The following is a 144,179-nucleotide window of genomic DNA, read 5'->3' as shown; positions in this document are numbered from 1 at the left end:
TGAACGTCCCCAAACTAATAAATTATGCTCTTTAAAGATACTGTTGAGAGAATTAAAAGACAAGTAATAGGCTTAGAGGAAACAGTTACAAATTGCATATCTGATTAAGGACTTGTATCTAGGATATTTTTTAAAAATTCTCAAAACTGAATAATGAGAAAACAACAATGCTTTTTTAAAATATCCTCATCTGAGGACATTTTTTCATTGCTTTTAGAGAGAGAGAGGAAGAGAGAGAAACAGCAATGAGAGAGAGAGAAGTATTGACTGATTGCTTTCCCATATGCACCCAGATTGGGGATTGAACCGACAATCCAGGTATGTGCCCTGACCAGTAATTGAATCCATGACCTTCAGTTATGGGATGACACTCTGGGCCACACTGGCCACGGCCAAGAGCCCCTTCCTTTTTTTAAATGGGCAAAACCTTTGAATAGAAATTTCACCAAAAATATATAAGCAGCAAATAAACACATGAGAAGATACTTAACATCAATATGCACTGGATACATACAAGTTAAATCCACAAGGAGAAACCACTATACATTCACTAGAAAGACTGCAAGTAAAAACAATAAAATCTGACTACAGCAAGTGTTCACAAAGATGTGGAGGTACTGAAACTTTCATTCATTCGTGGTAGGGATGCAAAATATTACAGCCATTTGAAACTGTGTTTAGTTATTTCTTATACAGATAACAGACACTTACCATACAACCCAACAATCACATTCTTAAATATTTACGCAAGTGAAATAAAATTTATGTTCACACAAAAGTATTCACATGTTCACAGCAACCCAAATGCCCCACAACTGTGTAACTGTGTTGTGGATAAACAAACTGTGATACATCTATATAATGGAATACTCTTTAATAACAAGGACTAAAGTACTGATGTGCACACAACATGGATGAATCTCAAGTACATTAAGGTAAGGAAAAGTAGCTAGACCCAAAGGTTCTCTTATTCCATTTACATGACACTCTTGAAAAGGCAAAATTATAGAGACAGAAAATAGACCAGTAATTGCCAGGGAATGAATATGGGGAACAAATTTTCAGCAAAGGGACCGCATAGGAGTTGTTTTTTTTTTAATGATAAAACAATTCTATATCTTATTGTTGCAATGGCTATATAACTGTATTTGGTAAATTTTGTAGAACTATACACTAAAAAGTTTATTTTACTATTCATAAATTATTCCTCATTAAAAATGAAGAAAATGTACCATTCCATTTTTTTAAAGTAAGATTATGTTAATAATTAAATATAGCCTTGAAAGTGCACACTGTCTCTTTCACCTTCCTCGGGGATAACAGCACAACTGGGTACTAGCAAGCATGGGCATTGTACCAGATGCAGAATCGTTGTTACAGTAGTAATAATATTCTTCCCTGCCTTCCTCTTCTATGTGAACCTCTGTTCTAGATTAAATCGGGAGATGCGAAGTGATTATTGGCTTTCACCCATCCAAGCTAGGGCAGGAAGTAAGAACCAGGCTGTGCATAGTCCACCGGGCAGTGGAGGCAACCCAGAAAGCAGGGGTGAGCCCTGATGTGAAGCTGGGCCAAGACCACAGCCATCAACATCTTAAAATTTGGAAAGCAGTAGTCAGGGGCCCCACTGAGGCAGAGGCCACTGGTGAGGTGGGTTTTAATGACACATGTCCCCTCTAAAGCTATTTCAGTGCTAAGAAATAAGGAAGTGATGAAAAGTACTAATATTACTAATCTCAAATATTTATTGAGCATTTATATGCCTGTGATATTCATGTAAGATTTAATTTATTCCTCACAGATGTGAGTGCAGTCTACTTCTCAGTAACAAGGAAAACAAGCCATAGAGAAGTTGAATATGTGCCCTCAAATCACACAGTTAGTATCGGATGGGGGCAGTATTCGAGGCAGTGTTCTGAATCCAGTTTTCTTAACCAAAGGAGGAAAAATAGGAAAGGTTTGTCTTTTTGTTTTTAAATTTTTCTGAAGTGTTTTGGAGGTGCCTGAAAGCCAGGGCAGCCAACTCTAATGGCTCCCAACCCTTATTATTAATGTTATATGGGTATATATGTATAGTTTAATTTAAAATAACTCCCTTGCTCTCCTCCTCTTTGTCAGTGTTCATCTCCCGACCATGCTCCAGCCAAATGGTGTACCAGGCTGTGTTGCTAACACTTGCATCACAACTTAAAATCTCACTACCCTTCTATTTATCAGGCAACAATGTTACCAAAAATAAGCGCACTCATAACTAAAGAGGTGGAAGCAAGAAGAGGCGGGGGAAGAGTCTGTCAGTGTATTTGGAAATGTGCGATAAAGACGGGTGTCATGGTTTTAACTTTCTGAAGTCACACCATTGGGACCTTCGGGCCATCGTGCAGAAGGCTGCGGCACTGGACTGAGGGTAAGTGCAAGGTTTCAGTTCTGCATCACCAACATGTGGCGCTTTGCAGCACCGGTTGTGACAGAGGGAGAGAGGTGAGGATCACAATGTGGTAATGCACTTGCTGAAAGGAAGCTGCAGGCACCCTTCCAGAGCCTGAGGCACACTCAACTCAAAGCCCCCAAAAGGCTCCTTTTTCACGCTGCGTTTCCGATCCCAAGGATGACACTGAGTGCCACTCCCCCACCCCAACGAGGACTTCCCAGAGGGCTGGCAGCGTTAGCATAGATGGCCACTGCTGATGTGCTTCCCCACATATCCTGAAGGTACAAGTGGCAAAGGGTCAAGCAGTGTTTTAGAAAACTGCCCTCATCCTCCAAGTTCGCAAAAGAGCATGAGCACCGATGAACTGATGACTAACAAGAAGAGGCCACACAGGGCGTGCACGCAGGCAGTTCCCTCAAGATGCAGAACAGTGAGGCCTGCTGTGTGGCACTGCTTCTTCCAGGTACAGCTTCAATGATTTTATCTCAGCTTGGAACACAAAGTGTGTTCTGATACTAATACTGATAAAAGCATAAAGGCTGGCGCCATCTGCCATGGCAACTATCAAGATGGCAGATGCTTTTCATCAGCTTTATCTGAACTTTGCATTAATGGGAATTCAGAGACTGTGGGTACATTTTCAAACAAACAAACAAAAAAAGGACATTAAAATGATAGCATGCCTCTGAATAGAAACAATTCATCAAATAGCAACCTATTCTCACCGCCTTTATCTCTCTTGTAAGGAAAATAAGGGGGAAGAATCTTGCCCTGCTTTGCGTGGTTGCTGGTGTTTATTTTGTGGTTTTCCTGCGTGTGTGCCGCTCCAATTGTCTGTGGCTTTCCCCACACTGCTCCCAGTGGCTCTGACCCTGGGGGATTAGCTATGGCGGGGGGCGGGGGGGGTGTCACCTCCAAGCATCCTGCTGTTGCCGTGGCAAATGAGATTTAGACATGCAGTCTCTGAGGTCAGGGCAAGCAACAAAACAGTGTGTGAGTGTTCAGAGCATACCACAGGTAAAAAGAGAGGCATTTTTCAAATTTAAAATAAAAGAAGTGTGAGAGAGAGAGAGAGAGAGAAAGAGAGAGAGAGAGATGGTGTTCTAATAGGACTGCCTCAAACTGATATATAATACATTTTTTTTTAGTTTTAGAGTCTATACCAGGTATGCCTGTCTCTTCCTCATTCATTAGCCACAGAATAGGACAATTCACTCTATTTCAAAAAGTTGCTGTTTACATTCAGCCCATGAGCTTAGTTACATTGGCCAGGAAAGCATATAGGATGTATAAATACATGAGGGTAATAGGCTGTGTCCACGATTCTGTTCTGATTCTCTAGTTTATTATATTATTTTCCCATAGGATGTTTTCCCTCCTTTTGGGTTGTTAGTTAAGTATATATTTTATCTATCTTTAAATGTATTTATTTTAAAAAGTTTACTCAGGCCTGTAAGATATTAAATTTAAAATATATAAGTATGTTTCTTATTTCTATGTCCTCGTTGGCAGCCGTCCGTCTCGAGAGACAATGGTGTAGCTTCTTAAGAGTCTATCTGCACCGCCGAGAATGGCTGTGCAGTCTGACTCGGGAGTGACACGGTATCTGTCTCCTCCCGTGTTGAATCGACATCTTGCGATGACGCTGGAGTGTCCTCTCCAGTGAAGCTGAAGCTACAGAGCCTGGGCAGGGTGATATGGAGGGTCTGCTGTTGCCCATGCAGCAGACCCCCCCTCTCTTCGCAGCTGAAGGGTCCAAGGGAAAGACGGCGTCAATACAGCTTGGTTTCAGGTGTGCCGCAGGAGTTGCCGGTGTTGACTACAACGTCAGACCGCCTTAGGGACTCTGGCTCCGGATTTTCTGTCGGGGTTTACTCCCTTAGCCTTTCCCCTGAAGAGGTATGCCGCAAGGCAGCGGAGGTTTTTTGGAGTCAGAGTTTTCCTTCTCTGATGTGCCCTGACTGGAAGATCGAACCAGCGACACTTAGCTCGCAGGCCGACGCTCAATCCACTGAGCCAAACCAGCCAGATTTCTATGTCCTATATATACATAAATACATACATATACATTAAACATAGAAATATGAGAGAGCCCCCCAAAACCAGAATTACATTCTGGGAGGTAAGCCCCTTGTAGTACAGGCTTCCTCCATTAGGAGGGTGTTCTAGGAACCCATCTGCATCAGTGTATCAGTTGGCATTCATGTGAGAGGCTGTGTTTGGCTTCAGTGACTCTTTCTGAAGACTCTTTCAACACATTTGCCTATTTCATTATGTGCAATTTACGAGCACACCTGCACACACCAATCTGAGTGTTAAGCAATTTTTCACCCGAATGTCAAGACCCCAGTACCCCACCCTCCCCATTGACCTGATCTCACCTGAAGCAACTTTTTTTGTATCCCTGGATGAAAAAAGTCCTCAAACTAAAATGTTTGGCTGATGTGGAAGAGTGAGACAAAAGACAGCAGAAGCACTAAAGGAATCAAAATCTACAAGGTCAAAAACTGTTTTGAGCAGTAGAAAAAATGTCTCAATAGGTATATTACATCAAATGGAGAGTACTTTCAAGGTGACTGAAGTTTAAACATATAAGAATAAATACACAATTTTTACAAATAAATCCATATTTTGGGTCCCCATTCATATACAAAGCAGAGAAATATACATGTATATAAATAAATAAATAGACAAACTTGACCATTTATGTATATATACATATCTTTATGTAAAACTTAGTAATAACATAAATAGTAAGCAGCTTGTAAATTAGAAAAGAAATTAACACACAATAGAGTTATACAAATATTTAAAGTCAAAGGATTTATACCTGCATAAGTGACTACCAGAAATTGGAGAAAGCCTTTTGTAAAGAGTATTTTTCACTCTGAAAAGAAAAAAGAGGAAAATCAAAACCTGAAATGATGACTAGAAAAAAACTGAAAGTGTACAACTGGGAACGGCCTACAAGCTCTTTTGAGAAACTTGAGCAGGACCACTGACCTCCATCTGGCCCAGGGGCTCAGGAAGATATTGCAGAGAGCAAGACAAGCCTGCCCCACTGGGTGGAGTAATCCAACTTCAGCTATTCATACAAAGAGAACTCTGTGAGGACCCTCATCTTCCTCATCATGACCAGGTTGATGGCAGAGGGGAGGTTTTTTACAACATGGTCACAAGAATATTTTTCCCCTGTAATTTCTCCATACAAAGATTCACTCTCAGATATGTTTCCAATTTTTTTGTTTGTAAATGGAGAGGGAGAGGGGGAGAGGGGGGGAGGTAGAGAAAGAGAGGAAGGAAGGAAGGAAGGAAGGAAGGAAGGAAGGAAGGAAGGAAGGAAGGAAGGAAGGAAGGGAGGGAGGGAGGGAGGGAGAAAGGGAGGGAGAAAGGGAGGGAGAAAGGGAGGAGAGAGGAAAGGAGGGGGGGAAGAAAGGAAGGAGGGAAGGAAGCAGACTGTACAAGAATATAATTGCTTGTTGACGTGCTTTGCTCTGAATCCCACAGATCACTTGAGGGTAAAAGTTTATGCTCCATGAAGACACAAGGAGGAGTTTTGCTTTAATTTTCAGTCTACATAGTTGTCTACTCTTCAGATACAAAAGAGAAAGAGGGCTGTATTTTAAGAAACACAATTTCACTTTAAACATCTTCACATGTTCACCATCATCTCATTTAATCATTTATAACTTCCCTTAGGGTGAAAAGTTACCCTCAGCTCTTAATGTGAGACACTTTTTTGAAGCAAAAAAAGGCCAAACTCCACATTATTCATAAGGAAAAACAAGTTTTAATGGATCTTTATATTATAATAAATGAATAAATAACTACTTAGTCTTAACAACCCAATTAAGTACTAAATTAACAAGTTTATATTTATAAAAGGGACAAAGAAAGGTAAACACATATAAAAGGAAATGCTGTTACACACTGAGAGCAAATCTATAGCAGGAGAACGTAATACAAATCTTATCAGAATAAGATGACTAAGAAAAGGCAGGCTGAAACAATGGAGCAATAAAAAGCACAGTGATAAGAAAGTGTCTTGGACTTCTGATCAAGATGGAGGCATAGGTAAACACATCTCACCTCCTTGCACAACTACGTAGACTACAAAAAAATTTCAGGCAGAATGGACAGAAAATTGAGCTGTGTGGAAGTCTAACAACCAAGGATTTAAAGAAGACACTTTCATCCAGATTGGTAGGAGGGGCGGAGATGCAGAGACACATGGAAAGACACAGAGATAGGAATGGGTGGCCCTACACCCTTATGTGGTAGATAAAAATCAGGAGTGATACCTCAGGAGTGAGGGATCCCATCCCCAGACCAGACCACCCAGCCAAGGATTCCAGCACCAGGAAGATAAGTTCCCATAACTTCTGGCTGTAAAAAATAGTGGGAGTTGAGGCAGCAGAAGAAACTGTGAGATTCTCAAGAGACTCCTCTTAAAGAGCCCACAACAGACTTAGAACTCACACAAATCCACTCACTCTGGGATTCAGCACCAGGGCAACAGCTGGTAGGGCACCAGTGGCATAGGGGGAGAAAATGAAGTGACTGGCAATAGGGTGAGTTCCAGGAGACAGTTTCCTCCTGGGGAAAACTCCAGAGGCTAGGTAGTGGCATTGTCCCCTCTCCAACCCCTCCCTGACACAGTCACAGAGTGGTGACATGGGTTTCCATGCCCTAGCGATTACCTAAGACTCCTCCCCATAAAACTTACAGGTGTGCTTTTCTACAATAGGCCACAGTATCAAGACAGGAAGTCAAAGCAGTTCTACCTAATGCACAGAAACAAACACAGGGCGGTTTCCAAAATGAGGAGACAAAGAAATATGGCTCAAATAAAAAATTAAAAAAAGAACAAAACTCCAGAAAAAGAACTAAACAAAATGGAGATAAACAACCTATCAGATACAGAGCTTAACACACTGGTTATTAAGATGCACAAGGAACTCGCTGGGTACTTTAACAGCACAAAAAAGACCCAGGCAGAAATGAAGGTAAAATTAAGTGAAATAAAGAAAAATCTATAAGGAGCCAACAGTGGAGGGGAAGAAAGTGAGAATCTAATCAACAATTTGGAACACAAGAAAGGAAAAAGCATTCAATCAGAATAGCAGGGAGAGAAAAATTTAATAAGTGAGGATAAGCTTAGGAACCTCTGGGACAACTTTAAACACACCAACAACCAAATCATAGAGTTGTCAGAAGGAGAACAGGAAAAGCAAGAAATTGAAAACTTACTTGAAAAAATAATGAAAGAAAACTTCTCTAACTTGGTGAAGAAAATAGACCTACAAGTCCAGGAAGTACAGAGAGTCCCAAACAAGATAGACCCAAAGAGGACCACACCAAGACACATCATAATTAAAATGTCAGAGGTTAAAGATAAAGAGAAAATCTTAATAGCATCAAGATAAAAGCATATAGTTACCTATAAAGGAGTTCCCATAAGACTGTCAGTTTATTTCTCAAAAGAAACTTTGCAGGCAAGAAGGGGCTGGCAAGAAGTGTTTAAAGTGATGAAAAGCAAGGACCTACAACCAAGATTACTCTATCCAGCAAAGCTATCATTTAGAATGGAAGGGCAGATAAAGTGCTTCCCACACAAGGTAAAACTAAAGGAGTTCAACATCACCAAGCTATTATTATGTGAAATGTTAAAAAGAATTATATAAGAAAAAGAAGATCAAAACTATGAATACTAATTTACAACTATCAATAATTGAATCCAAATAACAAAGTAAGCAAACAAGCAGAAGAGGAACAGAACCATGGATATGGAGATCATCTGGAGGGTTATCAGTTGAGAGGGGGAAGGGAGAGAATGGGGGGAAAGGTGCGGGGATTAAGAAGCACGAATCCACAGGTACAAAATAGGAAGGGGGATGTCAAGAACAGTATAGGTAATCAAGTAGCCACAGAAGTTATATGCATGACCCATGGACAGGAGCGAAAGGTGGGCAGGGTGATTGTTGGAGGGAATAGGGGTGCCAGGTGGAGGCGGGCAAAGGGAGAAAAATTAGGGCAACTGTAATAGCATAATCAATAAAATATATTAAAAATAAATAATAAATAAGTCCTTATCTTTTAAAAAAAAGCGTCTTAAGCAATAGAGAGCATGTGGAGAACAGGGTTCAAATGTTAGCTTTGACACTAGCTCTGTATTCTTATATGTGTGACTTATTTTCTCTGATCTTTGAGACCTTTCTTAAAATCAGGATTGAATTTTAGTTTTCCTTGGGCTATTTAAATGAAATATGAAAAATTAATGTATACTCCAATGTAGAATGGCTACCTTTTCATTTTATCCAGTAAGGACAATAAAAGACAGACACTATTTATAGCTGACATTTTGTAAAAGATAGGACATTTTAAACTCTTAAATGAGAAGACATAATATCAAATAAAGAACAGCCTTTTAATTGGAAGAAACTTAGTTTTAGGGAAACCTCATTACATTATCCTAATTTCTTCATTGCACCATAAACCAGTGAAAACTTTGTCTCAGGCTGGTCCCCATTCACATACAGGCATTTGAGAGTCACTGGAAGCAAGGTTCCCTTCTGGTGCTAACATCTGTGATTCTAAATCTTGATGTCCTTTCTAAAATCATACCTCCAAGTGAAAAACCATCCAACTCAATCCCTAATGCTTTGCTGATGAACAGTGTTATCTGTAATACTACCTCAAAAGGCAGCCTTGAGAGCAAAAGAAATAAAAAGAACTTCTTCATTTATACAATAACCATATCTCTGAAAAGTCCCATATAAACTCATTTTTGTATACCAATCATAATTTAAAGGTACCACAGAAATTTTTAATTCAAATCAATCTCATAGGAACCTTTTCTTAAAAAAGGAAGAATTATATTTACAAACCAAGTAATAACCTATTAACTTGTCTTTTGTGTAAATCTGCATTTTTGCATATTGAGATAATACTTAAGCAAGGTTCAAATGTATCGTTAAGGATAATCTGATAAAGGCCAGCACAGTACTATTAATTTCTTTACCCTGGAGGTCTAATTACATTTCCCATGAACAAATATCTCTACTATAAACTTCCTCAAAATAATAATATGAGTGTCTCAAAGTATTTGAAAAAGCACAGGACTTCTCATTGAGTATGTATTTTTTTAAATCAGGTGCTTTATGTGTATCATCTCAATCCTCAAAATACTCCTATGAAAGAGATTCTGTTATTATCTCCATTTTACAGATGATGGGGTTGAGGCACAGAAAGGGTAAACAATTACCTTAAGTTTAGGCATCTAGGAAGTGCCGGAGCTAGAACCAGAGAGTCTGACTCCAGAGGGATGCTCTCATCCATTCTGCTTTGCAGCTGGAAGGATGGCTGCGTATGGATCGGTGGTGAAATTTTTCCCTGGAAATGATTTCCTGATGTTTCCATCACTATTAACTACCAGCCTTCAAGGAGCAGGGAAGATGGAAATGGAATCACATTCACCTGCCATCTTCTCAAATGCCAGTGCATAAAAATCTCCTAAGGTGCTTGCAAAAAATGCAAATATTCAGGCCACATCAACAGAATCTGGATGAATGTAAATGGCATGTGGTAATTCCATGAAGTAGTAAAGGCTCCTGTTTGATTCTTAGGTCTCCCTTTTCCTCTGTGGAATAAATGGCATTCTAGAACGGTAGAGGCTTCTTTAGCTGAGCCCATTCATTGAACCGATTTTGTCATTTTATTTTTCAAACAAATTTCATTTTTATTGATGATGCTATTACAGATATCTCCCTTTTTCCCCCCTTGGCTCCCCTCCACCCAGCCCCTGCTCCATCCCACCAGCATATTGCTGTCTGTGTCCATGAGCTCTGCATAAATGGTAACCCCCTGGTTTACTTCAATGTAGGTGTTCTTTTGACCTCACATAGAGACAGCTTGAATTAGATGATGTCTAAGTTTCCTTCTAGCTCCAGCTCTTTGAATTTATCCTTATAAGTAATGTCTCGCCCTGATAGTCTCTGTAATTATCATAATAGTGGGGTTTGCCTATATACTATAAATAGAATGCTCTGTGCACAGTGACAAAGTATAAGAAGATATAACTAGCTCTCAGCTCTTACATTCATTCATTCATCATATGCTGTAAGTATTGCTCAAGCAGTATGTGTCAGTCAGTGAACTAAGTGCGGGGGATTTAATGATGAATGAAATGGATGTCATTCTTGCCCATGTGGACCTGACAACCTAAAGGGAAAGACCTGTATTAAAGAGTTTTAGACATCTGATAAGGGTTATAAAGAGGAAATAAAAGTTACAAAGGAGCACATATTAGGGAGGGAGGTCTGCATCAGTCAGATTAAGTTAGGATATGCCATAGCAACAAAGTACCAAAACTCAACACAACAAAGATTTCTTCCCCTTATGCGTTCCATACTCAACATAGGGCTCTGCACTCCACATGGGTATAAAGACACTTGGGCTAAAGGAGATTCTACCATCCGGGATGTTACTTATCACCCAGAGGAGAAGAGAGAGGGAGAATCAGACATGAGCTTTCACTGCCCATAAAATTACCATGTGCCTTTTCTGCTCTCCTTCATTGGCCAGAAAAATGTCAAATGACTGTAACTTAAGAGGGCTAGAAAACATAGGGGAGCAACGGGAATGTTTGGTAAGCATTATTGTGAGTCTCTGAGCAATAATCACAGGAGTCAGAGAGGTTTCCCCTGAGTAAGGAATGTTAAACTAAGACTTCAAGGTCATGTAAAGGGGATGTTGGCAGCTGTGGGAGAGGGGGTTAGAGAAGATGCTCCGAGCAAAGGGAAACATACATGTGAGGGCCCAGAGGCAAGAGAAGGCATGGTGAGTTTGAAGAATTGAAAGCCTGTAGCATGGCTAGATGGTAGAGATTAAAGCAAAGACTCAACAGGGTGTATAATATATTGCTCTGTCCTCAAGGAATCAGAGAGTCACTTGAAGAGTTTTTAATTTGAATTTCACCTGTTTTTAATAATAATTTTAGATAATCAAGTCATGAATTTCATTTTCTGGTGACCTTTTAGTTAAAATAACTATAAATGGTGTATATTTTAAAAAGCAGTTTAGAAGATGTTCCTGGCAGTAAAATATGTCTCCTTACTCATAATTTCCTAATGGGATCAACCAAGTGACAATCTGTTAATTATCAAATACTAATGCCTGTAACCATGGTTCTTCCATCTTGACTACCCACTACAACCCCCTGTGAAGCCTTTAAAAATCCCTTAAGGCAGAACTTCTGGAGTGAAACCCAGGCATCAATAGTTTTAAAACTCCCCAGGTGATTCCAAGGTGCAGCCCAGGTTGTCAACAATCACTTGATGAACTTTTAGGATCCATGTTTCTCAGTGGGACAGTGAAGTGTGGGAACACATGTGGGAGTAACCTGGGGACTTGGTGGAACTACCCTTCACCCAGATTCTGTTAAGTCTCTTCTCTTTTTAGGAGGAAGAACCCACTGGAAATAAGCAAACAGACTTCTGTGATGATGGGAATTATCCTATAGCCTGCATTGCCCAATATGCTCACTACCATCCACCTGTGACAACTGAGCCCTAATTTGTGACTGATGTGACTCAGGAATTAGATTTTTTAATTTCATTTTGATTAACAAGTTAAAATGGAAATAAACAAATGTGTGTAGCAGCTAGCATATTGTATAGCTCAGATCTAGACCCTTAACCTAAAATAGTTGTCTTAACTATAGCTCACAAATACCACGCATGCATGTGTCTATGGATTAAGAATATTACATATAGAATCAATAATTTTTCTATAAAAAAATTTCATCTTCAATTAATTTGTGTGAGTAGATATTTTGGATGGTTTGTTCTGTTAAACTTGCTTCCTAATATAAACCAGCAATTACTTCCCGCTTGACAATCACATGACATTGAGTTATTTAAAAGTTTTGAGGTCATCTAGTCTAGGACTGTGAACCCAAATATCTAAGGGAGCATAGCAGGCAAAATAAAGAAGTGAAGCATGTCATTTTGAAGCACATTAAGAAAATTAAGAAATAGCGTTCCTTTCCACAAAGAAACACACTCTGTGCCATTTTTCTTGAAACATAGGCCTCTCTGACTGTCCTGGTCTCACTCCCTCTTCTTACCTAATATTTCCTCATGTAGCCTTAGCCTCACATATCCAGAACACAAAAGATGAGGAAATTTTGATGAAGGTCAGAGAGTTAAGAGTGGTTGGTATTTGACTGAGGTCAGGAACATAGTAACAGGATCAAACATTAAGACCACAAGTTCAGCAAATCTAAGAGCCTTGGAAAAACTACGTAATTACATCATATTCCAGTTGCCTTCTCTACCAAATGTAGAACTATTTGTCTCTTTGCCATATTCACCTGAGGTCAGAGAACTAGCCAGTACTAGATCTAAAGCTAGAACTCAAGTAACATTGCAAGTTTTCTTTGCATTAAGCTCTCACTCAAGTTTCTTTCAATCAGCTAATAAAATCAGATCTGTGGACATGCTTGCAAACTGTAATTTTCTACACTAATATGTATTGTTGTTGTTATTGCTTATCTAAAACACTACAAACGAAGCCACAGAGCATTCTTAAGTAAAATAATAAATAATTTCAAACTATTTATAGTTATAACTTGAATGTTCCAAACTCTGCTATCTTATACCTATTATATAAGTTTCTTGTATCAGTTAGGAATTATTTTTATCCACTAATAACAGAAACTGTCTGTAACAGTGGCTCCAATAAGAGGGGGAAAATGATTATTTGTTCATAAATATGAAATCCAGGATTGGTTTGGAGGCTAATAACATACTGTTAGTCCAGTCAGCAACCGTATAATCCCCAAAAGCAAAACTAAACTTTCCATCTTAGGAGAAAGAAACTGTTTGGAATTTTTAGACAGTAAGTTTTTTAATTTCTAAGAAGTCATAAGATCCTATCTCTGGCTGGCATGCCGTTATGGGAACATCAGCTTTCTGGACATTCTCCAAAATGATGCCTAAGAGTAACAGAGAAAGATTATACCAAGTCCCATAAACAACATAGCCATGATCCAACAATCTAACATCATTGAATATAAAATTTTTATACTATTTCTAGTTGCCCGATCCTAGGTTTCTGGAAGTAGAAATGCAGGCTCTGGGCATGTATTGGCAAAATACCCTTCACAAAGGCTGGAACCATTTCCATCACCACTAGTAGGGGAGGAGAGCTTTTCTCACCACTGAATCATCAGAGCTGAGAACATTTTAGTTTTTTCCTCCAAAGATAAGGAATGAGGAAAAAGAAGGAATATATAAATGGCACTGAGATGCTGTTTTAGTTATCACCCTTTGAATCATGATTGCACAGCTATGAAATGCAGCACAACAAATGTGATCACATTGTACTAAAGGTTGCTGGAGGAACAGCTCCATGGGGGAGGCCATAAAAGCAGCCCCATACAATGGCCATCTTCAATGAGACGAGAAAATCATTGAAATAAAGAAGGTTCATCAAAGGACAACTAGAATGGTATATAAGGGGTCTAAAGTATGGGTGTTCTTAAAAATCCAGCCTTAGCTCATTTTGATACTCTTACTTTTTCTCAGCAAACACACACACACACAATTTTTTAAGAATCATTGGGGAAAAAATTTGTTTCTATCCAGATATTTCTAGAAGTTTCAAAATTGTTTTAAAAAATCAACAATGTGCTAACCAACTTATATTACAAATCATTAGAATTTATCTGATTTCTGAGATCAAAGTAATAGATTAGCTGACTATAGTTAATAAAACTGTCCCAAATTCCTAGTTGCTTTGGAACTTTTGGAATAAATACACACATCTAAAATGAGCATCACTGTTTGCACCATGGAGTCATGGTTTTTAAACAAATATTAACATTTTACCACTACTATATGAATATATTCAAGAGAAGCATAAGATTGATAAAATAGTTTGTGATTGGGTGAAGTTACTGAAGCAAGATTTGGGGTAGAAATTGAACTTTAGTAATTTAAAGAAATGGAGAATTGAGATTTGGAAAATACTTGGAAGATGTTTGAAATATAAATTTGAGATGACAGAGGAGGAGGAGAAAGAGATAAATATGTGTGGAGGAAAACCAAATCTAACAGAGGTAGGTAAGGGGCCAAGAAGGCGAAGAAATGGCATAGGATCACTTCAAACAGGAAAATCTAGTTCAAGTTGCTAGAGGCCTTCAAGCAACAGAGGAAGATGTATTTGATTAGAGCCATGAAGAGGATTAAGTCACTGTCTTCTGTGATCCCAGTGCCAGGTAGAAATGATAAATTATTTTGGCAGCCATGTGCATGATAATTTTGAATGGACAGAGACAGTGTGTTGGAGTCAAGAAGGAAGAATGTTCTGGTAATCCAAAAAGTAAATCAGAAACTGGGTGTAGCAGAGATATAGGGAAGAACTCAAGTGCTCATGGTGCATGAGAAAGAGGCACAGGAAATAAATAATCACAGCAGCTCACAGAACAGGCCCAGTGGGGGCAGTGTTTGTTTCTGGCGATGGCACCTACATGGCAGTGGCCTTCTTTGAGCATGGCTACTGCTTCTTTTGCACCCAGAAAACTTTAGCCATTGACCTCCTATCTCCCCTAATGAGTTCATTAGGGCTCTCTCATATGTGGATGTCTCTAAACACTTCTTGAGCCTAATTATATCTTCAGCAAGCATGATTTCTTAGTGTAAGCAGTTGCCTTTTCCAGATGACTATTTGTGACCAAGGACAGATAGGTGCCGAAGACCGCCCTGAAGTTGGGGGCTTAATGGGTCATTGGATAATAAAGACGGTGCAGGAAGGAAAAACAGTGGGGGAAATTCCAGCAGTGGAAGGAGAGGAAATGGGATTGTGGCTGCACTGCCACAGAATGCAGGTCAACAATTACTGCGTCGGAGTGGAGGGGGTTGGAGGAGAGTCTCCATTTAGAATGCAGCCAGAGCAGTCCGACAAGACGGATCGCATTAATATGAAAAGAATATTATTGAAATCAAGAAGGTACAACAGAGGGCAACCAGAATGATACAAGGATTCAAAGGCCTTAATTATTTACAAAGGTTGGAAACATAGTTGCTCTACTTTCCTTTGTAAAAGAAGGAAAATGTAAAGGGAATTTACTAAGAAAGTCCGCAATTCTAAGGTAGCAGAATAGAGGGAGATTTGCAAGGACTAAATGCCAAAGAGAAAGAACAAAGAAGGGGCAAATACTTAACCCCAGAAAGAACATGGTATTAAGTAAGTTTTAGTGGGATTTCTTTACAAAGACGGGTAAATTTATAGTGAAGCTACTATGCAGGTTCAGATTGCTAATATATGTGTACTGTACATATGCATATGTGTATTTATACAAATACTATATATTTTAAGGAGATAAGCATTACAAAGGAACATAATTATGGGGTGGCACAATTGCAGATTCAACTAGACTTACAGAGATTTCCTGTTCTAAAATTTCCTGTGTTCCATAGCCCTTCCATGTAATTTTCAATGTTTTGAGTGCCCATTGGCAATAGAGACTAAACACTAAAACAATCTAGAATGATATTCCAGTGAAACTTACAGGAAAGTAAATTCGATCTTGAGCTGTCAAAACACCACTTAAAATACAGCATACTGACAATCAGTCAAACTAAGGAAACTCTGAAGAATGCTTTCTGAGGAAGAAGCCAAAGAAGTATTGAAAACCCATTTTACCTTGGCTACCAGGTACCAAATCCACATCAAATTCACAATGGACTTTGATATTTTCAGTCTGTTTTGACTTAATTGTTACATAAACAACAAAACATATTAATTTCTCTGGTAACTCTGCAATCTATTTTGCAACATGAAATAAAACAGAAATAGAAAGCCCAGTCCCTGCATCCAAAAAGGTAATATTAAGCTGTTCTTGCTCATGGCTGCATCCCCAAGAATGAGCCCTGTGCTTAGCCCTTAAAAGGTGTTCAATAAATCAGAAATAATAAGTGAACAATATCAGCTATTATTTATGGAGAATCTACTAAGGGCTAGGCATTTGGGATACATTCTTGCATTTACTCTTCATGAAGATCTTGTGGTGTAGGTAGTTTGATTCTCATATAATGGAGGCACAGAGAGGGTAAGTACATTATCTAAGGACACACAGCCTGTAAGTTGCAAAGACAGGACGAATGCCCAGATCTATGTTTTCCTCTAAGCCATGATGCATCCTATAACCTAGTTGCAAAGACAAGATAAATGCAAATGAGACAATAGTAAGTGATGCAAAACACAAAATACGTAAAAGGTAGGGCACATGGTTCGATTGCACATGTTAGAGAGATTCAGAGAAAATGAAGCCTGGAGTGGACAGGAACTTCTTAGAAATGGGACCAGAAAACAGGCCTTGAACAACCAAAGGACCAGAGAAAAAGGTCACTCAAAATCAGCTGGGTGGTTAGCTAGTGGAAAAGGTTAATGGTTGCCAAACCTAGCTATGAAAGTCTAAATTAGGGTTGAAAAGAGCTACTGGTACAAGAGATTGTATATTTCCCGCATGAAAATCCCTATGTGATAGGAAGGGGGAAAATGTTTAAAACTGCCAACCCTGGCTTCCTTGACTTCTGTAGAAAAAGTGGGTATAACTCACAATAAAGAGAGGGTGAAGTTTCACATATACTACATTCCACTTCTGCCTAAGATTTCAGCTGCCTCACATTAAAGGAGAGGTAATTTCAAAATATAAAGGAGTGCTTTGTGCTGCTAAAAGCTATGCTATTCAAGAAAAGAGCCACTGACCTTTTTGAAATGTGGCTGAACCAAAATGAGATGCACTATAAGTGTAAAATACACAACAGTTTGAAGAATTAATGAAAAAAAGAACATAAAATATTCCATTATTTTTATATTGGTTACAAAGTGATAATATTTTGGATGTATTGGGTTAGCTACAATATAGCATCATTAATTTTCATTGTTTCTTTTTACTTTTTAATGTGGCTGCTAGAAAATTTTAAATTACATATGTGGCTCACTGTATATTTCTTTTGGTCATGTGCATAATAGTTTGCTAAAGACGTCATAAAGTATGATGGACTGGGTGGCTTAAACAGCAGAAATTTACATTCTCACAATTCTGGAGACTAGAAGTTCAAGATCAGGGTGTTGGCAGGGTCGGTTTCTTCTGAGGCCTCTCCCCCTGACAGGCAGACGGCTGTCTTTTCCTTGTGTCTTCACATGGTCTTTTCCTCTATGCACGTCTGTGTACTAACCTTCTCTTTGGATAAGGGTACCACAGATGACCTCGTTTTACATTAATTACTTCTTAAAGACCCTCTCTCCAAATACAGTCATATTCTGAGATACTGGAGATTAGGAACTTCAACATAGAAATTTTGGGGAAACATCATTCAGCCCAATAACAGGTCAACACCATGCTGTATGAAGGAAGGCTGGAGAAGATGTTCTTTCACTGAGCATGATACTTCCTGAAGTGTTTTTAAGGTATTGGATGTGAATCTGAAGCAAGAGTCAAGAGGGAGCAGAAGTCCTTGCTAGGCTATACAATATGCGAAGAGCAAAGCAGAGAGAGAGGAGAAAAGATGGGCTGCCAAGGACGAATGAGTGCAGGACACAGAAAAGGTCAGTAATGTCGTCAGAGAGCAGAGATTTTTAAAAGTTACCTCTGTAAAACTGGTGTAGCAAGAATTCTCAGGGAATTTTAAGAACAGGAAAGTCATCTAATACTTAATTAAATTTGTCTGCCTTGCTGGGGCTGCTACAAGGAAGTTTTTGTTTTGTTTTGTTTTTTTGTTTTTTGATGAGCAAAACTGCGACAGCACTATCATAGTGAAACAACTACTTTGTGTAAGTAACTACTTGAAAAACCAAAGCAAAAGGGACAGCATGCAACAGAGTTAAAAGTCCAACCCACAAAAGGCGAGATGTGAAAGAAATCAGGAGCCCGCTTCAGTAAAAGGAATTAGAGCAGTTGGTGACTAGGAGAATGGTGTATCCGCTGAGACCCTTCATAGACGTTGGCCTGAAGCTTGAAAGGGGAATGAGTTCATGGTCCACCTTGTTATGAAATGAGGGCCTGAACCATCTTATTAAACTATCAAGTGGAGTGTAATGCCCCAGAGCTGGAGTATTTGGGATGCCCTGATCTCGAGATTTTGAGTCTTACCTGAGTAAAATTTCCATAGGTTTGTACCTGGTTTTCTGTATTATCTCATTGATTTACATCATTTCATTTGATTTCCAAAACACACATTGAAGCAGACAACTACCCTGCACCCTTTACCATTCCCATTTTATCAATGAGAAGACTGAGGCTCAGGGGATTTGCATGATTTTGGAACTAAAACACTAGACATGTTCAGTACTATTTCAGACCACCCGCAGCCCTCTCCCTTCCTCACCCCAAACAACAACACACACACATACCATTTTACATGTATGAACTGGACTCCCAATACTCTGTTTTATGTTACAGTCTCTCACCACTCATTGTTTCCCCTGATAAACTACTGTATTATCCAATTCGACACACTTCTGGGGGAGTAACAGAATGCATGCCAGGAAATTATCCAGGAAATTCATGTCAAATTGAAAAATATGTTTTAAAAATACCAGCTACATATGACTTACAGGTATTTTAGCAGAGCGATGGCCTGAATTGGGTGAACTCTCTCAGTACCTCAGACCTGTTATCTTTTTTATGATGATTTTTGCCCAGGGCAAAGATTTGAAGAGAGAAGATTGATTGGTTTAAAGTGTGTCAAGAAGAAGAGAGCATGTCTTAAATTTTTCTTCCTCTATCAGCATGAAAATGAAAACATATGAAATGGGGAAAGGCGCCTTTCATTCAATGACAGATAAAAAAAAAAATTTAATAGATATAGCTCTTGGTTTTTATTTGATATACGCCACTTTCTTCCCAATGTGAATTATACATAAATCCCCTCTCTGATCCAAGAGATGCTGCTGCAAATTGTATGTGGAGCTGATGTAGGAAACAAACGTCTTTAGGTCCTTTTATGGGCGGTTGTTTCATTTTTGTGGTTTTTACTTGTTTGTTTAATTGGTAACTTACACATGGTCACAAGGGTAGTGCACTATTTTCAAAGTAATCATCACAAAAAGCCACACAAAGTATCTATACACATCTTTTTTCATCAGCTAGCCAGCTAAATATTTAGTGATTTGGTTGAAGGGCCAAGTTCTAGAAAAATTCTAGGATAAGAGTCACATGTTTCATTCTAGATTGAAGGTGATTTCCACAGGTGTCGGGAAGAAAAATACAGGACACTTCTGAAGATTCCCAAGTCACCTCACTCTAATCCTTGCTACTCAGAGTTGATGCACAGACCAGCAGCATCAGCACCACACAGGAGCTTGTAAGGAACACAGGTTCTCGAGTCCCACGTTGGACCTACTGACCCTGAGTTGGCACTTTAAAATATCCCCAGTGATCCCTACACACTCGGATATTTGAGAAGCACTACTCTAGATAACTTTCTGTTGCAGCACTTATCCTGTGAGGGCAGAGTTTTAAGCCTCAGCACCCCAGTAACTTCTGGGGGCTGAAAACTATAGACTCCTCAGTAAGAACTTTAGAACCCAGATAGCAAACATCTGTGACGCACCACACGAAGCTGAGTGGTATCAAGGCTGTTTGAAATGGAACATGTACAGTATTCCCTCACTTATCGTGGGTATTACCTTCTGGACACACCGCCCCCCTCCCACGGTAGGTGAAATCCGTGAAGTAGGAGCCTTACATTTATTTTAGTATTTATATATATTTAAGGCTTTATAAACCCTTCCCATGCACTTATAAACCGTTTCCAGCACTTATTAACCTTTCCCACTCTCTTATTAACCTTTTCCACACTTTTATAAACACTACTTATGTTCTTAAACATATTCTACTCTCTTAAACCTACCTAACTTTAACATACGTATGCAGTACTGCCAAACCCCGCGCTATAGTGAAAAATCCGCGATAAATAATTAAATATAATATTTTTAAAAATCCTTCAATACAATGAGGCCGCAATAAGTGAACCGTGATATAGAGCGGGACTACTGTATTCCTATTGCAAGTGATGGTTGAAATTCCATAGCAGGCTCCCAACCTGTTCTCCAGGGACAGTCCCCACATAACCAGATTGCTTGCATTGTGATTCAAAGCTGGAGAATAACTTTGAGTGGCCATTCTTGTTTCAGTGTGGGGATGGGTGAGAAGGGGTGTGGGGTATCCAAAGAGGGACAGGAGTGAGATGGGGAGCAGAAGGGGAATGACATGGAGCCTAACCCTTTAGAAAGAGGAGACAGGAACAAAGCAAGAGGGGTTAAGGGTGCTTTTCTGAGGCTAACTGAGTCACAGGGTGTGGGACCATCACACAGGACTGCCATCCCCCCATGCCTAGATGATATCATATCTGAAAAATAACCAGCCTAGAGAGGCGCCAGCCCACCCTGCAAAACCCTGCTGTTTCCTGCCAGCTTTTAGGGCAGAAGGACTTGCCCTCAGGCCATGTGTCTCATCAACATTTACAAGTGGCAACCTTGGGAGGAAAAGAGCCAAATGTCCTGTATATTTAAAAAGACAATAACTAAAGGTCTTTAACCTGTTAACAATGTGCTGACAAATCCTGAGTGTGCCGTTATTGGAAGAAACGATGCTGGGACCAAAAAAACTGAGACTGCAGATTGATTGATTTTTTTAATTTAATATTTGTTCATGGGAAAACTGGCTTCTTTTATTGTGGTGGCACCTGCTAGTGCCATTATAGTTACAAGGCCTGTTGGAGAAGCTTTATGGTGAAGGGTTATTTCTATTATAAATACTGGTTGGGGTGGGTGGTTAATATCCCAACAGTTATCCTATTATATTGGGCTCAATCAAATCTGGCCCATATTGTTAAATCACACACATCATCCTTGCATACACACACACACACACAAATGAATGTTATGCTAAAGGCAACATCATTAAGTTGTAGAGGAAATATTATCCAGTTCAATCCTTACATTAATCACTAAATTCAGATCGACAGTATGTTGCTTAAAGAAGTGGCTTAAAGCTCAGTTATAAAAGCTGAATTGTTGAAACTATATTACAAAAATATATATACATTTGATTGTTAAAACTATCTCAAACAAGACACTCACCACATAGATTTCCATTTATAGACAATAAGAGAATATACAGTTCACTGTTCTATCAGTCAAGAAAAAATTTTCAAGCACTATCTGCCAGACTCTCTCTTGGCAAAAAGGATCAAAACAGACAAAATTCCACAACTTTATGGAATGTACGTGCTGTTTGGGGAAACAGAGAGAGATTCAGAGGATAGAGACCATAGGTCTTGTTCACAGACATGACATGAGATATAAAAAACAGGAATTAAAAAATATACCAAAAGGTTTTGTGCAAGCACCTGGAAATATAAATTATAATCAACTCATACGAAGGATGCTGTGGAAGGAGCAGGTTTCAGTGAGAAAGCTCAGATCTGACTCTTGGATTTAAACTTAAGATGACTATTATGCACTCATGGAGTGTCAAGGAGGTTACTAAATATATGAGTCCAGAAGTTCAAAGAAGAAATCTGGACTGAAGATAAAATTTTAGAATCATTGACCTATCAGTCAGGATTCAGGGCAGGACAGAAAAACCACTGAAGGCATTTGAGGCAGAAACTTATAGACTTGTTGGAAGAGCAGAAAGAACAAAATTCAGGGACCACCTCTTTTTTTTGAATTCTGACGTCCTTCATCATAGCTGTGATCTAGGTGTCGAGAAGCTGCTGCCATTACCACCATTCCATGCCTGATGCCCATGAAACTGGGAAATCAAAGGTGGAGCCCAGCTTCTGAAAACACCCATGTAAGTCAGATGGAGCCACCAGAAGAAAAGTGGCTTCAGTGTCCTTATTGTCTTCTACTTACATGAGTACCTAAACTGCATTCATAATCTAACTTACAAGAGTTTAGGAAATACAGTTTTTATCTTTCAAATACCTGAAATACAGAGGAGAACATAAAGAGAGTCATATGGATTCTAAGATAGATAATATCTAGCATAAACAGCATTTTTAACTTAATCTTTATTGTATTTTTTCATCACCATTTAGTCCCCTTACAAATCCCCCCCCCCAGCAATCACTACATTATTGTCCATGTCCATGAGTTTTTTGTTTTTGTTTTGTTTTGTTTTTTGCTCAATCTCTCCACCCTTAGCTGTCATCCTGCTCTCCATCTTTGAGTCTCTCCCCATTTCCCTTATTAGTTCAGTTTGTTCATTAAATTCCACATATGAGTAAAATCATATGGTATTTGTCTTTCTCTGACTGGCTTATTTAACTCAGCATAATGTTCTCCAGGTCCAGCCATGCTGTCACAAAAGGTAAAATTTTCTTCATTTTTGTAGCCGAGTAGTAGTGTATTGTGTAAATGTCCCATAGTTGGTTTATGAGGTCTGTCCAGAAGGTATCCAGCCATGTAATATGAAAAAAGACATTTATTGAAGAAGATACAAGAAGCATTGTACATAGGACAATAACACCTTCAAAGCAGTCACCTTGGGACCTCATACAGTTCTCCTAGTTGCTGTCAGCTGCCCTGTTGTATTTTCCTGAATCTCTCTGACAGTCTGAAATCTCTTCCCTTTCGAAGGTGATTTTAGTTTGGGGAAAAGGTGGAAGTTGCAGGGCACCAAATCTGGGCTGTTAGCAGGGCTGAGTCACCTGGGTGATTTGATGTTTTGCCAAAAACCTCTGCATAAGACATCATGCATGAGTGGGTGTGTTGACATGATGAAGCTGCCAATGACCAGCTGCCCATAGCTGTGGCCTTCTGAATCATCCCAATAATCTCCTTGGAGGAGTATTCAAGTTTAACACAAAATGTGATAAAGATTTATTGCTCTACTCGCTCAGTCATTTTGAATGCAACAGCCACAAAGTACACATGCTCACTCAGCAGTGTCTACTGCCCCACTGACTAACTAGTACAGTAAAGTTGTCATTGTTCATGCATGTGCATTCCAGTCCACTCTCCTTGGCTGCCAGGTTACATCGATGTCGCTCAAACCATTCTCATTATATTAACAACAGCTAGACTTTTTCCAGACAGACCTCATCATATCCACTCAAAAACAGCATTTAAAACCATCAGATTGGGATGATCACCAAGGAAATAAACAGAGAGGAGAACCAAACACTGAGCTGTGGATCACCCCAGCTTTGAGAGATTGGGGAGGTGATAGGAAGCTGAGAAATGGCCTATGCGGTAAGTGGAACACAAGTACATTGTCCTGGAAGCCAAATGAAAGAATTGCTGCTTTAAGGAGAAAAAAGTAATGATCAACTTGCTATCCTCAGATGCTATACAGCTTAAATTTTTTTAATGAAAGTAATATATAATTATTGTAAAAAAGATACAAAGAATAAATGCCACTTGAAATTCTACTCTAGGTAGAGACAATCACAACTACTCACCAAATGAACCTAAGTATATATAATATTTCTGTGCTTGCTTTTATCTATCTACATATAATTATATATAAACCAATTATACTACTTATGTTATTTTATAATCTGTTTTGATTAGTCGATAATATAACCAGGCCATGTTTCTATGGTCAATAGATATATACTTGCATCAACATTTATTCAAAAATGCATTACATAAACACACATACCATAATTTATATAACAATTCCCCTATAGATGGACAAGTAGGTTGTTTGAATATTTCAATATTATATGCAATATTGCAATAAGAATCCTTGGTAATATGATATAAAATTCTTGACTTCTAAAGCTTCTTTTTATCAAATCATTTACCAAATGATCACAGATTTGCAAAGCTTCAAAAAAAAAAATAATTTGGAGTTAATTTATGTTATTATAAAACCTAGCTCCAGATCTTGGTATCTTGAAGTTGAATATAATAAAATGTTTTCTTGTATAGTTTGTGTCAATTCATATTAGTCTAAAATTTGGTGACTATGCCAGCGCAGATACCCTTTTGAACTTATTATGCTATTCTCAACCTACAGTACTATATTTTTAGAATGTTTAGAAAATCATTTTACCATAACTTTTCTTAACACTATAATTTGATAGTTAAATCAATTATCAATGCTCTGTAGGTACAGCATTTAAATATTTAACATAGAGTGTAATTCTTGCTGCTTGATTTTTGATGTCCACCAACTCAAAGTTGAGTTCGGCTGGAAGCAAGAGAAAGGTGAAAACTCATAGTGTGGTTGATTTAATTATTTCGACAGGCAACTCCAACAGCTCATAGAAATCCATGCACTGTGTTTAGAATCATACAACAAATTATTTCAATAACAAAGAATTTATTAAGATGGGGTGACTTCCTCCCTCTCCCTCTCCATGGGCAATAAAGCTACATGGTGTAGATAAACATAAGTATGAGTGTGTGCCACTACAGATAGATACTCACAGAGTCTCTGGATGATATGCACTGTATACAAGAGTGTAAGGTGTTATTGCTATGTCAAATAGAATCCTAAAACTGTGAAGCAAATTATATCATAGGAACACTATGGCACCAAACATAAACAAATAAGGTTTAAATCATTCATTTCTGTTTCCAAGAATATTAAATCTAAGTCTTAAAGGCTTCTTATTTCCTTTCCCTTTTTGTAGGCTGTCCTTTCTTGTCTACATTCCTTGATATATATTGGCCTCTTCAAACATTCTACAGTCATAAAAATCTCAGGGAAACATTTCAGCACTTGACAGACCATTCTGAACTTGGCTGGCTCTGGAAGCCATGGGGTGCCATCTGTTTACTATGACTCCTTGGGCACCACAGGGCTCTTTTCCACTACAGGAATGATATGAAGGCCTCTGCAGCAAAAGTGGCCACTCTTGGACCTCTCCAGACAGCCAATACTCACAACTTTTCAGGAATAACAATGGGGTTCTGTCAGCTGTTACTTACTGGGGAAAGAGAGGAGGATCAAATAAGAAGGCAGAAACAGTTGCCCCCCACCCCTCAGGATACAGACTCTGATACAGAGATTTTCTTGCAGGAGGATTACGGGGTTTGTTTTGGGGATCGACATCTGTAGGGTGTGAAGGAAGCAGAATTGAGAGGAGGGAGAAGTCAGACTTTGATGCAGTGAGAGCCAAGGCTTCGGTCTATCCCACAAGGAGTTCTGGGGCTAGGGTAGCTCCCCAGAGTCACCCCTAATGGGACCTGGCCATTGTACCCTTGTGTAAACCAGTCATTAACTGTAGGCTGTCCCTGGGGAGGGGGGTAACCTGAAGCAAGGGAGCCCTGTTTGCTGAATTCCTGAATGAGGTGTTGGCTGTGAGTTAACACAGCCATGTCCCCAACCGCAAGGGAAGGAGAGCCTGTGTCCCAAGGGGAAATCCACAGTGCACACAGGCACCCACTGTACTCTCCCACTCTCAGATATTTCCTGATGTCTTTTAAGTCAACTCTGCATGGGAAGTTCCAACCTGAATAACTGAGCACCATCTTAAGACACAGAGAAGGAAGAGAAAAGCAGGTATTGTAGAGGAAGCACCAAGGTTCAGGGACCCTCAAATGAAGAGCCTCAGCAACCAGGGCACAGGTAATATAAATACTGCTGCAGAAGGGCCCTGGTCGGGTGGCTCAATTGGTTGGAATGTTATCCCATATACCAAAAGGGTTGCAGGTTTGATCCTTGGTCAGGGTGCAAATAGGAGGCAATCAATCAATGTTTCTCTCTCCTCTCCTCTCCTCTCCTCTCCTCTCCTCTCCTCTCCTCTCCTCTCCTCTCCTCTCCTCTCCGTCTTCCTCTCTCTTCCTCTCTTTAAGAATATCTTCAGGTGAAGGTCAAAAACAAAAACAAAAACAAAACTACTGCAGTAGGTTTTCAAAGCCACACCAAGGCAAGGAGCACCATAGAGATAAGGGGGCCCTAAATACGCAGAAGGCTTCTTGGAGGCATGAAATAGGAACCTCTGGCAGGATATCACAAGCATCATCTATACCTGGCATTTCCTTAAATTTCCATATTTGTGTCCTGTCCATATGCCAAAGCCCACCCCTGACATCCCCGGGGTCCCCATGTATGTCAGCAGCTTCCTTCATCTCTCTAGCACCTTTTATGCATCTCTCTTATTTAGCCCCTGGAATGTGGGGCAGAACCTGGGAGTTGATACCCCAGGACTGACTCTCAAACAATGAGGGATGGAAGTTGGAAGATAAAATCCCCAGCCACCTTGCCTCTTGGTGACAGAGTTTTGAAGTACGTCCTGCACAGAGGTTCCCCAGTTATCTGCAATGGCAACCCGCTTGCTAACACAGCAATAACTGTCTTTCCTTTCTTCCCCAATTCCCCCACTCCCTCTCTGGTTCCTGGAATCACAACCCAATATAAGTCCTGTGCCCTAATCTTTGTTTCCGCATCCACTTTAAGGGAAACCCAACCTAAGAGGATAAAGATTATCTTCATTATCATTCATCCTCATCATTATGATGAAGTCTGTAAAAGTAGGATGTTAATACATCTTTACTGGGGAAAAGCTATCATTTTGTGGGAAAGGATGGATGGATGGATGGATAGACAGAGATCCAATGTCTTTATGACTATTCTTGCCCATGTACAAAAGCCTGCAAAATTTCTCTTTAGAAAATATTCTAGCTGTATAACATTGTTTACGTGGGCTGCCTGCCATGCATTCCCCTTCCTTCTGTTTATAACGTTTTTGATGTCTTTTGAAAAAGCACCCCTGCACAGACTCAATCCCTGTAGGCTCACAAGAGCAGACCTGCATGAACCGCAGCTTTCCAGTTCCCCAGAAGCAGAGGCTCTGTAACATCTTTCCCCTGTTTAAGCCCTACTACGCCCCTACCCATGGCTTCCTGTTGCCCTTAAAGTAAAGCTCGAACTATTTGCCTGATTGCTATAGACTAAATGTTTGTGCCTCCCCTCAAATTCATTAGGTTGGAAGCTAATTCCCAATGGGATGATGTCAGGAGGCGGGGCCTTTGGGAGATAATTAAATCATGAGCATGGAACCATCATGAATGGGATCAGTGCCTTATGAAAGCGAACCCAGAGAGCTCCCTCACCCCTTCTGCCGTGTGGGACACAGCAAGAGGACAGCTGTCTATGAACCAGAAAGCAGGTCTAAGCAGACATCCGATCAGCCAGCACCTTGCTCTTGGACTTCTAGTCTCTAGAACTATAAGAAATAAATTCCTGTTGTTTCTAAGTGACCTAGGCTGGGGCACTTTCTCACAGCAGCCGGAATGGACTAAGACAGTGATCTAACAGTTTCCTGGTGACGTGGACCTCTTTGATCTCACCTCAGACCCCAGCTCTGTCTTCTGCGACCTGCCAAGCTCATCCCTGCCTTAGGCGATGCGGAAGTACTTTACTGAAAAATTCCTTTCCCAAATCTTTGTTTACCTTCTGGCTTCTTCTTGTCATTCAGTTCTCAGATCTTATGTCACCTCTTCAGAGATGGGTTCCCTGACAACCCAATCTAAGGTAGTTAGCCCCTCAGTCACTATCACATACCTGTCTTATTTTTATCAGAGCCCATGACAATATAATATCATTATGTTTATTGATTTACTCATTAGTAAATAATGCCTGTACAAAAACATAAGCTCCATGACAGCATGGTGTCATTCCTGTTCACTTTATGATCCTCAACACCTAGCATAGTACCAAGAACATAGTAGGTATTCAATAAAATTACTTAAAATAATTAATGAATAAAAAAATACTTTCTGCTTATATAGCAAAACATAAGCTTTGAGGAAAAAAGAATATGAAACATCTACTCCAAAAATGTATTTATCATTATTTTAAAACATCCCCAAATTTAAAGGAAAAAGGATTAAATAAACATGGGACATAACAATCATTAACATGGCTACAGGCTATCAGGTTTCAATTGTCATTCCAAATTGACTAGAGATGTAAGATCTAAGGGTCCCTTCAATTTCAAACTTCCTTAATACTATGGATTTCATTATCCTAGGCTGAGTTATTTGTTGCTTCACAGTGTTAAAATAATAACGGGTTAGTTAATAAAAATAATATAATGACAACAGTTGCAAGAAGTTGATGTTGCTATTTCTTTTGATTTACAGAGGTCTTCTAGATGGGGGATTGAAAGGCAGCTGATTTCTGCGTCAGGCAAAGAAGTCCATCATAGTTATGGAGACTTCAAGTCAAATCAGCAAAATGTGCTATCCAGGTTATCCCATGAAATATGTTTTGCTAGATACTACCAGGCAAGGAGGAGGGAGACAAACAAGTGCTAGCAAGGATGGGGGACTGTGTAGTTTCTGCAGGACAAAAGGAACAAAGCCTGAAAGATTCAGCCCTTCAGAGTGACAACTTTGAGATCCTGCAGAGATTTGTTTGACAGGAAAGAGGAGGGCACACCCCCACCTCTACAGGATCAGCTCCTTGATTATAAACACTCAATCACTTCCTGGTTGAAAATGCAATTCCCCCACCCCTTGCCTATATGTTTCTGATGCCCACTTTATTAATTCCTATTAGGAAATGCTATTTAATTCCATCTACAGCCTGGTGACCTTTGTGTGGCTTCCCCACTTAGGACATTTACAAGTAAATCACCAAGAAGTATGTACACATACACTTATAAAATATACATGTGCTTGTAAATGAAAATGCACCAAACTGCAAAAAGAAAAAAATGCTACATGCTTTGCAAAACCCAGGCATATGTGCATAAGAGGTGGGAGGCAGGTGTTTGGGAAATCTTCACACCATCCCAATATTTTTCTAATTGTTTCCATTCCAACGCAAGGAAGAATTTGGAAAACATGAGCCACTGTGGTGTGCTCTGAGCAGTGACAAGTAGTTGGCAACATGGTGGGTGGGATTCCCCCCTCCTTTTTTTGCCTCTAACAAAGAAATAGGGTGAGTTTATTAAAGCATAAATGCCATTTTCATCCTGCACTGTTAACTGCGTGGCTGGGATCCCCGAGGTACAGAGGCAGTCAAAGCAAACAGCTGTGCCACCTACTTGCAACAGTTGTACGCCCACCACTCAGCACCAAGGGGAGGAGCAGGTCAAAGAGAGCCATAAAGAGGATGGGGAACCTTGCTTAGCTCACTTCCCCACAGCCCGAGGGAAAATCCAGCCCTTCTGAGGGTAGGTATTGTGTGTGTAGCTCAGAGCGCGGAATATTCTCTTGCAACTTGTCTCCTATAAACCACCTACTGCATTTTTATATTCTACAGTCACACAGACCAAAACAGTGTTTAGCAAATTAACAGAATGCTAAATAAAAGGCATAGCAACCAACCTAGCAGGCAGCTTGTCAATGGTCCTGAGTGGGGGGTGGCGGTAACTGCTGTTTTGGTGGCAAACGGTTGCTTCAGCATCCAAGTCTCTTTGTGGGGCTTGGGAAAGAGGAGACGCTCTGGCCAAGCTGTTATTAGGTTATCTTTGTGGAGCCTAAGGGTTGCCCCATGCCTGCTTGCATCAACAGAGAACACAGTGGGAGGGCTCATGCAGAAGGAAACTGAGTGCTGCTTTGCAGACATCCAGGGGCAAAGAGCTCTCTTTGCTGTAACCCAGCTGCCTGGTCGTCCTGCAAGACACAGACTGTGGAGAGAACACTGTCCTCTGGCAATCTTTCCTCTCAACCTCTTCTCTGCTTAAGAGAAGCCTGTAGGAGGAGGCCTGGTAAGTGAAAAGTGTGAGTAGAAAACCCTAGAATATGCCTTTCATCTGAAACGAGACTGCTGTCCACCCCACTCCTGGAAAGGGCCACAAGTGCACAAGAATTCAGACAGACATGCTCATCCCTTGTGACTAACTCTTTGTCTTGTAAGACACACTGCAGCCCAGGGGCAGATGGAGACAATATTAAGTGGCCCTAACTGGAAATTGAACCTACAACCTGGGCCTCAGTGGCAATGTGCCCCAATCAGCTAAGATGAGCCTTATCTAAGACATCCTTAATTTCCATTCACCCTACCGCTGGATATAACTGACTCTCTTCTGAGCCAGCATTCAATCGCCGTGGAAACCTTGTTCCATCAATTGCCCCCTCTACAGCTTTGACATCTAAATATGATAGTGATTCTCAACTTTTAGAAATTCCCTTCCTTTATTCAACATCATTAATTGAAGGCCTTCTCTGTACCAGGCACTGTTCCAGAGATATGTCAGTGGATGTATATGGGATCTATCAGTGGAGTAAAAATGATAAAGGATCCTGCTTTGGAAGAGATTATATTCTAGGAAGAGAACACAGACAATAAACAATAAATGTAATACATTAATGACAAATGTGATAGAAAAAAAAGAAAGCATCAAACAGAATAAGAAGGAAGCCAGAATGAAGAGGTTGAAGGGCAAGTAGCAATTTTCAAAGGTCAATTGGGATTGTATTCATTGAGAAAACATTTGAGTCAAGCTTGAAGGAGACGAGTAAGATAGAAGATGTTTCCAGGGAGAGGAAACAGCCAGGCTAAGATAAGAACATGCCTGGCATGTCAGCAAGAGAGGCAGTGTGACTAAAGGGGAGGGGCCAAGGGGACAGTCACAGGAGTTCAGGCCAATGGGGAAGCAGAGCACAGCAGACCTCATAGACTCTTCTGAGGACTTTGGCTTTGATGCTGAGAGAAGTGGGGAGCTCTGGTAGATTTCCAAGAGAAGGGATGTGATCTGACTTGTGTATTAACGGGATCTTTATGGTTGCTATGAGCAGAGTGGCAAACCCATAATCCCCTTGGTTATTGATAGCTATCCCTTTGCAGAAAATCTTCTTGAAGTTGTCTCCACTCATTATTTCAATTTTCTCACCTTCCATTCATTCCTCATTCTGCCTTCCATGCCCACCAATATTGACAACGATCCTTCAGTGGAGAAATCCACAGACATTTTTGTCTTTACTTTTCCTACAATTTTGTTAACTGTTGATCTCTCTTCATGAAATGCCCTCCTACCTTGATTTTTTGACACCATTTTTAATTTTTTTCCTTTAATTGCCTTCTTGGGTCTTTGTTCTCAACCTAGCTCTCAGATTGGTGCTGCTCATATTTCTATAGTATGTCCTCTTCTCATTTGATACTTTTTTCTTGGGCATTCCTTTTTCACCCACAATTTACATTTTCATCTTTATGTTAATAACTGCAAAGTTGTTTCCTTCTCCAGTCTTGCTGCTGACCTCCAGAGCCATATAAACAACTGCCTGATGGACATCTCTACTTGGCAGTGAAGACCTCAGAATTTTTATATAGGAGAAGCTTAGATACAGTGCTTAACTGGGAAAGGTCAGGCTGGTATGGTCTTTGCATAGCACACTATTTTGACTACAAATGTATAGTAACTAGGGTAGCCAACTAGAAGGCTAGTTGAAATTATGAAAAGGCTTGTTATACCATTACAGACATTTGGGTACCCCAAATACATCTGAAAATAAGTACCAACATATCTGAACCCCTTAGCCCATATCCCTTAGCTCAGAAAATGGTATTTTTACCTACCAAAACCCCAACCGGGCATCTTCTTTAGTTACTGAGTATCTCCTCACCCACAGTTTTATCTACTGGGTATAAATTATACAATTAGCCTCAATCTTCCATCTTGGGGTCCTATCCTTAGACTCTAGCATTCAGTCTCAAAGGGCATGGCCCTATGTACTACGTTCTCAGTAACTAGCTAGAGTCCTGCTCCAAATCATAAAATTATCCTGAACCACCATGATTCTGCATGTATGATCTTTTTCAAAAGTCTTTATTGCATTTTTTTCCATTGCCATTTAGTCCTTATAAATCCCCTTGCCCCTAATAAACACCACACTGTTGTCCACGTCCATATGATCTTAAGCATCATAACAATCCAGAAAATTCTGCTGCTGTGTCCTGCCCATTAGATCAGATCTTCTTGGATACTGATTCCAGTCTAGAACAAGCCTAATTATCTGGACACTGTCAAATGGGCTGTTGAATCCAAGAACCAGCTCTGTAGATATGTAAGTTCCAAGCTGCTGCTTCTTTCATACTGGTTTCCACTGACATCTTAGCATGTTCTTCAGCCAAGCCAGCTTACCAGATTTAGGACAACTTGTGCTCATTAGGGTAGGATAGGCTATCTGTAGCAAAATTATCTGTAGTGAACTTTAAAACAAGAAAGGTTTAATTCTTGCTCATGTCTGATTCTGAAATGAGTCAAGTAATTATCCCGCACAGCGCTCTTTCAGGTGGCAAATCAAGAACCCAAGCTGCTTCTCCTTTGCAATTCCAGCATCTCAAACGTGCAAAGCAGGAAAGGTGAGAGCATGAGGATGGGCCTTTACTCAACTGCCTCAGACCAGAAGTGACACACTTTCATTAACGTTCTTTTGGTAAGAATTCTCCATATGATCTCACCTATGGATGCAGGGGCTTGGCAATATAGGAGACATGAGTATTTGATGAACACTAATTCATATTATTTCATAATTATTTCAGGAAGCTAAATATTACCTTTAGAATCTGAAAAAAACTAAGAAAAACCTTAGATCTAAGAGTCATACACATCTGCATATAATAAGAATAGCTGGGCTAGTCAACAGCAGGCCGAGCTGAGGGAACCTCGAGGTGGGACTCATGTTTGGCAATTACTTAGAATGCTGACCCACATAGAGAGAGTCAGCCTCAGTAGATGTTCACTGATAATGAAACGGTGGCTTGTTTATATTTAGGGTGAGACTGAGTAATTGATGGCTGTCTGACAAACTGGCAGAAACCATACAGACATTCTGAAAAGTTCATTAAAAATCACACACTTAAATACACCAAGATTACTTGTGACTCTCTTCCCGCCTGCATGTAATTAAATAAAGCTTTATCTAACCATTTTACTTGTATGCATTAGGGACTCCGACCAGGGCTCTCTTCCTCTCAAGACTTTAATATGCCCTTATCTGTCTGTACTAATTGAGTTTTCTCATACTGCCACATGGGCAGTCAGATCTGATATGCCTATGGGATGGTGCTAGAGTTCCTAAAGATCTCTGTATGACCTCAGACATTTGGGGCCTCAGACTAATAATTAAAAGTTGAAAAACCTCATGCTTTCATACTAAGGGATATTATCCATTTACAAAGAGAAAAAAAAACCCTCAAATGCCCATGAGGGCCATAATCTCATGAGTGAGTGGAACAGCGAAGGTGGAAAGCAAACACATCATTGAGATCTACCTGATTGAAGTCAAGAGAAATGGTTCTCAAATGTAGATATCCATCAGCATCACCTGGAGGGCTTGTTAAAACACAGACTGCTGGTCCCACCCCAAGAGTTTCTAACTAGTTCCCTGATGCTGCAGAACCAGGGATCACACTTTGAGAACCACCAGTCAAGAGGAAGGTAGGCTCATTGCATTGCTAGCTCTTCTTTTTCAAAAGGATCCAGAAATCTTGATTCATCTGTGGAACATCCCAATCTTGAAAATACAAAATTATTGTTAAGATACTCTGTTAGCCATGGTCTTTGGGTTAGATTTTGTCATTAATCTATGAGTTCATAGCTCTTCCATAAGCCTTTGATCAAGGGGAGACACACAAACACAAACACACACCTCCATCCCTTTATATGGGAAGACAGCACCTTCAGTGTCAGAGCCCAGCTTTTGGAGGACACACCAGCCAAATAGATGAGTGAAGCAGCTCTGTTGATAAATGAACAAAGATATTAAAGTCCCCTCATATTCCCTTCCTATCCATCAGGTAGTCCTACCTTGTCCCCAGTGACCCTAAAAGCTACGTTTGCTTAGAAGTACATTACAACTCTTACATTACCTTTGACATTCCCAAAATAAGGCTCAAAATCTTTTAAAATATTGTCAAGAAACACACACTTGAAAGACATAGATCTTCTTTGTATTAATTTTTAAAAATGAGAACACTTCTACCTGAAATATCTTATAATCATGTTTTCAAAAGCACTCAGTTCTGTATAATTTCACAAACATTACTGGGCACTCCTGTCATGCTAGGTGCTATGTCAGGTATTGGTGATGCAGAAACACCCACCCCTGACAGCTCTGACCCATTCTGGGTATGTGGCATCTAGACTTATAAAAGCAAGAGGGAAAGGAACAGAGAAGAGATGTGCAGGTAGACATAACTACAGCCTCATCTGTTTTATATACTTTGGAGTCCCATTAAAGAATGTATTTGAAAATATTTCCTCTGCATTAAAAAAATATATCATTAATTTAGACAATGATTATGCAAATCAAATACTCTCAGTTCCTTATCTTTGATGGATTCAAACTTTCTGGGCCATTTAGGCTCCTTCAATATGACAGATTTTGAAGGGCAAATCATGGAAAATAATTGTTTCTAGTATGGAAAAATCCCTGGTGATAAATCTGACTATTCAGAACAGACTATGTTAAAATGATAGAATTATTTTTATTTCCTTTGGAAGACAACAGAAAATTATGGTAGGTTTCTAGTGTGATGTCATCATGCTATGTTAGAGATATGCTTGTTCTAGGCAAAAGTTCAAGTAGGTAGTGCTTCCTTCAGGTATGGTTCAGGATTACAGAAGCACATGATTCCTATCTCGTAGATTACATTCTTGTGCCTAATTTAGGGGGGAAATTTTGCCATGATAAATATCCAGGGACATATTGTGACAAAATGTGTTAAGATTTTTAACAAGTGAAAATGCTGTCTTGTCTTTTAAAAAGGGCACTTGATCAACTCAATCTGAATCCAAGTCCTAAATTACATTGCTCTTTTTTTCATCAATTAAAATTATGTAATTTCTGTAGAAAACTGCCTTTTATCTATCCTTTTCTCTGCATAGACACAACACAGACAGAACCAAAGGACAAAGATTGTGGAGTTTACATGCACAACAAGATATTCTTAGTGCCTCTGTCTTGACATTTCTCCACCCTCGCTGTAAGCCGAGAAATCTGCTGAAATCATGAAGGCACCAAGAGTGAGGTCTCTGAAGCCCAGATAAGTAAATGTGTGGAAGGAAGGGCGAGAGAAATGCAGCAGAGAATGGATGCACCTGGCCATGGGGACCAGCTGCTTTGTGGAGATGGAGCTGTCACCCTCTGTAGCCTCCTACTCGGGCTCGGGGCACAGCCCACCCCATCAGCCCATATATGTTGGGAATTGTGCCCCTAAATGAAAGAAGAACCAAAAGAATGGAAAAGGGCTGCCCTGGCAATGCCAAGAAAGAGGAAGTCCCGGGTTTTGGAAGAGATGCTACATGTGCCACTGAACTGCTCTGATTGTGTCCAACTTGTAGCAGAAAGAAAAAGCTTCTATTGTTAGCAAGGCTGTCTGGGGAGAAAACACATAACTTGTAATGAGTCTGTAACCTATTTAAAGTAACTGAAGGTTGACTCCATATGTGAGAGTGAGCCTTTGTGTCGTTACTTTCCCAATCAGTGCCTTGCTGCCTGGCACAGGCACCACCTAAGGCCGATTTGGTTCCTCTCCTCTGCCTTTCTGATTGATGCAGTGCTCACAATGCCTCCTAGAATTTGCTTCCCCACGATGATGGGAAGGGAAGACAATTGGCACACTTCCAATTGACTTCTCACTTCAACTCTGAACCTCTTCTGTTTGGTGAGTCAGCTCACCTTCCCCGCCACTCGCTGGTTAAACATCCACGTTCTTAGCTGCAGGAAAACACACTCAGAGAGACAAGATACCAATGTACATTTTGAGCCAAGAACTTAAGCAAATACTAAGAAAAAAGTATGTCAATGTGGAAATTCCAAAATATCAAAATATAAAAGGCACACAAACCTCTGTGCCTCAGCAACTCCATATCTAAGATGTCTCTGTAACATATTGTAGCATTTTTGCAAAATCAAAATTAGAAACAACCAAAATGTCCATCACTAGGGGACTCTTCAGACAAACTCTGCGGCAGCCACACAGTGGAAAACTGTCCAGACATTGCAAAGCCCAGGGCAGCTCTCTGTGAGATAATTTGGAATGATCTCCAGGGCACATGAGAAGATGAGAAAAGCAAGAAGAGAAACAGTATGCAAACAATAATAATAATAATAATTTGAAAATAAAAGATGTATTCTACACAAGTATTTGCAGAGAACAACTCAGTAAGATGCAAAAAAAGGAAAATTCTTCTTTGGGAAATGACATTGAGGGACTGAGATAAAACACAAAGAGACTTCTGTTTTACCTTCTTAATTATTTGAATTTCTGAATCATGTGTCAATAAAATAAATTAATTTTCAATTAAGTAGTATGTAAGGCCTGAGCTGGCCATCAGGGAGCAGCATCAAAACTAAGGCTTCTCACTGTGGTGGAGCCACAGTTTGACTGACTTCTCTGTGAGTCTAAGTCCCTGCATTACACTCTGCAGCGTTTCTGATAAAATCTTTCAAGTAATCATAACAAGTGAATCCTGAAGAGGGGGTATCCTAAACTCCAGGAAATGCTGACATGCTAAGAATACAAAACGAAGCTCTCTGTCTGAGTTCCCTAAAAAATGCAGCCTGAGTTGGAGTGTTGATGCTTTCTTTGGGAGGTACATCCCCAGATGGGAAGAGTGAGGACTAGGGAAGGAAGTGAGGCAGGGAAAGGCGGAAGCAATCCCAGATGAGACATTACTGTGTGGACCACAGATCCAAGACAAGCAGTGAAAAAGTCACTGCTGGCTGCCCAGCAGGTGAAGGACATATTCAGACAGGGTACGCAGAGAAGCCATGCTCAGTAAGCCCAGCAGAGGGAGGAAAGAAAGGGAATTTATCTGTTTATCTCCTTCCTGTCTCCATCTCCACTGTTCAAAGTTTGCTCCGCAGGGAGTTAACTCCCCTGCCTTTGCGGGTTAAGTTTTCTGGCTGCTTCAGCAAATGCTCAGGAAGCCAGTTCTAGTATAGCGTTTTCTTGGAGCCAGGAAGTGGGGGGAGTGAAAGAGACTGGGCCAGCAACCTTGGCCTCAGGTATCAGGACCACAAGGCCCCACAGGCGGTCTGGTGACTATGGTAGCACCTAAGGCAGAGCAAGAGAGCTGGGGTCCAGCAAGCAAGTGAGGCCAAAGAATCTGATGAGACATGTTTGTTACAAGGAATTTTGCCTAAGGGGGGAAACTGACATTGCCCCCCAATATGAGAGTACCAAGTGCTTTTAAATAGATATACTTTGGTCTTAGTCCGTTTGGGCTGCTATAACAAAATATCACAGACTAGGTAGCTAATAAGCAGCAGAAATTTATTACGGTTCTGGAGGCCGGAGGTCTGATATCATGGTGCCAGCATGGTTGACTGGGGGCCCTCTTCCTGGTTGCAGACTTCTGATTGTGTGCTCACGTGGAGGAAGGAGGTAGAGTTCTCAGGAGCCTCTTTTGTAAGGGCACTAATTCTATTCATGAGAGTTCCACACTCACAACTTAAGCACCCCCCAAAGGCTCCACCCACTACAACCACCATCTTTGGGGGCTAGGATTTCACTGTGTGAGTCTTGGCCGGGCAGGGCATGGAGGGTAGAATACAGACATTCAGACCATAGCATTCTATCAGTTAGTTTCCACTGCCTAACAAACAAATCACTCTGAAATGTTGGGGCTTAAAACAAGAACCATTTTATCATTGCTTATAATTCTGAGAGTTGACTGGGGGCTCGATGGGCTGGGATGGCCTCACGGCCATGTGTGGGGGTAGGACAGGCTTTCAGTTGGTGCTGTCAACTGAGGTGTCTCTCATCCTCCATTAGGCTACCCCTCGCTCCTTCACTGGGTAGCAGTTACAAAGTTTCCAGAGGCAGAAAGTAAGAGCAAAAGCCCCAATATTCAAGTATTCTTCAAGCCTAGCCTTATATCACATTTGTTAACATCCTACTGGTGAAAACAAGCCAAGACCAGTTTCAAGAGAAGCTAAAACAAAATAACCCTCCTGAAAGAAGTGGGGAAGTTACACTGCAAAAGGATGAGTGCGTACAGAGACGGGAGGCATCTAGTTCCCCTCTGCAATCAACCACGATCTGCCAAGTACTCTGACAACTAGGGGAGTTCTCCTCGCCATTCCCTTTTCTAAACAGGGGTGGAAAAAAAAAAAAAAAAAAAACAGTGTTCTGATCTTCTTTAGCACTGGAAGATCAATGTTCTATAAAGCCAAACTGACTATGTTGGATGCTTTCAGAGCGAGGCAGGAGTCCTAGAGTAGCAGGCAGCTCTCACCCTTCTGCAGAAGACCTTGATAATTCACAATTCAGTCATTCAACCAGATGTTCAGAATGCATGACCTCACGTTGACCTCCTTAGCCATAAAGAGTTTTTACAGAATGATTATTTACATCAGTATTATTACTTATGCTCATTCTTAATGGACTAACTAACCTTCTGGCAATTTGCACAGGATTTTATGAGAAATCTATTGTAGTTAGCCTAAAACAACTAAAGTACCATTGCTACTGTGAGCACTGATTCTCTCCTCTCTGTTGAGAGAAAATGAGAGTCTTTTTGTTAATAGTCAGACAAATACCTTAAGGTTTACCATCACCTTGAGAAGACTTGGTAAGGTTATACTCTAAAAAGTCTTTCCTTCTAGGCACTAACTTCTCTTCAATCCAAGTACACTGCTCCCAAGTGCTCAAGCCACAGCATCAGGTTTTGAGCAGTCAGGTATCCTTTCACTGAATCACTAACGATACTGTCTTGTTCTCAACCACCTTATTCCTCTTAACTTTAAAACCCTGAGCCATTTGTGAGACTATTATTTTCAACAATTACTTATCATTGATTACTATAACTAAAATGATACAAAATTAAGAAAACTATTTAAAGACCACTCCTAGGCATAATTAATTATCTAACTAATCACTAATAAGTGGTGGTCTCCAATTTTGAGATATCTTCTAGGGTAGTTTTCATGAAGAATGGCACTTAGATGGTCTGCATTACATTCACCATGATGCAGTAGGGGTGGAGAGGAGAGGGAGCTAAATACAGATTACCAGGCCCTTGATCCAATTAATCTGATTCAGAAGATGTGAGGTGAGGATAGGACACGCAGTTTTAGCAACTTTATCAAGGTGATTGTAATGCACATTAACATTTGAAAAACACTGCCTGGGGTTTGTCAATGGCTCTAGTGAATGTCAAGATTTTAGGAAAGGTTTACATGAAAAGTCTTCCACAGAGACTTTGTTTTCTTTTGCAAGATAACTTTCTAATTGACTGAGAAGGAGTTATCTAGTTATTGGAGGAAGGAGCCTGTATATATTTCCCAGTCTTTTTTTTTTTTTTTTTTTATCTTTTAATCTAAGTAGGAAGAAGAGCAGAGAGGAAAGAAGAGAAAGGGGACAAAAAAATACCATACTGTTCTAAGGGGCTACTAATGTGTTTGAAACGTTCTTTGTTCCAACTTGTACCTTGGTTTATGTCTTCATAGTTCTTATCTAATAAAAATTGGCTACATCTTTCTGGACCTTGTTTTTGATCATCTACTTGATCTTTGCTCAGTGAGTCTTTGAATAACTACATGTCGTTTCCTTTTATATATATGGTCACAAACAGAATCAGAGGCTGTCCAATCCAATTGTGTGTCATCATTATCTGGGACCAAACACTTTCCTGAAGCTCAAGAATGTATATATTTACAAACTTCCCAAGTGACTAAAAAACATAATCAAATTTGGTAATATACTTAAACTTAATCATATCCCAAATGTTAAATATTATATATGATGAGTTCATAACAAAGTGATTTATAGTGATTTCTCCAATAAGATATTTTAGCTCTTATAGTCACTTCAGAATCCAGACACAGGAAGTTATACAGAACAAAAGGTATATAACCCAAGATTTTCAAATGAATTTGTTAGACATTCTTCACAAGTTAAATCCAGATTTCATCAGGAATAACAAATAGAAGAAACACATTATTTTCTAGAACTCCATCCTTAATAATAACATTATATTCCACCTTCTCAGGGTATCAGATATGTTCATGGATTTTTGAATTAAAGCACCTGGATTCAAATCCCTGACACACTTTTTTTTTTTTTTTAATTAAGTTGGGAAAGTATTTCAAACTCTGTCAGCCCATTTATTTATCTGTAAAATAAAGTTTTTAATATTAGAATCTGTTAGGTATCCTTTGGTTGCCTGGTATAGAAAAACTAATTCAACTTAAATGATGAAATAGAGTTATTGGCTAAAAAATCTAAAATTAAGTAGGCTTTAATTTAGGCTTATCTTACTTGCTGCTTAGTGAAATCAAAACAGTTCTGATTTCTTTCTTTCTTTACCTTCTTTGATGCTACTTTTACCCAAAGTAGACTCCCCTCAATAGCATGCATGATTCCACATTCATATTTAACAAAAAGAAAATGTCTCTCCAGGCATTTCTACAGAAGACTCAGGATGACACCCCCCCCACCCCCCGCAAAAAAATTCTTCTGTGATCTAATTGGTCCAGACTAGGTCACATGATCATCCCTGAACTAATCATTGTAGCCAAATGAATAGGATTTGCTAATTGGCTTGACTCTACCAGGCCTCATCCTGGACATGAAGGTAGGATCTGTTTCCCCCAAAGCACAGGGGATATCCATAGGGAGAAAATAAAAACCTGGGTACTGTTATCAACAGGAACGGAGAGAGAATCTGAGTGGCCCCAAACAAAAAATACTCACTACCCTTCTACATATGGATTTGTGAAGATTACATAAAGCAATCCATATAAAACATTAGTGGCTGGCCCATGGTAAACAATTAAAGTTTACTGTGATTATTACTATTATTATTACTACTGTCAGCATCAATTAATGGGCCCAATGCTTGGCAATGTTATTAAGTCCTGAATATTACCCAGAGACCATGGGCATCTGCTTCTCATTTGTGGAAATGAAGGGAGGGATGTCATGCTTAAATCTCACTGAAGCATACTTTTCTTAACCACATGTGGTTAAAAGTAATTGTTCAGCATGACAAGGTATGAAAGTTCTGGGAAAAATCTACTGCTTGTCCTTGCTCATAAAGCTACATTTCACCACCAGAAAGGATACCTTTATACCACCACTAGACATACCACTATAGAATCAGCCTCATCTGTCAAGATTATATTCTGTAACTAGCATGAAAATAGGACCTGCACAATACAGACCCATGCTGACTTACTTCCTGTTCTTGTATGTGAAAAACCAATCCAATTTAATGAGAATTTTAACCTATGAAATGCACTGCCTTTGTTATCCATCCTTTTCACTGTATTTTTACACTGTAGTGAAGAGGATGGAGATGGGAGTTGGTGAAGTGAGGAGAATGAAGAGGAAATGTGGACAAGTTGTAACCATTTATGCCCAAATATTTAGTTTAGGCAGACTGGCCCATTTAAACCAAAACAAATCTAAAACTAAACTGAATTAGAAAAAAGCAAGGATTCCCACCAGATTGCTCAGGGTTTCTCTACATGTAATCTCTGCTCCAGCTAGTTTGGAGTTTTTTTTTTTTTTTTTTTTTTTTAGAAGAGCATAGAAGAGTCATATAACTGGACAACAAAGCATGAGTTATGCTCTTTTGCAACTCAGTTGATAATAAGTAGGGCTCTAGCCTACATACTCCACTGGTCATTTACTTAAGTAGAAAAAAAAAAAAAAGAGTGTTTAAAAGGAAAAAAACTCATGCCTATTGCTGTCATCACCAAGGGTTTACTGTGTGGTTTCCAAAAAAAGAAATATCCCTTCATCTCTTTGTGCCTTTGTCCTGTCATCCTGTCAGCCGAGAAATGGACATTCTCACACAAGAAATTACTTCCAAACAGAACATTCTAAACCCCTACTTCTCAATTGGGTGTGCAATAGTAAAACCCAGGGGGACTTTTAAAATGTAGATTCTGCTACCCCACCTCAGAACTACTAAATCAAAATTTCTAAGGGAAAAACACCAATATATATTTTTAAAATATTTTTACCTCTAAGGGCATTTCTGATAAACATTTCCCCAGTTTATACATAAATTTATATATAAATAACTACAAATGTAATGTAAAGAGTCCAAGTATTATAAAACATACATTCTATAACAGGAAACTACTACACATTTCTTATCTAACTCCCATTAAAAATAAGCTTGTCTGCTTTTAAATTATTTTACTTTACTGCATCCCTAAAATGGCTAATAACAAATTGATACCATAAATAGAAAGTTCTAGAATTAATTCTATGTAAAAAGATAGAAGCAATCACAGGAAGGGTGTACCTTATTTACATGTTGCCTAAGGTTCCATACTTGTCACAGAGGTGATACCATTTTACAAATGGAGACAAAGAAAACAGTAAGTAGGTTATGTTTATTCTTATTTGACTAAATAAAATTAATAGGAGCAGGTTTTAAAAAAATTGTAGTTTTTTCATTAGAAAAAGAAAGCTTCAAAGACCAAAGATAAAAAAAGAAAAAGTAGGCCCATTTATTCAGACGTCATAATTTAACTCAGTGAAGTGCGCTAATTCCATTTTATAAAAGCTTCAAATGGATTACAATGAAGGGAAATCAGAAAAGGAGGTGGCCTTTGTTATCATTAATTAATTAACAATATGCTATACTCTAGAGAGAAGAAGGCGTAAATGAGTAAATGATTACTTCTTGAGTCAATGTATTGGTGACTGGTTACATGATATTCTTTCGGTCTGGTCCACATTATCCACCCCAGTTTTTGCAAGCAAATTAGAAACAGATAAGCCATAAAAAGCAAATGACTCCAGGGTAATATATTTTGATGTGTGCTCTTACAATGAAAACCTGGGCCATTTTTGCAAAAGATGTTCTTTATATGTGAGACCCCACTAAGCTTCTCAAGTTCCAATCAGAAGGAAAGTTCTAGAGAAGAATGGAGAAAACATTACTGTCACTCACTTTAGTTAGAGAAAAGCAGCAAAGGTGAATTCAACATATTGCAAACATTTATCACCACACACTCATGTAACTATTCAGTCTTCTTCTTGGTTGACTAATCACTGTGTTTTATCATTCAGCTCATGACTATATTCACCCAGTGGGAACGAAACAAAGATAGAGGAGCAAGCACATGTAAAAAAGACAACTGAGGAATAGTATAGAAAAATGTGATAATCCTGGAACAAAGAAGAGAAGGCTATTTGAGAAATCTAATGACAACACTAGGTCAGCATTTTTCTAGATGTGTTCTCTGCAATACTTGTAGCAAGAGAGGCTCATAGCCTTGTGGAAGGCCATGGCCAAGTGAGTTTGAGAACACTGTAGGCCAGATCTCCCCCACCTCCCATGCAGAGTCACAGTATACATTAGCATAAAAAGACTCTGGGGAGCCCTCCGAAGACTGACATGCTTGGTTTAATCCAAGCTATTTCCAAGTTTATTCAATGGCAGAGGTCTTCTTTGGATCTCCTGGCACTTTTAAATAGTTTGTATAACTAGTGTTTTATAGACCACATAGAAACTGCTGAAGCCACCAATACAGTGGTTGAAGGTTGCCCAGGAAGAGAATAATGCCTCAGAGTTTAGCTGAGACTCGAGATTCTCATTGCTTTTCATTTTTGTGGCAGACAACCAATGAACGGAACACATAAAGAAGAAAGGGGGCAATGCCCTGTTCTCAAAAGTCCACTCATAAGATGAGGAAGTCCTAGAAAATTCAAGAATTCTCAATCTGAATTCAAGTAAAAGAAGACCGAGATGATAAAGATACATCACTCCCTAACTACTGTAAAAGACGAAATATATTTAGACTATGTTTCACCATCACAATAGTGGAAGAAAAAAATAAAAGAAGGCATATATACCAGAAAGGCTAGCATTTGTGATGCACCAGGTTTGGGTGGTTCATTCTACATAGATAATCTCATTTTTTCCATAACAATTCTAGTAAGTAAACATTATTCAGACATAGGGAGCAGCTTCAGAGAGAGTTAAGTAAACTCCCACTACTTTTTGAAGTATTTTGAAAAGATGAAAAATATGAATCAGGATAAATGGTGTGAAAGCCAGAAAATAAATAAATAAAAGGAAGCAAATGCCCTAACTTTGCATGAGGGAGAATCAGAGATTCATCATCCACTCAGGGAAGAAACAAGGGTAGGATTATAAATAAGGCATCCTGACGGTCCACTTCAGTGAGGGCTGTTACAATGCACTAATATGGCATCACTCAGCCTAAATAACCCACATAAGGAAGTTAATCCCCAGTGCCTTCTTACAGTATCATCAAATTTTCTGTTTTACAAGTGAGTCAAAGCAAAAGTTAAGTGAAGGTTCAGGACCTCCCTGAACTCACAACAAATCAAGAACAAACCCAGGATTCAATGACTGGTAGTAACTGGGCAGGAACTGGAGGAATCCAGGGCTAGATGGTGAATCTAGGAGACTTGAGGAGTGAAGAACATACTCGTGACTAACAGAATAAGGTAACTGAAGGGAAAAGTAATAAAGGAAAAGATGGCACAAAAGAGCAAGATGAGATTTTTCCATAGTCAATCCAGCTTGATGTGCAATGTCCAACAACAGCATTAATGAATGGACCCCAGTTCTCTATTTATTCATGAGGGAAATGTTTTATGCTGTCTATCTTACTCACATACTGATAGATTTTATCATTTCAGGATGTTATAGTTTCAACTATTTTTGCAAATTTAAAACTATTGTGGTTACATGTGAGAAAAAATCTTGCTCAAATAGGTTTAAACAAAAATAAAATAAAATTTTCAAGTATATGTTGTTGATTACGCTGTTAGTTGTCCCAGTTGCCCCCCTTTTGCCCCCTTCCATCCAGTACCCCCTTCTCTCTAGCAATCCCCCCCTTAGTTCATGCCCATGGCTCATGTGTGTAAGTTCTTTGGCTTCTCCATTTCCTATACTATTCTTAACATACCCCATCTATTTTGTTCCTACCAATTAAGCTTCTTAATCCTTTTTCCCCTTTCTCCCCCCAACCCTTCCCTTTGCAGCTGATAACCCTCCAAATGATCTCCGTACCTATGATTCTGTTCCTGTTCTGGTTGTTAGCTTAGTGTTCAAAAAATATGTATGCAATCTGACCTTTCCCAGCCTCCTTTGCAGTTAGTTTAGAGCCATATGACTAGTTCTTGCCAATGGACTTTGAATGGAAGTGACAAGCTTCCAGGCAAAAATCATTAAAAGCCACTGTGTCTCATCCATTTTCCTTCTTTCCCTTTGGCATTTTGTGGATGTTGGCATTGTAGAGCCTCGAGATGGAATCCCTAGATCACTGCATGGAAGAGAGCCACCCAGTAAAGATGCTCAAGCCACATGGATCTTTGCCTGGGTGAGAAAGCTCTGTTGTGGTAACTTGAGATCTAGGGTTAAAATAAGATCACCATACAGGATCTGCTTTATGTTTCTAGACTCTTGTCATATATGTAGTAAACTTCATAAATTTCATAAACTTCACCTAAGCAGCTCTGCTCTGCTCTATGTGTCTTTCTCTTTAGCCCAGGGAGGGAAAAATCCAGTTCAGGTACTGCACTGATGGGACAGGCACATGAGAGCAAATGAAAATGTACAAGACCTTCTTGGATCCAGGCTCAGAACTGATACACAGTCATTTATGCCTTTATGCATTAGCCAAAGCAAAGTGACATGGCCAAGCCAAAAGTCAGAGGGACTGGGAAATGCACCCTACCAATGCCAAATCCATGGAAATTGTATGACTCTAGGGAAGGTAAAGGTTTGAGACCAATAACTCATCTACCCCTTATGTACCTTACATTACGGGAACTCATGAAACTCATATATGGGGAATGTCAAAGTTCTCCGGGACTATGAAGTCAAAGATAACTATCCCCAACCTCCCGAACTTTCCTCCGTTGGGAAGTTCAAAGGCCACAAGTATCTCTCTCAACCTCTTCTGCCTTCTCTGCCCACCAATACACTTGCTCCATGTTGTTAGAAGTCCCTCACAGACCAGGCGTCTGTGCTTATTTACCCTGTTGACAAGCAAGGAGATGTAAATAGGCCATAAGGAAAGCTGCTTTTTCATTTGCACTACTTCATTCGTTTTGTATTTGCAAGATATATAGCCCAGGAAAGCTATAAATAAGAGGCTCGAAACAGCTTGAGGGGCTGGTGATGGAATCACAAATCACCACAGTTACATCTTCATCTGTATCCTGATGTAGAACCTTTATAATTGCCAAAATATATTTATCTCCGCTCAGGCTACACAATTTGTATATCAGAAGCTAAAACTAAGTGACCTCAACTTCCCTAAGATTTCTACGAAGTATCCTATCCATCAGCTCCAATCTAGTTGGAGTGGGTGCTACTATTTCTTTTCCTGCCAGAAGCGAAGTTGGCCAGGCTATTGTCTCTGTTTATGTGTGTTTCCATGTGTCCTTTGCTGCTTTCAGTGTTATATAAGACTCCTAAGTGAGGCAGCGAGCAATATGAGGTAGTGAGGCTGACCAGTCTACTGCATAGTTGCTCTAAGCCAGGCACTGTGCTAAGTATGTTACCTACCCCTTCTCATTCCATCTCATTTATCCTTATCAGCTGCTGTTATTATCCCATTTTCAGATCAGAAAGCGAAGGCTTGAGAGATAGTGAGAGACTTGAGGTCACACAACTAGTAAGTATTGATGGGGTCGGAGGTAAGGACGGGCTCAAGGATTTGACCAACGCAATCTGACTCCCACCTCAAGACTGGAATCACTCCATTTCCTTAACACTCTTTAAAGAAATGGACTGACCGGGCCCCTGGGTGGCTAAGAGAAAGGGCAAAAGAGAAAAAGCAAACATCAACAACAACATAAAGTACCAAAAAAATAATGAAACAGAAAAATTACTGAATTTAGAATCAGGGAAATCAGTGTTTTAGCTCTTGCTCTCCTGTTTAATTATTTGAAAGACAAGGCACAGATTCTCTGCATCCCAATGTCTTGCACAAAAAGCTTGCAAACAGAGCAATGGAATGTTGAGTGAGACTTTTTATGTTGCTCAGAACTGATGACAGGCCATGAAGTAGAGGACAAAAATGGGTCAAGAACCCCCATTCCAAAGACAGCCATAAATGCTTGGGGCCAGATATCCACTCCAGAGATTACTAAGAGGCAATCAAATTGGTTTTTCTGCCTCCAGCTATCACCTGTAAAATGCTGTCAAAAAGTCCCACCTAATAGCCTCAGCATTTATTATTCTTCCAGGTTTCTACAAAAACAACTTGCAACTCTGTGCCTGTGAGCTTTGTGCTTCCATAGGAGCATGAAGTAGTCTGGAAATAGAGAGTATTGTTATTTCTTCCAGAGGCAGCCCTCAGACAAGGATGGGAAGGAGCTGATAGGAAAGGAAGCCAGTTTCCTTGCCTTGAGGAAACATTTCCGTGAATCTTCTCCTGCTTTTCCGCCTTTCAGAAATGTCACCATATATACTGGGAAAACTCCTCACATTGGTCATAATAGCATTGGCTAAGCTATTGTAACAAGGAACCCTAATTCTCAGTCACAATACAACAGAGGTCATGTCATCTGCACAAAGATCAATGTGGTTGGGATTCAACCTTGAAGCTCTACAATTTCAACACACAACTTCCACCGATACTGCCAAAGTGGAAGAGAGACATGTGTAAGACACACAGGCTTTTAACTTTATTTGCCTGGAAGCTTACCACTTCATGCAAAGCCCATGGCCCAGAATTAGTCACATGGTTCCAACCTGTCACACCCTGGTTCCTCCTGTAAGCCCAGCTCAGAGCACCTCCCCCATGAAGATTTGCCTGACTCCTGCTGTTCCCTTCCAAGGAGAACAAATAGCTTTGTTCGCCTTTATATCACCCATAGAACTTGGATACACATCTCTAACTAATGCTTCTTAGATTGCCTTGTAATTTTGCTTTCCCAAAATTATTTTGTGAGTCCCATAAAGGCAAAACAAACATGCTTGTTTATTTTTCTAGCCCCCATCACAGAGCTAGGGAAGTCACAGGGTTTAATAAATGTTCAGTAAATGAATGAATGAATGAATGAATGGGTGAGTAAAGTATGGCTTCAAAAATAGCTATGGCCCTATGAGTTACCTGCTGTGTCTAATCACAAGGGCATGCAATCATCATTTCCATGAAGCCATCCTTGACTCTTCTGACATGGAAATGGCTCCTTGACTGCATCTTTCCTCCAGGAATGGCAAGGAACCAAAGTCAGGGAAATGGCAGATAACAGTAAAACCCAGGATCAGGAGCCTTGTATTAGGACTCAGATGCCAAGCACAGGTCAGGAATAAAAACTGGACCTCCAGGCATTAACATTCTCTCCAGGATGGCTGTGCTACACCCTGCTCCAGCCCCCACTAAACATGCACAGCCCAGCTCAAAGCCCACAGGGAAGCTGACATTTCCAACACCACAGTCCAAAGCATCACAAGAGATGAACTGAGCCAAGCTGATCCCCAACTGGCAAGAATGAGTGAAGAAGCTAGGTATTTCTCAGCTGAGGGCCTCTGAGAAAAGAGAAAATTTAAGCTTCCTAAAATTCATCACTCTTGTCATATGCTGTGACTTTTCCATTCATACCAGCAATTGTGGGAATTTCAGCTGCTGAATATAACATTGAGAAATTAACTAAGACTTTATAAATAAGTCCTGACTCAGAGCAGGGCCCTTATTAATGTTTTTCAAGCCTTGTGGGAACAAGCTTAGGTCCTCACTGTGGGACAGTCCTTACCAAAAAGAAAGTCCTCACTGCCCTTGATAACTGCCATCCTTGCCACCTCTCTGATATCAGACCTGATACTCTATGGTACTCTCAGCTTGTGCCAAAAGTCAGAACAGATTGTGCCGACACAAGAATTGAGAGAAGGACACAGGGGCTGGGAATGTAAGAAGCAGGATAGAATATTGCAGCAGGTGGCCAAAGCAGGACCACCCTAGGGTAAGTTGAGCCCCTGGTTATATGACAATAAGACACCCAGAATTAGTGTGTCAGCACCATTCTAGCAATTGGGCCTCACCTGATCCTGCAAAGACATACTGTACTCTCCAGTGTGAGCCATCATCTTGTCTGGCTGTCCTCCTGGAACTGAACTGCTGGACAATCCCTTAGGCACAAGTCCTAGAGCTCTTCAAGGCATCTGGTCAACTCCCCCCCCCCATCCCCATGGGGGTTAGAAGGTCAGAGAGAGCCCTGGGAAACACATTCTTCCCTGGACCTAGAGGATTCAGCCCAGGTGACATTGCCCTCAGGTTTGGATACATAATTTGCAGGGCCCAGGGGAAAATGAAAATGTGGAACACCTTGTTTAAAAATGACTTATAATTTCAAGGCAATAATGGCAGAGTATAAAGGGCAAGGGCCTCTCTGAGCATGAGGTGCTATGTGACTGTACAGGTTGCAGCCCTGACTGCTGGCCTGGGCCAGTCCCAAGCATTAAAAGGAGACTTAGAAAAGTTTGAGGAAGGCGATCCAATATGCAGGTTTCCCTATAAAATGGGAGACTGGGGTAGAGGTCAGACTTGCCACAATTTCAAAGACAAAGGGCAAAATCCAAAGTGATTTAGAAATTTATCCCCAAATCCCCAAATATCAGGGAACTCATGACTGAAAATAGCTAAGTAATTAGGAAGCACTTACCCATGGAGTATTATACAGTCACCAGAAATGATGTTTACAAGGAAGTTCTCATAATACAGGGCAAAATTACTGCACTATAATGTCAAGTGAATGAAATATAATCACAATTATGTGAATATGTATGTATAGAAAAAACTAGTTTTAAACAGAGTATAATTTCAACAGTGGGTAAGCGAGGTGGGAATATTAAGGTGACATTTGTTATCTTCCTTATATTTTTTTAGGGCTCAAATTTTCTCCAGTGAACAAGTATGAATTTTACAAGGAAAACAAAATTTCAAATATATTAGTGAAATATATCTATAAATTATAGCTATGTATGATACATCAAGACTTCTCAATTTTGATGAGTTCTAGAAAACCTTTATTATAAAGCTTTATAAGAAGTGAACTCTATGCTATTCAGTGTTTTTTAATTCCTACATCATAGGAAATGTACAATATTACCCTATCCCATCTGCCCCTTGACAGGGGTTATGTCACTGCTCTAGATCTTATTGAGAGTAACTGAGCACCTAGAAGACAAAGCAAAAAACAAAAGATTACATACTCCAAGAGAGACTGAAGTAACTTACTGTTTCTCTATTTCTGACCTTTATTTCCTCATGATCTACGTCACTCCATTACTACAAAATTATTAGATAAGAGTATGTCTTAGTCATTTTGGACTGCTAGAACAAAAGTATCATAGGCTGGGCAGCTTAAACCACAAACATTTATTTCTTGCATTTCTGGAGGCTGGGAGTCCAAGATCAAGACTCTGGCAGACACAGGCTTCCTGGCTTGCAGACAGCGGCCTTCCCATTGTGTCCTGACATGGCAGAGGTGGGGAATGACCTGGGAAGAGGGAGAGAGCAAGATCTCTCTGCCTTTTCTGTTAAAGGCACTAATCCCTACCTGAGGGCTTCACCTTAACAACCTAATCACCTCCCAAAGACCTCATCTACAAATTCCATCAAATTGGGGTGGAGGGGGAGGCATGGATAGGGTTTCAGTATATGAATTGGGTGGGGTGGGAAGTACAAACATTCAGTCCACAAGCAGAGATGAAAGGGAAGTTGACTTTGCCAGTTAAAGCCTACTCATTCTCTGTTAGTATAAAGCAGCCTCTTTCAGATTCAGTATAAACTCAAATTTTCTGATGTCTTTTACTCACAAAAGCTCAATCGAGAGAAATCAGAAACATGAAGGATTTCTTGAAAGATAAGCAGAATATTGATTCCTCAAGGTACTACAAACTTGACCTTTGGAGTAAGTAGAAGATGAGGATTAAGCAGGAGACATTGTTTTGCCATGGTACCAAGTCTTTTTGCGGACCTCTGCTTTGGCTTTACCCCATTAGCCTATATAGAGATGTTTGGCTTACGTAGACAGTGAGAACTAGGTATCAATTAGAAAAACCTCTAGATACATTTCTCTCAACTGTTCATTAGAAATGACCTGTTTGGTTTTATAGATACTTTGACCATGGAATTGATCACACTTTGTTCTCTTTGCTTTGGCTTGTAGGAAGCACAGAGCTAAATTTATAGTTAATTTATAATAAATACATAATTGATAATGTGCATTTTGTTCACCAACCCTACATTTAGTTCAACAGACTTTTCTTTTCCTTATTTTTCCTTAGTCTCAGTTTTATCACTCCTTACTTTTTATCTTATTATACTCTGTAAGCCACCTCAAAATTATTTTTGAAGGCCTCCTTGAATATCTAGCATCCTCATAATTATAAGAGCTGTACATATCTCATAGGGCCCTCTTATAAATACCTCTACTGAAGACCTTTTTAAAAACATGAATATCTCTCCCAATGGACTGCACTTTGTAAGAGCATAAACCATGTCTTACTATTTGGCACTTGGCGTATAATAGACAGTTAAAACACGTTTGCTTGAGTGAATAAGTGCAAAGATAGGAGAATTCTTTGACAATGACTGAAAATGTGCAAAAGTGACATACAATGTGGTACTCATCGTACATGACAGTTTGCTTTAAAATATTGTGATAATGTTATCATAAGATAGCTCTATTAAAAAAAAAACAGGATGAAATTTTAACATTAGATTTTACTGTGCTATCCACAGTCTCGTTCTGCAAAATGAATGTCTGGCTGAAAACATGTCTGATGCTCTTTATTCATTTGAATGCAAACATGTTGCTCTATGATGCAGGTCTTATTGAATAAGATCTGTCAACTTGAAGGTTTTTTTCTTCAAGTCATAAAGTCTTCAAGCAAAAATGCTTTTGAGTTTCAATGAACACAAAGCCAGTGATCTTTTTCTATGGGGAAACTAGCACAGTCTGGAAGTGTGCATATACTCAGAGGCCCCTGAGTGCCTGAAAAGCCATCACCTCTGTCAGTCCTAAACCCAAGGCTTCTGAGCTCTGTGGGTTGTGTAAAGGTTTCTATAGAGTCTTAATCACCCTGATAACAACAATGGCTGATATCTGAATAGTACTTTCAAAACCCTTCACCAGGTACCCGCTGCCTAAACATTTACTGTGTGTTGAGCACTAGGGTAGGGACTTTACATATATCGAGCAGGAAAGCACTGATGTTAACAATCACCCCTTCTAGCTGCAAAGGACAGACTCCCAAGATTATCTCATGATGGGTGGGGATGCAAATGAGGAAGCTGGCAGAGAACTGAATCACTCTGTGGAAGAAAAGAGACAGAAAGATGCAAAAATAAGTTGAAAGGGGAGCTCAAACACCAGAGAGGACAAGAGAGACTTCAGAAAGGAGGGTCTGAAGTAAGAAGAGAGAAGGGAGCCCAAGGAAAAATTAACAACTACTGTGGAGAAATAGCAGAAATGTTCGCATGTGACAGGAGTTTTGTGATGTAGTGTGCAATGTAATCCTTCCAGGAAATCTAACAGTAAAATTGTGTAAGGAGTTTCAATACAAAAGCATCAGTGAGGCATGTGAGAAGTTTGAATACAAAAACATGCCCGGGTTACATATATTATCTCTTTAATTTCTCTCTTTATGAGATTTATTAGTTTATACCAGGTGTCAGCAAACTACAACCCATCGGCCAAATCTGGCCAGTCTGGTTTTGCAAATAAAATTTTATCAGAGCATAGACACACCCATTCATCCTAAGTATTTATCATAGTTCCTTTCACACTACAATAGCAGAGGTGAGTAGCTGAGACAGAGTTGAGGCTGTATGGCTGGCAAAGCTTATAATATTTACTTTAATAGTCCTTTATAGAAAATTTGCCAATGCCAGTTCTCAATTCCTAAATAAGAAATAGAGAACGATCAGCAAAAGAAAAATATTTTATGAGTCAGGTTAATGATGTTGGGGAAATTTAGTCTGCAAACCTGAGTTAAAGAAATATTCACTATTTCCTTGGTGCCCCTGTAAAATGGGATTAGTCATACATGCTTCACAGAATTATAATGAGGCTCCAATGTGGAAATCACTTATTTAAACATGCTTTTATTCATAAATATTAGAGAAATGTCAAGTATTGCTAAAAATGGCTCACAAGTGGCTCACAATTTGTAAATAATAAACACTACAGAAGCCTCGGCTATTGGTGGTGTGTATCACTAACCACAACATCATTGGACACAAAGAGACTGAACAAAACACCCCAAAAAAGTTCTTGAAAAGACACTTGCTCTTTCTACTAGAACAATCAGTATATCACTTTTTTCTTAAAAGTTTCTATCAAAAATTTAGTTTGAATTTTCCTCTCTGAGCACTTTCCATTTCCATGAAACCCATCAACTATAAAGTTCATTCATACACAAGAATTTCACCAAGCTCTGAAAAAAACAGGAGGAGTCAACACAATAACTGTAAAGAAAGGCTTATGCAAAAGCAATGAAAATGAAGCCATTACATGACTTAACTATGAGAAGACTTTCAGTGAAGAAAAAGAGTGTTCATAAAGTCCTTTTAAAAAAAAAAACTTTCAAAGCTTAAATTTTGGGTGTGAGAGACAAAGAATACACCAACAGCATTGGAAGGCAAATTCATAAATCCTTTCAGGAAAACTAGAATATATCTCAGCATAACCTCCATCCATCATGACATGAGGCTCAGATGCTCAGTTCATTCTTTCAGTTCCTTGAAGACTAACCATCTTTAATTCCATCACGAAATACAATTTAGTTGCATAACAAAGTCTTTAATATGCCCATATCAAATAAGATAGATCAGGTGAACAAGTGGCTGAGCAATTGATCCACCTTTCTCTAAATGACATTCAAGTGCTTATTTATTAAAGTTTTAGGATGGCTAGAATAGATAATTATACACTTTCCTCATGGCCTTCTATCTTTCCTGCTGCCCATTTGTTCCTGAAAGACACAACCATTTCTTTCTTGATTTGTCATTAATGAAATCCATTTCGGTACATTTCTTCCAAGTAGATGTTAAAATGTTATGCATTGCACTATTTTGGTTGAAAGTGGACAATTTTCATCTCACATCAGAGATAGACTTCAATTTGCTAGCCATCTAGAATTCATCACTGCAATTACAATTGCCCTGTTTTGTTTACTGGGCTTGGAATAAAGAATAAATATAATATTATGGACTTGTCCTAAACCACTTTAGTAAGTTTGCTTTTAAATGGTATTCAGAGTATCCAGCATACCTTTAACCTAGGCATTAAAGATAAAAATGTACAATGAATTTACAATGAATCTATATGTGTAGTTATAAATGTTGGTTCATAATCTTTTAATTTCATAAATATCATTTCTCAGGTCATTCTTTTAAATGAAGGAGGAGAGGGAAAACTCATAAAAAACTAAAAATCATCTTTTAGTGCAGTGAATAGTGGTTCCCAAACATGACTACCCATCTAAGAACTATTAAAAATTCAGATTCTTAAGTCCACTTGAATCAACGAAATCAAAATCTGTGAGGGGTTAGATTCCAGCCATTTAATTTTTAACAAAGTGCCCAGCCCACTCTTTAACATCCAGTTCAACAGGAAAATGCTTTCAGGAGCAACTTGTTGAAACAATACCACCTGTCATGTTCTCATTACAATGGACTAACATTGTGCTGTTCAAAAAAACATTAATGGTTCACGGAAAAGAAAAAGGTAAGAAATTAAGTTAAAAATTAATATGTGAGCCCTGAGCAGGTAGTTCAATTGATTAGAGTGCCTTTCCAATAGGCCAAGGTTGCAAGTTTGATCCCGTCAGGGCACATAAAAGAATCAATCAGTGAATGCGTAAATAAGTGGAACAACAAATTGATCTTTCTCTCTCTCTACCCTGCTCCCCAACCCCTGTCTTTTTCTCTCTCTCAGTCCCCTTCCTCTCTATCTCTACAAATCAATTAAAATAAAAACAAATTCATTCATTCATTCATTCATTCATTAATACATAGGGCTCTATGGATGAAAACATAATTACATTAAAGTAAATATATAATTACATATAAAATCGTAGTAAAATGACAGTTCATACTTTTGCATAGGATGACTTATTTTGTAAAGATGTCAGTTCTCCCCAAAAGCAATTTCAATTATTATTCTAAAATTTATATAAAAAGTGCTCAGGAATAGCTAAATCAACTTTGTAATTAAAGAGAAAACATGAGGATGAGGCTGACCCTACTAAATATTAAGACCTGTAATAAAAATACAGTACTTAAAAGTAATATGGTACCTGTATAAGACAAATAGGTCTATGAGAGAGAATAGAAAGTTCAAATACAGACCCATATATAAATGGAAGTGTTTTTACAACCCAAATCCATGGGGAAAAGATAGTCTATATATTATTTAGAGATAGTCTATATATTATTTAAAGTTAGGAAACTGATTTACTAACAGCAGAAAAATAAAACTGGATCTCTACTTAACGTCACATGTAAGGTAGACATCAGGTAGATAGAAGCCCTCGATGTGAAAGGTAGAAGTAGTAGATTTAAAAATCTCAAAGGACATCTTTAGAATATAATGTTGAGGAAGGGCTTCTTACAGAAAACTTCAAACTCACAAACTATCAGGCCAAAATTAATTAATTTAATTCTGACAAAATTAAGGATATCAGTTTAAGGAAGGAAATCATGGACAAAGGTGATAGATGCATGACAATTCGGAAGAATATAGTTGCCATGTCTAAAACTGTTAAGGAACTAGTATGTAGAATGTTATTTTAAAAAAGAAAAAGAAAAGGCAGAGGAGGAGGAGGAAGAGAACAAAAGAAAAAGCTCTTACACACCAACAAGAAAATTTCACCAACCCCAACAGAAAAAAATGAGCAAAGGGTTTGAAGAGGCAATTATTAGAAAAGAAAACAGAGTTGGGTAAACACATAAAATGAGCTCAAACTAATAATTAAAGAAAAAGGCAAATTATAACTACAAGATGTCAATTTACACCATCTAATTGGTAAAAATTAGATACCAGGACAAATGTTGGCAATGTGTGGCTACAAAAATTCTCATGTAGAAGTCATACAGAATGCGCAGACAGGTTGGAGAGCCATATCTCTGTGTACTCAAGTGAAGTTTAGTCATACCCTTTGAACCAGCTTTTTACCTCCTGAAAATGTTCCATAAAATTCTCACACAAGTCAATAAGGGTATAGTAGTCTGCCCTTACCTGTGTTTTTACTTCTGAAGTTCCAGCTACTTGTGTTCAACCTCAGCCCAAACATGTTAAATAGAAAATTCCAGAAATAAAGAAGTCATAAGATTTAAATTGTGGGCCATTCTGAGTACCAGGATGAAATCTCGCCCTGCCCCCGTCCATCATGCCCAGGACATGACTCATTCCTTTGTCCATCCACACTGTATATGCTACCCACCCATTAGTCATCTAGTAGCTGTCTCAGTTTATTTGGTCAGTTATCAGAAAGAGAGACCACATTCACCTAACTTTTATTACAGTATATTGTTATGATTTTCTATTTTATTATGTTATTGTCATTAATCTCTTCCTGTGCCTAATTTATAAATTTAACATTATGAAAGGCATATATGTATAAGAAAAAACAGTACACATAGAGTTCGGTGCTATTCACTGTTTCAGGCAGCCACTAGAGGTCTTGGAACATATCCTCTTTGGATAGGGGTAGCTACTGTATATACATGAAAATATTCATGACAGCACTGCTTGCAGTGGCAGGAAATTGGAAGCCATCCTGTGTCCAACACTAGGAGATGCATAAGTTCAATGTGGAATATTATGCAACTGTTAGAATCAATAGGCAGATATATACAAAGCCATGTGGAAAGATTAAAAATATTTAATGTAAAAAAAAAATGAAATCTATAACACAATACTATTCATGTAAATAAAAAATCCATATTCAAAAACAGCAACATATTTTATAAGCATATACAAATAAAAGGGTGTACACTAATCATTTAAAAATGGTTGACTGTGGGTGGGTAAGGAAAATGAGAGGGGGGATAAGAGTAAAAAGGAAGGGAGGGAGGGAGGGAGAGAAGAAAAGTCAGGAGAGGGGAGGGGAAAATAATGAAGGAAAAAAAGATAAGGACCTTGCTCTCCACCAATAACAATAGTATGCCAAGAGATGAGAAACGTGATTAAGTGAATTCTCTGAATCTGAAGGCCAAAGAAGGGGGATGGGGAAATCAATAACTTAAGCATTTATCTCTTTTCATATCAATTGCTGTTCAGTCTAAGCAGTTATAATAAAGGCAAATAAATGTTAGTTCTCAGCAAGTCCACATGGGGTGTAAGACCACTCAGGACTGCAAATCCTTTCAACCTTGACCAGTAAATTCGCTATCAAGACCCAGGTAGTTGTCTCAAAATCCTTGCCCAGGGCCTTAGAGCTGGGTCCCTGTCTTTCATCCCTGTTTGTCAGTGAATAAATATATACATTATTCTTGTTCTTTTAATACTGTAACCTCTTCAGAGCAGTTAAAAATTATGTTAAAAACTCATTAACTTTGACGAGATATTGATGATGCCAGCGGTTAATTACAAGCCAGCTGGTGTTATGGCAAGAATTAAAAAGTTAGACATTGGAAGTTTGTTAACACACACACACACACACACACACACACACACACACACACCCCCCACAGCATTCATATAGAGGGTTGTTGGGGGACTGTTCAAATAGTGTTACTTGCTGATGACCTTACAACAACAACAGACCGATTTGCAGCCCTTTACTCCATTACAAAATCTTCTAGATTCTCCCTGATGGAAAAAATAAAAAGCAAGGACAATAAATTCCCATGCTTCATGGTGTTAATTGATTGCAAGCTGGGGTCAGAAAGACATTTCTCCCCAAGGAGTACTCCTGCACAATTCAGAGGCACCATGGGGGTTCTAACATGCCTACAAAGCATTAAGCAGTGGTCACTGTCAAGTACCCAGGAGCAAAATTTAGTATGCTTTCAGTCTGGGCTCACAAGGGAAACACCAGAGTAGTCAGGGGTCCCCATCTCCTACAGAAAGAGGATTTTTAATATTCTTATCACCCAGTGAGGTATTTCCTTCTATAGCCAAAAAGGGTATATTTTTTTAGAGAGAAAATAGATGGTAAGATACAGCCATATTTTTTTAAAGAACAAAAATAAACGGAAAGAAGAGGTTTATCTTTTTGAAATTATTTTCAACATATAAATTTAAGAAGTACAAGTGAACAATATAAAACAAGGATTCAGGATGCTGATTTGGGGTTTCATCAGACATAACCTAAGCAAGGAAGCAGCCTGGCTTGCTCACCTGACACAAGTGAATTACAGAAACTATATAAGCCTCAGTATCTCACCTGTAACATGGGCATCCTAGGTGGACCTGCCCCATCAGCTTTGTATCAATCAGTAAATAAGATGATGCATATAGAATACTTTGTACCATCCGGAGAGTTACCATCCAGAGATTGTACCATCCGCAGAGCGTAGGAAACACATTGCAAATTTTCAAAACTATTTCCCAGGCAGGCAGTAAAGCACAGAATCTGACACCAAGCTGTCGGGCTTCCCCTCCAAGGATCTGACAGTTATTTCCAATGACACCGAGCAAGTTAGGAGGTCTCTTCCAGCTTCAGTCTCCTCATCAATCAACTCAATAATAATAATACCCACCTCCAGACGATGTATTAGGATTAAATGAAGTAATCTCTGTAAAGCATTAGGATGGCACACAGTTATCATGTTATCTACTACTTACTGCTAGTATCATCACTGTTCCATTACTAGTAGTGCTCTTGTATAGGGGTTTACAATGAGCCTCCCCCAAGATGTGCCTCAGTGGTATGCAGATTATTTTGAGCTAAAGGCAACCAAAACCCTACAGGTTCAAGAGAAACTTCTGCCCCAACCTTTAACCATCAAGAAAAATTCACATTAGCGGTCTGGCCCATGATAACCACTGTCATCAGAAGTGGCCTTTTACCTACCTGTACTGCAGGACAAACTACTAATTACTGAGCATGTGCTTTTCCTGCAATTACCTTCTGAAGCCCCAACCCACCTTACATCGTCTCCAGTTCAGATGTCATTCATCCCTTTTTCCCGTTCTGTCTGTGAACCCCTCATGTCTGTGTGGTCTCTGACTCTCTCATGTATGTGGGGTTCCCACACATATGTATGTAATTAAGTTTGGTCATTTTCTCTTGCTAATTTGTCTATTGGATTGCTAGACTAGCCAAAAGAACATCGAGGGTGGAGTAAAGTCTCTTCCTCCCTCATAGTTACTGTATGAACAAACCCTTTACCGACACTAACACACACAGCAGAAGTCAAAACACTTTGTGGAGCTCTGTAACACACGAAGTAAAGTGTGTGCAACTGAAAAGATATAAAGTCATTTTTTCCAAAGTCCTAAGAGTGGCCTGAGCAGAAAGTGAATGGTTATTTCTAGTGCTATGAGTTCCTTACTCCTTTGTTTAGACTGTTTAAGCAGTGACATCTGCAGCCCTCTCCCTCCCAAGCTTTACCTAGTGGGGGTGTGGGGCAGCCTTTGAGCTGTGAGTGTCTTTCCCACTAATTATAACTGTTCCCCCACCCGCCCCCATTATTTGTGGCTTGCACTTCCCCTGGCCAGAGCAAGCACAGTGTGCAGCTCTCTAGCTGAGCACCTAATGGTGAATTCAGCCATTATCATTTCTCACCCATCAGTGAATAATCATTATTGTTTACTCACTTCTCTTTTTATGAGGAGCACAGTTACAAAGATGGTTTTCTTTCCTTGTTTCCCATGTGGCTCTTTATTTTATGGACCTGCTTCAACTAAGTATAGCTTTATTCTGTTTCAGAACACTACTCATCATTTACTGACATTCGACTTCTTTTTTAAAAAAGAAGGTTTTTTTTTTCTGCCAATCAGAATGTTCAGCCCAAGCCTTACTGATCTTGACCTCCCTCGTTTCTGGGAAAACAAACCTTCCAAACTCATCTCGGAACATTTGCTTTTATTCTGCACCTATCCCATATGGCTTCTCTCTCCTAATGGTATTTCATTTTGAGAAACTGAGGGGAGGCGGGTTTGTGTGGGAAATGCCATGAAAAATTAAGCTTAGGATATTTTAAAGGCTAATGTGTTCAGAACAATGTGGCAAATATTTGACCAAAAAAATCCTTCTCCTTCCTAAGGAATCATAGAAATTATTTTATCTTAATCCCCCACTGATGACTCTCATAAACCCCAAATAATTAAATAATTTGAACCACAAACAGTCTGTATCTAAACTCAGAAATAAAAACCACCAACTATAGTTGGTTGAGATACCATCCTAAATGCTTCCCAATTTTACTCTCACAGCTGATTTTCTGATTTTCTTTTTTTATTGTGAGTATGTATTACATTTATAATCAGGAAAGAACACTTTTTAACAAGGTTTTATTGGTAAAGTTGCAAAAAGTAGACAGATGATATCAACCAAACCAATGTTTTTCTCTTCTCTCCTTTTCTAGAGGCATTGGGGAGCAATTACTAATAGCAGCCATGCCTGGCTGTGTCATGAGCAGGACTTCCAAAGGCTCACCATATAATCTTTCTGCCAAACATTCGATATTACATTTTTAGCTTACTGTTTGGGGTCTCATGTTTCGCAATCCAACTCTTGAGTCACTGTATGCAAGTACGCACACTTTGTTCCAGACTATCTGTCAGAAGAACACTTTTTCTAAATGAAGAAAAGTGTTTCTGGTGAATGCCAAGACTTATGAGGAATCATAGTGCAGAATTGCTATGTCTGTTCCTGATGGTTAATTGCTTTAAAGACAAAACTCAAGGGCAAGTGTGTCACTAAGAAAACCAATTGTAGGGCACACACCACTTGTACCTTTTGAATGATCACGAACTGCATTTTGCCAACTTTTGATCAAGGTGACAAATCTAGGCTCAGAAAAGAAATTTAGAGATGTGTCAGCCCCATCAATAAACTCTAAGGAAAAGTAATTCATTTTTAATGGAAATTCTGTTTACAAAATAGACTAGGTATATAACCAAACTCTAAGAGGAGATAACTCACCCTGGCAAATAGTCTGCATACCTAATAGAGTAAAATAAAAGTGAAGCAGAACACATTGTACTTAGGAAAATGAAGTGCATGCAACATTTTATATTTATTACAACAGTGATTTTACATCATATAGAAGCTTTCATGTTCAGCCTTGATTTAGATTCAAGAAGTAGGGAGAAAAAAAGGTTTGGAAAGATGAAAAAGGGATATAGCCATTATTAAGTAAAATGTGATCCTTATTTTTCAAAAATCCTTAGACCAATACAGTTCTTTCCAGTGCCTAGAATTTATTGGGTCTTTGTCAATTTCTATCTTCTGCTGGTCTAGCTACTCTCATCTCTTAATAAATGTGACATCATTCCCATTACAGCTATTATTAAGACATTTTCTAAGTTCTTTCATTTCTATTATTTAATTTGCTTTTCACTATAACCCTATAGACAAGTAGGGTAGTTAGCATTATTCCCAACTGGCGAATGAGAAAGCTGAGGCACCCAGTGGCTCTGCTGTCTGCTGAAAAAGACTGAAGTAATGCAGCCAGCAACTCTGAGTGCTCACTGTGCCCATTGCCCTGGAGGAGGAACAGGTGAATGACATCACCATTCGACTAAATGAACTCATGCTCCCTCTAAGTACATTCAATTTTCACCACAAACTCAGAAACAAAGGGAATAAACAGAGTCCTTAAAAAGTACAAAAAGAAAAGTTGCAGCCTTATTAATTTACTATAACATAAGACTGGAGTAACAAAGAAGGCGCACACAGAATAACCAGCAGATATAGTTGAGAACACCATGGATATTTAAAAATATTCCAAAGATTTAAACAACAGCAGATCATACAAAAGTAAAAAACAAAAAAATGTTGAGGTAGGAGTCTAGGGAAGTAAGATATAGAAATATAAATACACTGTGCTTATATAAACATAACACACAGATAGTGTATTCCCACTAGGGCTGGTTATTCCCCAGCTAGTAGCTCCTAGCATATAATGTCAATAATTTTTGATAAAAGATTAAATTCATGAAGGTCCTTCCCTCAATGAGTCTAGGACTAGCAGAGAAATAAACATGAAAGTAAGTAATTGTTACAAACAGTAGTATTTGATAATAATAGCTAAGAATTGTTTAGCACTTTAGGCCTAGTAATTCATTAAGTCTTCAGAATGAACCAGTGACTTAGGGCCTGTTAACAGCCTCAATCTACAGTTAAGTAAACTGAGGCACAGAGTCACAATGATGGTGAGGCACAAAATTGTAATGAGAATCCAACACTGGTAACAACTGGTACCACTTAATATAACAACATTCTGAGTTGTAGAGGGAGGAGACTATGTTAAAGTCACCTCCACTGGGGTATAATGCAAAAACAGCCACAATTATCCATGGATTTTTCCAATGACTTTGCATTTCCTCCAAGCAAAAGGTAGAATCTGTCCTCCCTCCCCCCAGCCCCCCCATGAGTCTGAGCTGGCCTTGTGACTTACTTTGGTCAATAGAATGGGGCAGGGGTGTCAGATGTTTCACTTCCAAGCCAATGACTCAAGAGGCCTTGCTTCTGTTTATTTTCTTGGGACCCTGAGAGTGCCATTCAAACAAGCCTGAGATATCTTGCTGGATCATCATCCCATGAAACACAAATGAGAGAGCTGGTAAATCCCAGATGAAGCCTCAGACATATCAAAGTCACCCAAGATCAGCGAAGCCTGCTAGGTGACCTGCCTGTTGATAGCAGATGCATGAAGAAGTATAGCTGCAACTTGAACTACCCAGATGAACCCAGCCTAAACTGTCAACCCACAGAATCAGGGACTAAATATATAAACAGTTATTGTTTTAAGCCACTAAGCTTCTTTTTTATTTATGCTACTACAGTTGTCCCAAATTTTCCCCTTTCTCCCCCTTCACCAAGACTGCCCCCTCTCGCTCATTGTCCCTGTCCATGGGTGATGCATATATGGTCTTTGACTAATCCCTTCACTTTCTTTCAACCAGTCCCCACCTTCCCACCCCCATTACAGCTGTCAGTCTGTTCCACAAAAATACTAAGTGATACACCCACCATATCAAAATCTGCTGAAAAATTTTTAACTCAAACAAATAATCTGAAAGAAAGAACATAGTTTAGAATTTCCAAAATAAAAATATATTTGGAAGATCAATATGGAAAACTATTAGGATCTTATAACAGGACAATCTCAAATGTATGATCAAAATAAATTCAGACAAGGACCTTCATAGTACCAGTTTAGTTATGTGGCAGCCTGCCTCTAAAATGGTCCTTTATAATCCTAACTTCCATTTAGAGTGTCCAACAAAGCTGTAATCAGCTGGATCTGTTACCTCATATGAAGGCTCAGCTAGGAAAGAATCAGCGTCCAACTCACCTATGACTGTTGGCAGCATCCAATTCTCAGGGGCTGTTGCACTGAGGTCCTTAGTTTCTTGCTGGCTGTTGGCCAGAGGCCACCCTCGGGTCTTTACATTGGACCCGCCATAAAGCAGCTCAGGACAGGGTAGTTTGCTTCTTCAGAGCAAGCACCTGGAAAGAATCAGAGATGGAGAGTGCAAGCAAGAAGGAAAATCACAGTCTCTTAGAACCTAAGCTTGACATTGAGATTTCATCACATTTGCTGTACTCTATTCATCAGATGCAAGTCTCCAGGTCAAGCCCAGGCATAGGAAGAAGGAATTACACAAGGGCATGAATACCAGGATTGGGGGATCATTTGGAACCATTTTTGAAGCAGAACTACATTAATGATCACACAATTAAATTCTAGGAGATTGTGAAGATGCAAGGTTTGTAAACGGGGACTTACTCATCAAATCTCAAAATGCTAGACTTCAAAACCCAACTCTTAAAACTCAGAGAAAGTGATTTTTAAATATAAATTATGCAGTGATGTTGTCCCAAAAGAATAACAAAGGGGGAAATTATGAATAAGTTTTAAAAGATTTGGGAAAATTCTCAGATGCTGGTTCTATACAAAATATTACAAGGGTATAGGAAATGCATGCAGTCAACCTGTAATGTTTTTGGTTACATCAAGAAAGACAACCTTAGCTCCCTATAAAACATCCCTCAGAGGCAGGCAAGATGGACCATTGGCTTAATCCGTTGTGGCATTTCTTATATACTTATGCATAACACCATGTGGGAATGAAATAAAAATTTAAACAAGATACTAGAGTTCAACCAACTAGGAGGATGCAGCTTCTGAAAAATGGAGTCATGACTTTCCTGCATGGTCGCTAAGACACCTGATGTAGCAGTGCCCTTTTATAGTAGTTCCATCCACAGCATAGATTCAGAAAACATGTCTCAGTTCCTCACAGAATTAAGGAGAAGAAAAGAGGGTTTTGTAGAGTATTAGTGTTTGAGAGAAGGGGGAATATCTGACTGCCTGTGACAGGGCTCTCTCTTATACCTACATTATGTTCAAGTGTTTAAAACAGTGAAGTCATCTATTTTGCCCTCAGGCATGTCTAAGTAAATATTTTAGGCGTATTCTTGGGGTTTTGGGGGTGTTTGTTTCCCTCAGTTTTTAAAGAGAAGAATAAGGATGGGTGTGCTGAAGGCTTATGCTTTACAATACACATAGTAGGGCAAATAAACATTCACTGCTAATGCAGTAGCACTTAATTAGAAGGTAAACATCCCTCAGTGAAAAGAATGAATTTTGAAGTTTCCACATAAGCAGAGTCATACATTTTGACATTGTAAGAGCAGTAGCTTCTGTCAATCAACCTGAATTCTCTTTAAGCCTTAAACATATAAGTCACATTGAGAGGGTTATGCATTTCACAAGTGGATTTATATATAAATACTTTTTCTGGCTCCAGTTCAACACAACAAAAGAAGTCAAACATTAGTCTGTATTTGTATTTCTTTGCTGAAGTGTTTTGACATAAACTGCACACAATCCTAGCTGAAAAGCAGCAGGCAGTTTGGAACTAACTGCTCCTCACACTTGCATTCTTTGTGATACATTTTTTTTTTTTTACTTGGAAAATTAGAAAGCTTATGAGTGAAAAGTTTGCTCAAACTTAAGAGAAACCATTTGAAAAGCAGCATAGCATTTTTGAAAACTTCGAGCTTCAAATATAATTTATGATACTTTCTATATCTCAAAATGCCTGCAACTATCAAATTCCAACTGCACAATTTATAATTAGCATTCATACCTTTTGAAGACAGCAAGTAGTGCATATATATCTAGAAGTCACTCAGACCTCCTTTTTTATAAAAAGCCAATTTAGTTCTTCTAAAGACATTCTTAGTTAAAACCACTAAATATCCAAATTACATTGCAAAAAACTGTTGGAGAGACTTATATTTTTAGAAATATACATCATACTCATATACATCTGCATGGAGCTAGAAAAAAATCTTTAGAGGTTACCTGTATTGTCAGTTATTGACACAATAATGCTGAATAACAAACCAACCTAAAAACTCAGGAACTTGACACAGTATTCGTCTACTTTCTCACACTCATCAGAGCAGGTTGGCTGCTACATGGCTGAGCTAGGTTGGAGTATAGGCTCTGGGCTGCTCTTTCTCTTATGCTCCTTGGATTGGCAGTTGCCAGGGACATGTGGTCAGCTCCTCACTTCTCATCCTGAAGCAGCAATTGCTAATGAGATATGCTGTTCTTCCCGAGGATCACCAAAGCACAAAAAGGCAAGCCCAATCACACAAGCACATACAAAGCCTCTGCTTATAACATGTGTACTAACATCCCTTTGGCTAAAACAACTTACATGATCAAGTGAAAAGTCCAGGGGTAGAGAATTATACTTTGTCATAATGAGGTCATGGCAATAAATCAATCTTCTGTACTACTGTTATTTGGTGTTGTTGACAACCTTAAATAGTCAATGGAAGAGTTTAGCTTTCTTCCATATTGAGCATAATATTATTGTTGTATTAAAAAATTAAGAATCCAGAAGGCATATTGTTTTCAAAAAATTGTTGTATTTCATTGGAAATGTGCATACAAAGAGCAATTCTATGGTTTAAAAATGCCCATGGTCATGAGTTTTATATAAAATATGAATACATGAATATATAATTCATGTATAAAGATATAGATTAAGTTTAGAAATACATTTATGTTTAGACATATAACTCTTTTACTATTTGCTTTCTTTTCTAAGTAGTTTAGTAGTAAGTGAACAGGGCTGTAGCCCACAGTTTATTATTTTTTAAGATTTCATTTATTTATTTTTTAGAGACAGGGAAAGGAAGGGAGAAAGAGAGAGAGAGAAACATCAATCAGCTGCCTCTCTCACACCCCCAATTGAGGACCTGGTCCTGCAACCCAGGCATGTGCTCTGTCCAGAAATCGAACTAGTGACCTTATAGTTTGCAGGCTTGCTCTCAATCCACTGAGCCATGCCAGCCAGGGCCCCACACCTTATTAAGTTCTTGGAAGTAGCATATTATTCCAAAGAAGATAGGTTTTAAGCAAAACAAGATGAAAATAAGCTAAAATACATGCTAAAATTCAAATCGCATTTTGCCTGGCTTTTGTACACAGGAACGAAGAAAGACAGAAAAAAGAGAGGGAGGTTGGCAGCTTTCGGAACTGACCTGGTTGTGCATAGCATACATGCCTGGCTAGGAGAGACAGCACTGGCAGGTGCGAGGAGGTGGACTGGGGATGGGATAGGCCAGATCAGACCCCCACCTTCCCTCTTTCAATAGTACATATTCGTGTTCCATTCCAGGAATAGTGTGCTTCTATAGGTTCCTGGTCCCACCTTACCTGCTGGCCCCAAAGCTCGCAGAGTAGTGGAGAATTGCATGTCCTTCTCTAACTCAAGCTCTTTCAACATTCTAACTCGAGCTTTAACCTCTGGTTGGGCATCAGTGACCCCCCAAGCTGCCCACCGTACAGACCGGCCCCCTGTGGCAGCCTTTCTTTTCCCCTCTTTGCCACAGGGCACTATGCACAGTTTCTCCAGCAAGCACATTAGACAAGCTGGTGTTGGAGGGGTGTTGCCATACTCACGCAGCAGTGCACGGGCATCTAACATCTGTGTGTGCCTCCCCTCCCCACATAGCAGTCAATGGCCAACTTGGGATTTTCACTATGGATGCCCCTTTTCCAAGGCCCATTTTTTTTGGTCTCCTGGCTGGCATGCCAATTTTGATTTACAAACTGGCCTTCATACGTGAAGGGCAAGGAGAAACCAAAGGAAGAGGCAGATCACTCAAGGTGAGTACATGGCAGGTTTAACAAGCAAGGGAACTTACATACGAGGCTCATCTTGAGCGGCCACAAGAGGAGAGGATCTCTACACCTGCCACCAGAGTCTTAAAAGTTTATAGAGAGGCCTTAACTGTGTTCGGTCACGTATACTGTCCGGATGGTCTCGACTGCATCTTACTCTCTCAAGGTGCATCCTTGGAAATGGCTCCCACTGTGGGAACGTGGGAGGAATATATATTACAAGGATGAGGGAGGGGATGAGGAGTCTCAGAGTGCCTGGGGACAGCTCAAGGGTCAATCAGCAGTCACATTCTCTCAATGACCTCCTCCATCATTGCCAAAAATAAATAAATGATAAACTTGGCATTTTAGTCCCCCTGAGACAGAGCAGCAACTGTAACATTTTTTTTTTTTTTTTTTTGTCAATTAAAGTCTTTTTATGGCCTTTTTAGTCAAAATGGCCTAATACCTGTATACTCTTGCTCCAGAATCCTGGATTGGCTTAACTCCAGTGGCCTAATTAGCTTGAAAGTCTCTTAGTCCAGAAGGTACTAGCTTCTAATGCAAATAGATGTTTAAGATTGACACAGCAACCTTGCTTTCTCTGGAACAAGTTATTAAACATGTCTGTCTGTCACAGTATCTGTTCTTGGATGGAGAAATAAGAGTGGTAGCAAAAACACCCACTTTTGATTATTCTGTATAAACCCTCTCACAGTTGGTTGTTAGTGCAATCACCTGTTTCTTCAGCAGGAGTTTAGAATAGGGGTTTTGTCTCTTATAGACTATATCTACTTAGGAGTAGAAAATGATAATTTTATCTGTGTACATTTTTCCTGCTTGTCCATAATTTGACTGCAAGTTCCTCCAGGTTAAAACTTGTTCTCTTTGCATCCTTGCAAACAACTTCCACTGTGCCTTGTATTTAGGAAGTATTTGGTGAATCTACCCAAATAAATTGAACCATTAGATTCTGCCTTTTATAAATCCATTGGCTTAAAGGAGTATTTACTAGTCTCTCGGGAAGATAATGATTGTTCTTGACAGCAGTAGGTAAATTATGAAAAATGAGGAAAATCACCAGAGTGAAAGACCAAACCATGAGTCAAATATATTTGGGCTCCAACCAAGATGGCCAGGAGAAGCTGTATTGGCTTCAGTGGAAACCAGTGGAACTGGCCTTTATCACCTGTCTTGAAAGAGAATCTTCATTTCCACAGACATGTTTTGGCTGGAACATTAAGAGAGTGAGTGCCCGGGTAATACACTGGACTCGACAAAACTATGTTGGTTGCAAATAATTTAATCCATGTAGTAAAAGAGAAATTATGAAAGCTAGATATTTAAAGGGTAGCATAGAAGCTTTCTAGAATACAAACCTGTAGGTTTATGTATAAATTTGTTTAACTTGTTTTAAGTTTTGACATGTTCAAATGTACAAGTAGCTCCCACTCTGTCATCTAAAACCTATTAAGGTTTTAGTTTTCTCTTCAGAAAATAGCTTAATAAAATTTTTAGAGAAACTGAGACTATGATGAGATTTTTTATGCAGCAATCACCCACTTAAACATTATTCCTGGCATTCTTTCAGAAGTTCAAAAATAATCATCACAGAACAAACTCACATGGTTAAAGGTTCATATCATCATATACCAATTTTGTTAAAATACACACAGGTAAGCACTAAAAAATCATATAACAAAGATTATTATTCCTTTTCTTAACAAATGATTGCAACTTAATATATGTTAAGTCCTTCCTCTCAATATAAATTCCTCAACTATCAAGCAGTTGGCCACCACTTTCCATAGAAAATCATCCAATTAATACATTTTTCTTTGCCAGTACCCATTTACTGATTAAATAAGAATTTACCCTTGACCAAATGATTGCCTCTCCAATTTCCTGGAATTCTGGGCAAAGGAATGAATTTTTAAGACTTCTTATTATGGAAAATTTTAGCCATACACAAAAGTAGACAAAAATTATTAGTGTAAGATAAGGAGTCTCTGATAAGAAGACTCCCATTGATTTCAAAGTCTTACCTGATAGAACAGCAAGTCAATTCTTAACCCAACATCCCATTTCCTTTTGTCCCCAACCCTGTTCTTTATTAGGATCCCAAGGGTTAGAGGAACAAATGATGCGTTGCCTCCTCCCCAACTCCAATCTGGAATATTTCTTTCTGAACCATTCCTCACCCAACCTCTACACTCAAGTAAATCTTCCTTAATCCCACAAGTAACTTTAGAAATAAAAAAGCAGCTCATTTTATTCATTTATTCATGCACTAGCCAAGAACTGCAACAAGTAGTGGGGATTCTATGCAGAAGCTGGATATGATTTCCACCCTACATAGAGTTCAAGATCTAATGAGGGAGAACAAAAGATAGATAATTATTAATATAATGAGGTGTGATGAGAGCTATAATGAGGACATATATCTCACTCTTCGAGTGAAGAGAAGGAGTCTACCCAGACAGGTAGAGAGGTTGGGTGGTCAGGGAGAATTGTTTGGAAAAAGTGCTATCTAAGCAAAGATCTAAAGGATGATTAGAAATTAACCAGACAAAAATATAAAGGGAAAATATTGAAGGCAGAGAGAATAGTATATACAAAGGCCCAGATGCATGAGAGAGCACGGGACATTTGAAGAAATCAAAGTTTAATATGGGGAAGGAGTTTTGGAGAGAGAATAAAGGAATAAATGAGGCTGGGAAGATACTCAGGGGATAGTTTCTGTAGCATTTTGTATTTCAAGTGAAGGGAGTTTGGATTTTATGTTGAGGACAATAGGAACCACTGGTGAATAATAAACAGGACAATAACATAACCAGATTTGATTTTAGAGTGATCACTCGTTCCACATGTGAAGAACAGACTGAATAGGAAAGTGAGAGGAGATGAGAGAGGAACAGGGGGGACTCATGAGAGCCTCCAGCAGTAATACAGGTGAGATGTGATGGTGGCTTTCTCCGGGGTGGAGGGAGTGGAGATGAAGAGACGTGGAAGGATTCAAGGGATACTGTGGAAGGAGAGGACAACAAGATTTATTGAATAGTTAGTTTAGTTCTGGGAGGAGGAAGTGTCATAAATCATTATGATGCTCAGGTTCAACTTAGCCAAGAGGGTAGATGGTTGATGCCATTTGCCAAGATAAAGTGTCCATGTTGGGTCTAGTGTCCTAGAAGATGTCAGTAGCTATACTGAGCCTTTAATAAATATGACTAGACTGGATAAATGCAGGTCACAGGGATCATCATGGAAGTTTGATAATTGGTGGTCATCTGCCCTATTATTTTAATGTGTCCCCTATTCAGACATTTGCCCCTTCTCAATAGGCCACCAACCTAGTGAAGGAGAAGGGATCTGGGTTAGGAATCAGAAGACTTGGGTTCTAGTCCCAGCTTTGCCACCCAGAGGCTATGTGGCCCTGAGGAAATCCCTTTCAGTCTCTGAGTTTCACTGTCTGCAGAATAACAAGATTAAAATTATCCCCACATTTCTTTTCAGTCCCAGTTATGGTTCCAGTTAATTTATTCCCTGCATGTTAAAATTTACTCTTTAAAAATAAACTATTAGTAAGACACTAAACAAAAAATGTCAGAGACAGTGAAACTCCCTTTTTCCCTCTTCTCATATCAGAGATACTTTAAAAAATATTTTTGATAGTAAAAAAGTATCCTAGGTTATTATCAAGCTTTTGTTTTGATTACTCTGCCAGATGCCTAGATCTTTGTTATTTAGTTTTCCCTGCTGCCTAGCACAACTACCCATAACATATTACCCAAATATTTTACAAACAAGAAAACATCAATAAGCCACTGACTTTGAAGTTATCTTTCCATCCATTTTCAAGCATTATTTTGAGAAAGGGAAAGGCAGTTCCTAACTTGTTTCATTATTCCTTCTTCAAGAATTAGATTCCAGGTCTCATTTCTTGATAGTAGTTTTTTTTTTTTTTTTTGTTTTTTTTTTGTCATTGTGAGTGCCTTGCAGAAAATATATTTGAAATAGCTTTGGAAACTGTTTCTTTCCACTGTTATATGGCCAGCACTAGCAATCCACATCAACATGTAATGAAATAAAAGCAACTTTGCTCTGATGCCCCATTTAAATACCAGGCCTACATATCTGATGACTTCTAGAATATTTCCATTGCCTTGTCTCACTGCCACCTCCACACAGTGGTATAATGCCTGGCACATGGTAGTAACACGAGCTGCCATTATTGAGTCCCTAGTTATATCAAGCACTGTACTATGAGCTTACCATACATATATCAGTTAATTTTTACACCAGTCCTGTGAGGCTGGCTTTATTATTATCCCCATTGCATAGATGAGAAATTTAAAACTCAGAGAGTAACTTGCCCAAAGTCCCTTCACAGGTAAAAAGTGGCGGAGCCTGGGGCTCAAACCCAAGCCATACAATGTTGGAGTCAGTGCTTTAAACTGGTCTGCATGTCTTCCACATAAGCACTCAACAAGTATTATAGTTGAAAGGGTGAGGAGATGCATGGATGATGTCATCATTTCTTCCCAAGTCAGCATGTCCCAACTTGTAGTTCTATGACAATATAATGCTTAAAACTACTTCCTGCCCTATATCCCCATGACAGACCTTATTTGCCAGGCCATATTCTAGGAGCAGTAAGGTTTCTGCTCTCCAGAGAGTATAGTCTAGAGGAGCAGGTGGATATAATGCATAAATCAACAAAAGATTTGCAGATTGTGGGAAGCATCTGGAATGAATAAAACAGGACAAGGGGACAGAAAGTGACTGGGGAAAGCTATTTTCATTTGTCTTATTCATATTCTTTCTTCTCACTATTCCCACTGCCAGATCCCAATAGAAGTTCAGATTTTAAAATCTATAGCTATCATTATAGCCTCATAACTGATCTCTCTTCTTCCACATTCTTTTTTCCTCAGTTTTTCATGATGACCTCCTCAGAATAATAGTCCTAAAATGTCACTTTATCATCTTGCAATTTGCTGTATGTTGGGCTGAAATACTTCATTTTATACCCAAGTCCTCCTCCCTCATGTGGTCTCGTCTTACCCATCTGAAAACATCTTTCTGCCTTCATTCACAAGTGGATTTGAGCATCTACTGTGTGTGAACCATGAAACACTCCCCAACGCAAGCCATCTGGTTCTTTTTGCCAAGTGTCTTAGGTCCCCTACATAATCTGTGCTTATTCCCACCTGCCTTTTACCAGGACAACCTTTCCTTCTCTACCTATTGAACTTTCCTTGTCATTTGGAGGCCACCTCAAGTTCCAGTTTTGCAACTAAGTTTTCTCTACTTATGTCATTCAACACTATCTTTTTTAAAAAACCACATTGGTTTTCGTAGCTTTCTATTCCTTAGCCTTCAATTCCAGCACACTGTTTTGCAATGCCCCCTCATCATTATGTGAATGTGTGCATTGTACATGCTTATGTGTGACTGAAGGCTACACATTTGTTCAGGACAGCAACCAGGACTTATATTCCTCTCTTACTCCCTAGTCTCAATGATCACAATAGCAACAAAAATGTATTTAGAACTTACCGCACATAAAGTACTGTGCTAAGTGTTTTACACATTTTATTACTCCTTCCCACAGCTTTGTGAGGAGGTCACCCTTATTAGCAGATTAGGAAACTAAGGTTTGTAGAAGTGAAAGGACTTGCATGAGTCAAATTTTAGCAAGTGGAAAACTGGAATTTAAACCTAGAGGATATAATTTTAAAGTCTGCAGCTTAACCTCTTAACACCTTTGCTGCCTAAACACAACCCTCCATATTTGTTTTATAATTCCTCTTCCTGGCTACTTCCAAAAATGACTCAAGACTCATGACAGGAAAAGAAACGGTGCTGGGGGTGGTGTGGTGGGGAAGAGAGACAATGCCAACTCCTATTCAGGATTCTGTCTTCTGGGAGTGGTTGCTATGAGAATTCAATGGGGAGAAGCCAGGGCCACAACATCTGACCAGGAAGCAAACCTTCCACTGAGGAAAATACCTTACGCTCAAACTCAATGCACATGACTGATGTGAGAGTGGCTTCAAAGTGCAGATGACAAATATGTCAAAAAACTCAAAGAATCATACTAACATCATCAGGGGATTATAATGAACTTACTCAGATGTGTCCTTGTAGGTCAGTGGATTTCTGGTAATCCTTACTCCAAAGGAACTAGGAATAAAGAAAAGAAATGTAACTGATGTTTATTGAGGACAAAAAGCAAGTCATTCAACAGTTTAGACATTTTTTTAATATCTTTTCCTTTCCTTAACCCTTTTTATTTTTAAAATAATTATTTTATAATGTTTTGGACCAGGTCCCCATTCCCTGAGAGTTTCCCTTTAAAACACATGAACCTCAGTGCTTATTAGTCATTGTCATTGGTTTTCCTCTTGCCGAGTTCTTGGGATCCAACTCCAGCCTCCTTCATATTGCTCTCTCCTTTTTATAAAGTTTAGATGGACACTGTGGGAGAAGGCCACCTTTACTAGAGCTGGGGGTTTTCATGCTGGTCTGGGGTGAGACTGATGGACAAAAGTGCACCTGTGACTTCCCCATGGGCCTTGAAGTTCCAGTGGGTGACTGCTTGACTGCTAGACCTTCTGTGTGTGTCTCAGTCTGTTCAGGATGCTACAACAAAATACTACAGACTAGGTTGCTTATAAATAAACATTTATTTTTAATAGTTCTGAATGCTAGGAGTCTGAGATCAGGATGCCAGCCAGCAGGGCTGGATGAGGGCCCTATTTCTGGTTTCAGACTTCTTCTGTCCTCACATGATGGAAGAGAAGAGAGACATTTCTGGAGCCTCTCTTATAAGGGCACTAATCCTAATCATGAGAGCTCCACCCTGATGACCTAATCACCTCTCAGAGGCCCACTTCCAAACACCATCACCTTGGGGATTAGGGTTTCACCTTGTGAAATTTGGAGCGACACATTCTGACCATGGCAGTGGGAGATGGGAGTTTTCAGGGGACTATAAAGGGAGAAGAAAAGGTATTTCCTTGACTTGATCATACTTTTAAAAATTTGGACAAAAAGAAGAAAAATCATGCTGTAAGTGAGGAGGATATGATAGGTAATAATAATAATAAGCTTCAAAGGTGTCTTTAAAAAAGAGACAGTGTGTTTAGGAGTTTATGTCTAGAAATTCCAGATAATAAATAAAGGAGGTGATACAGAAGCATCTGCAACAAAAGCTACTATCTCTTGGTTTTTAATTGTCAATACCAGCTATATTAAACTAAGCAAAATATTTGTAAAGTCTGTTAGTTCTTTAAAAGCACCATACAATAGGAGTGTGAAATACAAACAAAAAACTAAAAATAATATACCAGAAAGAGAATAATGAACACACCAAAAATTTAAATGAATATCAGGTTTAGTGCAAATCTCTCAGTAACAGAGGCAAAAAGAGAATTTTAATCAGTTTTAAAATTCTGGATTTCATGACATTATTTGCCATAGGAAAATATTATTTATGCTTTGTTTTTCATGAAAATGCCTTACTTTCCTTGTGTTTCCTCAACCATATGCACAATACAAACACTTTTAGAGACTTTAGAGGCTTTCCCCCTTACTTCTTAATATGCAAACTCAATATCATCCCAGGTATATTGCCCAGTATCCAGTATTCTACTGAGTTTAACATGTTGAGACTTTCTGATTTTGATTAAAATATACACCTGAGAAATTCATGACTATACTATGTTTCCTTCAAGTCATTCCTAAATGCCTTCCAAAGCCATTATCAACATGCATAAAATTATTTAATTAAGTCCTGAGGAGATGAGGTCGGCTGGGTGTAATCTGATAGCCTTGAAGAATAGGGTTCAAGACAGCATGTTGCCTGGAAGCCACATACTCACACAGGCCCTGAATCCTAAGTGACACCCATTTAGCAATCTGAGAATCAGCACCTTCAAGTACATGCCCTTCAACAGCATGCCTTAAGAGGGGGCAAAACCAGTGCTTTGTCTCTTTCTTTCACGCACTAGCAAGCTTCCATGAATGACATCTTTTTGGTCTTTCCTTAGCTGCTTTTAACAGGTTTAAAACCCTGAGGCTGCCGATAGGTGATTATAGAAACATATTTTTCTTCAAGATATACATTTTCTCAAGTCTAAGTAAATAGCATATATTTAGTTTGTAGTCAGCTTTTATCAGGAGTCCTCCTGCATAAAAACAGTCTTGACTTTGTTGCATTCACTCAAAGTCCTTTTTAAAGAAGGAAAAAAGAATGTATGTTAAAGGTACAGTAAGCTTTAGTGTTTTACGTCAATTGTCCTCTCTCAAGAAACCCATTTGAAATGTTTTAACCCCTCCCCTAAAGTTGTATAAAGGAACAAAGTGGATATTATTCTTTAAATCTAAGTTTAAACGGGTTAATGAGTGGAGCCAATTGAAGTAAATCATAATTGCTAAACAGGATTAAGTTTACAACAGCCTTGTGAAAGTCTGAGAAAAAGTACAACAAAAACAGACCTGGACAGTGGCAATGCATTTGTATGGAGCTGCTGCCCCAAGACTCCTTTCCCTAAAATGCCAGTATTATTCATCAATGTGCTTAGAACAGTAACCTTTGTGGTCCCTCGTTCTCCCTGGATCCGTGTTATTTATGTTCCACACTCTATTACATAAGTGGCAAACACTTTCAGACCGTGAGACTCACATGCCACCGATGGTGATGTACAGTCAGGTTGTATTTCTTTCTCCTGCATTAGGACATAAGGGCGATCCACCCGGTCATGCTCACTGGTACATGCTTGGTACCACACAATTTATCTTCAGACTAATGAATTTCATACGGGTGACAAAAAGTTGTGGGCTTGGGCTTGCTCCTCAATTCAATTCGCTAAATAATTTCTTAACATTTCCAGGCATAGTCTAGAGCTTCTAATTGTAAAAAATAAAAATAAAAAAATAAAAAATGAAGGTAGGTCCATTCACACTTAGACATCAGACCTGTGGTAAGAAAAGACCAAGCCCTGATAAGATCCAAGTAAGATCAATAAGCAGTGAACAGAAACTCAGAAACTGCTGACAGCTGCCTGTTCAATGTTGTAAGCTCTCCATCCCTAACTATGGACTTGCATTTACTTTGGGGTTTTAATAAAGCCCTGAGTTACAGGAAGCACTTTGGGTCAGTATTTCTCAACAGGCCTTGGTCAGAACAGTATTCTTGACAGATGCTCAGGAAAAGGGGGTTCTGTGATCTCATAGATTGGGGAAATGTGGGTGGTGTGAGTTTTTATGTAAACTGAAACTTCTTTTGGTGCCTAAACAACTTGCTAAATTTTTTTTGTCTGAAGCGTGAGTGCTCTGTTACATTCCACCTTCATGCACAGACTAAAAGGTTTCCAAAGTGTGTGCTGTTGATCTGTCACAGGTAATTGTCACAGATGCTTAATTTTGCCCAGCACTGAGCCTCGCTACAGTCTTTGCTTGACTACTATTAAGGCAGCCAAAGTGAACTGTTTAATACTCACCCTCTATAGAATCCAGTTCCAGGCTCTCCACAGCAATTACCCAAACTTAATTAATTACACCAAGCCTTGTAAATCTGATTTCCCCTCTATAGTCAGGGAACAACCTCAGAACATACCATTCCATGTGATCAAGCTGCCTCACTGCCATAGACCCTCAGCTCTCTGAATTCAGAAAGCTGCAAGCACACCCGTCTCCACTATCCATGGGATTCAGTAAGGACCCAGCATAATAAAAGCTTACCTCCAAAACGCTAAGTTTTGCCAGAACATATGGGATTATAAAAGCAAATGTGTATTCTGCATACTATTATGTCATATTATCGGGCACATTTTTTAAAAACGCAACACCCACAGGTCTGAACAACTTCCGTTTTATGCAAATTTTGCAAGTACTAAGACTCGCTTCCTTGTCACCTTTTTGTTGTATCAGCACAGTGCCCCAGGGAGGAATTCTGTCTCACCCTGCCTTGCCATTATTAGTGTCTACCTTTGCGGATAACGACCTCTCTCCTCTTGCTAAAGGACTTCTGGCTCTGCACAAGGGTTCTCTGTTCACATGCTTCTTTTGTGACCGGCACAGCGGAGCTTCCATGAGTGCAATGATACAACTCAATCCTCCTTGGGAATTCAATATACTATGCCACTGATGCCCAACCCCGCATGCTTTTTATAATCATAGCCATCATCTTTTTATTATGTCTTGGACTTGAGGAGGCCTGAAAGCAGATGTAACTCATGATGACCTGACTTCAATGGGAAAATGAACCAGGTGGCTAATTGTCTCTAAAACAAATACACTGATAATTAGCAGGAGAGCACAATGCAACAGAAGCCTAACCACCAACCTTTATTTAAGTTAAGCAAATGGGTGAGCAAATGAGGCAGCTGCACCGCACTTTGACAAGTTAATAAGGGAGCCATACTTCATCTCATCAGCCACACTAGCCAAAGCATGCCCTCAGGACTTGGTGTCAATGATGCTAAAACTGTGAACTTGGGAAATTGTCCATACTCACAGTGGAAATCCCTTGTCTGAGTACCTCACAGAGCCAGGGTTTAAGGTGTTAGATTTTTCTCACCTATGGAATGCTGGGGTCCAAGAGCAGACAGTAGAAAGATGATGAGATCTCACCCGGAACGCACTGGAAGTGCTAATAATTGTGGCTAAGTGTGCTAATTTAGTGACAACATCATCACAAGTTTCATTTTTCTAGGGTTTAGATTACTCAGCTTGAATTGGCTAATGTCTAGATAGGGGTTCAGCAAACTTTTTTCTGTAAAGGGCCAAATAGTAAACATTATAGGCTTTACGAGCCTTATGGTCTCTGTTGAAATTAGTTAGCTCTGCTGTTTTAGGACTAAAGCAGCCATAGACAGGGTGCAAATAAACGAGGCTAGCTCTATTCTAATAAAACTTTATTGACAGACACTGAAATTAAATTTCATATGATTCAAGAAATATTATTCTTTTGATTTTTTTTCAAGCATTTACAAATATACAAATATAGGCTGGCTTTTGGATATAACTTGCTTACACCTGGACCTAGATTCATTAGTTGAGCTGGAGTTGAGATTTTAGAGATAACACATGGTTATTCTCTGGTCTCCTGCATATCTATTTCTTAGCTATACTGGGAATCAATGTATGAGGGAGCTAGAATTGAGGCCATGGGAAAAGGGACCTTCAAATCACTTGACTCAATAATTACATACTGATCATCTGCAGTACAAGTTATTGGTCCTAAGGGACACAGACTCTGTAGGAGGTTATAATTCAGAGTTCCAGTTGGAAATAGATCAGCCTCAGGGCTCAGGCAAAGAAATACTTCCCTGAATGACTTGTCAATATGTATTAAAATGCATGGATTCTTTAGCCCAAATATCATTTCTGGGAATTTATCCTAAAGAACTCATTAAAATTGCATGCCAGTATTGAAGAATAACATGAAGGATGCTTAATGCAGTATTGTTTATAAGAGCAAAAGAATTAGAAGCAACCTCAATGTCAAACAATAAGAACTTAGTTAAACAATTCATTGTAATATTCTATAAAATGGGTTATTATGTATCCGTTAAAAGTATAATGCATAAAACTATGTATTGTCATGGGAGAATGCTCATCTTGAGGGAGGGGGCAAGCATGTAACAAAACAATAAAGACAAAATAGTCTAATTTTTGTTTTTAGAATTGCAGAAAATATCCAGAACCATATAAGCCAAAATGTGGTGTTACTATTCATCTCTGGAGGGTGGGTTTATGACAGGTTCTTAATTTTTCTTCCTCCGTATTTTATTTTCTGATTATCTTTAATTCCTTCATTCATTCAATATATATTTATTAAGCACTTACTGTGTTCTAGGCCCTGGTTTTCTACAGGAAAAATGTTATATTTTACAATTAAAAAAACCTAAAGATTGAAAAGATGAAAGAGTCCTCAAAAGTTAGTGTAAGGATGCTTACAAGTAGTTGAGGTGAGCCACATGGGAGCCTACATCATAGAAGAGACACTGGAAAGGATGAGGAGCAGGGAGAGTGAGGCAGAGGCAGCTAGCGACTGGGTCTTAGAGATAGCAATACTGCATGTAACTCTGTTAATTGTTCTACCATTTTTTAAACCCAACCCTTGAAATCATCTTCAAGGGGCCAATGGATGAGATTCTAAGATACGGCAAAGATCTAACCAAATAACACAGACCTATAATGCCTCCTCTTCTGAGACAAGAAGGAAGGAAGGAAATAAAGGAAGGAAGGAAGGAAGGAAAGAAGGAAGGAAAGAAGGAAAGAAGCAAGGAAGGAGGGAGAAAAAGAAGGACAGAAGGTTTAGAGAATCAACTTATTCAATCCGGAATCTTTCTGAAAAAAAAAAAAAAGAGGAATTGACAGAGTATCTTCATCATAGGAGAGTCTAGACTGCACTGGATTATTTGGATGAATTTTGACATCTTTTGTCAAGCAGAGTGTATTTTAAAGCACATAAGCAATGGTGTTGACAGAGAAGTACAAAAGCAAACACTTCTATGTTTTCCTACAGACCTTTTTGATTTGTTGGTCTGTACTGAGGTATGTAATCTTTTCAGGTGCTAAACCTAAATATTTATTCTTCTGACATTCAAGTACATCAGTCATTTTTTTTAAACTGCATTTGAGATTACACCTGCTGTGTGGTTTTTAAAAAATTACTGAGATAAGAAGTACTTACAGGGTTATTTGAAGATATGAACATACAATCCTAAAGCCACTGTTTATCACATATTTATTTCAGCTATGAGATTTTTATTATGAAAACTCGGGTATAATAACAATTGAATTTGAATACCAAATGCATTGCTTTTTGGTGAGTTCTTGTGTGAACTCAAGTTGGCCAAAGCTTCAGCTACACTGAGGCCTTATTAAAAGCATTTTTACAAGACATAACAATGGTCTTTCTATGGAGAAGAACAAGAGGTCTGCGGGAATGAGGGAAGGAGAACTGATACTGTACCTCCCCCTTTGTCTTCTTCACTCCTCCCCTCTCCCTGCACACATACAGAGTGTCTATTTCATTCCCTGTGCATCTCTTTCTTCTCATTGACATTGAATAATTCTTTTCCAGTCTCCTAAAATGATAGTTCTGGTGTGAGGCTGGCTGATGACCCCACATACAATCAAAACCATGCTGGCCAGATACGTGTAACTGCTTCTCAGCCACTGCTGATCCATCTATCACGTTCTGTACATTGGAACTCAGGAAGCTTTCAGTGAGCAGAGGAAGTCTACCAAGCATGTATATGAGTGCACACCACACACAGAAAAACACACTCATTTGCTCTGTATGGAGATTGTGTGTGTGTGTGTTTAGAGCATATGCTAATGTTTTTCAATAGCAGTTTTACCTACACTTATACAATAGCTTGTTTTTTTAACAGAAATATTTTAATAAGAATTCTACAGCACAAAAAGTTTAAATTGAAAGAGGTAAGAGAAATGTGAGGGAATCTACAAAACCATAAATTATTTATTTTAATTTCAAAATAAGTTATCCCTTCCTGCCCAAAGGAAAAAATGGAGATCGTTGCTTTTGTCACTGCCCTTTTTAAAAAGACCGTTGTCTGCACAAACATTTGCATCAACTGTTTTGCTTTGACATACCACCAAAGGAGCAAAAGACAGGAACAAAAGAGAAACCTAGAAATAGTTGCTTTAGTCTTTAATATAACACTTAATTTTCCCATTAATTCAAGAAAACTCTCCAGAGGCTGCTTATGAGCTTGCATTGGTATTTTTATTTTTTATCTATAATAATAGTGGTTTTTATCAGTACTTCTTTTCCAGAGAACTCTAAGAAGTTTATGCAAATCATCTTTTCATCCTCACACCATCTTTGAGGCATCGCCAAAGGGTAGATCATTTTATCCCAATTGAAAGGATAAAAAAGAATTGGTACAGATGTCAGCACTGGGGGATAACTGGCTGTGGATTTGATTTGAGGTTTTACTCCTGCCTTCCTCCAACCAACTGTCTCTCCAGCCATTGTCACTCTGGCAAACAGAGTGATTTAAAAATAATAAGTTAGGTTATGTCATTCCCCCGCGTGCACTGTGGCTGCGACACCTTGCCTAATCTGTCTGTCTCTGGAACATTATTTCATGCCTCCTTTGCTGTGCTCCCCTGTAACTGGCTGCCTAGGATTGGGTACCTCAGAATCATCTCCAGAAACAAGAATTCATGTGAGAACTATTTATTAGCAAGTGTTCCGGGAAAAACCAGTAGGAGAGTGAGGAAGTGACACTGGGAAGAGAAGAAAGAGCAAACAGAAGTGAGACATCAAGCAAAGCCTCTATGAGGACAGCTCTAGCTCAGTTCTGCGGGGGGGGGGGGGGGGGGGGGGTCTGGTGAGGTGATCCCATCGGGGCAAAAGGAGCTGGGAAATCATACCCCTACACCCATCCATGAGTGGTAGGGCTGCCATGAGGGATGTACATTGCTAGAACTCCCAACTCCTGGGAGTTGGGGGCAGAGTGAACTCTGGCAGCCTGAAGGCAGCCCTCCCACAGAGATGCAGGTGCTGCTACTAGGAGGGAAAGCACAGCACAGCTGGGTGATTCTCAATGGATGCAGGTGGGGTAGTGGCAGTGCCTACTCCAATGGGCTTCTGTTTCTAAAACACTCTATGCGGGCTTCTTTAGGCCTCACCAAGGGCTGCTATACTCAGAACCTCCCCCCCACCCTTTTGCTTGGGTAACTTCTTTTCCTTAAGGTAATCTCTGCTTCACTTTTGCCTGCTCCTCTCTCCTGTAAATGAAGGTGAAGGAGACTCTGTTGAAACAAAACTCTCCAACACCCTGCTACGTTCCTGTACCACTTACCACAGTCCCTCATGGTTTGCTGACTTCTTATTGGCCACCCAGTCAAATGTAAGCTCTGTGATAACAAGAATTCTGTCTTGCTCTCCAGTGTATCCTCAGCCCTCAGCCCAGCTTCTCATACCCAGGAGGTACTCACTCATCCAGTATTTCTTAAAGTGAATAATGGAATCATATTTTCCCCTTTCATGCAGTAATTTAAAGCATTCTACCATGGGTAGGAGTTCACTTTAAGATACCTAAAACTAACTTAGAAGAATAGAAAATATTCCTATGATATTAAAAGCCTAGACTCCACAGTTATGTAGTAATAAACAAAACTAAAAATAATTCAAGTAGAATCAAAACAAAAAAGTTAATATGAGAGTTTCTCTCTCTACATTGAGTGGAAAAATCAACAAATGGTCGAAATGAGAAAATTGAAAAAGGATGGGGATGGGAGGCAATGCTTCTATTTTAACAAACTCGATTGTTTCTAAATAGGGTATGGGAACTTATTTCACACATAATGTTTATTTTTATATTACCCCCCCCCAAAATGAGGTGTTTACCATGTGAGCTGAACATACTCAAGTTATTTGTGGTACATGGACACACATATGGCCCCAATTCTTTCCCTCCTGCATCCAATGGGAGTTTGTATCTCCTCCTATCAAGAGGCAATGATCAATTTCCCCTGCTCTTGAATTTGGACTTGCTTTCACCAACAGAGTGAGATCAAAGAGAATATGTTCCAGTTCAGACCCTAGGCCTCAAGAGACCTTCCATGCTTCCACCACACCCTGCCACTGCCACATGAGACAAACCCAGACTGGCCTGCTAGAGGGAAAGAGACCACACAGAGCCAAGCTGATGCATCTCAGCCATGACCATCCTAGACGAGCCAGCCGCAGCCAACCCTCCAGCTGGCCACAGGGACATGAGTGAGCCCAAATCAGTGGATCCACCCAACAGATATATTGACTTGTTAGAATAATACATGGTTGTTATTTTTAGTAACTAAGTTTTGAGGGGAGGTTGTTACACTGTAACAGCTAACAGAAACATTTCCCCAATCATTATGCTAGAAAACCAGTTGAACCTGATTCTCACAACTTTGGGAGATCTCAGATCCCTGTTTTAATATTATTGCTGTTGTGGTGGTTTCCAAGTCAGTTTAGGGGAAAATAAAAGCCATCTCAGAATTATTTAGTGTAAGTGATTAACATAAAAAACAGCCTCAAAAGGTAAGCTCTGTCCGAGCTTCTTCAAACCTCCAATAGTCCACTGAAGTTTAAAAAGTAAGAATTTGCTTGGGCAAAAAGACAAACAACATGCCAAAATAAAATAAGGAATTCTGTCTAGCCCCACTCCCTATTTATCAATCAACCACATTCACTAAGACTTACGTACTTTCTTCTTATTTTATAATTAGCTATGATTTAATAGTAAGAATAGGATTAAATGAATTACTGCTCACTTCATTTTTGTTTTAAGTTACAGATGTATGTGGGATCTTGTTCTTGCTGTTGCTTTTAGCAGATCATCTGCCGTTTCATTGTCCTGTGCAAAGATAAAAATCTAGGCACCTGCCCAACCAAGAGAGAAAAAGAGAAATAGGAATAAGGAGGGGGACCGAGGGAAGCTTTGTTCAATTTAACTGCTCACTGGCCTATATGAAAAAGAATGACGAATAAACAACCTACAACAAATTGAGGTATATACAGAGGTGTAGACCTTTATAGTGTATTTCAGTTGCCACAGTTACCATTTTGCAAAACGAAGAGACGGAATTAGCAAATGAAATTTTGGCTGCATTTCTCGTGGGGTCCAATACACTTTTTTTTTTTTACTATTGATAGCCTTTCCCTCTACATTTTGGTATGATAGTTTCAGTTCTAATTGTGCATTGTTTGGGGAATGGCTCATTTTCTAACGTATTTTTACTATGTCAGAAACTGAGATTTAAAAACATCATCCTCTCTTTCTGTTTATCTTTGTCTTCTCTTTCCAGACATACATGCCTGTGCACGCATTGCTTATTGATTTATAACTGAATAAAGGATAGTTTCACTGCTACAGAAGAAGTTTTGGAAATTCAGCGTTTACCACCTTATGATATATATGATCTATCATTTTACTCACCAAATTTTGCAGCTGTGGCCCTGTGACTTGATAATATACCCTATCAAGCTTAATTTATCCAATGTAAACCCTTTAAGAATCCTTTATCTACATGGACAAAATGAATAGCACATACTCAAACAACTCTTTTTCTTTGCTCTCCATAGTAGACAGTTTTTTTTTGCAGGAATTCTTAGAACCCATTTCCCCTCTCTCCCTTACTAACTTCACTCTGAATTTTTGAGCTATCTGGTTTGGATGGCATTGACCCCACTCCCAGTTCCATCCAGTCATGTATTTGCTTAAGCTAATCAGTATATCCTAGGTACTGTGTATTTTCTTAGGCTTGTCAATGTATCATGTTCACCTAGCCATAGAATTGTTCAGGAATGGGAGTATGACCCAGGCGGGCCAATCAGGGATGAGAACATGACCTAAGCAGAGCAATGAAAGATGGAACATGAGCCAATCACAGCCAGGGAGACTCCATTCCAGGATTTATTTGCCCTTTTGTGACATGCTGAGAGCCCACTTTATACCCTAAGAGGAGTGTACCTTAGGATGGAAACAACCTTGAAGAAGATGTACTAAGAAATGAAGAGAGAAGGGGAAAAAACAAAAACTGGATCACAGACACATCATTTGAGCCCAGAGTAATTCTGAGTTAGGATTTTCACAAGTGGTCTAATCAAAAATTAGAATTTGAAACAGAAGTGTCTGCAGATAAAATGGCAAACCTTGAAAATGAGTGAATTTCCCATGAAGAGTATCTGAGCAGGGTGAGGACAGCAGAGAAGAAATTCAAGCATCAGTGGAATAGTTCTGAGTAGTGGATCAAAGTACACAAGGTCCACATCAATACTAAACCCAAGCCCATCTAACCCAGATGAATCATCAGGTCACAGACAAGACAAGCCTAGAGGATAAACTCAAGTTAAACTCTCAGGTACCCTTGAAATAGAGATGCATTGAATGATTACCCCAGATTCCCTCTGTTTCACTAGAGGAGTCTTAGTCTGCAGGAGCCAACCAGAAAAATAGAATTCACTCTAGACATCAAACTGAGACACCGAACAGGGACAGGATGGCAACCCAGAGATTAGCAGCAGCAAGAAGCTGGAGACTCTCCGGGGTGGAGGTTCATAGGGAGGAGGTAGTTTTACCAGAGCGTAGGGCAAGAAGAGAGGCCAGAACTCCAGAGGGTCCAGCCACTGCTAGTGATGCTGCATGCATCAGACTAAGAGGAGGGGAAATTTCCAGTGTCTCTCTCCTCCCACGCTCTACTCTCTTGTGAGGACCACACCCCCCAGTACCCACACAGTCAAAGTCCCCTGATCAGGGAGCCCAGGAAACAAAGTCTGCAATCATCAGCTCCTCTGTGATATCGAGAAGAGCAGGAGAAGGCCGAGGGATAAATCTGAGCCAAGACCAGCACAGAATCTAATCCACATTGGGCGATGATCTCCCGCCAATGAAAGCCTCAGTCAGCACATTCTGATAGGAGATCAATCATAGAATGATGTTTGTCTCCATTCACAGTCATATGGAAGCCAGCATAGAAAATTGTTTGTAAAATTCCAAAGATATTTGTGAAACTTAATGTTATTAAATCATCAGTTCCTGCTGATGATTTATAATAGAAATATTCCATACTCCTGATCCCCCTGCTCAGATCCACCTTCTTTCACAGCTTTCCCTGTCTCATTAAGCAGCAACCCCATCCCACCAGCTGCAGAGAACAAAAACCTTGACGTCTCTCTCTCTCACCCCAGGTCATATCTGTCAGCAAAGCCTAACAGCTCTACCTTTACAATATATCCCGACGTTGATGATTCCTCCGTGTGTGGTGCTGCCATTCTGATCCCAGCCACCATCCCCTCTGCTTGCATCACTGCAATTGTCTCATGACATCCCCTGCCTCTGCTCTTGTCCCCCACCCACCCACCGCTGTCTCCACCACAGAGCAGCAGGGCCATTCTTTTCTAACTTGTGTGTTGCTGTCACACCTCTGATCACACCTCCATGGCTCCCATCTCCCCCTCTATGTTATAAGTCCAAGGAGATCTTTCGAGAACAAGACCACTTCAAGTCCAACAAATTCATCTTGCAGAATTACCCCAAACTCATTAAATCCATGAAATTAGGCTACAGTTTTGTGAGGTTTCTTTTTTGGTTTTTTTTGTTAACAATGTCTCTAACCACTTGTACCTGTCATGGCCTATATCACTATTCCACACTCAACGCACTTTTCCTGACACAAAGTAAATATTTGTTGCAAGGTGCAAATGTTGAATGGATGGAGAGACGAATGTATCACAGAATATGAGATTAATATAAAATTGACTAAGTGGTTTGAGCTGAACAACAGAACACAAGTTCTTTGGGTCAGATTATTTAAATAGGATTTTAAAGCAATTCATCCAAACTGTGATCTAAGCTATTTATAAAATAAACTATGTTATATGATAAAGTTTTGCAAATCTCCAAGTATATGAGCTTGGATAAAAATGACTGGAGAGGATGTAAATAAACCTACACAACATAGACCTTTCCAAACAAAAAGTTTGCAAACTTCTGTCTAGAGACCAAGTCTACAACTTAACCAAGCTACCCTGAGCATAGCTGGCCACTGAATGTACCTGCCAGCCAATCTTCTTGTGAATGAGTAAACCGAGGCCCAGATACTTTATTCAATCAATTTGTTTGTTTGTTTATTTATTTATTTATTTTTAGAGAGAGGAGAAAGGAGAAAGAGAGGGAGAGAAACATCACTGTGTGGTTGTCTCTCACTCGCACTCCCAACTGGGGACCTGATGTGCAACCTAGTCACTTGCGACACTTGGTTCGCAGGCCAATGTGCAATTATTCAATCAATTTATTTAAGAAATAATTATTGCTAATTTGCTATAGGTCAGGCAACGGATAGGGATCATAGGATCCTGGGAGAGACCAAATTTGAACAAATAACTCTAAGTGATACCCATACTAGAAGTGCATAGACAGAGGGTGCTATGGGGATGTAACAAAGGGAACAAACAAATCTAAGAGTTTAAGTTGGGACTTAAAGAAGAAATACAGCAAGCTAGTTCCCAAACTTCAGCACATCTCACAATCATCTGGAGGGTTTGTTAAACTATATGTAGATCCCTGGGCTCAGCCCCGGTGTTTCTGCTTCTTAGATCTGGGCTGGGGCCAGAGAATTTGCATCTCTAACAAGTTCCCAGGTTGATGCTGATGCTTCAGTTCCAGGGCCACACTCTAAAAACTGATGAGCTATGTCAAGAGGGGGGCCGGGGTTAGGCACGTGGACAGTATGTGAGAAGCCCTCTGTATGAAAAAGCATAGAACTTAAATAATGCTTTGTATCATTCAGGGTCCCAACAAAAGCAGTGTTACACTTAAACAGGGTAATTTAGGAGAAGTGACTTAATGGAGTGACCACTAATAAAAGTTAGACACGGTTAAGGGAAGTGAACCGGGGAGAGGACAGTATATGCATAGAAATACAGCATCACAGAATAGAAGGGGACCTTGTGATACTTCTGAAGCATGGTAATTTTCAAACGGCTGGAGCCAGGGTTCAGCCACCAACACTGTGACCTTCAGTAGATCCCCGCGTTTTCTGTTAATCCTCTATGGGAGAGGCAGAGTGAGCCATATTTCTCTGCATATACAAGACAATTAAGTGTCATATTTAATAGCACTGCATCAATATAAAGAATAGAGAAGTAACAGAAAAACTATTTTGGTTAGCAAATATTTGGACTTAGTCTTACATAAAATCTAAAACAAATTTTAAGTTTAGTTTTTCCCCTTTTACAACGTTTATATGTGTGGAATAGTTCTTTCCTTTTGAAAAAAAAAATATTTCTCCTGCATGTCATCTGGGGTGGCACTGATTCCTTAGAGTGAAAGAACTCTGAGCTTATCCACCTTCCACCTCAGCTGCTGGCCTACCTGTGGCTGCCAGACCCTACGCAAGATCTAAACAGGTCACGCCCCACACTGCAGGTAAGGAACGTAACAAGGTACAACCTTTTGGGAGAGAAACAGTAAAATGTGTACCTAGAGCCACACAGTGGTGTGCTGGCTCACAGGAACCAATTGTTAAATTTTCAAGAATTCTTTTAAGGTAGATGTTAAATCACTGGTAGCTTAAAATCAGTCGGGAGTATTTACACCACAGATATTGGCAAATGCTTCAAACCAGGGCTCTTCCTCCCCCGCAAGCCAGTTGTTAAAACACTTAACAGCACTGCTTGAAGATGCCCAAACTCTCAAACCCAACTCTAACAGATTCAGAGAGGCACACCAATATTTACATATAAGAAAGACCTCTGTAGAAAAGAAATTTTAAAATAACCTAAATATCAAAGAGGAAGCAGCAAATTAAACAAAATGCTATGCAGCCACTACTTAATGGCATGCAAAATTATTCAGTATATACTAAGGAAAAGTCAGAATATACTATTCCATATACAGTGTAAGAGAAATTCTGTGGGAAAATAGGTGTATATAAATTATTTCATTATTTATTTTTCATGTTTTATTGACTTGTAATTAACATACAACATTTAATGGATTTAAGTTGTGCAACAAAATGATTTGATATATGGATATATTATAAAATTATTACCAAAATAAGTTTAGTTTACATCTATCACTTGTGCAGAGAGTTAAAAAAACAAAACAAAAAACCCTGAATGGTGTCAATGATGTCTTTCAATGGTGGAATAAACGGTGACTTTTATTTTTTTCTTTATATTGTGTATTTTCTAAATATTCTATGATGAACATGTACTGCATTTGTACTCATGCAAAGAAAAAAGTTATCAAGAAAAAATAAGTAATATCAGAAGAACTTGAAAATATAGGCTTAAGTTCAGCCATCATTTCCTGCTCACTGGACATTTTCTCTGCCACATTGACACCTACTGATCAGGGATAGGCTACACACTTCCTGCATATAGGATAGTGACCCCTGATTGTGGATTTTTAGTTCTCTGAGCTCTTCAAGAGGTGGCCAGTTTTCATAACACTACATACAATTGCACTTCTAACTTCACACCCATAAAAGCAGTGAATTAAGCATGTAATTTACCACTTACAAGTTTAGTCTCCATTTGACATCTGTCTCCCAGCCTCTCCTGTTAGGGAAGAGCCCCAGGTTTCCATGTAGAAGGACCTGAACTAGAGTGACACTTGAGGCTCTGCCTTGAGCTCTTTCCTTGCCTAGCTATGATTACCCAATGGGAGAGGCATGGGGAGCCTCTCTTGGAGCCAGTCTGTCCAGAGGAGGCATGCATTCTAGTCTGTTCTCTGCCCTGGGGATTGCCTCCCATTCCCTCATCATGGGGGACGCCTGCAACTGGCCAGATGTGCCAGGATGCAGAGGTACCTGCTGATTTCACTGGTGAAGAGGCAAACCCACTTGGCCAGAGATCTAACCCACATTCTCCAGACAACTTCATTAGTAATCAAGGTGACCTGATTCCCCACTCTCCAGCACCTATCTATCAATTCCTCCCACAATTGGAGGAAGAAAAAGGTGCTGCTTATTAGCCTCCTTTGAACCCCAACACTATCTAACATTCAGCCTTTCTAGAGTAAATACTACTAAAGGTAAGGGTCATGTCTTTTATTTCCATTTTTGTATCCATAGAAGTTAGTGTGGACACATATGCACACAGAAGTGCTCCATAGAAGACTAGGGTATTGGGGACCAGGGGTGTTGGTCAAAAAAAAAAAAAAACGATACAGAATGGAGTCTCTTTACCTCTCACTCCAATTTCCTACTAATTCAATGAGCGTGAGACCCTTCTCTCAGGCCTGTTTTGGCCCACTCTCCCCATTCTTGGTTTAATGAATGGCACAGCATTTGTGGCTTAAATAATTTATAGTGATCAATGGGAACTAACACAAGGTGAAATTGGGTCTCATCTGAGAAAAATCCTTTGTAATGACAGACAGGGGAGAGGTATGGCCATCAGCTCTTAATTACATTCTGTCTCCTCTTGGCTGTCTACTGCTCTCTCTTCTCTCCCTCCTTTAACACATATTTTAAATAAAGTGAAAATTTTAAATAGGGGCGACCTCTTAGTACTCAACGCAACTTTCTGTTGCCTTATCTGGAGCCCCCTGACTAACTCACTCTTGAAAGTCACACCATTTCTTCCTTCTCATCAATTGATACCAATTAGACACCTTCTAGGTAGAGAAATAATTTGCTTAACTGCATAAGAAAATGGCCACTTCAAGCCCTTTAAGAATTTTGGTTCTCAATTACCTAGCCTTACCTCTCCTGTGAAGTGATAATTAGAGTCTAGATGATGACTGGATTACCAAGGACATCTCTCCCGACAGTAGTTTAACACCTAATCAAGTGTTAAGGTCGTAAATTATGCATTTCTCAACAGCATTCAGACCCATTTGAAAACAATTTGAAACAGTTCAAGAGTTCCTAGATGGTCTTCAGTTTTACAGGGCTGTGAAGGGTTCTGCTTAAAGGAATTACCCGCTTAGAAGAATTACCCGGTTAAAGGAATTGCCCACTTAAAGGGCTCAAAGTGTAAGGCTCTCTCAGTTCTTTAATCAGCTACAGATCATTATTTTTTTAACTCCCAATTAAATATCCTCCCACCAGATAGGAGAAAACGGAGTGTTCCCCACAGTGTCAATTCAATGCGCCTCCCGAGGGAGCTCGGATCAAAGATTCGAGAGAGAATTTGAAAGGAGAGAAAATACAGAGAGAGGGAAAAGCCTCACAACTTTGTTTTTCCTTAGGACTTGTTCAAACCCAGATATGAAAAGCAGAAGTTCAAGACTGAAAACTGGACTCTGTTTCTAATTTGTGATTCACAGGGAGGAAGGTGTTCTCAGTGGGCGGGGCGGAGGAAGTGTGGGGAAAGACTGAACAAGAGGTGCCAGCACTCGTTTTATCTACCTTGGTAGTAAACACAGCTTCCATTAAGCAGGGCTCTTCTGATGACACTGTGCTGGGAGAGGCCCACCTCCACTCTCCCCACTGTCACCCCCATGCCTGTGAGGCCACTGGTGACCTGAGCTAGTTAGTGCTCATGTCTCAAAAAGCAGCCATCACCACAGTCTCATTTTTACAATGACATGTCCCCCATCAATTCGTCCATTAGTCCCCCTGCCTTCCTTCCACTGGCTGGAATGGGGATGTCTTTAAAGGCACTGGGTGTCATACAGAGTTATGTAAGCACACCTATTATTTCCCTTTAATAACAGCAGCCAAATGTCTTCCCGAGCCTGGCTGAGACTCTGTTTACCAGCTCAGTCTCCTCCTCTTAGAAGGAGGAGTGCTATAATTGGAAGCATAGATTATTATACCATGTAATTGTAATACTAAGATAAGGATCCATCTTCAGTCCAGCCCAACTCAGTTAGAATATTTGTACTGCTTAATTTGATCTGAAGGGTCTCACAAAAAAGAAAAAAAAATCTATCTTTGTGGAGGAGCAGGCAAAGTATGGCACATATGGTTTTCTTACCTCTTTACTCTTCCCCTAATTCCATTGCAGGAATGGCCTCCATGTTGAAAAATGAGAAACAGGAATCTAAAGTGAAGACAGCCCTTTCTCAATCCTTCTGTCAGGTTTGGACTTCATTCACTGGAACAGCCTGAGTTGTTTGTGTGACAAATGCATTGAGTCTTTACCAAAAAATAAATCCTTTATTTCAATATACGTATTAGAAGACAAAATAAGAGAATAGAGTTGGTGTAAGATACATGAAAAATAATAGATCATTTTACCTGGGCCAATGTAAACAATGTAAAAATCCTCCTGCCTGATCTCTTTAGAATGTATGATGGCTGCCCATGACCAGCTGAATAAAACCCAAGCACCATTTAGAGACCTTTGCAATGAGGGTCTTACCCACCTTTCTATCCTTAGACTCTGCCATTTTCTCCCCAAACAGGCACAATGCTCCCATCTGCAAAGCAGGCATGCGCATTCTTCTCTGTCTTTGTTCCCACTCCTTCTACCTCTAATCTCCTTTTCTCCCTCTTTGTAAAATCCTATGCATCTGTCAAGGGCTACCTCAAATGTCCTCTACAGCCCTTTCCTCTGCCAGCTGATATAAAATGAATTGTCCAGCCCATGAAGTTACCTGTCACTTGTTAATTTCTCTAGTCTACTTTTATCACCATTTTAATGTCTGTTTCCCTTGGGTGATTGTAAGTTACCCAAAAGCCAAGATTATGCCTTATAATTTAAGTATACCCAGTATCCCTAGTACCTTGCCTGGAATAAATGTACATTTTCTACAAGAAATTCAAGCTTTTGGACTTTTATTTTAAATGAGATTTTGAAATCTGTTTTTAAAAAGTTTCTGTATGCCTTTTTATTTTGTCTAAACCCAAATTTGAAGATTGGACCTCATGGAAAGACACTACACCAAATTTCTGGGAAATTCAAGACCTGGTCTTACAATTTTTTTCTTCCTTTAACCCTTTATATGGAGTTCTTTATGTTTAGATAGGGGGGTCTTTTGCTCTTAGTAAATCTCCAGTGTGTGTCACATAAACAAAATGTTTCCCTCTTACCAGAATAATGATAGAAATAAATCACTTGCAAAGCAGATTCAGGTGATAATTTCCTGAATTTTGAGAGGATTTCTTTTTATCAGGATGCTATAAAGTACATGATAAATCATGATAATCACGATCATCAACGTAGAGTAGTTAACACACAAATCATTTGACTCAGAAAAGCCATATCCCAACTGATGTGCAAATTAGGGATATTCAGAACTAGGTCAACAAACATATCACTTGGGTGGGAAACATTTGTCAGACAAGAACCCCATCTTGTACCTTCTCAAGTCAGGGAGAATGTTCAGGGTAAAGGCTCATTCTCAAGAGTTGAGGATCCCCCACATGCATGGAAAATCTAAATGTGGTGTGGACACCTTCCCCAGCTTTGCTCATTTGAGGTGAAGATTTGCACTCAGAATTTTCATGAAGGCCTAAATCTTGCCTTAGACCTGCTCTCCAGCCTCATCCTTTGGTCATCACACATGTCCAGTGCTCCAGTATCTAAATATCCCTGTTGACATGCAACCAAGCTGATCAACTCCCTTCTCCTCCCACATCCACATCACCGTAGGCTCAAGCCCCCAGGTCCACCAATATTGGGGTATCTCCAAAGTCTTTCTTTGCTGTACGTTGGAAGTTATTACATTGGGTAATAATTTTAAAATATCATTAAACATGATTAACAAAATAAGTGAGGGTTCATGAAGACTGAGAGAAACATAGATTGATACTGAAGTGGCCCACAAAGGAGAGAAAAAGAAAAGCAGGTGCTGAGAGCAAAGCAAAATCTAATCTCTTCCAGTCACCACACAAGGATCATCACTGTGCATTATAATCGAATTTCCCAAGACAGAAACCCCAACAGCCACCTCTACACCCTATGATCCTGTCCCAGATGTTCACTCTCCTCTGCTCTCCCACCAGGACTGCCCCTGGTGACCTTGTGGGGTAGGGGGTTGTGGCAAGGAGAACACTTGTCTTATAAAAAGGAAAAAGAGGAGAAAAGAAAACAAACAAACAAACAATGGGACACTTCACTGCATCTGTGCCATGGATGATATGCAATGATTTGAGCTGGTGGATGGATACCATTAAATGAGATAAAATCTCATAGTGAGAAAGTTATTCCCAAAAGACTCCATTATCTTTGGAGTCTATGAGGAGTCAAAGCTAAGTGTCAGGTTGGTGCTACCAGGTCTTTAACACCTCTTGACATTTGCAAGCTTCCCTTTTTAACAAAGAAAGAGCAGACCTCAGGCTCAGAGCCTTGACTAGGCTCCTATACGCAACTAGATTTTGAATACCATTGGTTCATATGTCTTACATTTAATTTTACAGTTATTTCCTATTTGTGTCAAAGAAAGTGATTTTCTAGTCATTATATTCACATGATTTTCTTTTTAGAATTATTTAATATGAAAAAATGAGTCAGTTTAATGTAAAATATAAAGTAAATAGAGCAGTCTTAACAATTAAGGTACAAATCAGAAAGAATGACTGAAGGCGGGGACACATCATGATAATCATTCAGAATATGAGATAATGAGACAAGAGGGCTAGGAGTAAAAATCCCATTTCTGCTCCTTTGCCAGTCCTATGATCTGGATCAAATGACATAACCTCTCTGAACCTCAGTTTTCTCATCTGTGAAATGGGAATAAAGATAATACTGCCACACAGACTGTGGTTTGCCCAGATAAGGATGAGCCTGGGCATATCAGTGCAAGGAGGGAAGGAAGGGAAAAGGGGAGAGAAAGCATAAATGGTAAATCAGTAGAAAGAAAAGGAGGGGGGAGCTAAAAAAGACAGACGATATTCTGTCCTAGCTCCCATTTCTCTCCAGAATCCTGCCTGACCTCGCCACACAAGCCTCTCCTTTTACCAAGCTCCTTTCTGTTGTTCTCGCCTGACCACAATCACGGCCACACCAGGCATCCCCATCCAGCTCTCACTCCATGCAGTGCCTGGGCACACATGCACCTGGAATATACCCGCTCCTTCCCACTGGTCTGCTTTATATAACCTTGGAGACACAGATTGGATTTGGGGTAGGATGCGCAGTAGGTCTGCTCTGTCTCAACTGTATGTGAATAATGAGGCTAAACTTCTTAAAATTTAAAAACAATTGAAGGGTTATCTTCCAAGAGAGACCCCAACCAGGTAGGCCCTAGGCCAACAGCATTTAGAAATGTTCAAATTAGTTAACAACATTTCAAATTCAAGAGATGTTCCACAAAAATTTAGATTTCCAGCTTCTTCTGAAATTGGACCATCTGGCAACATAGTGACAGCTTTGGTTGGATCTGAACAGAGCTGCCCTCTTTGGTAGGGGCATGTGTTCTTCTTCAGGTTGCCCCAGTCACCACCCCTCCTTATCATCCTCCAATACCGAAGCCAGCACAAATTGCCATTTGCTATCTTGATCTCATTTTACTTAATGTATTTGCCTTCCACTTGACCATTTTCACTCACTCCCGTTATGTGGCAGCCCCCAGAGACCTGTGAGTGTGCAATCTATAGACCACACACAAAGAGCAAATGGCCCCCGATCAGTGCTCACCCCTTTACGTTAATACGTGATCATGTAGTCTCTCTTTTGCTGCTGCCAATGCACATCTAAAGAGAAATAGGGAAGAAAAGTTCTCCTTGAACTAACCCTAATTCCCCACACATGGCTTTCTGCCTGTCCCTTTTCCTGGCCACAGGCATTAGCATTTGCTGTCATTATTACTACCTGCTCTCATTCTCTCTCAGGCTCTTTGCCTTCCCACACAGAATTTGCCCACGAGGTAAACTTGTTGCCCTCCCAAGAGATAATAATACTTATCAGGACCTTCTGTAGAGTTCCTGGACCTTTTCGGATTGAACCACACTTTGTGCACATAAAGCCCTCCATTATCACCACTATTGTTGTCATTATTATTATTTGGGATTAGGCAGCCCTCTCAGAAGTCTTGCCAACCACAGGCAGGTGCCACCTCAGAGCCCCACCTGGCCCGGCATGGTGACTCAGGCCGGACGCACCTGGCTGTAGGACTCAGGTTCAGCCTGCTGAGTCCTGGGCCTTTGCCAGAGCAGAGACCTGCCCTGAAACATTCACTCCGCCTTTATGCATGGGAGAGAGGCTGGGCTCCAGGGAAGAACAAGGGTGAGCAGCAGTTTTGCCAAGGGAATGCAGTATCTGGACCACACTACTAGGCAGCCATTGCTGCAGCAAGTCTCAACCCAAGCAGAGCCACGAGGGACCAGATTCTCTCTCTAGAAAGAACAGGATGTACATTACACTTTGGCATAGAAGCTGGGTTCCCATCCGAACTGTCCTTGTATAGTTGTGCGAATCTCAGACAACTTGTCAACCTTTGCAATCTCTGGTTCTCATCTGTAAAATGTGGATAATAATTTCCAACTTTATGATAATACTATGAGATTTATATGTAAATAGATTTGAAAGTACACATGTAATGTATAAAAATGTGTATTTATTTATAAGTGTCAGGTACATAGTAAGCCCTCTATTAACAGACAGGGCCCCATCCCTACTCAGGCTTACAGAACCACCCAGAAGCTAACAGCTTTAAGAGCAGACCCAGAGTAAACAGACAAGATGCCCCCAGGACCAGGAGCAATAGTGAATATAAATATCTCACCAAGAGAACAATTTCCACTCAAATGGGCATGTCTGTCCCCGTCCGAATTCCTGTCTTAGATTCTCTTCCTCTCACTGACCCCCAACCACATGCCATGGGCCTTTTCCTCCTTTTGATATGCAGCTTGTCTCTCTTCTATGTCCATGAGACAAGTTTGGCCCCTGCAAAGGGACTGGGGTTCAGAGCATCAACAGTGCTTTCTAATCCCTACCCTCCACCCCACTCGCCCCCCCATCCCAATAGAAACTAAACTCAAACCAACTTGAAACAAGAGAAACTAGAAGTGTGGAATAGAAAGCTGCCAGGACCTCTCTCCATTTCTCTCCTTTCTCCCTTGCATCCATCCGCTTCACCCTTTCCCACTAAAGGATAGCAGAAAACATGGGTACTGGAGCTGCATGGGGTGCAGTCATTAGGCAGACAATGATTAGATGGAAACTGGCTTATACCCTATCTAATACCAAATTTTAAAATCCCCAGGAAGAGCTTTGAGGAGCCAGCTTTAGTCAAGAACCTACTCCTGGACCATCAGCTTTGTTTTGTGAGGGCAGAATACTGTGATTATTTACTACAGTTCAGTCAGGGAGCCCCCCAGACCAGCCAGTTGGTGGTAAGAATGCTGAGCTCCTGTTGTCAGCATGGGGTGTGGGAAGGGAAGACAGCTGCCAGGACAAAGGAGGCCCCTATGACAGAATGCTAGAATGGAATTGTTATCTCTTTCTGAACCTTTCTGGGTTGCCAGACTTTGAGCTTCTCAAGGACAGGAGCAAGGCGAGGGCATCTGTGTATCTTGGCCATGGGAAACACTCGGGAAATGTTTGTAGAACTCAACTGAAATGCATCTGACCATTTCTGATGTGATGTGTCTATCCTAGGTCCTGTGCATCCAGAGAAGAACCAAAAGCAGCTGCAGAGATGAAGATTATGCTCCACCTGTGGAAGAATTTTCTAACAAATATAATTGCCTAAATGCAAGTAGGGGCCTCAGGAAGTTGAGTGTCTCTTGCAGTGAAGCTCAAGGAATGACCATGTGTCAGGGGCACTGAGAAGGATATTTATGTTCTGACATATATGCCTTCACAAATATTTGACCTTATGATTCTCTGAACTCAGCCACAAAAGGCAAACTCACCATGCTTAGACTAGGCATCCCACAACACCAGGGAAGAAGAAATAACCACAGCAATCTGGCCACATCTGAACACACCCCTTGACATCCTAGCCTTTCCTCTCCCAGTGATGCTGATCGCTGAACATGAGTCAAAGCATGCTCTCACCTTCACATCAATACCTGCCCATTTCAGACCAAAACATACCCAATTTGGAATCTTCTAATTCTTGCTTCATCCCAAGATATAAGATATCACTTAACTACATCTCATGTACAATAAATTAGTTGAAACTGTAAGTTATTTAGGCATTCTTTTTTCACCATAAAGTTCTTTTTGTTTGTGCTTTATTTGGTGAGAACATTTAACCTCTACTCTACTAGCAAACTTTTGATAATAGCCATCCTAGGAAGTGTGAGGGGTTATGTCATTGTGACTTTTGTTTGTATTTCTGTGATGATTAATGATGCTGACTGGCCATATATCTGTTCATCATTTTCCTTAAAATATTTTTTATCCTCACCAGAGGATATTTTTTTATTGCTTTTAGAGAGAGAGGAAGGGAGAAACATCAATGCTAGAGAAGCATTGATCGGTTGCCTCTTGTATTTGCCCAGACTGGGGTTCAAACCCACAACCTAGTTATGTGCCCTGACTAGAAATCGAACCCACAACCTTTGGTTATGGATGATGCTCCAAGCAACTGAGCCACACCAGCCAGGGCTCTGTATATCTTCTTTATAAAAATGTCTATTCAGTCCTTCGCCCCTTTTAAAAAATTTTTTTGAAGATTTTATTTATTTATTTTTAGAAAGAGGGGAAGGGAGGGAGAAAAACATTACTATGTGGTTGCCTTTCACATGTCCCCAACTGGGGACCTGACTCAATGTGCCCTGATGGGAAATTGAAATCGTGACCCCTTGGTTCGCAGGCTGGTACTCAAGCCACTGAGCCACACCATCCAGGGCAGGTTATTTGTTTATATTTATTTAGTTAGTTATTTATTGCTATTGATTGATATGAGTTGAGGCATTATTTCTAATCTGCTTTTCCTCTGAGACCTCCCTGATAAATTGGCATCTTTAATTTTTATAATTCTTTTCACCATTTTATTTTCCTCACGCAAAGTTCTGCACAATTGAGAGATTTCCTTGAAAAGAGCTTTCCTTAATCACAGCCACTATAGAGGGAAATGTGATGAGTGGCATCAGCATCACCTAGTGATGAGAGTCCACCTGGAAAATCCTGGGCAGGTACAGGTAGGAAGGGGACCTGAGATGTCTTTCACCAGGGCTGGGGCCATCAGTACTCAGAGAAGAGCTGTGGTGGCATGCTAGAGCCACATCCCCCCAGCTTATAAAACCTAATTGTTTAACTTTTAAGAATTTCCTGAATCCATGGTTAAACCTTTGGTACCTTGAAATCAATCTTGGTGAAGTATTTACATCTCAGAAACTGACAAATGCCACACATCAGGCTTCCCAGACCCCGACTCTCTCCTCTCCCCTAGTTTACCAGCACACCAGAGGTTAATTGCAACTAATCAACTCTAGTCACTGACTCTTTGCCAACTGACAGGACTAACTCACTCCAGCACCAATACTTAGCTAAACCACTGAACTCTTCCTACCAGGGACATAAGAGTTGTCTTCTTCTGGCAAAGTTAATCTTAACACTTATATTGCGTTTCTTCCCTAGTTTCTTTTGATGCATTTCAGTGGATACAAATGAGTAGTACTGTGCCCCAGCTATCTTAAACACATCCTCTTATATTTTCCTAGGACTTTTATATTATCTCCTTTAATGGTGCTTAGTGAGAAAGAGGTCATAAGAAAAAGAGCCACCTATTTGAAGGCTATAATAATTTTTATGTTGAACCCTTGTGTACTGTTGGTGGGAACATAAATTGGTTTAGCCATTATGAAAAACAAACAGTATGGAGGCTCCTCAGAAAATTTAAAAAAGAACTACCATATGATTCAACAATCCCACTTCAAGGTATATAGCAAAACAAAACAAAACAAAACAAAACAAAAAAACCCAGAATATAGAAAAGATATCTGCACTCCAATGTTTATTATTCATAAAGCTAAGATATGGACACAACCTAAGTGTCCATCAGTGAATAAATACAGATGTCACAGACACACACACACACACTAATATTATTCAGCCATAAGAAGGAAAGCCTGTCTTTTGTGAGAACATGAATGAACCTTGAAGGCATTAAGTTAAGTGAAATAAGTCAGGAAAAAACAAATACTGTATGATCTCACTTACACATGTAACCTTAAACAGCTAAATTCATAGAAACAGAGAGTATAATGATAGTTACCAAGGCCTGGGAGGTGGGGGAAATGGAGAGATATTGGCCAAAGGGTATAAACATCCAGTTAGAAGATGAAGAAGTTCTGGGGATCTAATGTGCAGCATTGCAATTATAGTTAACAATATGATATTACACACTTGAAAGCTGCTAAGAGAGTAGATCTTAAAGGTTCTCACCACAACTAAAAAATGGTAATGAATGGGATGTGTTGGGTGCGTTAGCGAACACGACTAGGGTTACAGTGTAATCATATTGCAGTACTATGTGTGAATCAAACCAACATGCCGTACACCTTAAACTTACACAATGTTATATGTTGGTTACATCTTAATAAAGCTGGAAAAAATATTAAATGAAGTAATTTTTATTTTCACATAAAGTATTCTCATAGTGTCTAATGTTTCTGAGATTTATTGAAAACAACTTTTAAAGGAGCAAAGTGCTAGTGGAGGGTGCCTGAGAGGCTGATGCATGAAGTGGAAGATGTTATTCAACTCATCTGCCTCAGATTATCGACTAAAATGGAACTATTAGTGTTCGTGTTTCGGGGTTGTTTAAAAAGAAAAATAAATGTACAAAAAGTGGCATATAGTATTCAACCAATATCTGGGCTCTATTATGACTTACTGAAGTACAACTTTTGGGGTGCTTTTTCTGTGTTACATAGATGAATACTTAGGGTATCTCTCCATACTTTAGCAGGAACCACAAAAACGAAAGAAAGTTTCCAAAGTAACTATATGATCTACTTTGGCACAAATTTATGTAGATTCTCCCTCTCTGATAAAAAAATAATAATTCTAAGCACACTTCGCCAATTCTATTCCTGAAACAATCTGTGGTTTGGGGAAAGCCAGATTAAATGAATGTGTCAGTAGCCTTGACTTAAAGGTCTCTGGAGAATTAACCTTCTGAAGCTGTGCTGATGCTTGAGATGTGGAGGTGAGTCAGGAATTCCTTATAGTTTCTATAGTTGTGCAGATAGAAACCCAGAATTCAGTGGAAATCCAACTCAGCTCTTGAAAGAATTCTGTCTCTTTCTCAGCCACATAAAGACTGAAGTCTGAGAGACCTCGCAGATAGGGGGATCTTGAAGCCCATCTGGTACATGAGCTGTAGACACAGGAGAGACATGTTGAGACTTTTATAAGAGAACTTTTCTATCTTTAAAATTCATCAGGGTGATCAGAGGCCTTTTGGGGACTGAGGAAATGGGGCACTCTAATATCCCAGGATGTTACATCAGATTCCTTTCTAGTCACAGCATTATCAAATTTCCAAAACATGTAGAAGCCTTGTATTAAAGTTCTCGGGATGGCTTTAGGGACATGGTTACAGATCCAGGGCAGCAGTTTATTGGCTTGACTGGTCATCCATCTCAATCCAAACCTGTGCAAGAGGTTGCCTGGAACTTACATATGAACTGGCAGAAAGATAAAGCAGGATCAAAGATGAATACAGTTTATAACTAAATAGCATCACATACATAAAGAACATATCACAGTGCCAAGTATGTTCAAGGTCTGCAATGTGAAAAATCTATTGTCGCTTTTGGTGGGGTTAGGACTGAGGCTGAGGTTGGGCTAGGTTTGAATTTGGAGCTGGCTTTAGTCTTGGTACAGATAAAATATTTGGAATCATTTCAGTGTCTCTTAAATTACAATCCTATGGTGGATGCGACCCCACTGGTACTAAGTTAAACCTGACACTAACTCTCCAACTAGATTACAAATTTCTTTAGCAATGAGACCTATAACTTGAAGTGCCATTATCCTCACAACATCTAGCACTGTGCTCTACACATAGAAAGTGAAAGTGCTTGATAAGAACTTAACTTCCCCAATTTGTTAAAAACATAACCAGGTCCTCAAAGTCACTCTTGGGTAATTTCGTGAATCAGAAAAAGGGCAGGAGAGTCTTGGAAGCCAGAATCCCAAGGAGTCTCTGACTCCTTCAACTCCTGTAGCATTTAGCCTACATAAGAAGCTGTCATTTGTGCAAACTTCAATACCAGGAGTTTCAAGTGAAACTCAAAATGTCTAAGAGAACAGCCATCTTGAAAACCCTCATGGTCTGATTGTAAGCACTTCCATGACATGTTGGCTTAACTTCCTCAGGTGAAAACTCTAAAGCAATGTTAACTCTATTTTCTCCTGAATGCTGACAATCACACCAAAGAAAGGTTTTATAAAAAGTCAGACAAAAAAATTAAAATTAAAAAAACAAACACCTCTTTGTGATGCCAATGGGTATAGAAAACTGAAAGAGAGGATCATGACATTCTGGAAGACAAGATGCTTAATGAGTGTTTCCTGGTTATAAGGTGTTGTTTATGCCACCCAGTTGAGCCACCTCCTCCATACAGGGGTGCCCATAGGTGTGCCCTGAGACTTGGTGATAATTGCAGGGTGGCTGATGGCCAGAACCTCAACCTCAAGTAGGAGACAAAATTATATAGCCAAGCACCTATTAATCAGGATTAACCTCCAAGGATGCCAACTCTGGAATCTTCTTCACAATAAGCATCTTCAGGTACACTTTTAAAAGAAAACAAAACATTCATTTTCTCAGGTGGAGTCATCTGGCCGGGTAGCTCCGGAAAAGATGCTTTAGCCCAATCATGGAACTAAACCCGTGAACGCCCTAAAAGGAGTTGCGGTGGGTCTAGTAAAACTCCTACAGCCTGCCTAATGGGCCCGTTCCTGAGCCTGCCTTCCCTTTCTATGATTTTAATTTTTCTGGGGAAATCTCTGCTTGTGGCCAGGATGGAAAGCTTGTCTCCATAGACAAAGAGAGAATTCAGGTCACTTGACAAATATTTATGGCAAGAAGTCACTTTTATTTCAATTGCCTGCTTATTTCCAGAAAAGAAATTTTTGTTTTTTGTTTTTATTTCACTCTTCTAGACCTAGGAATAAATTGTGTTTTACAAACCTCAGCATGTTCTTTGTCCAAATCTTTTCATCCTTTTCCTCCTTGCAGAGGGGCTAAGAGATAGTCTGAGGCCGGGGAACAAGGTAAAAACCTCCCTTGAGGAAAAGATTAAGAGAATGTAGGAACCCTGAGGTTGCAAATGTCAATAACTAAGTCTGGAGGGTCATGAAAATCCAGGGGCTGTGTCCATGTCACTAGCAAGCACCTGCAGTATGTCTTCTTGGCTTTATAGCTTATATGAATGGACTCATTAGAGCATGCTGAGGGGGTGGGAGTACAGGCAGCAGAGGTTTTCAGAGCTTTGGAAGTCCTGAATATCATTGGGATTTTAATTTTAGATCTTCTGTGTCATGGCAATTAAGCCACGAATAAGAAAACGGATGCTTAGGTAGGTTAGATCTTTTAGAGGTAAAGAGCCACACCCCCTACCTCCAAGGGAATCTGAGAGATCTTTGGGTGGGTAATTGAAAGCCTGGGGGTCCACACTGGGGGAAACTCTGTGCCTCAGGCTTACCAGAGATAAAGAAGTTGCTTATGGATTGTTTGTTTTTATCATGTAAAGGAAGCACAGGAAATCAATTTGCAAATATTGAATTAGATAGTTCAGGAAAATCTACTCTTTGTTCCAAAGTATTTAGATAACTGCTTTTGAGAAAAAAATCTTATGGGTAATCAAAAAGACAAAAATCTTACTTATAGACTGTACCTAAAAAGGATACAATGTAAAATATTCCTTCTAATCATAGGGAGAATGTGTGTAAATATAAAAATATGTAAGACTCTGCTTGAGCAAAGTTATTCTACCAAGATATTTTCTTATCTGGCTTATATAAAACACATTTTATGGACACCTGACTTTTAATTTATCATCCAAAGGATAGATGGATTTTTACTGAGCTCCATGTCTTAAAATTATAACTTTTCATTTTGATCAGACTTTGTAGTATACATAAATTAGCAGACATGCACAACATCCTGCTGTTAAAAACAACTTGTTTTAATGAAAACATAACCTGAAAATCAAGCAGTATTTTTTGGAGGGAAAAGGCATTGGTTGAATCTGCAGTGTCTTATTGACATTATAAACAGTTGACATAACTCTGCAAGGATGCTGAAATTTAACTTTTGTATGTTTTTATTATACCCAGAGTATCAAAGATAACAGAATTTATTCATAGAATAGCAGTCATTGAATTCAGTTTTCTGGTACAATTTTCTTCCCATATAAACTCGTAAAAAATGTGATGGGTGAACCATTACGAATGCTTAAAGCAGCCTCTGATGTATGCCTGCACAGAAAGAACACATAGATTGCAAAATGTTTATGCCTTTTACATTTTTTACAGTATTAATAAGGAAACACTGTGATTACCAATAAGAAAAGGCTCCAGAGTGCTGCTTGTAAAGTGCACCGTTACAAAGATTTATATCTGTATCTGGGGAGTAATATGGAGCATTGATATTTTAAGGAGCTTGGTTCAAAAATCTCTTCATTCAGTGAAAGCCTGAGAGAGTGAAATATCTTTTTTTTTCCCTGTGGCAGAAGTGTGTGTATTTTGGCTAGCTGATGATCTGTATGGTAGGAAGAAACGAACATGGTCCCCCAAATACCCACCAAATCTTTGAAAAGGGGCTACATGGGAGCTATGCAACTTCTTGGCAAAACTGTCCATCACAATCGCGGTGAAGTGGGAGACTGTCTGTTCAGTGGAAGACCTGCACTGGTTAGCCCCTGACCTGCCTGAGGTCCCATTTCTATCAAGAATGTAGTGTATTAGCCCCACCCAGAGGCCCCAGTTCCACTAATGCAAATCCATCTTTCACTCTGAGATTACATGTTTTCAGATCTCTAGAGACATCGAATAGATCCTTAGGAGGAACAGCCCTATATTATTCCAAGTTACTGCTACTAACCCCTAATTGTTGGTATTCTGAGACCAAATGCCCAGAGAGGATAGATCACATTTTCTAGTTTACAGCTGTAGCTTCTATTCAGTTTCCAAGTTTTTCAAGTGATACCTACACAGAGCTTTCCAACCACATCCACTACCTCCCAACTCCAGTACGCAAGCTTAACATAGCGGTGTTAAACTGCCTTCAACGACAACCTGTCTAAAATAATCCATGCTGGTCATGATGCATTCTGTTGCAAGTATCAGTGGTTACAATCAACACCAAGCCTGGACATAAGGAGGCCAGGGCTGGTACAGCAAATCAAGGAAGATGTTATGACTCAGGCTTCTTCCCTCTTCTGGCTCTACCATTCTTCACAGGTAGCTTTCTTCCTGCTGCACCTCCAAACATGATGCATGATTAAGCTGGAAGAAAGTAGCAGGGGAAGGGCAAGGAGCAAGACAGCTCTCTGCTCTAGATGTTGTTTTTCACGTGGGAAGGGAGGCACCCATGACCACTCACAGGTGCAAGGAAGTCTGCAAAATCAGATTTTATTTGTGTGTTTTAACTGGGCACAAAAACACATTAAAGGAAATCAGGATTCTGCAAGAATAGATGTTAGGTACAGAACAAGTAGAGTCAGCCACAAAATTTATTTGTTTTAACTTCCTGAAGGAATTTTTTAATTTTTTGTTTTTTTTGTTTTTTAAATAATGTTGATAGCTATATGGTCCAATACAGTAGCCATTAGGCACATGTAGTTACCTCTGTTATTTAAAATTAAATTAAATTAAAATTTCAGTTCCTCAGTCACATTTGAGTGACCTGTGGCTAGTGCCTACCATACTGGATAGTGCTAGTCCAGAGCCATTGCTCCAGGAAGTAAATGCCTATGTCTTTTATATCCTATGTTTTGATTTTAGGCAATTTTCTTCACCTTTGTCTTTGGGAAAAAAAATAACATTTACCACCTTTTGTGCAAAAGTATTTTAAGATCATTGCATCACTACTAAATCATTCCTTGTCTTGGTTTAGGTTTCTCCAAAAGCTGAGGCAAAGAAAAGGCTTGGATGTAGTACTTTACATGGGAGGTGCTCTACCACCACCCAAACAAAACAAAGCACAAGTGAAAGAACTCGATAGTGAGGCTCGGCAAAAAAAAAAAAAAAAAAACCTCTATAAAGGAGAATTAGTAAGATTTCAGACAGTGGGGACTCAACACCACTAGGACTTCTGAGGAACATGCCAAGCACCTCCCAGAATCATCTATTCAACATGCAAATGGCTGGAGCACTAGCTCCCACACTCCACTGATTCAGGGTTGGCACTGGGGTGTTAACTCTCTTCCCCTTCCAGGTGTCTCTGTATACTGGCTGAATAGACTCCCCCATCTTTGCAGAAATCTGTCAGGCATGAAAGTGTGTGGATGCCTGGCTGCAGCTTAAGGATGGGGGTGGGGGCACACTGCCAGGGTGCACAGCACTATCAATCTATCAAAGCTATGGCTAATATCAGGGATGAGTGTTGGAGATGGGACATGGCACACCAAGATCTTCTGCTATACCCATTCACCCCCATTTCCGGTGACTAAATTTTAAGCTTATTGTAAAGGATTTTGGCCCTACTCAACCACAAGATTGATGAGCTCATGAGTTAACCAATAGACATATAGCCATTGTTAGTCATAATTACTCTTCATACCTTTCTCTTTCTTCATCATAAAGGACTAAGAGCTTAAATCATTAGACAGTAAAAAAAAAGGAGAAGAAGCCACTGAATTAGTGCCACTGGCAAAATATATTGTATATCAGTACGTGTGGGAAATTTGGTGTGGTTTTCCAGTAGGAATAGCAAATGTCTCTCAGATCCAAACATTTGCCCTAATGCTGCTTCAGAGCAGACAGCCAACACTGGGATGTGATGTGAAGGATTCCAAGCATCACTTCTCCTTCCATAATTCATCTTGCTCACCCATCCACCTTAGCCTGGAAGTCAACCATGAAGAAGCTTATGCTCGAGTGTGAAGGCTTTACATCCCCAGAGTTCCCTGTTAAGGCCAACTGTTCCTGGAAAAGAAGGGCTGTCACCATGGAGTGGGACTGGCTTGAGATATGGCTGCATGACAGTTGGGAGAGGGCACTGAGAGCTGAGTTTAAGGCACAGAAGGCAGCATAACACAGCACTGCCTGAGAGAGCTCCCTGCCCCACACCCTCACCTTCTGCAACTCTGCTTAGAGACGGGAGCACAGACAGAGGGCACCAAAGGCTCAACTTCATTATTTTGCTTTGAGTCAAGAATAATCTCAGGAAAAATTGGCTCATTCATTGATTAAATATTTCTTGAGCACCTACCAGCCTGGTGCTAAACTCCAGATACACAGTGATGACCAAAACAGAGTCCAGATCTCAAAGGCCCTACAGTTCCAATGAGAAGACATTCAAAAACATGTGACTAAATGGATAAATAAGTGCAAATTCTAATAAGTGTCACAAGGGAAAAAAAAAACAGGGTCCTATATGACCTACTCTTGGAGGAAGGGACACTTGAAATGAGACCTGAAGGATGGGGTAGGGAGAAGAAAGAACACCCCAGAGTAAAGGGATCTAGGAGGAGAGCAGGATATCAGGAGCACATCACACAGGATGGGTTTGGAGAGAAAGACAGTGGCTAAGACACACAGGGTCTTCCTAGACACCCATCCCTCTAATTTCACAATTCAAGAACAAAATACCACATTCCCAGTTCTTCATTTTGTACATGGATAATTCTCATGTACCAATCTGCCTAATAATAACAATAACTAGTATTGCTAGTGGGTTTTCACACTAGCATTTATTTATTTACTATTATTAATATTACTAAACATAAAAATAATAACATTTAAAGGAAATGCGTGGAACTCTGGGTGGATTATCTCATTCAATTCTCAACACAACACTTGATAGCAAAAATCATTACATCCCATTTCACAGATGAGGAACACAAAGCTGACACAGGTTAAGTAAGGGTCGGCCCCAAGGTTGCACAGCAGCTAATACCTGATTCTAAAATCCATGCTCAAGACCAGGGGGTCAGCAAACTATAGCAGGCCAAATATTGACCAGCACCTGTTTCTGTAAATACAGTTTTGGGGGGAACACAGCCCCACCCATTCATTTATATATTATCTATGGCTGCTTTCCCACTGTGGTGGCAGAGTTGAGCAATTTCAGCAGAGACTGTATGGCCCCTGAAGCCTAAAATATTTCCTGTCTGGACATTTATAGAAATGTTTACTACCCTGCCCTAGATAGGACAAGGGCTTTTATGTATGCAGAGACCCTTGGAATAACCTTGGGGTAAATTCTCTAAAATTACAACTGCCTATGTTTACTGTATATATTTTTTTTCTGAGGAGAGGGTCTATGGTTTTCACCAGATTCTCAAAAGAATATATGACTTTAAAAAAATTTTTAAGAGCTCAACTGAACCACATGTTTTAGACCAGTGATCAAAGTGTGTGTGGTCCCCACACCAAGAGCAGAGAATTTGCTGGGAAGATCGAAACCTATTAGAAATGCAAATTTCTAGTAAATTTGAAATCCTGGGGGTGGGGTCCAGCAATCTGTGTTTTAACAAGCTTCCCAGGTGGTTCTGAAGCTCTCTCAAGTTTGAGAGCCTCTAAACTAGCTAACCTTAAAAAGTCAGAACTCTCAAAACCAAAGTCAAAATGTCGAATGCCAACACATCAGAACTCTTTGGTTAACCATAACATTTTATATTTTATGGAGACAGAGAGGGTGAAATGGCTTATTTAAACAGATACTTGAAGTTGTCATCATATCCATTGGCTGTGACTATCAACTGCGGCTTTTAAAACTGAACATTTAAGTTCATCTGAGATTTGAAATTAAAGGACATTTCAGCATTTGGCTTTCTTGCCTTTCAACATTGGACTCTCATTTAAGCTGTTCAGACTGATTGTTAATGGCCAACTAGGGTAAACCCCTCTGCAGACGCCACACTGTGAAAAACATACTAGAGACCACCATCTGGCCCATTCTTTTTCAGTGACACAAGTGACAAAATGGTCAAACATAAAAATTCACTGCCTTGGAACTAGAATTTTCCTCCAACAAACTAGCTGTGTGTGGCAAGCCTGCCTACACTGGCCACGGTCTATAGACACGTTTCTGGTCCAGACCTGGGATGGTTCCCCTCACAGTCCCTCACACCCTGCCTCCTGCTCGTTTCCCAACCATTTCTCCACTTTAGAGCCCTTCCTTTCCGGCTCTGAAATCATCAATGTTACTTCAGAGATGAAAATGAAGTGGTTGTTTAAGATATTTTGAAATGAACATGATTATTCAGAAGATTTTTATTTTCCATTTCTTTTTCTTTTCATTCCTAGGGCTGTCAGATTAGAGTGGCTTTCTCTTCCATGCACTCATGCCTTTGGGGGGAAGCCTTGCCCTTGGTTTGGATAAACTCACCCAGAGAGCTATCTACCTACAGATGAGTGTAAAGTTAACCAGCTGCCCAGTCCACCCATAACTTCTCAGTGTTGTCTTCCAGCTCAGAGCCCCATGCAGGGTTTTTCATTGTCTACACCCCTCCTGCAGCGACTCCAGAAGTTTCACATAAACCTATTCTCCACCTGCATAATTTAATAATTATTACATCAATATTTAATTACCCTCCACCTGCATAATTTAAATCAATTTTTTTTTCTTGTTTTCTCCATTTGGAGCTCAGGGTGTATGAAGCAGGTGTGCTGATGTTGAATGTGGCATTTTCTGGAAGATTCCCTCAATAGTGTTAACGAGACCTCACTGCCTGGAAGCAGAAGGGAAGCATTGTGTTTGGGTAATTAGTGTAGCTAACCCTGGTCTGGGAAGGACCTTTTTGGTGGTTACATGAGATTTGGTCTGTACTTGCCCCCACCAGCTGGAGAAAATGGGCTGCTCTACTAATTACTTTCACTTCCTCAAAAGCTTCCTACATTTTAGGTTTACTCACTCCTTCAGCACTGTTTTCTTCAGAAATCCATTCAAATCAGTATTTCTAAAGAAACTCCACTGCTACCAAATTTCCTTCTACTAGAGGGGTAATAACATCAACTAATAATAGCTAACAATGCCAGCCGCTCTTCTAAGTGCTTTACATAGATGAAATCATGGGATCCACAGAACAACCCTGTGAGAATTTGAGTATCAATCCCATTTTATAGATGAGAAAACTGGGTTTAGAGAAATTGGATAACTTGTCTAAGGTTATACAACTAGCAAATAGTAGAGCTGGGGTTTGAACCTGGTCTGGGTCCAGAGTTCGTGTGCATAACAATGAGCCTCTAATGCCTCCAAAAGAGTTCTCTGTCCTCTTTGAAAAAATCTGTTCTTTGCATATAAGCAATATCCTTCCCCTGATCATGAGAATGAGCTCTCCACTGGGGTTCCATGAGCCACCTGCCATAGGAACTGAGGTGGTTGTTAAGCATGTCGATTCTTGGTCCCTCATCCAGGCATACTGAATCCAAATCTCTGTGGTGGGGCCCAAGGAATCTGTATGATTACCAAGCCTCAAGGAGAGCTGGTGCCCATCAAAACCTGAGAACTGCTAATAAATCCCCAGGAACTTCCTGAGTTTTGCCAGTCACCATATGGCCCCATGTTACTTCCACGTGTCTCAGTGTTCACAAATTCTTCTTCCCCTGGACAAGCTTAAGTCCACATGTTAGAAGCCCCAGTTGTGATATGATTTGAAGGGTAGCCCTAAAATACTCCATTCCTACTTTATCCCATTGCACTCAGAATGTCATAACTCAAGATCTCAGTGGCTTTGACCAACCAGAAGAGTAGTTCTGGGAGGAGTCTTGGACCATTTTTAGCTGATATCAGCCATTTGTATAGAGTCATAGGATTTGAGAGGGGGATAGAAGAAGGAGCACCAAGAGGAGGGAGGGAGGAGACAAGACAAAAATACATGTGGCCCACTCTGTTTGCAGACTGGCACCTTGGCCATGATCCCTGTGTATGTCACGTCTAGCAGGAGCAACTCTACATTTCCAGGACTCACCAATGCCGGGAAAGAATTTCTACATCTATAACAAGGTGGCAAGCAAAAAGGTGTCTCTCTCTTTTTTTTTTTTTTTTTAATGAAAATTAGAATAAAGTATGCCTTATTCTTATCTGCAGGCTTACCTCTAACACTTGAAAGGCCTAGAATAAGAGTACAAATAGAGGCCCATGTACCAAATGTCCAAATAGTCAAACATTATAAATCAAATGAACAAACCATTAATTCTAATATTGTTTTATTTTCCTGCCTTGATCACACTTGGAGTTAGAATTCTCCAGATCTTCAGAGCTCTATGTTAGAACATGGAAGTGAGGAAAAGCTGGCCTCTGGATTCTGAGCCCTTGCTTGCCCTCATTTCTACCCACCCCTCGATTTACCTCAGCCACAAGGAGCCAGCATGCAGAGGTCTAGACTCATAAGTCTGCAGGCCCCAGCTCTGTTCTCACCGGAAGCAACAAACTATCCCCATGGCCACCTGTCAGGACAGAGGGTGCACTCATCAGTGAGACAGTTCATCTTTGGAAAGAGAAACCTAGGGAAGCAGCCCTCCAGGTCCTGTTAATGGGTCGGGGGTGAGCAGGAAGAAAAACCCAAGACCTCCACATCCAAATACCTGAAGGGGAGTCTGGAAGGCGCTTCATGAGGTGTGAGGACACACCACTCTCTTGGCCCCACAGACCCTTTGCCCTGGAAAGGGGCTCTTTACAGCAGCGCGACTGGAAATGTAGTCCCAAACCATGCAGACTCTCAGGCCCCACCCCAGAACTTCTGAGTCAGAAATTCAGGGGGTGGGGCCCAGGAATCGGAGTTTTAACGAGCCCTCCTTAATCCTAACGCATGCCGAAGCCTGAGCCTCACTGTTCTCATAGGGCACAGGACTCGGCACAGCCTGCCCCCTTGCCCAGGTCTAAGGACAACACCGCTTACATGTTTTTTGTCTTTCCTTAAGCTCTTTTTACACATTCCAAGCGCATCTTTCCCCGCTGTCTTCATCCCGCTGAAACATTTTCCAAGGCACACATCACGTGTCACTTTTTCCTGTCACCTCCACCTGTGCACCCCCATTAACACTATATATCCCTCCATTGTCTAATGTTATCACAATTTGATTTGAGTAGTTATTTGTTCCGTCTTAAATTACAAGGAACTGAGTTTTCCATTTTGGGTGCCTATCCCAAAGCCTGGCAGAGACCACAGGCTCCATAAGCATGCATTGATCTCATTCACAGAAAAAAAAGGGGGAGGGTGAAGAGATCTGAAAAGGAAAACAAACAAAAAAATGGCTTGAGCAAAAAGGAAAGAAGTTTCCCTTTACCCCAGAATTCTCTTCTTTTATTTCCTGCTTATGCAAAAAGGATGAGTTCCCATTGCGTCTATGCCACTTGCTAGCCATGTGACCGTCACCAAGTTACCAGAGCTCCCCGAACCTGTTCCTGCACTTTGATAAAGATGTGATAAGTCTGGACTTAAATGGTGTTTATGAAAGCACTGGTTACACAGGAGGTGCTCAAGAAGGGCTAGCTCCCCTCCTTAAGGTCAAGAATTGCAACTGCATGGTAAGGACAGAGCAGGCCGAACTCAAGTGGCAGTGGAAGGCAGCGCAGACCCATTTAGGAAGAGGAGCGGTTTCTTGGAGCACAAAAGCTCTAGATACTATGCCAGTGGTCAGGTCAAGGGTCAGATTCAGATCCTGTGAGTCCTAACACTTGTACAATTTCAGGAACTTGTTAAGAAAAAGAAAGTATTCAGCCATAAAAAAAGAATGATTATCTTGCCATTTGCGACAACACAGATGGACCTAGGGGGCATTATGCTAAAGGGAAATAAGTCAGAGAAAGAAAGAGAAATATCATGATTTCACTTAGATGTGGAATTTAAAAAAGCAAAACCAACCAACCAAAAAGAAACATATTCATAGATACAGAGAACAAATTGATGATCACCAGATGGGAGAGGGTTGAGGGACTGGGTAAAAGAGGTGAAGGGATTAAGAAGTACAAACTGGTAATCACAAAACAGTCATGGGGGATGTAAAGTACAGCCTAGGGACTATAGTCAACAATATTGTATTAAGTAGTTATTGTGTCAGATGAGTACTAGACTTAACGGCGTGATCACTTCCTACGGTATATAAATGCCTACCATTACGTTGTACGCCTGAAATGAATATGCTATTGTATGGCAAATGTAATTTTAAAATAAATTTAAAAAATAAATAAAAAGTTAAAAATATTCAGAATGCTGCAATAAATACTAAATATAAGTGCACTGCAAGCATTTTTAAATGAGCATATTACCCAAATTGAAAGGTATAGAAAAGCAGGGGAAAAAGAGAAAAAGAGTATCTTACATTTGCATATTGTACAGGAAGATACAGCCACGGGAACCCTCTGTGGGACCATCCCAGGTTCTTGGATGTGACCCACACACATGAGAGGCCCTGAAACCTGAGCTGCATGAGCTTCAGGATAAATCTGTGTCTCTGGTCAGGTCTCAGGGCAAAGTTGGGAGACATGAAACAGATAAACATAGCTTGGTGGTTAGGATTTGATAACAATAAAGTTCAAGGTGACCCATATCCTTTTTTATCTCCCGTTTGGTCTTGCCTCATGGAATTTTTCTCTTTCCTTTCTTCTAGCAAAGTCCCAGAGTGGATGAATCCATTGTCCCTCACTTGTCATCAGTCAGCACACACCACCGTACTCACTCATCACCTCCCTAAGTCCCCAGAGGCAGCACCCTTTTGGGGCTGAATTGGCTGCATTAGCCTCTTTTAAGATTCTGCTCAAACTTGTCCCCATATCAGGGGTTAGAGAGATGACTGAAAACTAGGAACCCCATGTTCTACTCCGCTATTAGCCAAGGACTCAATGAACCCCTTGGGCAAATCGCCAGGGGCTCTGGGTCTTAATTTTCACTTTGTAAAATGGTGTGACATCATGGGCATTTCCCTTATACCCTCATCTCCAGAAGCCCCATGAGCTGACAGGGGATGAGAGATGAATGAGGTCATGCTTTTTAAAGACCTGGCACTCTTGAGTGAAAATGCAATGTTTAATTACAAGAAAGATGTGTTCTTGGGGCTAAGAGTTCATTTTTTTTAATGAAAGCAAAGTAAGCTGGAGCTTGTGTGTGCAGCACTCAGCACTTATGGCTGAGAAATGTTTATCTAAGGAGAACATACTGAAGTGTGGTTAGAACAAGGGAAGTTATAAAAGGAAAGAGATCTTATCAGACTTACAGTCACTTAAAGGAGGGAAGAAAAAGGGGAGAGAGAGGGAGACAAAGGGAGGAGGTGATCCTATTTAGAGTAAACAAATAGAGGAAAACAGGGGCAAAAGTTTAAACTTGGACATTTTCAGAAATATGCCACCTTTCCCTGGCCCTGCCCTTTCTTTATTAATTCAAGATGGGTTTATGATATCTCCTAAATTCACAGCTTAATGAAACTGCGCCCCAGGAAAGCAGGTTCACTCATGAGAGACACCATAGCTAATTTCTAGCAGAGATGAGATTAGAGCCCAGTCTCTGGACTCCCCTCAGGAAGGTCTTCCTACTACACTATACTGACTATGTATAAAAAAACAGCCTGAGATACAAGTTTACTGATAAGACAGTTTATTTACTTCAATTATATATATACTCCTGCCCTTTAGAAGTTTATAGTCTTATTTAAGAAAATAGAGCCTAGGCACAAAATACATTCCCAGTCAGGGCACATATCAAGCCTGCAGGTTCAATCCCCAGTCAGGGCACATGAGAGAGGCAAAAGATTGATGTTTCTGCCACATTAACATCTCTCTCTCTTTCTCTCTCTCTCTATCCATCTCTCCTGCTCTCTCTAAAATCAATAAGCATGTCTTCAGGTTAGGAGTTAAAAAAAGTTGGCAAATCATAAGACAATTTTAAGATTCAGTGATGAAGGGTCCAGGAAGATGCTGGAAGAGTTTGGGAGTAGAGACATCCTGAAGGCTGGAGGAGGCAGGGCTTAAACTAGAGTGAATTCAGAGATTGTAAATGAGAATCTATGACCAGCATAAGAACTATGTGGGTCATGACGTGGCAATAGGAAATCCAGAATAGAAGGACAGCAAATTCCCCAATCTGGATAGATTTGAGAGTTCATGTACCAAAAAAAAAAAAAAAAGTGTGTGAGGGTGGAAAGAGTTTGGGGCCAGAATGGGGAAGACAAAACTAAATCTGAGCAAAAGGAGAAAAGACTGTGTTCTACAAGGGAAAAGAGTCACAGAGATTTTGGGAATGACATGATGAAAGTGTTATTAATGGAGTTAATCTCACTGTGGTGTGCAATTGGGATTCTATGGTAAAAAAAAAAAAAAAAAAACTAGTAGGAGGGAGATTAGTTAGAAAGCTTTTCAGGTACAGGGTAATTTTGAACAGATTCAACACGCCCCCTTGTACCTAATTCATTTAAGCAGAACTTCCCTTGATAGACAAGGGAGAAGGAAACTTCAACCGCATCCCAAAGATCAAAATAGTGGCATCTTCATTAATCAAGAGCAATATTCATTGAAAAGTTAGGTGATGTCCAGGTTGAAACAGCTGTCCCTTCCAAAATTCTCCTTGGGCATAATTGATGTCCAAGAGAGAAGCTAAAATTGTCACAACGGTAATGAAAATGAAGGGACTGAAGTCACTCAGAGTCTGACCCAGCCTCCAGCCCCCAAACTCCCCATACTAACTGCTGCCTCCAGACAGAGCCAAGAGGAAATCCACAGCCACAAATGGCTGTTGGTGCGAGCCCGGCTGGCAGCTCACCAGAGCCCGCGGCAGTCCTTGCACAACCACAACTGTCAGTTGGAAAGAGGAGGAAGGACACCTGGGGGGCTTCAACCTTAAAATAAGATCTGTGAACCCTTGCAAAAAAACCACCTTCTGTGCAAGCTGCCTTTTAATATTTTTTTATTACTCTTGGCTTTGGACTTCCACACCTCTGAAGCTAGTGAAATAAATGCACGAGTGGAATATGTTTTAATGAAATGTTTTATCTTTATTATATGGTGTGTGTGCATGCACATGCACACATGTAAGGTACCCATGTCTTACATAGGAAGACTACAGAAAATTCCAATTAGAATCTGTAGCAGGAAAAAAATATGACTTAAATTTGGTTTAGTCTTTGAATAAGCGAAGACATTGTGTCTTTCCCTAAAATGTTGCTCTTTTCACACAGCAAACTCTTGCTTATGGAAGTGCTCCTCTTGGTATTCTTCTCCCCATCTACTGAAATCCTTTGTCTTTCAAATTTCTTCTCTGCCTGTCACCTTCCTCCTCCAAACCTTTCCCTGAGCATATCAGTCCTATGGCACCTTCATAATATTGCCCCATAGTATTAAGTCCCTACTGTTCCAACACTGCCAGGTGTCAGGAAAAACAGATCCCTACCCTCTGTGAACTCACAATCCACTAGAAGAAATAAATGCATGAACAGCTGACCCTAGTGAAATGGGACCAGTGACCTAATGGAACACACACTTTCAACACTGGCCTTACTTAGTGCCTCACTAGAACCCAGCTAAGGGAGCAGCTGTAAGCAGCTACTTTATACCATATGACCCCACTGTCCTCTGGTTGTGGGTGAAGGACCAGTCAAGTGCAAAAAGCAAACAGGCAGGCTGATCAGCAGCCTGTGAAGTAGCCAGGCCCAAAGAAATTGACCCACACAGAGTTGAGCCAGTCAGATTCTTATTCTTGGGAATTTAAACTAAAAAATATGGCGAAGACATGGCAGCAATCAGAATGAGTAAAATATGAATGGTTGAGAGCTAGGAGGAAGCAGAACAACATGCTGGGCCTGGGTGAGCCAACAACCACAATGGCTAATATCTATTGAGTGTCTTATTTCAAACATCCTCTCCTCACACAGACCACTGTATCTAAAGTAGCTTCCCGCTCCCACCACCCGACCCTCCTGGTCCACCTTGTTTATGTCCTTTATAGCCTCACTATTCAAAGGGTGTACCATGGACTAGCAGCATCAGCATCAACTGGGAGCTGGTTAGAAATGCAGCATCTAGGCCCCACCCCAGACCTACTGAGTCATAATCTGCATTTTAACAAGATCTGTTTCCCCACTAAAGTTTGAGAAGTATTTTAAATATTTCTTCATTGTTACCTGAATTCTCTGTTCCTTCTTTTTCATTCTTTTAAAAATTTAATTTTAATAATACTTGACATATAATATCATATTAGTTTCAGGTGTACTAGTGATTCAACATTTGTATGCTTTACAAGGTGATCACTGCAGTAAGTCTAGCAATGATCCGACAGCACACAGCTATTACAATTACTGACTCTATTCTCTATGCTATATGTTACAACCTGTGACCTACTTTATAACTGCAGGTTTGTAAATCTTAATCCTCTTCCCCTTTAACACCATTCACCCACCCCCTCCCTACGTATCTGTATAATTTTATATTAGTTATATTACTTTATATTGCTTATGACAGTCTGTATTTTTTTTAAATTATGTGTTTTGTCTGTCTCTTCTAATAATACTGTAGATTCCATAGGAGAGAGGTTTCATTTGAACTTGACCACCTCATCTTTTTATCCCCATGATTTAAAACATATGGTGGGCATTTCAAAAATATTGATTGGTTGAATGAATAAATGAATGATTTTGTCCAAGTTCTCACAGCTAGTAAACAGTTGAAATCAATATTCAGGATTCCAAAACCCAATACATGGCTTCCTATTTGAAGTACTCATTGCCCCAGTTTTGGAAAATTTGGGGGAGTGCTGGATGGCTCTTAACTAAGTTTATCCCTCTGAAGCCTCACCCATGGTGACACCCCAAGTCCAGGGGCAGCCTGCACCCAAGGACTTGTGGATGGGGACATACAGAGACTCAGCCCCTTTTCCCTGAGTGTGGGACAACTCTGAAGGGCCATCACAGTTCCTTAGCTTCCCGTGGGATCAGCGGAGGCCTATGTTTGCTGCATTGCAGCCCAACTTCTCCCTCTGCACAGTCCTGTTTCCTTTCCTCTCTCCCAGGAATTGATCCCAAGGGTATCCTCCCCAAATTTTCTTTATTCAAATATCCATTTCAGAGTATGTTTCCTAAGGAATCCAACATGAAACCAATTGACACATGGGGACAGGTGGAGTCATATTGATGGTGGGCCCCTCAAAAGAGACCCAGGAGCTCCTGCCAAGAAGCAGCCTTGGATCATTTCCAGATTCCAGGAGGGTCAGTTGTTCCTCTTCTGAAGCTCCCACGACCTGTCACCTATAAACGAGCTCCTGTTCCTGCAATGAATGCAACTTTGCCAGAGAGGCATGAGGAGTCCGTGGATGTTCAGAGGAAATGTGACTGATTTTAATGTAAGGGATAAGAGACTTTGAATTGTGTAAGTACTGCCTCTAATATAAGATTTTAAGTAGGCAGCAGTAGAACTTAATTAACGATAGGCACAAAGTATACATGTAATAAATACCTAACAAGGCATAAAGTACCAGAAATAAACATCTAAATATCAAAACTGGATTATAAATAAAGAAAAAAAATGAATGTTTTTCTCCTACTGAAGGCATGAATCGGCCTTTGTATTTTAACCATAAAGTGTGCAACACACTCAAACTACTATATCAGCATTGGAGAGTATAGGTAAATGGGACTCAGATAATATCCAAGAGATTTTTGGTTTCTGAAGTACTTAAAGGACCTACAAATTTAATCCATTCCATAGTCCTGAAGGCAGAGTTCCAGAGAGAAAAAAGTTGCATAAGACTGGCATCTAAATAATGATCCAATTTCAACCATCTATCAATGGACGTGTTATCTCATGAGTCCCTGAGACACAGCAGGGCTTCTGGCTATCCTCCTACCCAAAGTAACTAAAACATGGAAAAATATATATATAAAACACAGTTCTCAAGACGCTGGACATCAGATCACAAAAAAAAAAAAAAAAAAGAAAAAAAGAAAACAAATGAGGTGAGCCCTACAATTGCCCCCAGATTACTTCCTGGAGAAAACTTCTAGGCCATGGTATAGGGAGGGGAACCATGAGGTCTGCTCTAAGAACCATCGAACGTCTTGCTGTGCTCTTCCCAAAGAAACAGAAAGCTCAGCCAGCAGTCCTCTCTTTCCCCCTCCATCCATGAGGAGAGAACTGTAGGGAGGCGACTTTTGGTGCTCCTCAGTAAAGAGGCCCCTTCTAGCTTCTTACAAAGGTTCGAGCTCAGGATAGTATGAAGCAAGACCAGCGGCCACAAAGGGGCAGCAGATCTCTTTTGAAAAGCAAATTGTGCCAGGCAGAGCAACAGACAAGAGGCCAGGGGCCCTGAGTTCTGGTCCCCTTTGCCCCCCAAGCAGCTGTGTGTCTTTGGGCAAGCTAGTTAACCTCTCTGAACCCCAGTTTCTTAATCTGTTAAATAAGGATAATAATGATAATACTCACTGGTAAGATTGATGTGAAAATGCAATTGCATTAGATAAGAAAATGCATTTGAAAGTTCTTTCTGAAGTCCACATATTTGCAATTGTTTTCACATACTACAAAAGCCAGGATGCAAGTAGCAGCATCTGTGGGTATGTTGTGTGCTTTTCCTCAACTCCCAGCCCCACCCCCAGGAATCTCTTACTCATCTTTACCTTTTTATTGCCATGCCTCTGACATTCTTCTGGGCTTCTTAGTGCATAGTAAATAAGATAAGAGCAAGTAAGACATCTGAACAACGAAGAATGAGGAAAAAAAAAAATATTTAAACACTTGCTATCCTAGTTCCGCATGTTGTGTAACAAACCACTTCAAACTTCACAGTATGAAACAACCAGCATTTCATTATGCTTACAGGTTCTGTGGGTCAGGATTTGGACTCTGCTCAGGCAGAATGGCCTGTCTCTGCTCCCCTGTGCCTGGGGCCCCAGCTGAGCACCCTTGAACTGCTGTGGGCTGGAATCATCTAAAGGCTTCCTCTCTCACGTGGCTGCACCTGAACTCAGTGACTTGAAAGCTGGTCTCAGCAGGGACTGTAGTGTGGAGCATTTTCACATGGCCTCTGTGTGAGCTTGGGCTTCTTACAGCATGAGGGCTGTGTTCCAAGGACAATTGGCAGAGAGTATTCAGAGAGGGAGCGTTGTACGAGAAGCAGGGAAAACACATAGCCTCTTATTCCCAAGCCCTGACAGTCTACCACTAGTGGAAGCACTTAGAGCCCACCCAGATTCAAGAGGAGGGGACATAGACCCCCTTTCAAGGTCAATATTTGGGGCTGTGTTTTAAAAGTGCCAAAGTTGGTATCTAAATTCTACACAGCAAAGTACCATTAAGGCTTAGTCAAGTTTCCGGGACAAATGGTGGTCAAGGGCACCATCTTTCCCTGGACTAGTCTAGCCCACAAAAACCTTATCTTCAATAGTCCATCTCTCTGGAATGTCTGAATCATCGTTTATAATAATTAACCACCTTGTGTCACTGCGGATTGCTAATGCAGTGTAGTGGCGTCCATAGAAATTAGGCCTGGTTTGTCAGGAGCATAACATTCAAACCATCCTATGAAATTATTAACAGGATGAAACTAATTGCAGAGTTGCCCTCTGAACTTAATTCAAATGACCCTAGGACACAAAAAGAGAAACTTTTTTATCCTGAAGCAAAATTAAATTCTCAGAAAGTTTTAACTGACAATGTGTTTATATTAGAATCCCTAGTCTTCAGGGTCTACTCCAAAGAAAGTCAAAGTTAATAAAAGCGTGTGTATAATAATGACTTCAGTAAAAACAGGCCTGTTTCTGCAGATACTAGGTTTGATACTTTTCAAGATTTACAGAAAGAATGACAAGCCTGGTCTGAATTATAAGGACTCTAGCTTAATATTTTCTGTGAAATACGGTGGGATGGGTTAGGTACCCAAGATCTCAGCAAAAGAACTTGGGGAAAACTCTGCCACCTCTCCCTCCAGTCCTGAAAAGTTAAGCTCAAGCAAACTGAAGGAGCTGCCATAAGCTGGAATGACAGCGTTGGGAGCTCCGCATTTAGTTTGGTTTGAACAAAAATATAGCCCTTGATTTAGAGAGAAAAGCAGAATCACCAAAAGTGACAACTCTTGACAAAAGAAAAGAAGGGCCACACACAACTGCCTCCTTTTAACAAAAAAGAATCAGCAACACTTCCCAGCTGTGCATTTATACATAAAATGTGCATGAAGACCAGTGACTCAGGCAATGCAGTGTGGTGGTGGGAAATGTGATCACTGGAACAAATCCCCTGGGATCTGAATTCTCTCTGCTTACTACCTGTGCGTCTTGTACAATTACCTTATCACCCCTAAGCTTTAGTACCATCATCGGTAAAAATGGGGAAGAAATAACACTAGCTCTCTCATAGGGGGGCTGACAATGTATGTGAAAATGTAACAGAGTATAATTCATTAAAAATGCATCCTTAATTCTGCTTTTGTCATTTTCTTTATTTTTGTATAGTTTAGATTATTTTAATACTATAAACATAATCTGCCTTTTAGAGAAAATGTGAGAGACAGATACACAGAAAAACAAATGTCACCCACAATTCTGCCACCCAGAAGCAATTTTTGTTAACGTTTTTAAATATTTCATTTACTCTTTCTACAGTGCGTTTTCTCTCTCTGAGATCTCACTATGGGTATAATTTCGCATGCCTACAGATCTCCCTCCTCATTATAGGATCAGTATTTTACACGTAACTAAAAATCCTTCCTGACCATAACTTTGAATAGTTGCCCAGTCTTCAAAATTGCACACTCATATGACTCTTTTAACTGTAAAACAAAACATTTCCCTAGGGAAAATTTCATTATTTTCCTTGGGAGAGAACAGGCATTGCAAAGGGTATTTGTGCTGTTTTCATGTTGAATACAACGATAAGGCATCAAAGCATTTTTAAAATATAGCCCTGGATCTGCCCACTTAAAGAATGTGTTCTTAGCTACTAGTCTAGTTCTCCACATTCCCAGGTACAAATTCTTGCATAATTTCCTCAAGAATATCACAAATCTATGATTTTTACAAAGGAATTATTTCAATTTTCTGATTTGCACTTAGCTATCTCTCATCACTTCTTCTGATAAGTCCTTTTTTAGAATACATAAGAAAGCACAGTCGTTTTGGTTAAAAATTGCCTTCCTGCCCGTCACAAATAAAGCCATCTTCTTCTCTGTCTTACGTGTTCTGAGAAATGAGCAGGTAATTAAGGGAAGATATTTATTAATAAATATATGTATACTCTGCAATTACTGGATGCTGGAAAACAATGCAGATATACAAAAATATATTGGTTGGACTGGCTTTCTGCTCAACAATTTTAAAATCTTAATTGTACATCTTTGTTTTGGCCACTCTTGCCTAAACATTTAGTGCTCCACACAATTGCTTCCCACATTTTTTATTCAAGTTTCTTACACTTCAATTTGGGGTATGTCTCCTTCCACAAGCCACCAAGACCAAACAGAAAATGCCTTGAAAGGCAAACAGTCCCTGAATTATGATACCTATTACTTTTTATTAGTAGTAAAAACAAAAAGAAGCAAGGAACAATTCTATTTATGTAGAGCAGTTAGAACATAAATAATAATAAAATCCTAAAACTATAAAACTACTTACATAATATTAATTTAATTCTAATAAAAAACGGGTTTAGGTGTTACCTCCATGATAGCAAATGTGGTACATTTTTGCTTTCATCCAATATTTATACCCCAAAAACATTTTGGTTTAGGAAATGAAGTAGTGATAAAAAATTACCGTCTTTGAATATTGGGTTTTGACTAGTCCCCTGCTGCCCTTTATTGTATGTTTCAGTAAAATACGGTACATCTTGCTGTTTTATTTCATTGTTCGTGGCCCGTGCAAAATCCTATTGCCCAGCTGCCCGGCATAACTGAACAACAAATCAGAAGAACCAGAGAGAAACTTTAACTGATTAAACTGGGTCTGGAATTTTCCTTTTACTGCTAAATTATCACCTTATTGCAATTATTTTTACACATTGTGATTATTTTTACACAGTGTGATGACTTCTGAAAAATTCAGGGCAGACGCTAGTCAGAGGGCTTAGGCTGTACACAGCACGACGCAAAAGTAGGTTTATAGTAGCGTGTATGCGAAACTGTTTATTCTTGAATTATCACTTACTAATTATTGTTCTTTTCCATATAAATGACTGTAAACCTACTTTTTGCCCCACCCTGTATAGCACGACATCTTACAATGTCAAGCTTAGTAAAGAGTTCAGCTTTCATATCTTAAAGTTGTGTCTTTTTCTCCCTAAAAGTATTTAAATTGGCTGATTAGTGGAGCTTGAGTAACCGGGCCTTTTTTTTTTTTTTTTTTTTTTTTTAATTATATTACTCAAGGCTTATCACTTTACTTATTTTAAAAGTTATTTGACCAAAGGAACTTTGTCATGAATTGAAGAGATGTAACACTTTGTCACAAAATAAAACAAAAGGCAAAAACAGAATGAGTTCGTTCACATTTTACCCAGAGAGTTATTTAGAGTTAGATAAATAGGCTATAGACATGTGAGGAAATGCAGAAAATAAGAGAACAAATCGAGTTTGCAATATAAAAATGAACACATGAAAACCTTGTGCTACGTTGAAGGGTCTTCTTTAGAAGTACCTGATAAAGCAGAACATATGGCAGCTGAAAACTAAGGAAACATATTGTTTCAACCTAAATGAGAAATATTTCTTTATCAAGACCAGGTGTATGCAGACAAAACAGAAAACCAGAGCCACCACGTAGAGTTGCGTGAATTGTACGCTGGACAACTCCAGGGCAGGCCACCCACACAGACCGCAATGTGAATGATGCCTTGCTTATATCTCTTTAATTGTGTGTCTCCTATGCAGGAATGTATGAATGCAAGAAAGTTAGAACAAAATTTACTTTGTTGGGGCCTCATATAAAAAGTGTTGCTAAATCAAGGTAAACAGATATGAATTAAATACACTATGATGAGTTTTATTGGCTCCATGAGAAAAAAAATAAAATATCGACATTGGCAGAACCTACCTACAGTTGAATTGAGGAGACTTTTTAAGGTATGTAAGAGAACAATTTTGAAATGCTTCAGAAGCGTTCACTACCAACAGACAATGAATGAGCTGTCATGCGGGGTCATTTTCCAGACATAAGAGTGAGCCTGGCCAGAGCCCCCCTTCCCTGCTTACACTGGAGTAGCCATCTTTTGTACTTGAAAGTAATCAAATGGCATTGCTTTTAAAAAATTATACTAATAGGCTTTATTGCCAATTCAGTCACCTTTTTTACTTCACATTTGAATTAATAAGGTTTAAGTTTATCTAGGGGAGAGATTCACATGTTTAACGCTTCATTCTAATTCTGACATGGATGATAGAAGGTAAAAATTCAGATAGTATATCAATTCAGGTGGCAAGTTTTTACTTACAGGTGTCAGCTCCACTGAGTTTTCCAGAGTCTTTTCTTATTAAAAAAAAAAAAAATATATATATATATAGATAGATAGATAGATAGATAGATATAGATAGATAGATAGATAGATAAATAGATATAAAATCTCACCACCTGCTATTTACAGGCAAACATTAAAGACACCCGAATGATTAAGTCTCAAGTGATCAATATATGTTAATATATACTGAAGAAGGACTTTTGACTCTTAAATTACTTTGGTTTTCTTGACTGAAGGTATTTTCCTTGATGCCCGCAGATGCCAACTGTTTGATTATACATTAGGATCAACTCAAATGCACATATTTCCTAAGTGCAAAACAACTCTGCCCACTGTCACTGAGTAGGCCCAAATCTTCCCCCACACACCTTCCCCTAGGCTTACCAGTGAGCACCCCCTGTGCACACACAGCCAGGAAAATCCAAACCCAGTTTGTGTACACACAAGCAGGCAGTCATACACTCGATCTTTAGCTTGCGTTAAAAGTAAAAATTCCTTTTTTTTTTTTTTGTGGTGAGGAATATATCGATTTTACCCCAATTTAAAAAGAAAAAAGAAATAAAGAAGTCCCCTACAGAAAAAAGAAACTCCTCCATTGGCATATTTGTGGCATGGGAAATTGCTGGAATTCTCAGAGTACTAAGGTGCAGGTAAATGATTAACATGTCTCCATAAATCACGGCAGATTTAAGATTTAAATACATACTAAAAATGGCAGGGACTCTTGGGTCTTCTATTTATAAATGCAGTCCTTCTTTTTCTTTTGCTTCTCCTCCACCCCCTCCCCTTTGGATGAAAGAGAAAATTCCAAGCCAACTGAAAAACAATGGTAAATGTTTGCATTGCTGAAATTCACGCTGGTGCCATAAGTGGATTTAAGGCAGACTGGGCTCTATAAACAAAATAAAAAGATGGCATCCAAATGAAAATATGTAGAAAAGATACTGGGGGGAAAATGCTTCAGAGAAGCAGTCTGGTTAGTTGTAAAATGACTTTAAATTAGGCTTTAAAAAGGATTGCTAAATCTTGACACATATATGAGCAGCTTATTATCATGCAATTGTGCAGTAGTTGCTTGATCTTGTTACTGATTCGTCACATATGAATAAATGATTAATTACCAGAAAGGCTAAAACAGAGTAGAGTGAGAGTACTGAAGCTCACCCTGAAAGAGGGGCTTAAACACGTTTATTGCCCTTTAAGTGCATTTCATTAAGGCCAATTAAGGACTTTCATGTCTTATTAGAAAAATGAAGTAGATTTATGAGGTTTTCGTAGGTTGTAAATGCTGGGGCTAGCAGATACAAAACTGAGCAGAAATGGTAGTTAAGAGCTAAGAAAATATATACAAATGCTCCCAGAAAGCAAATATTTAATGACAGTAAAACCAGTTCAACACAAAGGCGATCTATAAATAAAAGAAAGGCATGATTTTCATTTCCTATCACCTACTCACTATAAACTTCAGAAATTGCACAGGAGAAAGGTTTCTCTCTGCAGGAGCCTAATTCAGGAGGAGGAGGGGCAGGGGGGAACCTAGCTAACCCTAAAATGGCCTGACAGTCACTGAGTCCTTTATCAAAATAAAAGCAGGCACAAATAAAAATGTTCTTTTAATTCCAGGGTGAGAAACACATTCTTGCAAAAGAGGAAGCTCGGAAGTGAATCCAGCACTGAAATGGTTGTTAATAAACAGACAGCAAGCTAAATTCACTGGCTGTGGTTACAGCCACGCTCCTAACTTCCCACTTTTCCAGTCCTGTCAGATGGTGTCAGAACATTAGCCCTACCAAACGGTTATTATACACCCTGGATTTCCTTGATTCATTTTCAAGGACTATTGCCATGACAGGTTAGCAAGCATTTTCTGCGGCCCTTAGGGAATGATTACTACCCCCACACCATTCTAGCCATGGGTCGAGCTGTTTACTCAACATTCAAGCTGCTCCTTCTCTCTCTCTCTCTCTCTCTCTCTCTCTCACACACACACACACACACCTAAACAATATTATCTTAGCAGATTCCTGTGGCTTTGTCAAATGCAAGAACGAACATTTATGAATGTTTGGTAAAATGCACATTTTTACCTTGCACACCATTACAGAAAGCAAGTCTTTCTCACCTATTCTCTTGGATAAATAATGTAAAACCATATAAAATTTCTTTGAAGAACTATCAACTGAAGATGTACAATCACAACTTTTTCAGCACAAATCTCTTCTCCTCTTAAAAAAAAAAAAAAAGGAGTATTGGCAAGTCAGTGGATTATGTCTTCTTGATTTTTTTGGAAAATTCAAGAGAAGTGCCATGCAGCACATGAAAGATGTCCAAAACTTACCAACAGTTTCGCAGCACACATATTACTTTAAAATAAATGCCTCAGTTTTGCTTGTTGAAAACCCATTTGCAGCCACAGAAAAGACTGAACATGCAATTTTAGCACTTCTTCAAGAGCACTGGCAAGAGTTTCTGCTGAGAACCTTTAAAATGGTATTACTAGAAGATCTAACAGCAGGAACTCAGATTAACTGTGCTGTTTTAGGAGAAAACATGAAGAGATGGTCGATGATATTTATAAAGGTAGAACTTCTAAAACTGAACATAAAGTCCTATAAGCGCATCCTGGCCAAAAATAACAAGCACATAAGACAGCAAACGGAATATTAATTTCAATGTTTTTAGTGTAACTCTATTTTGTCCTGAGAATTTGATTTTCCAAACAAATAATGGCCTGGATAGAGACCTAAAGCAACTAGCCATGTATCTGTTCAGACTCTGCAAAGGATTTTATTGAACCGAAATGTGATGAGCATCTGTCCTTGGTGATTTATTCCAAACAGCGGAGATGTTATAAAATGAACACATTGCATCTCCTGCTATAAAAGAGAAACAAAATGATCTTTTAGTTAATATCCAATCAAACTTCAAGACACCTTATGGAACACAAGGATTTCACGGGATCATTTCATTCCATTGCACCTTTCTCCAGAACGCTAAAACAGAATTAATTTAAGAATTTCTAAAATGCAGAGTTACATGTCTATAACCAGTTTTGTTTTTTCCAGATCAACAGATGCCACTTGATTTTTATTTTTATTTTGACAATCCAAAATGTAGGCCCAGGCTAGGGTGCTAATTACCAATAAGTTCTTATTAAAGAATCAAGAGTGCTTTTTCAGAAAGTTCATTACCAATTTGGACCCCAGGGTCACTAATAGGAATGGAACATTTTCAAGTTCAGGACTGGAGATATTTTGTCAGGCACAATAGACTATTTCTGGAAAAACTACTGCTAAAAAGAAAAAAAAAAGTTGGATTTAAAAGCCTCCAAAAAAACTTCTAGCATGTGAATTTAATTCTACAAAAAATTTTCAGATAGCTTCAAGTACAGATCAATCCCAAATAGATCAATGACCACAGGATAACCACAGGGACATTAAAATTGTAACTCATAGCCCAAATATTTCCACAATAGTACATTTTCAGTGTCAAATAAAAGCAACACAAATTATATCTAATCTATCCAATTTATTTTAAAAGAGATCATTGAAACGAGGGAATTAAACTTTTCAAGTGGTGAAAAGGTAATTTCTGTTTATATCCAACTGAAAAAAAGCTTCAAATTATTAGAGTTTAGAGCAATATGAGATCTTAATATTAGAACAAGAGAGCAGTTTCTTCTGAATCATAGAATTAAATCTGCCATCACAAAGAGCAGGGATGTGATCAGGGAGGATTTAGCATATTCAAGCAGAGCTGGACAGTCTCAAACCCAAAGTAGACTGATTTCTTTGAATTTTCTAGGTTGGTTGTCCATAAATCTTCACTGTAATGAACAAGCTGCCAAGTCTTGCCCTTTCCTGTAGGCTGTTCAAATCCTAATGAAATTCTATAAATAGGGCATGCTTGGCAGAGCTTTGTGGTGCGTTTTTGGGGTGGACAGTTTTGAGATAGAAGGATGACTTTAAGGAAGTGGCCATAAACTTGATCAGTCCTTTAAAATTGTGACTAGCTTTAGAAAAACCCTCAGCCCCTTTTTGAGGCAGTTAGCAGGATTTCAGAGGTAAAGATCCATGGGCTGGAAGCAGAGGTGACAAACAACGATTCCATGTGCCACATTTCAACCATACATATGTTTTGGTAGGGCCAGATAGCATTTTTAAAGATGGTAAGCCAATATTCATAAATCTGGAAATTTTATCAGGTCTCTGGTTTCTTTTGAAAAATTAGAATATCTGAAACTCTAGGCCCAAATTCTCTATGACATTAGTTGACTGGAACAGAGTATGTGCTTTTTTACTAGTGCCCAACCCGCCTTGCCAGTCATATTAACTCATTATTGCTCCTCATATATGTCTGACCTTTGAGTTTAGACCCAGACTCATAGTCTCTGATGCTTTTTCCCACATCCCTTAAAGTCCTCAGATGTCTTAATTCAATGAACTGTTAACCAGAAAGGACAAGAGATGACTTATTTAGGACCTATGTGACCTACCTAAAAATAGGTTACAAAATTCAACTCTAAATATTGACTCATCACATTTTCAGTCCCTTATATCAGAGATCAGCAAACTATGGCCCATGGATGGGCCACATCCTGCTGCCATCGGGTTCTGTAGATATAATTGTGTTGGAACACAGCCACATTCATTTGCTTACATGTTGTCTATGGCTACTTCACACTATGATCACTGTGATTCAGAGAGACTATGTGACCTGCAGAACCTAAATATTTGTTATCTGGCCTTTTACAGGGAAGTGTACCAACTCCTGCCCCCTTACTCTCTAGATTTAGAGATGGGTCCCCCTTTCTAGAACCCACAAATGATGCTAAGGCTTCACTTAATGATGATTACTCTTTCCCAGTGTGCTTTGCACCTTCTAAGGTCACCTGCCCATGTCAATAACTATCTACTTTTCAGAGTGGGTGTAGCCATAGTTCCAAAGTTAAAAAGTGTTACTTTAGCAGAATTATCTCCTCAGTACCAAAGATGTAAGGCTTGTAACTTTCTTTGTTGGCCACCTCAGCAGATGTCTATTTTGACAGTAATTTGTGAACTGGATATATCTCACTTTAACTTTCTGAAATAATATATTCAAGGGAATAAACCAGAAGTCTACCTTGCCCACTGTTTCATTTAGCAAACATCTGGTCATCATATGCTTTGTCTGACACCATATGTGTAGTCCCTAGGGTCTCAAGAATACAGGTCATTCTGCCTCATTTAAAAGCAATAAAATCAAGTAATATGAGAGTCAACCAATGAGATAAAATTGGCACAGCTCTACATTAATGGGTGGTGTTCTTCCTGCCCCAACCTATAGAAAATCTTAACACTAGCCAATACCTATTCATGTCTTACTCTGTTCCACACATTGTACTATGAATTTGTCATCTAGAATTCACAATAACCCCATTGGATAGGTACTGTTCTCTGCCCATTTTATAGAGTAGTAAATTGAGGTTTAAAGAGGTTCAGAAGTTTTTACTCAAGGTCATAAAGTTAATACAAACAGAACTGAGACTAAAATTCTAGTCTGTCTGACTTCAAAGACTTAGCTTTCATTGAGATTTCATGAAGCTATAGAGATTGCCGTTGGGACAAACTCCTTTTCTAGCTGTAAAATTGAGTAGCAAATAATCATTCGGCTTGATGAGATTACAAATTTGGGATTTACTCAAATTCCCAAAAGGTCATTTAGACACTGTGCTGTGCAAAGCAAAGCATCTTCTACTTAGCTATAATTCATCCTTCCCTTTGAACTGTATCTGTAATTCTGATGAACCATAGTCAGTCACACAGGCTGGGCTAGCCTGAAGATGATAGAGTGTGAACAAATGTCAGAAGCCTCTCAGACGTACAAAAACATTCCAGAGGTGAATATGTTGGAATTGTCTGTGTATATCTAGCTTCCTTTCTAGCTGGTGCATTTCTAAAGTTGACTTTCATTTCTTAGTTAAGCATGAGCTTTCCCCTTATCAGGGAACTATCCATGAGCTCCATTAAGGACAAACTTATTGGCTAACCTCCTAACCTCACCTCCACACCAGCAAAATGTGACCTCACCCAGTGAGAGCTCAACCCGATGTCTGTCTGTGATTAATACTAAAAATATATTGTCTTCTGTAACTTGGAGAACCCACTATCCCTTTTGTCAAGTCAAAAGTCTATGGGTAAGGAAATATGAGATCTTTCTCAGTAGAGGACAGTGGCATTGTGTGGGGACAGAATGTCAAAGACACTTAAGAAAGATTTCTTTTTAAGTACCTTTTGGAATTTCTCATGTTCCTGGACATTTTGTTTTTGTTTTCTCTCTGTTAACTTCATTCAGAGCCTTTCCTATCATTAAGAAGACAATTAGGATTTGTGTCTTAAATACAAGCTTTTGTATTTCGTTTTTAGATCTTCCTACCTGAAGAAGAATGTTCACATTCCATGAGCTTTCTTGCTAACAATAGCCAGTAATTTGAGAGAACCCCCTACTTTTTAGCAATGAAGGCATATCACATGAGGCAGGTGCCTGGGGAGAAATGTGTCATAAAGGCACATTCCTCATAATCAAGGATAATTCAAAAGGGAAACAGTGGCCGAACATCCACTGGAGCCAACAGAAGCCTAATCCTGAGCCCAGCTCTGCAGACGGGGACACAGGCTGCTGCGAAGCCAGGGCAGATGCCGGGGAAGGGACCAGCCACAAACGAACAGAAGTCCATTCCAGAGCTTGGCATCTGGGTTCTTCAGCTGCCAGCCTTGCCTTGCGAGTAGCCACAATGTTTGGCTCCTGTGCACAAAACAACAGAGGATGAGGCTCAAGGGGTCCATGCTCTGTCCTGCCAGCAACAGGACAGCAGTGCCAAGAGAAGGCTGCAGTGCCACACGGGTGCCAATGTGCCTTGGAATGGCTTTGATATTTTCTAAAGGGACAACAGAATTCCTGCAAAAAGAAAAGACCAGATCCAACATGCAGAACCATTTCTCCCATTTTTCTTTTTCTTTTTTTTTAAAAAAAGCTATTCCTGTCCACAGTTCTTTTTTTTTTCACCAGGTGAACATAGCCAGGTCTCTTTCTGCTTCTCTTCTACACCCTGTGGCCTCACATCAAAACCAAGCTGACAGTTTATTTTATACATACTACTAAACTTTTGTTTTTTGGGTTTTTTTTTTACTTCCCCCTTATGATTTGCCTTTATCCAGTTTCCAGACGAAATTATCAATAGGATGTGTCCAGTGGGGGGAGTAGGGGATGCAAAACCTGGGGGAATGGCCTAAGATGCCATCTTGGTTACAAAGTTGAGTGAGCCATTCCGACCTTGGGGATTTGCAGGAGGCTTTCAAAGATCCAATGCTCTATTTGTAAGGAAGTTTTCCTGTGGTTATTCACCTGGGGAAACTACAAAGAAACTGGAGCAGTAAAATGCTAGAGGAAGTGAAAGAGATCACCTTGCCTCTGTGATTTCTTGAAACAGCAGAAATCAGAAAAAAGGGGGGTGTGGGGTTAGAATCCCTTTGCCCATTCACATTAAATGACGGAAGAGGTAGGAGGAGCCAAAGGAGCCATTGGCGGCCCTTCATTGTCTTACCATAATGAATGCTCAGACTTATCAACCAGAAAATCTCAAGCATAGTGTATTTTTGGTTTTAAAAAAAATGCAAAATCTCTTGTCATCATGGAGAAGATTTTGTCACTTCATTCTACGATGCACAGATGATGAGTGAATTTGAGAGCAAGGATTCCAGTATAAAAATCAAGAATATTGTATTTACTGATAGAAATGTTACCAGCCTCTCATTTTCCTTTTCAAAACTCAGATGAATAGATATTAAGATCAAACATTAAAACCTTCTTTATTTGTCTTACATGACTTCTTGTATATTAATGTTTCTTTGGTGGAATACCTGCATGATTGGTAAATAAAACCTGGGGACAGGTCCTCAGCATCCTATAGTGCAATCTTACACCATTCTTGAGAAAGAACAAAGCTTCTCAAGGTCACCATGAATATCTCACTATTCCTTACCATGGGACTAAAGGCCACGCTCCACTCATAACCCTCTACTATTCCCTTCCCTTCACAGAACTTCTGCTTGAGTTATTCTCCTTTCTCAGGCTTTCTCCACCAACACTTTTTTCAAGCTTCAGTGTAAGTGAGTTATAAAACTTGTTCAAAGAGCTTTCTTTTTCTCTGGTTCTTCCATCATTTATGGTCTCTACCACAGAACTCCCCATCTAATTATATAACCTTGCAATTTCATAGTTCTTATATAAATATTATTTATACAATGATGGTCTCCTTGAAGGAAGGGGCCGTAACTTCTGATTTCCTTTTGTCTTCCATAACATCTGGTTCAGGGGTGGGCCCTTGAAATTTTAGTAAAGATTACTTATTTTTCAAATTGCAATTGACCTCTAAGTAGATTTTATTTCTATGTGGATTATGAAAAATAAAGCTTTTGACAAGTTTTAGACCTCTGTCAAATAATATTTTATGATGAGTTAATGTCATATATGGGGTGCTGACTATGTATACAGATGCTACGGTTCAAAGAAGAGTAACCTGTGTTCAAAGGAGTTTTAGCTTTCACGTCATGACAATAATGAACACTTGTGCCTTGGTCCAAGGTACTTATTATAAGAAAAGGGCACTAGCTTCACATTGGGTTGGCTATCATGACAGTCTCTGGAATCCCACTAAATAGTATTCACAGGCCACTCATAGGATTTGTCACTCTTTTATGGCAGCGATTTCCAACCAGTGTGCTGCAAGAATTTTAAAACCTGCAATATCTGACTATTTAGTCAGGGGTACTGACCTTTTTTCCCTTAAATTGTCCAATAAAAAAATGACAACAGGCAACACAACAATAGCCATCTGCTGTAAATTAATCAAAATTATACCTATTTTTTTTTGTCAGATCAGCAAAAATATGGTTTCTTGGTGTGCTGCAGAATTTTAGTAATTAGTTTATGTGTGCTGTGGGATGAAAAAGGTGGAAAATTGCTCTTTTATGACACTGAAGTCCATTTAAACAGTATCTTTGAGAAAAGTGTTCTCAAAAAGATTCTCTTAAGAAGTTCCCAGAGATAGGAAGGAAAGAAGGCAGGGAAGGGAAGTGAAGAGAAGGGAAAGGAAGAGAAGGGAAGGGAAGGGAAGGGAAGGGAAGGGAAGGGAAGGGAAGGGAAGGGAAGAGGAAGGAAGGGAAGGGAAAGAGAGAAAAAAAGAAAAATAGAATAATGCCCTGGCCAGGTAGCTCAGTTGATTAGAGCGTTGTCCCAATATGCCAATGTTGTGGGTTTGATCCTCTGGGTCAGGACACACACAAGAATCAACCGATGAATGTATAAATAAGTGGAACAACAAATCTCTCTCTCTCTCTCTCTCTCTCTCTCTCTCTCTCTCTCTCTCTCTCTCTCTCCATCCCCTTTCCCTCTCTCTCTAAAATCAATTTTTAAAGATCAATAGTAAATGCTAATTCAATGCTTGCCTTGTCTCTGTAGACTGTCCCTCTTAAATGTTTAGAGTTTTTATTTTATTTTATTTTAATAATAATATCATATTAAAAACCAACAGCATTCTCAAAATTAACAGCTACCAACTGAAACAAAGAGAATAAAAGAGAAACCAGTGGAAGTTGGTTTAAGCATTTTCAGCAACACCAACAGAAAGGAGATTTATTCCGAGAAGATGTATCAATGTCATTTTATATCAGATGTCAACATGTCAAAGACAATTGCGCTTTTCTGCAATAATAAAATAAATCCCTTCTTTTATTTTCTTTCTTCATAAATGCCTATACCACATAAAGCAAGCAATTTCAAAATGTGCCATTCTGCTTAGAAGCAATATTTACTCCCCAGGTGTAGTTTGGGTACTTGATAATAGAATAGATATTTAAAGACCAGAGGGCCTTTAACAGTCCATTAGAAAATGTAGCCAGTTGCTAGACTGTGAGGAGATTTTTAACTATGAATTTTTCTCTTCTTTCCCTACTTCCAAGTGCCTCCTAACCTCAACCCTAACCTGAACCTACCACTTAATAGGAGAAACATTTATTTTACAACAATGGAACAAAAGATTATTCTTTTTAAAAGTGCAGTCTACTAACATGCAAAGGCATTGAAACTCATAATTTGATGCATCCTTTTGTTCCTTGACATTTGTTTGACGTTGACTAGGCACAGCCAAACGGGCACTGGAAAGACCAAACCCATTAAATGTAGCCAAAACAGGACACTTGTATCCTGTTCATATGATCCCTTTTCCTCAATCAACATTCCAGATTTTTTCAAGGGCCATCTTAGTGAGCGAAAAAGAATTTCATATATGCACTTTCACTAAGAAACAAAATGGGGCTTTAATAAAGAAAAAGTTTACTTGCTTTTCAAATTGGCCCAGTGTGGATTTTAGCTTTCTATGTATCATGGGAAATAAAGCTTTAGGCAAGACAAGAATATTTGCACGTCTGCCAAAAATTAATATATTTTTTAATGGTAAATCAACATCAAAAGTTTTATACATATTAGTGATGGTCTGACCTCCAACTGTTCACAGTCATGTCCAATCCACACACACAGAAGGAGAAAATCTGTCTGCTATGAACGTTCAATTTGTTCAATTCCCTGCCATGTCTTTTCAGCTGCTAATGGTGCTCTGTGAGCAGATGATGACTTTAGTGGGAAAGGAAAACCAACAGGGATGAACTACTTCAAATTTTTAAGATGGTAATTTGTAATTTAGGTATGCTTTACCGTTATGTTTACTCGAATACATATATTTATGTGTAATTTTAAAGCAACAGCTCACTCCCAGAAGTTGATAACTTTTAAAATAAAATCTTCAGTTGGTTTGAAAACACTGTCTACCATGTTAGAGACTAAATCTTCTCATTGAACTACACAAACATTTACTGAATATTTACTATATGCCAGTGGGATGGTGGCAGGAGGTTATAAACTGACATGGTCCATTTGATCAAATTTAATAGAGAACCAACAAATATGCCACCCAACCCAGTTCTATATGCAAAAACTATAAGGAAATTAGAAACTATGCTGAAATCTATCGAAGTGCAAGCCCAAGCTACGTAGCCAATGAGAAGATGGTCATTCCATCAACTTTCTATATGTTCTTTCCCTAGGAAATCCTTTTTGTCACAACATAAACAACAAAAAGACCTGAGATGGAAAAGATGGAAGCCTGAAGTCACAGCCAGTTCCACAGTAATGGGAGCCTGGCAAAGACAAAAAAAAATGAGACAGTTAACTCTACCTCTTAGAGAGGAGATCCTCACAGAAGCCAGATTTAAAGAATCACATTTAAGTCCTATGAAATCACAAATGACAAATTTTTTGGAGTTGGAAATTGTCAGAGATTTCTCCTCTGAACAGATTGTTTGTTGTTATTTTAAAATGTTTACATTAGGAAGCTAATTCAGTAATCACCATTTTGAATTTATATTTATAGAAACTGCAAAAGTTACACATTTATAGTATATTTGAAAAAGTCATGTGACATCCACATTTTGCTCTAGGACCCTATTCTGTTCTTCCCCTAGTTCACTTGCAGTGGCTTCCTCCCGTCTCACTTGCTGGTCTCTCCCCATTCTCCGTGACTGCTTAATGTTCGAGTCTTAGAGCACTTAGTCCTTGGTCCTCTTCTCTTTTTGACTTACATTCTCTCCCTGGTTTTTAAATACCACCTCTGTTCTAATTACTCCCCAATTTATAATTTTTCCCAGACTCCCGTTCTGACTCCAACTGCCTACTCAATATTATCACTTGCCTAAATTCAACACATCCAAAACTCTTCATTATTTTCTCCCAAAACCTACTTAACCATGATTTTTCTATCAGCTGGTGACAACTCCATTCTCCTTGTCGGTATCATCCTAGAGGTCTCTTTCTCTAACAATTGATGACTATATTGTTAGCAAATCTTGTTGGCTGAACCTTCAAAATATTTCTAGAATCTAAACAATTCTCACCACCGCCACTGCCACCACCAAGCCCAAGCCACCATCATCTCTTGCCTAGAAGCCTATAACTGTCTTCTAGCCTTACTCCATGTCTGTTCTCAACACATCAGACAGAGTGATCCTTTTAGAATGTAAATCAGATTGTGTCATCCCTCAGCTCAGAACCCCCCCATTTCAGACGAAACACCAAAATCCTTATAATAATCTACAAGAAATTCTAAACTTGCCTCTAGTTACCTCCCTAAATTCTTCTCCTCCCACCCCCTCACCATTCCCAGCACTTTGACTATAGCACTTACTTTTCTTTCTGCCTGGGATACCATCCTGGTGGGAGATTTAACAAATTTATCTTAGCAATTAACAGCTTAAAAGTATTAAGGATCTAGATTTGGATTGCAAAATTAACAGGCTGATGTGATGAACACATAAAGAGCCCTGATCCAAACAATTAGAAAGTAACATTGTCTCAAACACATATGGAGCATTTATAAAAATTAATCAAGTATCAGGGCACAAAGTATCACTAAAGTTCAAAAAATATTGTCATATATTCCATACTTCCTTACCAAAATGCAATTTAACTTAAAACGTAAAAAGGGAACTTTTTAAAAATTATGTCTTGACACTTAAAATGTACATCTAAATTACTCAGAGATTAAAGAAAAATGTAAAAGAACAAGAAGCTAAAATAAATAAGATGCACTGCCATTTTTCTAAGTTTGTAATAGAAAACAGAAAGGCTGAAATAGAATGAACTAACTTTCCAAACTAAAAGTTAGAAAAGTAAAAAGAGAAGTAATGTCAATAAAGTTGAAGAAAGAAAAGTTATTAAATAATATAAATTAATTATTAAAATTAATTAATTATAATGAGATACAATAATGAACAACAATTCCCAACAAATATGTTAGTCAAGAAAACAGAGCACAAATAATCAATATTATAAATGAAAATGGGGTTACAGAAATTCAGACACAGAAAAAAATATATAATCAAAATACCATGAAAAACATTAGGTAAATAGTTTAAAACTTATATGAAATGGATAAATTCCACTAAAAATATACATCTTAATATGCATAAACTGACTCAAAAAAAGATAGAAAACATCAATAACCCTGTAAACCTTTTAAAACATTGTATCTATAGTTAAAAATCTTCCGCCCAGATACCATCAGGTTTAAATGGTTCTATATGTGAATTCTCTTAAGCTTTCAGGGAAAAAAATTTAATTTATAAAGAAAATAAAAAGAGGAAACAGTTCCCAACTAATTTTATGAAGCTAGTATAATCTCAATATTGAAATTGTACTGGGTTTTTTTTTTCCTTTTTCTTAAAATATGCTTTATTGTTTATGCTGTTACAGTTGTCCCAATTTCTTTTCCCTTTGTTCCCCTCCACCCAGTGATCCCCCTCCCTCCAGCTACCTCTCTCCCCTTAGTCCATGCCCATTGGTTGTGCATATAGTTCTTCTCAACATCTTCCTATCTACTCCACTCCCTCCTACTATGCTTCTTAATTCCTGTACCATCTCCCTCCCTTTCCCCCCTTCCCCCTCCCCACTGACCTCCCCCCAAAATGTTTCCCATACCTATAATTCTTTTCCCACTCTCATTGCCTACTTAGTTTGCCTTTGTTTCGGTTCCCTATTTCTGTTGTTGGTTGTTGTGATACAGTTTTCATTTTAATGTTCATAGTTTTGATCCTCCTTCTCCTAAACAAGTCCCTTTAACATTTCATATAACAGTGGTCCGGATCTGATGAATTCCTTCAGTTTTACTTTGTCCTGGAAGCATTTTCTCTGCCCTTCTATTCTGAATGACAGCTTCGCTGAATAGAGTAATCGTGGTTGTAGGTTTTTGCTTTTCATTACTTTGAATATTTCTTGCCAGTCCCTTCCTGCCTGCAGAGTTTCTTTTGAGAAATTAGCCAACAGTCTTATTGGGACCCCTTTGTATGTAATTCTCTTCTTCTCTCTTGCTGCTTTTAAGATTCTCTCTTTATTCTTAATTTTTGACATTTTGATTATAATGTGTCTTGGTGTGGTTCTTCCTGGGTCCAGCTGCTTGGGAACTCTCTGTGCTTCCTGGACCTGTCAGCCTATTTCCTTCCCCAAGTTAGGGGAGTTCTGCTTCATTATTTTTTCACATAATTTTTCAAATTCTAGTCCTTCTTCTTCACCTTCTGGCAGCCCTATGATTCAGATGTTGGCCCGTTTATAGATGTCCGATAAGTTTCTGAGCCTCTCTTCATTTTCCTCACTTCTCGTTTCCTCCTTCTGCACTGGTTGACTGTTCGTTCCTTCCCTATGTTCCGATTTGTTGATCTGATCCCTGGTTTTCTTTCCCTCAACACTAGTTTCGTATGTGTTTTTGTTCATTTCAGCAGAACTCTCCTTCATTCCTTCCCTGTCTTGTTTAAGATCTGCTGTTAGGTCTGTAATCATTTTTATAACCAAAGCTCTGAACTGAGCCTCAGAAAGATTTCCTATATGCTGCTTCGTTAGATTAGAAATTTGCTGTCTGGTCAGCTGTGGTCTGAAATGTCTAACATGATCTGTGCCATCCTGACAGTTTTGTGTTTACCTTTGCTTCCTGGGCAGGGCTGTCACACCTCCTATGCGTAGGGTGCGGAGCCCCGTGCACTTGTCACAACCGGGCAACCCGTCTCATCATGCTGTGGCGTTTTCTGCGGGGGGTGGGGTCCAAGATGGATTCCTGCTGTTAACTCTCCGCTGAGAGACTGGGAGCCTCCTCCTCCAACCCACGCCCTCCAGGCCTCATAGTCCAAGGCAATGGAGGTCTGCCTCCCCCAGCTTTGAAATCGCAAGCTGACGGTTCTGGGCTGCAGCCAGGGGTGCTCTCCAGGCGCTTCTCGCCTCCCCTTAAATACGGGTGTCTGTGCTTACTGCAGTCCCACTGCCTGTCGCTGCTGCTGCTACTGCTGCAGACAGCACAGCTTGAACTCTCCTCCCTGGCTTCACCCCTCCTACCTGTCCAGAAGGGCAGCACTTCTTTATAACTTCATATGTTGTCCTTCCATTTATTTTCTGATACTTCTGTTTATTTATGGTTTTGCGGTAGTTATGTTCCTTCTTAGTTGTGGAGGGAGACAGAGCATGTCAGTCTAGGCCTCCATCTTGGCCAGAAGTCTCCTGTGTTTGTTTGCTTCCGTGTCCCAGGTAGACCTGTTGCTCCTACCATATTGTAAGGGGCAGAGCCTTAGATATTCATCAGTAACGGGCGACATGTTTCACCACGTTGTGGCGCTGTATGCGGGAGAGGGGTCTGAGAAGGAACAATGCTGCTTGCCCAGCACTCGCCCCTTCTCCAGGCACTTCTTCCACTTCTGCACTGGACTGGCACCCCTCTAGCTGCTGCCCTGGCCATCGTTCCCAGAGTGAGCAAATGTTCTAGATCCGGGGGTGGGGGGGTGGCTTTAAACAGGCAGACTCTGCTGAGAGACCGGTAGTTTCTGCCTCCATCCCAACCCCCACTGGTTTTCACAGTCAAAAGCAATAAGGCTTGATTTTCCCAATGCTGGGACAATGAGCTGCACAGTCTGGTGAGGAACTGGGAATGCTCCCCAGGTGTCCCTCCTGACTCTTTAAAACGTGTAACTGAGCTTTCCCCTGGCCTGTTGCTGTTGCCACTGCTGTCACCATCACACCATGTCCTCTCTGCCCACTCCACCCCTCCTACCTGTCTAGATGAGTATTTCTTCTTTTTATCTTTGTTTGTAGGACTTCCACGCACTTTGATTTTTTGGAACTTCTGGTTGTTTCTAGTTTTGAGGTAGTTGTATTTCTTCTTAGTTGTGGAGGGAGAAGCAGCATGTCTGTCTACACCTCCATCTTGGCCGGAAGTCTCCGTACTAGGTTTTAATAGAAGATGCAAGTACAGACCAATCTAATTCATGAATATGGGTGCAAATTTTTGAATAAGATATTAACAAATTGAATTCAACTTTATAGTTTTTTAAAATGTAATGTATCTTGATTAAGGTGAATTATCTCAGGAGTGAAAATCTTGTTTAATTATAGAAAATCTTACAATTCACCTCAATAAATGGAAAAAAATTAGAACAGATCAAACAATGATAGCCTTAATTGATACCAAAAACATTTAAAAGTTTAACACCCTTTCATCATAAAAAATTTATAGAAAATGAAGATTAATAGAAAATGATAGTAGAAATTATAAAGTGAAGATCATACCTCCTAGAATGGTGGTGCAAATAAAAAAATGGCATAATATTATGTTTAGCATTATTTAGCCTAATTTCACATGCACATTTGATCCAGCAATGACACCTCCAGGACTCTATCCCACAGACACTGGCAAATGCAAATAACGTAGGCACAAAGCTATTTACTGTGCCATTACTTTCTGAAACACTGGAAATAACTCAAATGTCCACTACTGGGGACTGGTTGAATAAATTACAGTAGAGTCACATAATATGATATGGAATAAGCTGTAAAAAAGGAATAAGCTATAAAAAAAATCTCTAAATGTTGATAACGGAATCATCATATATATTGCTAACAATAAAAGCAACATGCAAAAATCACTTGTTTATTGTGTGCTTTCTTTGAAGTTTTATTGTTATTGTGTGCTAACTAGAAACATACTGCTGTGCAATAAGATTTTTACATAGCTATTTGTTTATATTTTTGAAAAGAAACAATAGAAGGAAAATTTTAAAGCTTTGAGTGAACTATGGAGCAGGATAGAAGAGAAGGAGATAGAAGCCAGACTGCTAAGGATGTATCTTGTTATATAGTTTTGAAATTGGAACCATATAAATTAAAAAACAAAATTAAATCAAAAAAATAATCAGTGATTCAAAATTGAAAGCAGACTGAAGGAAATGAATCTAACTAAACATCTAGTTGTTGGCATAACTTCTCATAGAAACTCTTTACTTCAATTGACTATCTTGAGTGTACTTCGCTAGCAGGAAATTTTCTAAAAACAGAGTCACAAAGAAATCTTAAGTTTCATTCAGTAGTCTTGCTAATAATTGCTAGTAGTAATAGTAGTACTTTGATTTTGAAATCAGTAATATTACATTCTAGGATAAAGCAAAAAATTATGCCCTTATGAACCATCATTAAACTGAAGTTTAAATTGGAAAGACCTCATAATATTCTTTTTCTTACAAAATTGTACATATTTCCTAGTTCTGTCCACTTTAAAAGGGTGGAAGCAGTGGCAACCCAAAAGTGGTAGACATGCCTCATACCTCGAATTAAGGCTTCTAAATTGTCACCGATGGAATCAGGATTTTTGGAGAAATTACTGCTTTTAGCTCTGGGGCAGGAAATGTATTAGATAAGCTCAGGACACAGGATCTAGTTGGATAGGGCTTCCACTGGGCTAAGATGGGACAATATGGGCATTAAAAGAATATGACTCCAATAACTGAAACATGTCCAATACAGTATGTGAAAATTCATAGCTCATCAGGCACCAATGAAAGTTGCTCAGACATTTACTAAGTACTCTAAACATTAATCTATTAATTAATAGCAATTAATTAAAAGAAGCATTAATTTTGCTTTTAATACAAATTCTATTTTCAGAGCAACCAAATAATAAATAAAAAGAAATCTTTCTTTATAGAAAAATGTCAGCTAATTAATACAGAAGCAATGACAGAATTAGATAATTACCTTTTTTTACGCTTCTTGATGAAGTAATAGAACAAGACAATAATCATCATGAAATGCTGTGTCAATTATTTTCTATGGGTCCCTCAGCTCCATTCTCTGTCTTTCCCTGCATTGCTCTGTGCCCCAGGAATCTGACCTTAACAAACTCCTTCACACAGGTGCCCAATTGGGTTCAGAGGACATAGGGAGGGGAGAGAGAGAGATTGAAGTCATTCCATCCTCTCTAGTTCACCTGAATTTCTGGCAACTGCCGCTTTTTCTCTTTGGCCCCAACTCCCTGCAGGTGGCCCATCTTTCACTACTCCAGTTCTTCCCTGGTTACAACCGTCCCTCCCTGTCCCTCTTCAGGCTTAGTGGCAATAGCATCCCCCTACAGTATATACATAACCTGATCCCAATCTTATTGAGCTTCTAGATCTAATTCCCAGATCACAGGAAATAGGAGTCATAGATAAACAATTAGACAACACAACAAGGAAGCAAGCAGACAATTCCAAATATAAGATATTCTACAGGTCAAGAGTCATAGATGTGTCAATAAATCAGTCAAAAACAGGAGCAGAGGATGCATCAGATTAATAAGAGATGTGAGGTCAAACAACTAAATGTAACATGTGGATTTTGTTTGAATCCAAAAATGAACTAGCCATCTTGGAAACGATTAAGAAAATTTCATCCTAGACTTGGTATTAGATGATATAAAGGAACTACTATTTTTATTAAGCATAACAATGACATGGCCATTATGGTTTAAAAAAATTATTATTTTGACATGAATAGTGGAGTATTTGTAGGTGTAATAACAAAATGTTTGGGATTGTCTTTCAAATACTTCAGAAAAAAAAGAAGAGGATAAACAAAATAAGATTAGTGTAAGCACTATTGCATAATAAAAGCTTAAAAGATGTTTGAAGGGCAAGAAAAATAAATAAAGTTTCAAAAACTAAGTTTGGCAGTACATGTAAAACAACTTGATGGAAAAATTATAAAAATTTAAAAGACATGGAAAAGGCCCAAATAAATGGAATAGATAATTATTAAATGGATAGGCAATATCAGTATAATAAAGAGATCTGCTCTGCCCAAATGTACCCAAAATGAAGTTCTAAAATCAAATGTAGTTCTATAATCAAATGCATATCAAATTCCAGAGATTTCAAGGAACTTGATCTGCCAATTAAAAAATGTGTATGGAAGAGCAAAGGACCAGAAATAGTCTCTCAGATAAACAAGAGGCAAAGGAAATTGCCCTACTGGGAAACATGTACTAAATCCATTATAATAATACAGTGTAGGCATAGACATGTAGAACAAATGAACAGAGAGACCAGATCAGACCCAATGTATATGGAAACACAATTTATGAGAGAGGTGGCATTGCATATTAAAGAGAAAATGACAGATTGTGGTCATCCATAAAGGAAAATAAGCAAAAAAGCGGAATTGCTACTTTTGCTTTAGACAAGAAAAAAAAATCAATTCTAAGATAAATGAAAACCAAGTAAAAAACAAAATGTTAAAACTTTCATGAAAAAATAAAAGCTATCTAAAAGACATTAGAGTTGGGTTGAATTTTTTTAATATACAAATCACAAATCATAAGTAAAATATTAATGAATTTGATTCCATTAAACTGAAGAGCTTCTCATCAAATGATGCCATAAGAAGAATAAAAACATAATCCATAAATTGGAAGGAGATATTTGGATTATATATAAAACAGAAAAGGGTCAGTAGCCAGAATACATAAAGAATCCTTATTAATCATTACAAAGTGAAAATTAATAACTGAATAAAATATACCATATTTGTCACAATAGGTTAGACTATGCTGGATCAAGAAAGAAACCTAAAATCTCAGTGAATTAAGGTTTATTTCTTGTTCATAGATTGTCAACTACGGGTCAAGTGACTCTTCAAGACAGCTGTCCTGAATTCAGTAATCCAAGTTGATTCAGTTTGGT

Source organism: Furipterus horrens, unplaced genomic scaffold, assembly GCF_987537825.1.
Source record: "Furipterus horrens unplaced genomic scaffold, mFurHor1.1.pri manual_scaffold_7, whole genome shotgun sequence".
Taxonomy (NCBI): Eukaryota; Metazoa; Chordata; class Mammalia; order Chiroptera; family Furipteridae; genus Furipterus; species Furipterus horrens.
The sequence above is the reverse complement of the archived record's forward strand: the minus strand, read 5'-3'. Positions refer to the sequence as shown.